Consider the following 141,745-nt stretch of genomic DNA (forward strand, 5'->3'; position numbering starts at 1 on the left):
CATTTCCCCTTACTTTCTAGGAGGAAAAAAGTGAGTGTTATGGTGCAAAAAATACGGTAATTAGGAGTAAATCCCATTGGCCTTGGAGGGGCTTACTTCTGACCAGACGAGGACGGATTGCACCGTGAACGTACCCAAACAAAACCGCTGATGCCTATCTTCATTGCTTGCCTTGGGTCGAATTGCCTGGCGGGTTTAAATTTCCCAGGTTCCAAGAGTCCTTTTGTTCAGGGCTTTCCCAAAGGTCCTTCTGCTTGGATCCCAAAGGCTAATCTAGGCGTGCTCAGTGGAATTTTTCACACTCCCCGCAGCAGATTATCAAGCCAGCTCACCAACTTTGAAAAAGAGTTTCCCTGCCATGGGGCTGAGGCCTGCTCTTTTATAATACAAGGCCAAAGTTCTGTGGATGCTGAGAACTTTTAAATGTGTTGTGGAAGCGGGGATTATTGGATTGTCTTTGTTTTTGTTTTTATTATGTATCTTGTCTTTTATACATTGCAATTTTACATTGTTATCCGCCCTGAGATCTACGGGTATGGGGCAGGGACGCGGGTGGTGCTGTGGTCTAAACCACCGAGCGTCTTGGGCTTGCCGATCAGAAGGTCGGCGGTTCGAATCACCACGACGGGGTGAGATCCCGTTGCTCTGTCCCAGCTCCTGCCAACCTAGCAGTTCAAAAGCATGCCAGCGCAAGTAGATAAATAGGTACCGCTGCAGCGGGAAGGTAAACAGCGTTTCCGTGCGCTGCTCTGGTTTCTGTCACGGTGTTCCGTTGCACCAGAAGCGGTTTAGTCATGCTGGCTGCATGACCTGGAAAGCTGTCTGTGCACAAACGCCGGCTCCCTCGGCCTGAAAGCGTGATGAGCGCCGCAACCCCATAGTCGTCTTTGACTGGACTTAACCGTCCAGGGGTTTTTTACTTTCATAGGGCAGTATACAAGTTTTATCATCATCATCATCATCATCATCATCATCATCCAGCTGCTGTTCTTTGGATCCTGGACACAGTTTCTAGACCACCCTTTCCCTGAAACATCTCTTAGATACTTACTGCTGCCTCAACACAGGAGTGAGCTTAGTTAGCCTTCTCATTTCCTTGACCAGTTAAGCTCGGGCAAGTCGTGGTTGACATAGCCAGGGAAGTGAGGATTTCGGAATGTGTAGCATTCTTTTAGCTCCTGGGATCTATGCTGTCATGCCTTTCAATTGACCTATTTTAAAAATAACTGTGCGTGATTAATTCATCTGCTTTTGTTTAAGCTGTGTGCGCATCTTAGGCAAACGGTGCCTCGAAAGATGACTTAGAAGTACCGTATTTTTCGCTCTATTGGATGCAGTTTTCCCCCTCCAAAAATTGAGGGGAAATGTGTGTGCGTCCTATGGAGTGAATGCAGGCTTGTGCCATAGCCCCGTACAACCCCTCCGGCAAGGAGAGGCTGCACGGGGCTAAAGGGGAAGCCAAAACAGTGAGCGGGATCCATCCCGCTCGCTGCCTTGCCTTCTTCCATAGCTGCGCGCAACCCCTCCGCAAGGAGAGGCTGCACGGGGCTATGAATTCTTTAGCCCTGCGCAGCGTCTCCCGGCAAGGAGAGGCTGCACGGGGCTAAAGGGGAAGCCAAAACAGCGAGCAGGATCCATCCCGCTCGCTGCCTTGGCTTGTTCCATAGCTGCGCGCAACCCCTCTGGCAGGGAGAGGTTGTGTGCAGCCTGTACGCTGCTCTTTGGGGCTGGGGGGGAATATTTTTTTTCTTGATTCTCCCCCCCCCTAAAAACTGGGTGTGCCCTATGGTCCGGTGCGCCCTATGGTGCGAAAAATACGGTACGTTCTAAATAAAAGTGGAAGAATTGTCCTGAACGTGGGTCCTCACTCCTTCACCAAGCTCAAAACCCGTGAGCGCTTCAGGTTCAGAATCGGCCAGTGGGGGAAGAGGCAGACTAGACAGAGGTACCAACCTCCTTCCTCTGAGTGGCAGGACACGACTGTCCCTGTATCTTGCTCGGCTGTCTCCCAAGATGAGTCTTGCCCTTTTAAAATGGAAGCCGATCCTGTCAAGCTGGCCATTACAATCCAAGCTCACCACGGCTCTTAATTTGTAGAGAGCCCCATGGCAGGAGGGGTCTTGCACTGGATGTATACAGGACCTTCAAGCGCTAAAGAGCTCCTTGCTGTTTTCTTCCCTGGACCAGAATGTAGGTCCTTGGAACCTCCTTCCCTGCTGGTCTTAAGTTCTTGGCCAGCCCTGTGCTCAGTTGCATATCTCACTTAATCACAAACTAATCCTCTTTAATGGTTGTGGCAGACCTGTTGCGGATGCCTGCGAGCTGCAAGGGCTCCCCAAAGGCTTTTCTCAGGTTGCTTTCTGCCTTTCCTGGTGTGCTGGAAATATCAATCGGTGGGTCCTTTCTTGCAGCCACATGTGACCCGTTTTGCACAGTTGTGAGCAGCGAGCAGCACAATCAGTTTATGTCTGGAAGCCTCCCCTAATGACACTTAATGTTCGTAGACTATTTTAGAGTAGTCAAAGCACTTCACAAAATTTATCACATACCATACTTTTCTGTGTACAGTCATACCTCGAGTTAAAGACGCTTCAGGTTGAGCGTTTTCAGGTTGCGTTCCACGGTGACCTGGAAGTAACGGAACGGGTTACTTACGGGTTTTGCCACTCGCACATGTACAGATGCTCAAAATGACGTCACGTGCATGCGTAGAAGCGGAGAATTGCGACGATGCACAGATGCGGGTTGCGTTCTGCTCAGGATGTGAACGGGGCTCCAGAACGGATCCCGTTCGCATCCAGAGGTACCACTGTATAAGACTAGATTTTTTGGTGTTGTTTTTTTTATAAAAGTATGATAAAAAGTTGGGGTTGTCTTATACATGGATAGTACACAGGGTGGACATTTGATTGGTTGCTGCCACTGGTTTCAGTGGTTATTGGGCAGTCCTCCACAAAGAAAGCTCAACAACTTGATACGGAAGGGGGGGCATGTCTTCTTCACCTCCTTCTTCACTACAATATGTCCATTTATTTCCAATTGTCAATGTCAAAAGGGACTAAAATCTATAAAATTCATAGAAAATCAACGTGCCAATTTGCTCAATTTCTCTAGGACCCCATGACACCTCCCCTGTCCTCCATAATCCCTCAGGCAAGGTGTCAAGACCCTAATACTGTCAAATCACTCTGCCAAGCCTTTCCTCCGGGCAATGCCAGGTGGCAGACCATGCATACACGGACCATTGTCTTCTCATCAGGTACTCAGGATGTGCTTATCTGCGCATATCTCCAGCTCTGCATATTCCCCCCTCCCTCCTCCATATGTTAATTCTGTGTGACCCAACCTCTTCTTAATGTATTCATGATGTAATCTGTAACCCAACCTCTTCTTAATGTATTCATGATGTAATCTGTGTAACCCAACCTCTTCTTAATGTATTCATGATGTAACTGGGATGTATTTTGCACTGTATTCTGGGACATGGAGGGAAGTTTCAAAAGTTCATGTCACCCCTTTTCTCGCTGTTCAATCTCGTCTTGAACCTGTTGCGCAATAAACTTGGATCTTCTGCAGTTTGCTCCTGTCTCCGGCTGAGCTCATTTTCTTCCGCAGGGACCCGCGGACTTAGTCCGACGAGCTGGGTGGCAGAGTAGCCCCGCACCCAGATTTTACCATAACAAACTCTATGCTATCACCCCCATTTTCTAAAATGTTAGTCCCCAAAAATAGGGGGCATCTTGTACATGGTGGCATCTAATACACTGAAAAATACGGTATTTAGAAGCAATGTTTTGAGCCTACATTATCTGCTTCCTTTAGTCCAGTTGCTAAAGAGCAAGTGGGGAGGACCTTTGGCCTTTGAGTGCTGGTTCATGACTGTTGAAAATAGGATACTGGACTCTCTATTAGTCCCCAGGTCTGTTCTAGCAGGGCTGCTTGTGTAGGCTTTGAAGGTCCTGTGTGAGTGTCTGGAGGCGGTTGGAGGATGGATGGTGGCTAACAGATTGAGGGCTCATGGGAGTCCCTGGATAGGGACATCTCAGAATAGTAAGTGTGTCGCCTGTTTGTATGGAGTTTTATAGAGAGCTTATTTCTGAACTGCGTATGACCTAATTATCCATTGGCCTTAGTTAGATTCCTGGATTTATTTTTTGTTAGAGCCTTACTGTTGCTTCTCATTCTTATTTTCAAAAGAAATCAAAACCCATTTTTTCAGTCGTTGAATGCTGGCGTTGAGTGGTAGCTCTTTTAAGAGTACACTAAAGGCATGTTATCAGTTCTCTCCCCTGCTTCCCAGAGGCGATGTGGGGCAGGCGAGACACAAGTTAATGTTGTGGTCCTCTCATTTGGTGAACACCACAACTTCCTGTGCATCTAAGATGCCGTCGCTCTGTGGTTTCATCAGCCAAACTTGGTGTCGTGTAGCAAACTTGGTCACGTTAGGTCTGGATGTTTCTGTGACCTCTGGAATTAAACGGGAACTTGGGGCACAAGGTTGATTTTGGATAACCCTGGGCTGGCCGAGAAAAAGTTAGTATTCTGCTCATGCCCCACTGCTGGAAAATTTCACAGTGCTTTAGAAGCAGCCCCTTTCCTTTAAAAAAGAAATTAAAGAAAATTATTGGTTTTTTAACATATCATTTTCAACAATTATTAAACATACTTTTATATCTTATACATTTTTTTTTGCTTCCAGCAGTCACATGTGAAAATTTTCCAATGTTTTCCACTTAATTTGCATTTCTTACTTCCACTATTACATTTAAATATCATAACTAATGTCTCTCTTCTTTTCTTTGGAAATATTTCATATATTCCTCCTTACAAAACGTCTTGTAGTCCTACTAGCGTAATTTGTTGATTACAGTTGCTCTTCAAATAATTTGTATCTTTCTTCCAATCTTCTGTGAATCTCTGGTCTCCCAGGTTTTGAATCCTTCCTGTCATTTTATCCAATTCAGCGTAGTCTGTTAATTTTGTCTGCCATCCTCCTTTCGTCGGTATTTCTTCTTGCTTCCATTTCTGGGCCAACAATACACTTGCCGCTGTCGTTGCGTATAAAAACAGTTTAATATCCTGTCTATTAATGTCCTCACTTATAATACAAAGTAAAAATGCTTTAGAAGCAGCGCCTTTCCTTGAAGGACACGTTGCAGTTGGGGTCTTGGGCACTCATTCAGCAGACGCAAAAGCTGTCAGCCAGGTGGTGGGTCTCTTGCCCCTCTAGGTGGGGCAAAGGGGGGTCTGTTCTGGTTTCTGCATGACGTGGCATCATTCAATGAGTTGGCTACAGTGCTGGTAACCAAATCCCTGTCTTGTAATTCCCTTTTCCTTCCACGTTTCTGCTTTAACAGCAGTGAATTTGGGGAGGCATTGTGTAGACAGGGTTTGAGGAATCCTAATTGGGGGCTGGGGGGTGGGTACTGTCTGGCTTTATCAGGGTGGGGTCTTTCTCTTGGTTTACTCACCAGAGCTCAGGAAAATGGGAAGGATCAGAGCATATTTTCATCTGGCAGCAGAAAGGGTTCAGAAAGGACATATCCCCTGCCCCAAGCAGCTTACAGTCCAAATTTCCTTTGCAAGGCGGAAGTGAAGGAAGGAAGAAATAGCAGAAATATGAGCAAACACAGTTAAGATGAATTAAACTTCCATTCAGTTGGGGAAGAGGACTGAGGGTCAAGTCTGTGGGATTCACTGAAGAATCACTGAGAAGGGATCTGAAGAAAAAAGGTTCCATCTCTGTGAAGAGCATCTCTCTGGTGCCTGTTACCGATTTTGTATTACAGTCGTACCTTGGTTTTCGAATTTAATCCATTCGAAAAACCAAGACGCAGTTTCTGATTGGCTGCAGGAGCTGCATGTTCGGCTTCTGAAAATCATTCAAAAACCGGAACAATCACATCTGGTTTCTGATCGTCCGGAAGCTGAAATGTTCGAGTTCAACGGCGTTCTGAGGTTCCACTGTAGTTGGCCGTTATCGACTGAAATCTGTCTCACTGAATTAATCTGCCATCTGAATTCCTCTCCCCACCCCAGTTGAGAGCCCTGTGCTTTTTGCCATGTGTCCGATTTGTTTCCTTTGCTGGCCACGATCCTCCTGGGAAATGTTTCTCTTGGGTGTATTTTGCCCCCAGGATGACGTTCGCTTCCTTTTCCATCACAGGTATGCTGGAGGATGGAAAGAAGTTCGACTCGTCCCGTGACAGGAACAAGCCATTCAAGTTTGTGATGGGCAAACAGGAGGTCATCCGTGGCTGGGAAGAAGGGGTTGCCCAGGTGTGCAGGTTTGAACAGTGCCAGGTAGCCGGAGTTGGGCGGAGAGGAGAAGTGGGGGCTCTTCCTGCCTTCTGTGCATGAAGCGGGAAGGTTTGGTGGCTGAAAGGGATGGGGTGATATTTTGGGCCGGCTGGGATTTCCCCCTGCAATTGGGATCTGGCTCGTAATGACCTCGGTGGGGTTTACCTGGAGCGAGCAACCTTTGTCTTATCCCTGCCTTTTGCATGTGAGTCACAGTGGTGAGAGATTTGCATATCATGCCAGCCATCTCATGATAAGACTGAGGTGGATGCAGACTAGAAATGGAGGCATCTCTCAGCCTTGCCTTTTCCGGCCTGTGTGTTTCAGAAACGGGGATTCAGACACCTTCTGGGGAGGGGGAAACAAAGGCGGAGGGGGTGGGTGGTGGGAATGGGCTTCATCTGCTCTAACGGCCTGCTGTGTTCCTTTTGCAGATGAGCGTTGGGCAGCGAGCCAAGATGATAATCTCGCCAGACTATGCCTACGGTCCCACCGGCCACCCGGGTATCATCCCACCCAATGCCACCCTAATTTTTGACGTGGAGCTTCTAAAAATGGAATGACAAGAGGCATGTGTTCTTCCATTTCCCTGCTCCGGGGTAGGTGATGGTATCGGAAGACTCCTCGGTTTGTGGGAAAGAGAGAGAGAGAGAGAGAGAGAGAGAGAGAGAGAGAGGGCACTTCCAGTGGCTCAGGGAGAGGCAGGTGTTGGGAGGCCTCCATCTGCGCAGAAATCTCTAGAACGGGGCATCCCGGGCCCATTCATCAGCCTGGCACAAAGCGTGACTATCTTGCCATAAGTGGCAATAGCAGGAGATTGAGAGCTTCCTGCCAGAGCTGAACTTGGCACCTGAGCAGGGTTGCCTGGGCAACTAATGGGTACAACGCCTTGAGTCAACAGGGCTGAGGTGTCGGATCTTCTCCACCTCTTTTTTATTTTGGCATTTGCGCCTGTTTTCTCCGCCCACCCCTTTCTCTTTCTCTTTCTCTTTCTCTCTCTCTCTCTCTCTCTCTCTCTCTCTCTCTCTCTCTCTCATTCTCTGCACAGCGCAGCTGCACCCCTCCTCTCCAGGGCAAACTCTAAAGCAAGTTCCCTTTTTTTTTTTTTGCCTTGACAGGTTTGGCACATGGAGAAATCCAGAAATCTCTGCTTCAAGACGAATGCACATGAATTTGTATGGAGCTTTCCCAGCTGTCCACTACATCCACCCTAATTTGAATGTTTTTGGGTCACTCGGCTCTGCTTCTGATTCTCCTTCCTTGTTTCCTTTCAATATTTGACATTTTTAAGCTACATGCTGTAAAACCTCAGCTTATCTGTTCACTTGTTTTGGGGTTTAATGGTTTTTTGTTTTTGTTTTGGTCAGGTTCTTTAATCTTATTATATATATTTTTTGGTGTAGACTTGAGTTGTGTATGATCGAGCATTGCTAGTAAATATACTGGTTGGTTCACATTATATAGGAAAAGTTGCTTGAAACGAGGGAAGCCTTTGTTTCGTTTCCGTTTTGGGGAAGTACCTTATTGTATTAAAAAACCGACTTTTCTGCTGCAAAGCCATACAAAGCAGTTTGAGAGGCTGTCGAGGGCTGAATCACCGGGAAGCCTCAGTCATAGGAGTTGATACGGTTCTCTGCCTGAAACCTGGGGCCACAAGGGACTCTTCCCCCCCTGCCCCCCCCACCACTACCATCTTGGGGAAGGGGCATCTTCCATGGTGACGTAGCGTCAACCTTGTTGCTCTGGGGGCATCTCTCTCCCCCAGCCCACTGACCTCTTCCGCCGCACCCCCGCCAGTATTGTGGTGCGTGGTGTTTTCTACTGGATTTTCAGGATATTTTTACCTTTTAGCAGTCTGAATCCCCGCAGCTAGCTAAATTCAAGGACTTCGAAAGGTGCTGCTTTCCCCACAGGGGGTGATGGGGGTGGTGTGAACCCGTGCCCGCTCCCCAGCCCCCCCCCCGAGTGCGGACACACCGTAGAGAGTTCTTAACGGAGATCTGATGCTGGTCATCGCAGCTTGCCACAGCCGCCTGGGCAATGCACCGGCCCCCGTCCTGGTGTCCTGCTGACCCCCTCCCCATCCCCTCACGTAGTGAGTTTTGGTAAGAGAATTGCCGCTGCCTCTTCTTCCTCCGCCGCCGCCTCCACCACCATCACTACGTAAACACATAGAGTTTTATTATTGCAATAAAAACGCTTTACGCTGGCTTTTCTCAACTCTGGGCATGTTATTTGTCTTGGTTATTGCCTCCCACTTGCTGCTCTGGGAAATGGGTTGGCCTCCGGCGTCTTTATTGGTTGTGTTCTTGTCCTGTTCTTTCCTTCGCATTGTGGCACCCGAGGCATCCAGCCACGCGCCAGCCTAGCTCCTGCAAAGGGTCAAAGTGGTTCTGCAGTTTGTGCCCGCGGTTTAGGCACGAGGTGTGTGGATAACCCCTGCGCCAAGGTAGAATCCCAGAGTCCCAGCTCAAATCAGCTGCCAAGAACTTGGCGTATTTTCTTCTTAAAACAGGGGTAGGCCACACTGTGCCCTCGAGAAGTTAGGGCTATGACTCACACCTTCCCTGACTGCTGCCCATGCTGGCTGGAAATTAGGCAGGCACAAGGCGCATTTTGCACCTCGCTTTCAACCACTTGCAACCAAGTGAAGGTGCCCAGGTGCCCAACACCTGTACCACCTGGAGGTGCATGCCTGGGGGCAGGGGGAAATCCTTGGGTCTTGACCGTTTTCAAACACAATAATAGCACATCCTGTAGAATTACATCTGTTATATTTTATCTGCACAATCTGAATGAATTTCAGGGACCAAAATGCTTTCTCTGTTTCACCTTGAGCAGGATCAATGAACAATGTTCTAGTTAGTTGCTGTAGCAGGCTTCCTCAACCTCGGCCCTCCAGATGTTTTTGGCCTACAACTCCCATGATCCCTAGCTAGCAGGACCCAGTGGTCAGGGATGCTGGGAATTGTAGTCTCAAAACATCTGGAGGGTTGAGGAAGCCTGTGCTGTAGCTTGTCTTCCCTTGTCCCCCCCCCCACTGCCCTGTTCACAGTTGTGAAGACTTCCTGCGTTATGAATGGTCCATGTTGCCATTAAGAAAAGGAGGTAAAAATAGGCTAATACCTATGTGGTTTGTCCCTGGATATAATAATAGTACAGTTACGTTTGCTTAATGTTACGTTTTTTCAGGTTGTGTCCCACGGCGACCCAGAAGTACCGGAAAGTGTTACTTCCGGGTTTTGCTGCTCGCGCATGCGCGCAAAAGGATGTCACGCACATGCGCAGAAGCAGCAAATCCCGACCAGCATGTGCGCAGACGCGGGTTGCATTCCTTTCATGTTGCGATCAGGCCTCTGGAACGGATTACGTTTTCAACCAGAGGTACCACTGTAATAATAATAATAATAATAATAATAATTATTATTATTATTATTATTTATTTATTTAGACCCCGGCCGTTTGGCTGGGTTTCCCCGGCCACTCTGTGTGGCTCCCAACAAAATATTAAAAATACAATAAAGCATCAGACATCAAAAACTTCTCTAAACAGTGCTGCCTTCAGATGTCTTTTAAAAGTCTGGTAGCTGCTGTTTATTTCCTTGATTTCTGGTGGGAGGGCATTCCACAGGGCGGGCGCCACTACCGAGAAGGCCCTCTGCCTGGTTCCCTGTAACTTTGCTTCTCTCAGTGAGGGAAGTGCCAGAAGGCCCTCAGCGCTGGACCTCAGTGTCCGGGTAGAACGATGGGGGTGGAGACGCTCCTTCAGATATCCTGGGCCAAGGCCGTTTAGGGCTTTCAAGGTCAGCACCAACACTTTGAATTGTCTTGGGAAACGTACTGGGATTCTTTTAAGTAGCCCTGTGTTGGTGGCACTTCTTGGTGTGCCCCTTGTTTTTAGAATGTCTCATCCATCTTCCTCCTGTGACATTTTAAGGTTTCCAGTCACATGAAACTGAGGCTGGGAAACTTCGGAAGGCGAGAAGGACACAGACGAAATAGCCAGGTCTCCGTTTTGAACCGCAAGATCTGGTTTCCTTCCTTTGCTCTCAACAAGTCAGCGCTCCGCTTCGAGCCCCCTCCCTCTCCTGCCTTAGGAGTGTCACTGACAGATCGGCCTGCCCTGGTGGACATCTAATTGCATTATGGTAAATCTATTACAGTTGCCTCCCGGCCTGCCACTTGAGACGAGGAGCGAGTGTTTTGTGCCTTGAGTGCCACCTCTCTGCTTGGTACGGAGGATTAGTCTCTCTGCGTGGAGATGGCTCCGCTTAAGGAGGTTGCAGTCTGAGCTCTCGATGTCGCTGAGCAGCGAGAAAGCCCAGGCAATATTGTAGAAAACCCCACAGAGTCCATGGGACCTGTAACTGGTAGAAGGCCATCAGTGTAATAGGCAGAAATAATGCAATAAATTACAACAGTAGTGCCCGAAAACATGGGATAGGCATGAAACGGATTAATATTGCAGGACCCGCTAAACAGACTGCAAATACAAATTGCTCAATGCTGAATGAATAGTGTTGTTGATGAGATCTCAGGATCATTGCTTCATCACAAGCAACTTAGAATTGAGAAATTTCTTGCGGTTGGCATCTGAAAAACAACCCGTTGGCATCTTCTTGTCTCTCTCCCAAAATTGGTCCATCTGCCCTTGCGCTGTTTAGGAGTCTCGTTGACTTTAATACAAAGGAATCCTAAGAAGTATTATGACTGTATGACCAAAGGGAAAATGAGCAATCCCCCTCCAGTAAAAGCAAATTGTTTGTCAAGAGTAGAATTTCCATGTGCATCAATTGTTTATCTGAGGTCATAGAATCATAGAATAGAATCATAGAATCATAGAGTTGGAAGAGACCACAAGGGCCATCGAGTCCAACCCCCTGCCAAGCAGGAAACACCATCAGAGCACTCCTGACATATGGTTGTCAAGCCTCTGCTTAAAGACCTCCAAAGTAGGAGACTCCACCACACTCCTTGGCAGCAAATTCCACTGTCAAACAGCTCTTACTGTCAGGAAGTTCTTCCTAATGTTTAGGTGGAATCTTCTTTCTTGTAATTTGGATCCATTGCTCCGTGTCCGCTTCTCTGGAGCAGCAGAAAACAACCTTTCTCCCTCCTCTATGTGACATCCTTTTATATATTTGAACATGGCTATCATATCACCCCTTTGTGGTTTTGGGGACAGAGAGAAACACCAGGGCCTGTTGTTCATTTTTCCCCTGCGATCACAGCTCAGGAGGCTGCATTCTGGCGATCTTGGCTCTTGCTTTCACCTTTCGAAGCTGAAAACACAGCTGGCAGCTGATGAAATCTAGAGGGAACTGAGCAATGCCTGCATAGGTGGTTTGTGTCGCCCCCCCCCCCCGGACCCCACCTCTCCTAGCACAAGCTGTATGAAACATGCCGTACAATAAAATATTGGGGCAAATGAAGGTTTGTTTGACAGTATAAAGTGTTCAGATTCTTCCTTGGCAGCATCCGGAAGGAAGAAGATTCCACGTGAGACAGGCTGGTGCCTTCCAGATGTTCACAGCTATGGTGATGGAGCTGGGATCCAACATCTGGTAGACTCAGAAAGGTCTGTCTTGGCACCTTGACCTGCGCGAGAGAGCTCTCTTTTGTTCAAAATTGCGTTACAAAATCTCGGCAAGAACCCAAGCAAACATTTCCCCCTTTTCCTAATCGGTTCCTTTGCTTCGTTCTGCTTTAATCACACTTGGCTGATGTGGGCGAGGTAAATTGATTGCATCCAGGCCATCTGACTTCCCTCTTCGCTTTGAGGTGGGAGCAGGAGGTCTGCAAGGCCACCGCTGGAGCAAGTGGCATAGCGGTCTTTCTAGCTGAGGTGGTTGTGGTCAGGTGGCAGTCTTTCCTGATACACCAGTTCAAAGGCTTCTGAAACGCTGTTAACAACGCTGTAAATACAGTGGTACCTCTGGTTAAGAACTTAATTCGTTCTGGAGGTCCGTTCTTAACCTGAGGTACCACTTTACCTAATGGGGCCTCCCGCTGCTGCTGTGCCACCGCCACACGATTTCTGTTCTCAAAGTTCGTTTTCCCCCTCAAATTTTTTTTATTAATTTTATAACACAAATAAACAACAAACAGAAAAGCAAACAATACAAACAAATTCTTGTCCTTATTTTTTCTAAACATTGTTAGGTGGGCTTCCCCAAGTCCCCGCTATCTGATTTTCATTTTACCGCATCTTTAGCAGTTACATATATCATAATTTCTAACCAATTTTTTTAAAACCACACTTGCTTTAGAGCTGAAGCAAAGTTCTTAACCTGAGGTGCTATTTCTGGGTTAGCGGAGTCTGTAACCTGAAGCGTCTGTAACCCGAGGTACCACTGTACAAGGAGATGAAGCTCCCATGCCAGTGTGGTGTAGTGGTTAAGAGCGGTAGACTCGTAATCTGGTGAACCGGGTTCGATTCCCCTCTCCTCCACCTGCAGCTGCTGGGTGACCTTGGGCCAGTCACACTTCTCTGAAGTCTCTCAGCCCCACTCACCTCACAGAGTGTTTGTTGTGGGGGAGGAAGGGAAAAAGGAGATTGTTAGCCGCTTTGAGACTCCTGAAGGGGAGTGATAAAGCGGGATATCAAAGCCAAACTCCTCTTCTACTGGACCATGTTTAGCATGGCATAGTTAAACTATGGAACTCCCTGCCACAAGAGGCAGTGGTTGCCACCAACCTGGGTGGCTTTCAAAAGAGGGTTGCGTCGCATAATAATAATAATAATAATAATAATAATAATAATAATAATAATAATAAATTTTATTTATACCCCGACTTCCCCAGCCAAGACCGGGCTCAGGGCAGCTAACACCAAATATAAAAACAATTGATTGAAATGCAGCTTAAAAAACAAGATTAAAATAAAACATTAAAATGCTGCCTCATTTCAGTGGAAACTCAAATCAACACCTTTTTTGGGGATAAAAACATCAAGCCTTCACCAAGGCTAACCATTCAGACTAGTCCTACAGAAAAAAGACAGGGAAGTCCCCAAATAGGAGTTCCATCACAGAAGGAAAAAGGAAAGAGGGGGAGGGAATCAAATTAACTCCAAGCCAAAGGCCAGGTGGACGACTCTGTCTTACAGGCCCTGCGGAAAGAAATCAGATCCTGCAGGGCCCTGGTCTCATGAGCCAGAGCGTTCCACCAGGCCGGGGCCAGTGCTGAAAAGGCCCTGGCTCTGGTTGAGGCTAACCTGACTTCCTTAGGGCCCGGGATCTCTAGGGTGCTGCTATTTATGGACCTTAAGGTCCTCTGTGGGGCATCTCACTTTCAGGCCAAGGGAGCCAGCGTTTATCCGCAGACAGCTTTCCGGGTTATGTGGCCAACGTGACTAAACTGCGTCTTGTGCAACTGGACACTGTGATGGAATCCAGAGCACATGGAAATACAATTTACCTTCCCATCACAGCAGTATCTATTTATCTACTTGCACTGGCGTGCTTTCGAACTGCTAGGTTGCAGGAGCTGGGACAGAGCAACGGGAGCTCACCCCGTCGCGGGGATTCGAACCACCAACCTTCTGATCAGCCAGCCTAAGAGGCTCAGTGGTTGAGACCACAGTGCCACCCACTAGTCCAGAGGATGCCAGACTAGATGTGCCATTGGCCTGATCCAGTAGGCTCTTACATTCTTCTGGTTGGGTCACGGTGGATGTCTCTGCCATCTCTTGATTTCTACTCGAGACAATGACTCGCCGCTGAGTGAGTCCCTTGAAGCAAAGTGTTTGTCACGCCGGGTGAATTGTGAGTGGGTGGCTTTGATGCCTCATTGGCACACGCTTGCCATCTTTTGATGCCTTGGTGAGTTACGTGATAAACATCCCCGTGCCCAGAGCTCTCCGGGTGCGCTTGTGAAAACCCAGCTCTGGTTAGCTGGCTGGATTCATTCACCCTCTCCATCACCCTCTGAGCCAATCTGGGCTTCCCCAGCTGCTTTGTGGTCTTGTGGCTAAAAAAGCAAGTTCACCCGAGGACTTGGGACGCCCTCGCTGCCAAGAGCTTAACTGAACAAAAGGCGCCCATTGCAAAGAGCAGTCCGCGCTTCCGAATGGTTCGGTACTAAATTCTTCTGCGGGTGCAAAGCTCCGGAGGCCACGCGGATTTGCCTGGCGTTCCTGCGCCTGCTTTGTAGTGCCCTGGAAGACGGGCTAAGTCGTGTGAGAAGATTAGCCTGGTTTTCATCAGGTAAATCATTCACTCATCTAATTAATGGCGCATGAGCTCAGGTGGCATGGAGCCAATCCAGCAGCTGCCTTGTCCGCTTGCTCTGCCGGATAAGCCCCCACCTGGCTCCTCCCAAGGAAGAAGAATAATATAATAATTTATTACATGTACCCTGCCCATCTGGCTGGGCTTCCCCAGCCACGCTGGGCAGCTTCCAACAGAGTATTAAAAATACAATAAAACAGTCAAACATTAAAAACCTCCCTATACAGGGCTGCCTTCAGATGTCTTCTAAAGGTTGTATAGTTGTTTATTTCCTTGGCATCTGATGGGAGGGCGTTCCAGGGAGGGCGCCACCACCGAGAAGGCCCTCTGCCTGGTTCCCTGTAGCTTCACTCCTCGCAGGGAGGGAACTGCCAGAAGACCCTTGAAGCTGGATCTCAGTGTCTGGGCTGAACAATGGGGGTGGAGACGGTCCTTCAGGAACCCTGGGGATCATAGCTTAGGGAGGGTTGAGGACAGTTAGCACAACCCACCGTATAAATTGTATCAAGTCCTGAGACGCTGAGAACTACAGATCCTTTCAGGGGCCAAGATCGGTGGGTGGAAGGCATGTCCGTTTCACAGCCTTCAGAAGCTTGGTGGAGTAGGGTGATAGCCTGGGAAATGGCCTTCTCTGTGGTGGCTCCGAAATTTTGGAACGCCCCACAGTGGCAAATGCTGAAGAGGCACCTCATTACTGTGGCATTTGAACCCGGAGATGTATATTTTTACACCTTATTTCTGCAATTTTGCCTTGAGCTCTTTTATTGTGCAATACATTATGTTTGGGTGTTAATATTGTGCTTTAATTGCTGTAGCCCATTGTGGGGCTTTGGGGTGGTTTTGTAATAATTAATAATAACTGATTTGTCATTGCCAGTGCTCTGTTGCTTTTCTGTATGAAGTTTTATTAAGACGTTTTGCAATGCAATGAAAAGCAAACTCTTCAAAATGGAAAAATAATAAAAGAGAAGAGAGAAAGAAGAAAGAGAAGAAGAAAAGCCTGAAGAACACAAAGTAAAAGAAGATAATAAAAGAACAGAGAAAGAGAAATAAAGAGATCGGTAAAAGCAAAGAAATGAATATAACAGAATAAAGCAAAAGAGCAGAGATATAAATAGAAGTGTTTAGGGAAGCTTTTAATGTTTATTAGGTTATTGTATTTTAATATTCTGTTGGAAGCCACCCAGAGTGGCTGGAGAAACCCAGCCAGATGGGCTGGGTATAAATAAGTTATCATCATCATCATCATCATCATTATTACTTCCAGCTACCCACCTTTCAGTTGTAACTGCAAGTGTCCAATGTTTTACTTTAATCCAATGTTTAATCCTGAATGACGTCTTGTTCTTCCTCTACTAGCTGATGTTTTCTCAATAATTAATCCAGGCATCTCCCCTTGTTCCTCATCTTTTCCATCCAAGAGGTCCTAGAGAGGTTCTGCAATTATTATTCAATATAAGAATCCCCTGCTGCTTCTCTGGATCACACCAAAGGTCTGTGTGCATCGTGTGTCTCTCTCAGAAACCACCTGGCCAGCAGGTCCTGAGTGTAGGGATCAGATGGGATTACCATGAGGAATTATAAAATATACATCAAGCCATCGTGTCCACGATGAAGACATTGTGTTGACTGGGTTTGATATATTGACGATAATTTCTGATTAAATCCCATAAGATTCTACATTCATGCCCTTTTCATGCCCTTTTCATGCCCTTTTGCCTCTACTGCCCATTCCTCTCTTCTTCACAAGTCACGTACACAGCAGCTCAGCAATTGCTTCACTAGGCAGGCATCCTGGGCCATAAAGATTGTGGGCAAGCTTATTTGAAGTAGCTCTCTAATGTATGTTAATCTTAGGATGTTAATCTTAGGGCCAGGAAACAGATCTCACATGAAGGTGATACTGATTGCTATCCTCCCGGCCATCCTTATCATGTGTGTTGCTTGTTTATTACCTCCTGGGTTGCCAGATACTCTTCTTTGTAGCTCTCAACTTATTTACCCCAGAAATATTTGTGCTTAATTAGTTTTAGTGGTTTAACCTTCTCCCCATGTGGGTTTGTGCAAATGCTCAGAAGAAATCTGATTGGTTCTTTCGAACACTCTGTAAAAGTTATTTTGTGAACTTTGTGGGCCGGGGGCTGCGGAGATCGGACGGACAGGCACAGAGAGACACGATTATACGCACCCTTCCCAGAGTCTTGCTGGTTCAAGCCTCTGTGTGTATTCTTATTAATCAGAGTTCAATCCTTCCTTTACTTTGCGAACGCAACACCTGAGAGTGTCAGACTAGGACCTGGAAGACCAGAGTTTGAATCTCCCACTCGGGCAGGGAGCTTGCCTTGGGACAACCGCTGTCTCCCAGGCAACACATGTAGGCTTCAGACCTTCTGGGCTCCAGCAAGGTTGGAAATTCCTCAGGTTCCTTCCCAGTTCCCTGGCAGGCTAGTGCTTGTTTTGTGCTTAGGAGAAGGTTATGCAGAGGGCCTTTTCGGTAGTGGCACCCACCCTGTGGAACACCCTCCCACCAGATGTCAAAGAGAACAACAACTACCAGGCTTTTAGAAGACATCTGAAGGCAGCCCCGTTTCGGGAAGCTTTTAATGTTTGATGTATTATAGTATTTTAATATTCTTTTGGAAGCCACCCAGAGTGGCTGGGGAAGCCCAGCCAGATGGACGGGGTATGTATGTATGTATGTATGTATGTATGTATGTATGTATGTATAAATAAATAAATAAATAAATAAATAAATAAATAAAAATAATAATAATAATAATAGTAATAGTAATAGTAATAGTAATTATTATTATTATTATTATTATTATTATTATTATTATTATTATTATTATTATGAAAAGACTTGTCTGCATTTCTACAACCTGCCACCTCCATCCCAGGGACATAGGATTTATTCCAAACTTCCCAGAGTGCTCCCCGTAATGGGGCAATATGCAAATAAAGACAGCTAACCATAGATTTAAAAGAAAACAAATATTCAGAACTTGAAAGCTCCTCTCACATCCCAAAAATATCCCCTCCCCAACACTGACCCTGCATTTGAGGCAGGGAAGGAAAGACCTCTCAGGGTGGGAGGCTGGGAGAAAACTAATTTTTTATTTAGATTAGTTTGTTTTTTGTTGGATGGCACGTCGAAAAGTTTCGATAAAAACTCCTATCAAAAATTGTCCCCCCCAGCACAAATATACAAGTGAAACTCGAAAAATTAGAATATCGTGGAAAAGTTCATTTATTTCAGTAATTCAATTTAAAAAAGACAGAAGGCTGCTATTGAAGCATCCTGGTCTTCCATAACACCTCAGCAGTGCCACAGGCTGATAGCATCCATGCCACACCGCATTGAGGCAGTAATGGATGCAAAAGGGGCCCAAACCAAGTACTGAGTACATATACATGTTTCTACTTCTCAGAGCTCCAATATTGCTCTATTTGCAGTCCTTGTTTTGCTGATTTCATTTAATATTCTAATTTTCTGAGATTGCTAAATTGGGGGTTTCATCAGCTGTACGCCATGATCATCACAATTATAACAAATAAAGGCTTGACATATCTCACTGTGCATTTCAAGAGTCTATCTCATATATCAGTTTCACCTTTTAAGTTGAATTACTGAAATAAATTAACTTTTTCATGCTATTCTGATTTTTCGAGTTTCACCTGTACAGTGGTGCCCCGCAAGACGAATGCCCCGCAAGATGAAAAACTCGCTAGACGAAAGGGTTTTCCGTTTTTGCGTTGCTTCGCTAGACGAATTTCCCTATGGGCTTGCTTCGCAAGACGAAAACGTCTTGCGCTTTTTTAAAGAAGCCTCTTGAAGAGGCGCAGTTGCGACGGACCGTGCTTTGCAAGACGAAAAGCATCGCAAGACGAAAAGACTCGCGGAACGAATTATTTTCGTCTTGCGAGGCACCACTGTATATGAGAGAGAGAAGGGCAGGGCAGGGAAATGTAACTTTTCCCCACCCTTCCTTTCTCATTTTCTCTGTTAAATGGTTTAACGTACAAGTTAATGGGGCTTTGTTATCATTTAATAGCTGCTCCGTTATTCCAGAAAGTCAGGGAGCCATGTAAATGAAATTGATGGTGATATTTATAATGCAGTATGTATAAGGCAGAAGGTCAATTACATTTTATTTGCTAAGGAAAAGATGCAGCAACGCAATGAACTCACTTAAAAGGACAGCTGACAATTGTGTTTGAATTCCCTCCATGGGCATAGCCAGGATTTTTGTGGAGGGAGGCGGGGCATTTGTTAGGGGGGCAGAACGTCTGCGATTGGTCAGTTAGTTATTTCTATTGTTTTACTTGATGGGGGCAGCTGCCCCCCCTGGCTATAGCCATGATTCCCTCACTGCATATTCTGCAGCTGTCTGGGTATTTGTCGAAAATACATCTCACAATGAGCATTAGAAAAAACAGCTAAGTATTAGAAAAAACAGCTAAGCATTACAGCTAACAGCTATACTTTTAAAAAATGTGTTTGATTAGGTCTGAGACGATAATGGTGCCTAATCATTGATAACATATTTGGTCGGTTGCAATCTTATACTTACCTGCTTAGCTATAAACCCCATTGAACTCAGTGGGTGTTACTTTAAGTAAGGTAAAGGGACCCCTGGCCATTAGGTCCAGTCGTGGCGGAATTCTTTTCGTCTTGCGAGGCACCACTGTATAACATTTGACTAAAATGTTAATTGTGAGCTAAATCCAGCTAAGAGAGCCTTAGGCTGGATTTTGGCGACCTGGTGCCCTTCAGATGCTGTCGGACTACAATGCCCATTGGTACGCTGGCTGGGACTGGTGGGAGTTGTAGTTGGAAAACACCTGGAGGGGCAGGGTGCTGATGGGAACTGTAGTCTGATGCCTACACAGCTGGTGGAGATTCTGAGTGGCAGGGCGAGCCCAACACCCACAGCAGGAGTGCCCCCTGGTGGCACCAAGCGGGGAGACGAGGAAAGGGTTGACAAGGACTGAGTTTGCAAAGAGCTTTCCTGAGTTGCAATGGTTGTTGCTGCTCCTCCTCCTCCCCCTCCCTTGGGTTCCATTACAGAAAGTTTCCATTTCCAGAGGGCTTGTCTCCTGCAGCAAAAACAACAAAGTCTTGTGGCACCTTAAAAACAAAGGCATTTATTCAGGCGTCGGCTTTCGTGAACTTCGGTTTGGGTGGTGCAAAGTGGTGAGTTGCAAAAGCAGCCTGTGATTCTGTTGATTCTCTTTGATCTCATCAGCTTTCAGGGCCATCAACCACGGTCTCCATCCTAGAGATGCCATTGGGTTTTGAACCCAGGGCCTTCGATAAGGCCCTCTGCCTGGTTCCCTGTAGCTTAGCTTCTCACAGTGAGGGAACCACCAGAAGGCCCTCGGAGCTGGACCTCAGTGTCCGGGCTGAATGATGGAGGTGGAGACGCTCCTTCAGGTATACTGGACCTTTGAGGCCGTTTAGGGCTTTCAAGGTCAGCACCAACACTTTGAATTGTGCTCAGAAACTGGGAGCCAGTGTAGGTCTTTCAAGACCGGTGTTATGTGGTCTCAGTGGCCGCTCCCAGTCACCAGTCTAGCTGCTGCATTCTGAATTAGTTGTAGTTTCCGGGTCACCTTCAAAGGTAACCCCACATAGAGCGCATTGCAGTAGTCCAAGCGGGAGATAACCAGAGCATGCACCACTCTGGCGAGACAGTCCGTGGGCAGGTAGGGTCTCAGCCTGCGTACCAGATGGAGCTGGTAAGCAATAATAGTAACCATCGGATTCCATATAAAAAGTCACAATAACTTTAAAATAAACAACATATCAAATAAAGCAGTTTTCAACAATCCATTAGAATCCAATGGTAAACAGCAAAATTAAACATCAAACAATAATTAAACAGTTTACACCTATCAGTTACCATAAAGAATTACTGATCTATAATCAAGAAAAAATAACAGCAAATCACAATGCATAAAATATCAAGAGACATACAAAACCATGTAAAAGGAGCAAATGGAGAAAGAAGGACACACAACTTATAAAATGATTCTTAAAAGCTACCCCTGAACTCCTCTCTTCCCAGCTCCTTCTGCTGTTCTCAAAGTCATGGTCTAGGGAAGGCTCCCGGGGCAGAAGGGTAGGGCACGGGCATAGCGGGTGTGTGTGTGTGGAGCTGCTACCCAATCAAGTAAAATAATATAAATACCGTATTTTTCGCTCTATAACACGCACCAGACCATAACACGCACATAGTTTTTAGAGGAGGAAAACAAGGGAAAAAATATTCTAAACGAAATAGTGGATATATGATTTTTGTGGTTCATGCTGTGGCCACAGACATGTGATCTGACAGTGAGTTTGGAGTAGCCCAATGCAAAAATCCTGAGGATCCATGTGGATCCATGCTTTGTAACCACGGAGGAGGGAAGGAAGGGGAACCATGGATCCTCTGCTCACGACTGCAGCAGATACCCCCTGCCACCCGCAGGCATTCGCTCCATAACACGCACAGACATTTCCCCTTATTTTCTAGGAGGAAAAAAGTGAGTGTTATGGTGCAAAAAGTACGGTACTTAACCAGCTGACCAATCGCGTCGGTTCTGCCCCCCTAACAAAGTCCTGCCCACCCCAACCAAGATCCTGGTTATGCCCATGGCAAGGCAGGTGGGAAATCCATTGCCTGCAGAAAATCTCTCTCCCCTCAGTTCTATTCATTAACTACATGAAAACCCTATGAAACCTATTTGGTACGTGCTTGAATTCCTCCTGCAAAATAGTTGACAGCCTGGAACTTAAAAAAACACACCCAACAACAACAAGGTTCTATGTAGTGAACAAATAAACTCAGAAAAAGGAGCATTTGGATGTGTATTTAAAAGTCTCTGGAGCTCCCATTTTTTTCCAGTGGGGTCTGTGCAGTAGAACTTCCTGACGGACTGTCCCCCTACTACTTTAAGATCAAAATTGAGTGTGGAGACTTCATACCCGTAGGGTTCTTTTTCCATCTCTGCTGTTGACTCACAGCACGGACAACAGGTCACAATCTCCCTCTGTGAAATGGGCACAAGACCTTCAAAGAGTGCAAGATGTTCATGTAATGAATAGCACAGGATCCCGAGGACACCTCCGTCATGGCAACGCAGTGAAGCATGGAGAGTTGTCACCGGAAATGGATGTGATAACAGCAGGTTAGTTAAGGACTATGGCATCTGACTTCACCATTTGTCTCCAGGGCTGACTTGTCTACTAGGCAGCGCTGCAGGTAATTATACTTTAGACAGCTTCCTTGATTTATCAGCTGGCCAATCTGCTGAAGGGTGTACGGGTTGCCCTTGCAAATTCGAGCATGGAGAGGTATGGCCTCTGATGAGCAGAATCTGTGACACATTCGCTCACAAGAACTTCTGGATAGCCTTGCTGAGTGAGGCCAGGTTATCTCTCACTTGGACTACTGCAATGCGCTCTACGTGGGGCTACCTTTGAAGGTGACCCGGAAACTACAACTAATCCAGAATGCGGCAGCTAGAATGGTGACTGGGAGCAGCCACCAAAACCACATAACACCGGTCTTGAAAGACCTACATTGACTCCCAGGACGTTTCCGAGCACAATTCAAAGTGCTGGTGATGACCTTTAAAACCCTAAATGGCCTCGGTCCAGTATACCTGAAGGAGCGTCTCCACCCCCATTGTTCTGCCCAGACACTGAGATCCAGTGCCGGGGGCCTTCTGGTGGTTCCCTCGCTGCGAGAAGGCAAGTTACAGGGAATCAGGCAGAGGGCCTTCTTGGTAGTGGCACCCGCCCTGTGGAACGCCCTCCCACCAGATGTCAAAGAGAAGAACAACTACCAATCTTGGCGGCCACTCCCAGTCACCAGTCTAGCTGCCTCTTTCTGGATTAGTTGCAGTTTCTGGGTCACCTTCAAAGGTAGCCCCACGTAGAGCGCATTGCAGTAGTCCAAGCGGGAGATAACCAGAGCATGCACCAGTCTGCCGCCAGGTAGGGTCTCATCCTGCATACCAGATGGAGCTGGTAGACAGCTGCCCTGGACACAATAGTAACCTGCGCCTCCATGGACAGCTGTGAGTCCAGAATGACTCCCAGGCTGCGCACCTGGTCCTTCAGGGGCACAGTTAACCCATTCAGGACCAGGGAGTTCTCCACACCTGCCCGCCCCCTGTCCCCCCAGAACAGTACTTCTGTCTTGTCAGGATTCAACCTCAATCTGTTAGCCGCCATCCATCCTCCAACCGCCTCCAGATATTAGCAGCAAGCCTGGGAAGTGTGTCTGGATGCCCTCAGCTGCCCAGATGGCAAGACCCACCCCCTTTAGCCTTGCTAATGTGTTCCGAAGCAAAGCAGAGTAAGACGTTGTGCATCTGCTGTGGACTGAATATATTCAGCTGCAGGTTGACCTTTGGAGGGAAAAAAATGAGGAGGACAGAATGGAGTTTCCTGGAAGAGGGTTTGGCTGGCCAGCTGCTCCTGTTCAGGGTTCCACCCCACACTGCTGCAAATTCCACTTGCACTGGGCCGGCTGGCTGAAGTCTGTCACCTGACGTTCCTCTGCTTCATTGCAACACATGGCAGAACCAGTGCTTCTCTAATCTGAGCCGCCTCCACCCCTGACGTCATCCAGGTGCACTGACCTGGTTCTCTCTTCTGCCACCTGAGTTTCGCTTCCTAGTCAGCTGATGCCCTGGCCCTTGTTATAAAGTCGAAGGCAGGCTGGGAGCGCGCAAGCCAAGAGCAGAATTCTTGCCAGAGGCAGCCGACAGGTAAGAGCGCAGATCTGTTTTGTGTGTGGAAGGGGGAAGGGAGAGCCAAGGCATCCATCTGGATAAAATCTATGCTCTCACCTTGGATTGTAAAACCTAGGCGCAGTTTGGAAACACTTCTAAAGCTGCTCTGCATCTGCCACCCTGAATTTGCAAAGAGGGTGGTTTTCCTTGCTGCTCTCCAGATTTTGCTGGACTCCAGTTCCCATCCTGGTCAAAGGGCAGGGACTGTACATTTGGGAGAGCCACTGATTCCCTGCTCCGGACGCTGCTTGTGGTTGCTGTTAATTAGCCACCTGTTAGTTATTAAGCGCTCTCTTTCCAGCATTTTGTGTTCTCCTGGACTCCCTCACCAGGGACTTTCTCCTTGCAGTCCCAGGATGTTCAACTTTTACGAACTTCTGTTAGAAGCTGATTTTACAAACCAGCAAGGCGGCTGCCGATGTCCTGACCGTATTTAGTGAATTTCTTAAAGTTATTTTGGAGGAGGATTCTTGAGGACAAAAGAGGGGTTTGACACTACTGTCTTAAAACCCTTTCGTGACATTTTGTTACGTAAGATCAAGGAGTTTACGCACAAATATATGGAAATGGTTCTCATCTTGGCAGTCATTAAGAAATGAATTAAGAAATGAATAATCTGCTCTAAGTGGATTGGATGTTGATATGAGAGTCGGCATTATTTGTGTATTAGAGTAGACCCACTGATATTAATAAACCTAAGTTACCCATCGCCGTTTTCTTCAACTCTGAGTAGGAGTAGCATTGAATACTCATTGATTTTAAAGTGTTCCATTTTTATAATGTGTTGGAATATTAAGCTGCAGGACTATGTACGACAACAGAAGATATTTGGAATTATTGCAGATGCGATAAATTTGTTTACATTGTATTCTTAAAGCATTATTATTGATTTCCAGTATATAACAATTACAAGAGAGAGAGAGAGAAAGGTGTAAAAACAAAATCCCAAAGCAATTCTTGTACTTAAGAAAACGAGAAAACTTTATCACAAATCAGAAGAAAAGAGCTATGTGGTTGGGAGGCAGAGTGCTATGTAAACTGGGGTCAGAGGTCATGGTAATCCTCATAGTTTACCTTTCCGCCGGAGCGGTACCTATTTATCTACTTGCACTTTGACGTGCTTTCGAACTGCTAGGTTGGCAGGAGCAGGGACCGAGCAATGGGAGCTCACCCCATCATGGGAATTCGAACCGGTTTAACCCACAGCGCCACCCGCGTCCCAGTACATTAATAGTGAAATACAATTAAGAAGAAGTATATTTTTGGGGCCCCCCCAAGAGAGTGGGGACCTAAGTTATAGCTTGTTTAGCTTATACGTAAATCCGGCACTGGATATTCCCTCTTTGCCCAGGTTGTTGCAATGATGGCATCCTGCTGGCTGGAGGGGCAGTGCTGGTGCCACCCGTGGAGAACTGCCAGGCTGCAAATCAAGTTCTACCAAGAGCTAATTTTAAAACCGCCCACCCCTGTGGCACACATGCCAAATGGAGAAATGCAATCATTGCATTGTCCCGGAAAATCCTGCGTTTCCCTATGACTAACTTTTTACGATCCGGTGATCACTCCTGTGGGTGATGCAAGTAACCTGTGATCCTGCCTCCCATGGCATCAATTAGCCAGGCACGATAGCACCTATCAAGTCATCGTCATGGGACAATCTTTTTCAAGTGATTGAGCAACTGCATTGCATAGTTTCCAACCGTTTTTTAGAAAATAGCTGCCGCATTAATCTGTTAAGACAATTAGATGAATCTGTTAAAGGAACTTCTAGCCAGCGACAAGTGTCACCAGGTACCTTCGGGTGAAGGGCTGGCGATAAATTTTATAATGATAATTATCCTGATTCATAGAATGGCAGTGGTTGGTTTGCTTTTAACCCTTGTGTGTGTGTCCAAGTTCTTTTTAAAACCTGTGGATCAAACTATCAGGTGTAAATTTATTCAAATCTGATTGCATATGGCTACTCAATTAATATACAGTCATATTACAGCTGCTTCAGCTTGCATTTTTTTGGGTTGCGGACCGCTGAAACCGCCGAAACCTGCAGGTACTGGAATGGGTTACTTCCGGGTTTCGGCAGCCGCACATGCGCAGAAGCACTAAATCACTCTTTGCACATGCGCAGAAGCGCCAAATTGCAATCCATGCGTGCATCCCACATGGATCACGTTCGCAACCCAAGCATCCACTGTGTTTTTTAAATAAAAAAAATGGTGACTGTTCCCCCCACAAAGTGACAGTACCTCCCCAAAAGTAGAACATTGAGGAAACACTGATGTTCTCCTGCGTATTCAGGGACCCAGAGCTGTAGCCTCACCTTGGCATCTTCCTCTGTGTGCTTCTCCCCCCAGAAAGAAGCAGCAAATATGGCGACGTTGTACCCATCTCTCGAGGACATGAAAGTGGACCATGTTCTGAAGGTGAGAGACCGGTTCTTCCCTTGGGCTTCCTGTAGCCCTTCCTTTTGTTTTTGTTTTTATTATGTGTTTGGTGTTTTTATTTTGCATTTCTATGCTGTAAACCACCCAGAGATCCCTGGATGAAGGGCGGCAAAACAAACAAACAAACAAACAAAAAAATCACACCAGGCGGACATCACTTCTGTTGCCTTTTCGCCACATCTGCCTTATTGCAGGGCAGATTCGAGGGTAAACCGTACGTGGAACGAGTCTGCCCCTGCAGCTTGATGGAGGTAGAAACTGTCTCTCATGTCTTGTTACGCTGCCGTTTCTACGGGGATATACGCTCAATATTTACCACTCCTGTTATACAAAAAATCTCCAAATGGGTCAGAACTTCAATGTCTAAAACTCCTGGTAGAGGACAAGGATCCAGAGATCACGCTAAGGGTGGCCAGATTCTGTGCGACTGCCATAAAACTCAGGGAACAAGCTGTACTACCAAAATGACTAAGGTTTTAAATGACCATTTTAGGTTATATTTTAATGATCAAGATTTAATATATATTTTTAACTGCCGCTATATCTGAATTGTCTCTGTTATACCCAGTTGCAATTCAATGTATTCCTGTTGTGTTTTATGATTTTCCTGATATTGTAAGTGAGCCGGAACTGGTCTGTGACCGTAATAATAAAATTCATTCACGCCTTTTCGCCACCCACTGAAGACCTTCCCTTTCCAACAAGCCTTTTAAATGCAGGTCTTGACACTGTTGTTCCTATGAACGAGGTTGTTCTTAATTGCTTTTGTCTTTAATTGGCCAATTGCTTTGAGGTGTTTCCTAGGAAAGGATTCCTTTATGGAAGCATATAAACAGCATGCACACGGGACCTTCATGCGTCGGCTCAGTCCTGGTTCAAATCGCGCCTCCCTGAAAGCAGGAGCTTTTGAAGACCCTGGAGATGCCAAGCTAATCAGTTGCCCTTCTTGCCTCCACAGGCCCAGGCAGACGCAGCCCCCAAGGTGCCAGCCTCCATCCCTGCTCCGCTCCCTGTCCTCGTTGTGCCATCAGCTCCTCCAGCTTCTCCCGCAGAGAAGGCTGAGCCACCCAAGCCAGCAGGTAACGCAATCCAGAGGTGGCAAAAAGCCTTCGGTGGCACCAAAGGTTCGCAATGCAAGCTTCAACAGTGTCATGTAGCTTTGTGGCCCTGATATCTACGGGGCTGCCTCTCCTGGTCTGCCCTGCAGAGGACCCTAAGGTCCATGAATAATCATAGTTTAGAGGCCCTAAGGAAGTCAGATTATCCTCCACCAGGGCCAGGGCCTTTTCAGTGGTGGCTCCGACCTGGTGGAATGCTCTGTCCCATGAGACTAGGGCCCTGCAGGATTTAACCTCCTTCCGCAGGGCCTGTAAGGCAGAGCTATTCCACCTGGCCTTTAATTTGAATTCAGCCTGATCTTTTATTTCCCTTCTCTTCCCTCCCCCTCCCCTTTTTATGAAGATCATCTGCTCTGAGACCCCACAGCTAATTCTCCCCTGGTCTCCTCACTGGCCCAAGTAGGACCAATTCAGCCAGCTAGCCCTGGGGATTATCTAATTGATTTTTTTAATTTTTATTGCTATTCATGTTTTTATACTGCATTTTATGCTGCTTTTATAATTAAGTGTTTTAAATTTGTTGTTAGCTGCCCTTGAGCCCGGTTTTTGAACCAGGAAGGGTGGGGTATAAATAAAAAATTATAAATAAAAATAATATTATTATTATGTAGAGAGAGATTGTAGAGTTGGAGAAGGTTCAGAAAACAGGATGGACCTCTAAGAAGAACGGTTGCAGCGTCTGGGAGTTTTTAGCTTACAGAAAAGGCGAGGAAGAGGAGACATGATAGAAGGTTTACAAAATCATGCAGGACATGGAGAAAGAGGAGAGAGAGGAAAGCTTTCCTTCCTCTCTCGTAACGCTAGAATTCATGAGAAGCTGAACGCTGGAAGATTCAGGGCCGATAAAAGAAACCCACACTGCACAGAATCGAACTATGGACCTCACTGTCACAGGAGGCGGTGATTAGATGGAGGGCTAGCCCTTATTGTAAACATGTGCAAACACATCATGAGATCTAGAGACTTGATTTTTGTGTTTTGTTTTGCATTCTCCGCAGCTTATGCTCTGAATTCACTTCTCCCTCTTTCTTTCCTCTCCAGCCCTGCCAGTTTTGTACCCGAACCTCACAGACTTAAATGATTACATGGGCCTCTCCCTCTCCAGTGAGGAGGTCCAAAAGAATCTGGGACTTGCCCCGGCAGGCGGAAACGTAAGCATTTCTGAGGGTCATCTGCAACACCTTTTCCCCTTCACTTGTCAGTTGCATTTGCAGAATCCCTGCACGCAGGGACATTCTGCCAGGACTCTAACTCTGGGGTGGAGAACCTTTTCCACCAAAGGGCCACATCCCCCTCCGTGTAACCTTGCCAGGGCCACATGCCAAGGGATGGTGGGACCAGAGTCAAAAGTGAGTGGAGCAATGAATGGGAAACATAGCAGTATAGCATAGTGGTTAGAGTGTTGAGCTAGGACCAGGGAGACCTGGGTTCAAATCCCTGCTCCATCCTGAAACTCATTGGGTGACCTTTAACGCGGCCTCAGATCCTGGTGGTTCCTTGATTTCCCACCATGACATTATCAGTCAGTCGGAGGAAGACAGAAATCTGCCTTCTGCTGAGTCTTGACTGCTGGTCCACTTAGCTCAGTATTGTCTACTCTGACTGGCAGGGCTCTCCAGGTTTTCAGAGATCCCCAACCCTATGGAGAGATGCTGGGAATTAAACAAGGGCCTTTCTGCATGCAAAGCGGGTGTTCTAACCACTGAGTCATGCTGCTTTTCTAGGAATGCAAATTTGTACAGTGACCCAGTGGAAGGCTTTTCTGGAACTAGGATAGCCAGGTCAGGAGCATCCCAGGCCCTGGGATTTCGGTGACCTAGAAGTGACCTTTGGTGATTCTCCTGCGCTACCTCCCAGCGCCGAGCCTTGGAGACGGAGGTTAATTGGGAGATGGGAGAAGGATAGACGCCCGAGCTAAAGCTTGCAGGCTTCACACATCTTCTTAATATTAATTTTAAAATCTCAAGGTGCTCTCATCCACATTGATATTCAAACCCTCCCCCTGCCACCTGGAGGCGGGCACGCCAACCTGGAGATTTCAGGTCAGCCCTGGACTTCAGGAAACTTTATCAGGAATGTCCCTACCACTTAGGACAAGCTTCTTCAACCTCGGCCCTCCAGATGTTTTTGGCCTACAACTCCCATGATCCCTAGCTAGCAGGTCCAGTGGTCAGGGATGCTGGAAATTGTAGTCTCAAAACATCTGGAGGGCCGAGGTTGAGGAAGCCTGGCTTAGGATAATGTGGAGCATGAACCAGCCTCATTATCCAGTCTGAGCCTGGGTGTAAATTAAATTGACTGTTCCACAACTTGGGTTCTTTGGCAGGCTGTGACCCCGGCGCCCTCCGCAGCAGGCTTGGTGGTTGCCCCTGTGACGGGAAGCGACCTGGGGATTCGTCGGGCGGAGATCAAGCCCGGCTTGAGGGAGGTTCACCTCTGCAAGGACGAGCGCGGGAAGACGGGACTGAAGCTGAGGAACATTGATAAGGTGAGTTCTGAGGTTAGGACTTTCCAAGGCAGGAAGAGCTAGAGAGTGGGAATGGACGAAGCCCATCTAATCCAGCCTTGCAGTTTTTACAGTGGCCGTGTTTGGGTCAGCGTTGTTTGTTGTTGTTTAGTCATTTCGTCGTGTCCGACTCTTCGTGACCCCCTGGACCAGAGCACGCCAGGCACTCCTGTCTTCCACTGCCTCCCGCAGATTGGTCAAACTCATGCTTGTAGCTTCGAGAACACTGTCCCACCATCTCGTCCTCTGTCGTCCCCTTTTCCTTGTGCCCTCCATCTTTCCCGACATCAGGGTCTTTTCCAGGGAGTCTTTTCTTCTCATGAGGTGGCCAAAGTCTTGGAGCCTCAGCTTCAGGATCTGTCCTTCCAGTGAGCACTCAGGGCTGATTTCCTTCAGAATGGAGAGGTTTGATCTTCTTGCAGTCCATGGGACTCTCAAGTGTCTCCTCCAGCACCAGAATTCAAAAGCATCATTTCTTCGGCGATCAGCCTTCTTTATGGTCCAGCTCTCACTTCCATACATCACTACTGGGAAAACCATAGCTTTAACTATATGGACCTTTGTCGGCAAGGTGATGTCTCTGCTTTTTAAGATGCTGTCTAGGTTTGGCATTGCTTTTCTCCCAAGAAGCAGGCGTCTTTTAATTTCGTGGCTGCTGTCACCATCTGCAGTGATCATGGAGCCCAGGAAAGTAAAATCTCTCACTGCCTCCATTTCTTCCCCTTCTATTTGCCAGGAGGTGATGGGACCAGTGGCCATGGCCTTCATTTTATTGATGTTGAGCTTCAGACCATATTTTGCGAGCGCAAAAAATGGTCTGAAGCTCAACATAAAAAAACCTAAGATCATAAGGGTGAGCATTGTACCCTTGTTTTTTCTGCTTTGTTTCCCATCTGCCCCAGCCAACGCTGTAGTTTGCAACTGCTGGAGGGCACCAGGTTGGGGAACGCCAGTCTAGAGATTATTGGGAACCCCTCCCCAACAGGTCACAAAGGCAATAGCATCTGTTATTCAGAGTCGTGGGACCAGGTGCAAAAGAAGACAGGAGGGGGCTCTTGCACCTTTAATAGTTTTGTAGAAGATATACTTTCAGCGGATATAGCTTGCAGGACACAACTATTAAAGGTGCAGGAGCCCTGGTCCTGTTGAACTGACCACTCCATTTTACATGCATGATGCCTCTGGATTTCGAAGGTTAAGGCCAACAGACTTTAGTAGACTTGTCCTCTGTGCACTTATTTAATCTCCTTTGACAGACATCTACACAAGCGGTAGAAACCTTAGAATGAATTCAGTGTATTTGGCTTGATTTCAGGGATAGGGATTCTTTGTCCTCTCTCTCTCTCTCTCTCTGATCACAGGAAGGCTGATTTCAGGACTCAGAAAACAAATACCGTAAATGTTTGGGGCGAATACTAAATATTCTGGTTCTTCTTGCAAAATAGCACTGTGACATCCTGTGGGTCTTTTGTCACAAGCATTTAGCACTAGTTGGGCTGTTCGGTCTCTGATAACAACTATTTGAACACCTGGTTACTGCAGAACTCTCTGGGGTGTGAAGTTTTAGGGCAGCCATAGTAGATTCTATTATGAGCCCTGCTTACATTTTTGGGGTGAAGAGTTACATTAGGATTATTTATGTATTTATTTCAAAAAAAATTATGTACCTGAAGTGTATGTAACCTGAAGTGTATGTAACCTGAGGTACCACCGTATAGTGGTACCTTGGGTTACATATGCTTCAGGTTACAGACTCCGCTAACCCAGAAATAGTACCTCAGGTTAAGAACTTTGCTTCAGGATGAGAACAGAAATTGCGTGGTGGCAGTGGGAGGCCCCATTAGCTAAAGTGGTACCTCAGGTTAAGAACAGTTTCAGGTTAAGAACGGACCTCCAGAATGAATTAAGTTCTTAACATGAGGTACCACTGTACACTGGTATTAGTTCACCTGTCTTCCCAAGTGATGTGTAAATTTTTTGGGAGACACCGTTGATGGAATCTTTCGAGGAGTTGGAGATGGCGTTTATAAGTGGTCCATGTTTATGTCAGGAAAAAGCAGCAATGCGAGAGCGAGCTGCAGCTGCCTGGAATGCAAAACAGGATGTTGATGTTTGGGACTGTACTATTGGAACAAAGGGGCAGTCTATTCACTGTACTGAGCACCGGATGTTAGCTCAGAGTGTCATCTGACCTGTACTGGAAGTACAGGGGTGGAGTTTTCTCTCTCTACTGTTGGAGTCTGGAGAGTTCAGACACGTTTCTCTGTACTGCTGCAATGACAGAAATAAAGACATGTAAATAGATTTCTGTCTGTCTCTTTCCCCCTCCCTGAGGGAAGCAGGGAGGAGGGAGGAGAGGTGTGTCCCTCTCACGCTGAGTGGGATCGCCGATTGTGACCTTGCCTGTAACCTGCCGGGAGACGCAGACGGGGAGGTCAACCAGGATCTCAAGCCGAATGCCTGGAGAATGGCCAGTGACCTCTGACTGCGGCCTGAGAATCTGACAGTTTATGATGCCAATCAGCCGAGCTATTGGGTGCCCAGGCCATCAACTCCCTCCCCATCTGAGAGGTGTGGGACTGGCTTCCTCGAAATCCCATCTCACCTGCTGTCCAGGGACGCCTGCCCCTGGGCTCTAGGCGGACGTGGCTCTTTCCTTGCTGGTCTCCTTTTAGAAATCAAGTATGTCGGTTTTCACCAGCCCAATGTCTTCTGCAGGGCTTGTTTGTGCAGCTGGTCAAGGCTAACTCCCCGGCTTCTCTGGTGGGCCTGCGCTTTGGAGATCAGATCCTGCAGATCGACGGGAAGGATTGCGCAGGCTGGAACACGGACAAGGCTAAGCGGGCGCTGAAGAAGGCCTCTCCGGAGAAAATCGTCATGGTGGTCCGGGACAGGTGAGAAGCAGGAAGTGGCTGCGGTTATCTGAGTCATTTTATCACCCTGAAGGGCTGCTGTTATGTACTGAGTTGAGTAGGATTCAGAATGCAGCAGTCTGATTGGTCCACAGGAGCCACCCGATCCAGCTCCAGGTGGAAGTGAATCTGCAACCTGATTGGCCTACAGGAGAATCCCGGAATTAGCCAATCACGTGGGGCCGCTTGTGTAAATAATGTATATAAAGCAGACATTCTGGGGGAACTTCCATTCCTCCTCACCACTAGGAGCTGAATAAGGAGCATGAAATCCACTCTCGACTCAGAATAGATTTCAGCTGCATTTCCTAAGAACCCTAGAACTACCTGCAATATTAAGGATGCCTCATAAAATGCAAGTGGCAGGCTCTTCTCCTCTGCTTGCCTTTTCAGGAATACTGTACTTTTCCATCTATGAGATGAGGGTTTTTAATTAAAAAATTAGCTTTAAAATTATCCCTTGTCTTATACAAGGGTAGTGCAGAGCAGGGTTGTGTGATTGGTTGCAGCGGCGAGCGGAAGATTCTCAGATGTGATATTGCGGGTGTTTGGTGGCTGTGAGAAGGGCTGCAGGCAGCTAGACTGGGGACTGGGAGCGGCCGCCGGGACCACATAACACCGGTCCTGAGAGATCTGCATTGGCTCCCAGTACGTTTCCAAGCACAATTCAAAGTGTTGGTGCTGATCTTTAAAGCCCTAAACGGCCTCGGTCCAGTATATCTGAAGGAGCGTCTCCACCCCCATCGTTCAGCCCAGACACTGAAGTCCAGCGCCGAGGGCCTTCTGGCGGTTCCCTCTGTTATTGCGAGAAGTGAGGTTACAGGGAACCAGACAGAGGGCCTTCTCGGTGGTGGCGCCCGCACTGTGGAACGCCCTCCCTTCAGATGTGAAGGAAATAAGCAGCTATCTTATCTTTAAGAGACATCTGAAGGCAGCCCTGTTCAGGGAAGTTTTTAATATTTCATGCTGTATTGTTTTTAACACTGAATTGGGAGCCTCACAGAGTGCCTGCGTGGGGTATACCGTATTTTTCGCTCCATTGGATGCACCGGACCATAGGAGGGGGAGAACAGGGGAATTTTTTTTTCTTGTTCTCCTCCTCTAAAACAAGGTGCGTTCAAGGTACATTCACCAGAGCTTGTGGGGCTGGCGGTGGGGCGAAGCGCTGCTTTCCCCCACCGCCAGCCTCAAAGATCCCTGAAGCCTTTGGAGTGCAGCGCCCCGCTGCCCTGCAGAGGTTTGCGCGCAGCCGTCCCCAAGCTAGAGCAGCGAGACGGAGCCCTCCGTCTCACTGTTCTGGCTTGGGAACAGCCTTGCTAGCTACTGCAGGACAGCGGGGTGAAGGCACCCCGCTGCCCTGGAGAGGTTTTCGCGCAGCCGTCCCCAAGCTAGAGCAGCGAGACGGAGCGCTCTGCAATGCTCCGTCTTCCTGTTCTGGCTTTGGGCTTAGCGGCGCAGCCTGCATTCACTCTGTAGGACGCACACACATTTCCCCTTAATTTCTGGAGGGGAAAATGTGCGTCCTATAGAACGAAAAATATGGTAAATAATAAATTATTGTTATTATGTTATTATTATTATTATTTATGATGTGATACGCTATTACATTACTTTAACATTATAATCTTTGCTCGGTAGGCCTTTCCAGCGCACAGTGACAATGCACAAGGACAGCATGGGCCATGTGGGCTTCATCGTCAAGAAAGGGCAAGTCAACTCGCTTGCCAAAGGCAGCTCTGCGGCTCGGAATGGGCTCCTCATCAACCATTACATCTGTGAGGTGAACGGGCAGAATGTCATTGGCCTGAGGGTAAGGACTCTTGTGTGAAAGGGGCAGTGGAGCAAAGGGTGCTGCGGAGAGCTCTGTGGAGCCACGCAAGTTGTGGGCTGTGCTCAAATCCTTAAAAGCTGGAAACTTGCTTTTAAAAAAACAAAACACAACTCAAACAAAAAATCCAAGCTGTCTTCTGCACCCAGTCCCCAAATCCAGATGTAGCCATGCCCATTCCTCTCAGTGCTCTCCTGTGACTCCGTCGATATTATGACGTTTATTTGCAAGTCCTCTGTTATGCGCAGCATCTAGCATTCTTTGGGCACATCTACAGGTCCACACCTGCCTGGTTTCGTTTGGAACTAATGGGTCAGAGGAGGGGTTGGAGGAGAGATTTCAAGAGCAGGGAGAAAGTGGTGGCTGGCATAAAATAGTCCCTTTTCTGGGGGGTGTCCAGGCATGTGGGGCAGTGAGAAAGAGGGGGTCCATTTAGGGTAAGCAAAGGAAATCTCTGGCACGGGTTCCAGTCTGCCTCGCAAAGCTTTCCACACCCCAGCCACACTTAGAGCAGAGCTTTCCAAACTTTTCACATTGGTGGCGCACTTTTGAGACATGCATCATTTTGTGACACAGTACCGTATTTTTTTGCACCACAACACTCACTTTTTTCCTCCTAGAAAGTAAGGGGAAATGTCTGTGCGTGTTATGGAGGGAATGCCTATGGGTGGCGGGGGGGGGGGGATCTGCTGCAGTCGTGAGCAGAGGATCCATGGTTCCCCTTCCTTCCCTCCTCCGAGGCTCGCTTTGAAACAGCAAAGCGGGAGAAGAGCCACTGAGTGGGGAGGAGAGAGGGACAGAGAGCCTGCTTGCTTTAAAGGAGCAAAGCGGGAGAGGAGAGGAGCCTTCTCCTCTTATACCCCTCTTCTGCATTATTAACAGCATCCTTCTCCACCCACCCCATGCATGCTCTTTGTCCCTTGAGTGCTTTTCCTTCCCTCCCCACTTAAAATGTGGTTACAAAGCACGGATCCACATGGATCCTCAGGATTTTGCACTGGGTCACCCCAAATTCACCATCAGATCACATAGCATGTCCATGGCTACATCTTGCACCAAAAAAATAACGCACCCACTGTTGCCTGGGGCCGCAGTGGTGCAAAAACGTGGTTACAAAGCATGGATCCACAGGATTTTTGCATTGGGCTACTCCAAACTCACTGTCAGATCACATGTCTGTGGCCACAGCATGAACCACAAAAATCATACATCCACTGTTTCGTTTAGAATATTTTTTCCTTGTTTTCCTCCTCTAAAAACTACGTGCGTGTTATGGTCAGGTGCGTGTTATAGAGCGAAAAATACAGTAATTCAGTTTTGCATCATTTCATGACACAGTCATTCAGTTTTACTATCAAACTGGGGGTTAAACTAACCTCTTTCCAGCCCCAGGAAAAGCGCAGAGAGAGTTTGTGCGGTGTAGCTACACACTGCAGCCGACACACTAACGTGTCACGACACACAGTTTGGAAAGCTCTGATGTGGGGTGTGCTGCCAATTCTTCCCTTTGACGTCGGGTCACCCGACATTATGGTGACATCGGGTGATTGACAGACGGGCAGGCTGAGCCTTCCCGCTTGTCAAAAGTGGCCTCTGGGAGATCATGGGGAGAGAGAGAGATGGGAATCTGGCCCACCAGCTAGATCCTGTCCCCCACCCCAGATTTAAAGGACTTGGGAACATTCTGGATGGGCAAGGCTTAGTGGAGTTTGGGTGGCACAGGACAGAACATACTGGGATATGAGGGGAGAAAGGTAAAAGGGAGGGGGGCAAGCACGGATAGCTCAGTGGGTAGAGCGTGAGACTCTGACTCTCAGGGTTGTGGGTTTGAGCCCCACTTTGGGCAAAAAAGATCCCTGCATCGCAGGGGGTTGGACTAGATGACCCTTGTGGTCCTTTCCAACTTTCCAATTCAAGATCCTCCTTCAAATAATGTTGGGATCTCCTGGCTTTCCTCTCTTTCCCCCAGGCAGCTGTCAGGGGCCTCAGACAACAGGGTGGCACAAGAAAAAATGTCATTTTTAAATGGGTACAGGAAGGGGGGGCTCCCTTGTGCAATTCAGTAAAGTGGCAGCTCGCCCCATCTTTGTTTTTTCAATTTTTTAAAATTGATTTTCTAAATTTATTTAAACAAACAAACATACATCTTAATTGTACTTAATCCAATCTTAGTAACATTGTTAAGTGACTTCCTCAAATCCCCCTGGCTGGATTTCAGTGTATATCATTGTAACAGTTTTCCAAATTTTCTCATAAAATTAACTTAATCACTTAACATCTTTCTTTCTTTTCATTTTAACTTTAAACATGTTATTCTCTAACATTACATATTTAAATCCCAAACCTATCTGGTATTTGCAAGTTTTTCCCAATTAAGTTATCTTAACATACCGGTACTTAACTAAGTAGTCTTTGAATTTCCTCCATTCCTCCTGGTACTCCTCCTCCTCCTGATTGCAGACTCTTCCAGTCAGGTCGGCTAGCTCCAAAAAGTCCATCATCTTCATCTGCCATTCCTCCACTGTTGGGACTTCTTGTGTTTTCCAGTTCTTAGCTAACAAAGTTCTAGCTGCAGTTGTGGCATACAAAAACAGTCTAACATCTTTCTTGGGCAATTCCAAACCTGTTATTCCATCTCTGAGCAACCTTCTTCTTGAACTCTTCCTTCTCAAGGACAAGGAGATCACAGAGGTCCTCACCAACGCCGGCAACATCATCACTCTGACCATTGTCCCTGCCGTGATCTACGAACACATGGTCAAAAAGTGAGTGGCCTGGAGATGGGTGGTGGTGGTGGGCAGAAGGGCTAGCTGAGAAATGGCCACCCAATCCGTAGCTCACCCCAGCTGGGAACTCGCTGCCACAGAGATGAAGAAGCTGTGGCTTTAGATCTTGAGAACATCAGAAGGGTTTGCTGGACGAGACCCATCAAGTCCAGTATTCTGTTCTCACAGTGGCCAACCCAATACCTTTGGGAAACTAGGAAGCAGGACATGCGCACAAGAGCATCTTTCTCTTCCTGTGGTTTCCCAGCCACTGGCATTCAGAAGTGTTGCTGCCTCTGTCTGTGGAGTCCGAGCCGAGCCATAATGGCTAGTAGCAACCAATAGCCCTCTCCCCCTCCATGAACTTGCCCAACCCTCTTTTAAAGCCATCCAAATAGGTGGCTACCTCTTGTGGGTGGGAGTTCCATAGTCTAATCATGCACCGCATGAAGAATTACTTTATCTGCTCTGAATGTTCTGGGACATTGTTGGAGTCCAAGCTTCCATCATCTCTGAACGTTGGCCACCATGGCTGGGATTTGATGTGAGTTGGAGTCCAGCAACCTCCAGGGGGCCACATATTCCCCCAGCCCTGTGCTAGACAAGTCACATAAGCTCCCGGTCTCTGTTGTCCACCTTGAACATATATGTAAGAACGCAAGGAGAGCCCAGATCAAGGGTCAATGTAGCCCAGCATCCTGTTCCTTTGGAAAGTCCAGAAGCAGGGCATGAAGGCAACACTCAGATTGCCTCTGAACCTGGAGGCTACCTTTATATAGAATGGCTGAAGGGCCCAACCACCATGAATTTGTCTGTTCTTCTTTTAAGAGTCACCTAATGGCTAGGGACACGGGTGGCGCTGTGGGGCTTGCTGATCAGAAGGTCGGCAGTTCGAATCCCCGCGACGGGGTGAGCTCCCGTTGCTCGGTCCCTGCTCCTGCCAACCTAGCAGTTTGAAAGCACGTCAAAGTGCAAGTAGATAAATAGGTACCGCTCTGGCAGGAAGGTAAACAGTGTTTCCGTGCGCTGCTCTGGTTCGCCAGAAGCGGCTTAGTCATGCTGGCCACAGGACCCGGAAGATGTACGCAGGCTTCCTCGGCTAATAAAGCGAGATGAGCGCCACAACCCCAGAGTCGGCCACGACTGGACCTAACGGTCAGGGGTCCCTTTACCTTTAAGGTCATGGCAGGCACCATATCAGTGGCAGGAAGCAATGCAATCTAATAATGAGTTATGAAAAATAATACTTCCTTCTGGCTCTCCCATCGCTAGTCAGTTTAACTAAGTGACTTTAACTTCTAGTATTACTCAGGTGGGAGAGGAGGAAAAAACTTTTGTGGCCTTAGCTGTACAGCTGAATTTTGCAGAGAGTATTTTGACCTCTTTTAAAGGGCTCTTGCAACACCCAGGCTGATTCCTGTTCCTTCTGTCTCCTAAGGCTTTCGAGTGGGCTGGCGAAATCTTCCATGGACCGTTCAGTTCCTGATGTTTAAAATTGCTCAAGACTTCCCCTCCTTCCACCGTCTCTCTCTTCCGGGATGAAATACACCACAGATGACTCCTCCAGAACCCTTTCAGTCTCACTGGAGAATAATCAAGAGGTGCAGAAAGATAAATCAATTCCTTGAAGCTTTCAGTTATTCTTTAAGGACTGTGAGGTCTCCAGAGATTTGATGGGGACATAGTGGAGTTTATTGCATTCCTGGGTGATTCTTACCTCCATGAGGAAGTGAAGCAGCCAATTCTCTGATCTTCATAGCTTAAATGTAAACCGAAGAAACTCAACCTGCCCTTCTGCTGCCTATTCAGACAACCATATCAGACCTGGGTGCCTTTCTATTTAGCAGAATAGCCAGCCTCAGGCTTGCATAGCTTTAACACCAGAACCACTGTGGTCCATCAACGTGTTCCAAATTTACAAAGCAGACAGCCTGACTCTCTTCGGGAAACACTAGCCTGTGTTAAGTGATGCCAACGGTGCGCTCTTGTTTAAGCATATTGGACATGATTGCAGGGCCACCTCAATCGGTGCCAGAATGAAAGAGTGCCTGCTTTGAAGGCCATGTTGGAAAGAGAGCAGGGATATAAATGCAATAAATGCACTAAAGTCAATACTTCGTAGGGATTCGTGCGTGTACTGGAAATCAAGGTTTGCACAATTAAAGTAGATTAAAGTTCTCTGTTGCAACAAATCCACTTAAGAAGGGACTGGTTGCGATTAACAGAGTGATGGGGCAATGCACTGAAAACAGTGCGAGATGAATGAATGATAAATGGGAATATGTATCCACACGCTGCAAGCAAACCAGGATGAATACTTGTTGTCGTACAGCTTCTCTGCAATCAAAGCAGAACAAATAAAGGCTGGATGTGGTCAAACTTCTGTGTAAGCTTGGGCCAAGCCTGCTGGGATGAACACTCCATGAACAGGCAATCTGAAGATTAAAATCAATCTAGGCAGTGTCTGGCACAACCAGAGCCCCACAGTTCACCCAAGCTAACATACTTTGGATGAATCCTAGGAGTTAGCAGGCCGGTAGCTGGCCAGTGGTCCACCGGTGGATTGCAGTCTTAGTTTCCACCCATCCTTTCTGAGTCCTGGCTGTGTACAGAAGGAGTGCCCCTGTGCTTTTTGCTGCATGTTTGCTGCACGATATTGAGCAATGATAGTTGCTCATGGGCGTAGCTGTCAACTTACAGATTTGAAAATAAGGGACCAGCAGCCTCGAAAATAAGGATTCAGCAGCCAAAATAATGGATTTTGCTTAGCTTATACAGAAATCCAGCACTGATGGAGCCAGGCTGCTTTGGCTGTGACTGACTGTGTTTTGCAGGGGGGTTGGACTAGATCAGTGTTTCCCAACCACTGTTCCGCGGCACACTAGTGTGCCGCGAGATGTTGCCTGGTGTGCCGCGAGATGTTGCCTGGAGGGAGGCGGGTGAGTCGGGCGGCGAGAGGCGGGGCGGCGGCGGCGAGGAGAGGCCGCCCAGCGCGGGGCTCTCGCCGTCTGCCTGCCTGGCTGCCTGCGAGCTCGGCGGGCAGCGCCTCCGTCCGCAGCGCCCGCCTCGCGGCTCTCATTCCCTGCCAAAGCTCACCCAGCCAAAACGCGCTCTCCTTCCTGCCTCGCTTTGCTGCCTCCTCCCCCCCCACCCCCAAACCTTGGAGGTTCCCCGGCAAGGGGGAGGGAAAAAAATTGAAACTTACACTTTCGTGCGTCCCTCCTGGCGTGACGCTGCGCGCTGACATCACGGGGCTGTAATGGTGGTCTGCCTCGAGATTTTTTTCATCAAACAAGTGTGCCTTTGCCCAAAAAAGGTTGGGGAACACTGGACTAGATGATCCTAAGGGTCTACAACTCCCACCAAAGAAGAGGGGCAGACAAAACTGATGAACGACGTCAAGATGGCAAAGCTTACAGGCAGAATTAGAAACCAGGAAGAGGACCTCTTTAATAAAGAATGGGGAAAGTTTATAATTTATTTGAAAAGCTGTTGTAAAGAGTTACATACATTGGTAGGATTGACAGAAAACTTGTAGTAAAAATTTGAACTATGGATGCACAAATGATTTATAAAAAAGAGTTATGAAAGGGATGCAGAGGGGGAAATCACAACATTAAGATGCTGCACTGGTTGGAGGGGATGCTAAGCAGCATGTTGGGGCTGCTGTCGTCCTGGCGCGAGGAGTTCCATTGACCCTTCCCTGCCCAAGAGAGAGGGAGGGAGGGAGACTCTTGCCCACACCGCCTGCGAGCCCGGCATGAGGCGGTTGCGCCGCCGCCACGGCCACTGAAGCACCGCCCTTCTGCGTCCCTCCCCATCCCCTCCTCTTCCTCCTCCCTCAGGCCGCCTCAGCCGCCGCCACTGCCGCCTCCGGCTTCCCCTGGCATCGCGGCGGAAGTCTCGCAAGAGAGGGGCTGCCTGCCAGTGCGCCACCACCTGTCTCCCCACAACACACCTCTGAGGGGGAAAAGGGAGAGACAGAGACGCGGCAGCTCGTGCACGCACTCTCTCGAGGCGGAGGACCCCGAGCCGCTGCTTCCCTCCCGAGCCGGGCAAGCATGAAACCCGGGAAATTTAAGGGACATCATCAATAAGGGACAGCAGTGGGACACGGTGCTGGGATAAGGGAGTTTCCCGCCAAATAAGGGACGGTTGACAGCTATGCTCATGGGGCAACTTGGCCCTGGGTTTGGTTCTGCTGCTCCTGTCCGGAGTAAGCCAGTGTGGAAGCGAAGTCTGCCTCCTTCTCCCCCTCCCGGTTTCCCCCTAGACCAGTCATGGAAAGCAAGACGGCTTTGGAGACCGAAACGACATTTTATTACAGCCACCAAACAGACGAAGGTTACAGGACAGTGGAAATCAAAACCCAAGAAGAGTATACAGCTTTTAAGTTCTGTATTTAAAAATATATTATATAGATTTTTTTCTTCTTCTCTTTCAAATATAGTCATACATTTATTTCTCGGCAGAGCTTTGGATAGTCTAACAGATGTGTACACATATCCACAAGTACATCACACGGGCAGCTTTCCTCGTAGCCATGTTTGCCACCCTTTCACCAAAACCCACTCTTTCGTGCTCTCCTTCCCTACCCAAATACTTCACGTTACAGTTAAAACAGAGGCAAAACCTACCTTCCACTGGCTAGCTCATCTGGAAAATCTGCCTTCTATGTTTCCCCTAACCCTTGCCCCTTTCTGTCACCCAAGCAAACTGAGGGTTACCGTAGATTCCGGCGTATAAGACGACTTTTTAACCCAGGAAAAGAGGTTAAAAAGTCGGGGGTCGTCTTATACGCCGGGTACTACCTCCGAGGCAGCGGACTCCGCGTCGCGCCGGCTGGCTTCCTTTTGCCCAGCGTATAAGGCTGGGCTTATAAGACAAAACCCCAAATTGGCACTGCCAATTTGGCGGGTCGTCTTATATGCCCAGTTGCCTAATACGCTGGAATCTACGGTATTCAATCTACCCTCAACTCCTTCAAATCTTTGCAGCGGCTTAATCACCTGGGCTGTTTGTTTGCCACAAGTGCAGGCACAGATGCTGCCACCGCCACTGCTCAACTGGCTTCAGGAGGCTCGTGAAACTCTGGGCCTGGGCTTGCGACACACACAGCATGCCCATCCTGTTTGCCTTTGCTGCTACGTCGTGAGCCTGAAGGGGAAAGAAGCACAGGCCGACCGAGCGGCTCGTGAAGGCACCCCGGCCACAAATGCGAGCCTTGTGGTCAGGGCAGCTGAAGTCCTGGGGTGCAAACTGTGACACTGGCCCCAAGTGGGGTGGGACGGGACCATGTGTTCACTAACATTGGCTCTGCAGGCAACAGAGTCCCCATTAAATCCAAAAGTAAGGTCAGTTCTAGTTGCTTCAATTGCACAAAACACATGAAATGCCGTGAAAATCCCTGAAACGAGAAGTAATCGACTAGAAATATTATCTTGCAGAAATCAACTAAGTAATAAAAATCAAAAAACTTAAGGGAAAACCTAAAATAGAACAAAGCCTTAACGGGATGCCGGCTACAAACCTCGTTTCACAGAACTATTCCGTTTCCTCAGAAGGAAATAGAAATATATAAACTTTAAATGACCAAACAAGGGTAGAGCCTCAAAAATTCTGATGTATTATAATCCTAGCTCAACCTACATAAAACAAAACACAGTAATAAAGGACTGAAGACTCAAAAGTACAGTTTCTAATACTGAATTTACAGAAAAGGTTTGAAAACCTAAATAGCAAGTTTTAAACAAAGCCCAACTTGAAGAAGGCCAAGCACAATAATAAGGGGTTGAAGACTCAACTATGAAAATTCCGGTGCTGCTTTTACAAAATGGCTTAAAAAGCTAAATGGCACAAATTCAAAGAAAGGAATACAAGATAAGCTGTTCTAGGTTTTGAACAAACTCAAGAACAGGGCTGAAACGCCCCCATGGTCTAGATGTTACTGCTGATGTTAAAGACTGATTTGATTTCCACAAGATAATATTTCTAGTTGATTTCCACATTTTAATAACATTTCTAGTTGATAATATTTATAATGTTTATAATATTAATAACATTTCTAGTTGATTTCCACATTTCTAGTTGATTTCCACAAGATAATATTTCTAGTCAATTACTTCTCATTTCAGGGATTTTCACAGTATTTCATTTGTTTTGTGCAATTTCTCGGTTCCGTGACTGTCTATTTTTCTACTAGTTGCTTCCATAGCTGAGGCTCTCTCTGCGCCATAGGGCTGGCATTGGTAGCTGGCATTGTTGAGCATTGACTGAGGCCCACGTCTTTACGAGGCAATCCCTAGCTACCCTTTGAGCTTCACAACCCTCCTTCTCCTTTCCTGTTCATCTGCCCTCTCTGAGCACACAAGCCCCGACAAGGGATAAGACACAGCCATTTTCTCCACCCGCCTTTTGCCATTGCCTTCATCTCCTCGCCCAGAGACCCAGCAATGCTGGGACAGCCAAGCTTGGAGCAATGTTTGCTTGGCTATCCCCCCCCCCCCCCCAGTCCTGTGGCCTTGCAACGGCTTGCGGCAACTTGATCAGTTGTAGGATGGACGGCTTCAAGAAATGGACAGGCCATTTTTTAAAAAATAGAATCACAGAACTGTAGAGCTGGCAGGGAACCCAAGGGCCATTCACATTTTTATTTCTCCCCATCATCTTATGCTTTGATGATAATAACAGTAGTAATTTTAAATTAATTCAATTATTTAAATTGCATTTTAACCTGTATTTTAAATTGGTTTTTTCCCTCCCTACTATGTTTTTACTGTTATTTTACTGGTGTTACCTGCCCTGAGCCCGGCTCTGGCCGGGGAGGATGGGGTATAAATAATAATAATAATAATAATAATAATAATAATAATAATAATAATAATAATTAATAATGCCACCCGTCTGAGTGCATTGCCACAATCGGTCTGGGCGGCTCCCAGCAAAATACTGAAAATACAATAAAACCTCAGACATTGAAAACTTCCCTAGATGAGTCCTGGGCTCCCTTTTCCAGCTCTACACTTCTATGATTCTTGGATATTCTAGTAGGACTGAAAAACAGAAACACAGGAAGGGGCCATGCAAGCCAGGGCAGGCTTTCTTTAGTGCCTGGTGGTCACTAGGAACATCTTAAGCATTCATCGCCAATGAATGCACCCAGTACTTTCTCCCAGATGAATAAATGGTTGTCGCTCACTCCTACAAGGAAAGATATCACATTGCATTTGAGGGATGCTTTGTGGGGAGGGCGAAACTTACCTGTTGTCCCCCCGCCCCCCAATTAGGGATCTTGTACGGGAGGGCCCTCCCCAAAGAGATCTGCAATATACAAGCCCTCCCTCCCACCAATCCTGACGACAGACGTTTTGCTAGTACAAATAGCAGTCATAGAATTAAGGCTGTATGAAACTGACCCTCAAGCACTGAAGGGGAAAGTCTCCATGCGAGGAGGAGAAGGGAGCAGTCTTTTCACTAAATACTTCCCCTGGCCTCTGCTCGCACCAACCCCTTTAAACCAGCTCACCCAGTGGCATCCCAGTAGTCCAGAACTGGAACTGGAAGTGCAGCAGAGAGAGGCATTGAGAGACAGATAGCCCAACTCCCTCCAACAGCATCACCCAAACATCCATAAGCATAAGCTCAAACAAGGCAAAAGGACCCATTGAGCCACCTGTGGCTTATATTTCTTCTCTCAAAAGCTCATACTAATTATGGAAGAAGCAACCAGGTAGGAGAACCATATCTCGGCTTCCTTCACCTCTTCAGTTCCGAAAAATGGGCTTTTCCAACAGCACTGCGGAGAGTTGGTTAGCGGACAGGAAACCAACTGATGCTGTCAGCCGATAACCTTTGCATGGTAGGGTTCAAGTTTGCCAAAAGTGAACATAGTGCAAAGCAAGACAAAAACTGAATTAAGGACTCCTTAATTACTGCCCCGAGCGAGGGGGGCGGCCAGTTGCTCTACGCGAGGTATATTAACTGGCTCTTCTGCATCTCGGCCAGCAGCCGCCCTTCCCAGGAGCGGCTTCCAAGAAGTGGGCGACGTAACATTCAGTTCCCAGCTGAGGGAGTCAGAGCCAAAGAGAGTTCGAAAAGTCTCGTCATGAACGTGATGGGGAGAAGTGACAATAACGCGGTCGTCAAAAGTGAAGTTTTCGCACAACATTCGTGATCCACTACGTTCTGTTAATATTCTCAGGTGGGGAGGAGGGAGGCAGAAGGGCTGGAGTTTCTCTCCGTAATTCTGCAACGCTTTGGGGGTAAATAGGCGAAAGTGAGGCCAGGCTCAAATTTGAAATGTCTGCTTCCCTGTTTAGTTCTTGGCTTCCAGATCAGAGAACCAAACTTTTGAACATGGTAGAGCACCATTTGGGGGCTTTAGGTGCTAGTGATCAGGGCTTGACGTGAGACAAAGCTCCCCACGCGTTAGCCCTGGGAAATGTGAACGAATGAAGTGTCTCTGAGAAAGTGCAAAGTGCCTTTCCCTTCCCCCTGAGTAACCACAACCAACTCTGGGGATTAAGGAAAAGGAAACCCAAAGCAGAGGGCACGACTTCAAGACTGGCCTGAGTCTAAAATCCTAACAATAAAAATCCAGTTTAAACATACTACACAGTGTGTCATCCCTGGGACTCCTACACCACCTAGAGGAGATATAGTATGTTGAGTCTTAAAACAATCATTCATCTAGGCATTCATTCATTCCATCCCACGTGAGCTCTCTTCCTACTGGTTGCTCCTCGGAGTGCGGAGAGTCATCACTAATGGGACAAAAAAAGCAGCAAGGATGTGTCTGTGTGCATTGTTCCTTAGCGGTTGCCTTGAAAAAGCATACTGGGTAATTGGAACACCAGTGGCAGGAATGAGAAGTTGTGGGCTCATGAAACAGGTTGCTGGAATTTGAGAGAAAAGGGGGCACAGCACATCTTAGTGGTGTGAGGGGCATCATTTGTTTGAGGTTGGTTAAAGCACTGGTTTTTCAACAGGTGGGTTGGGACTGACTTCTGGGCCACGGCTTGCTCTAGGATGGGTCACAACAGCAGCAGTTGCACTATGGTAAAAAAAAAATAATGGGAAATGTTTGGGTCGAAGGTAGGTCCTGGGTGTGAAAAGACTGAAGACTACTGGGCTAAAGGATACTGGTTTGGATCAACTCTTTGTGAAGTTTGCCAAAGGAACATCCAGATGAGAGCTTCTGTTGTTCTTAGGGGGTTCTTGGGCACGGAAACTGAAGGAAGCAGTGAATAGGAAGAAAATTGAGTTGGGAAGGGAGTTGTATTGCATGACTCCAGCATAAAAGGTAAAGGGACCCCTGACCCGCGACCGACTCTGGGGTTGCGGCGCTCATCTCGCTTTCTTGGCCGAGGGAGCCGGGATACAGCTTCTGGGTCATGTGGCCAGCATGACTAAGCCACTTCTGGCGAACCAGAGCAGCGCACGGAAACGCCGTTTACCTTCCCGCCGGGGCAGTACCTATTTATCTACTTGCACTTTGACGTGCTTTCGAACTGCTAGCTGGGCAGGAGCAGGGACTGAGCAACGGGAGCTCACCCTGTCGCGGGGATTCGAACCGCCGACCTTCTGATCGGCAAGTCCTAGGCTCTGTGGTTTAACCCACAGTGCCACCCACGTCCAGCATAAGAGACTATTTATTGGGCATCACTGTCTGGCAAGTGAGGGCAGGGAAAAGAGCAGAGCAGGATGAAGCCACAGGGACATGGGATAGCGTTGGGTAGTTTCCTTATTCGGACCACTAGGCCACCCAACACGATATTATCTATCCTGACCAGCAGTGATTTATCCAGGGTCTCTTACCCCTCCCCCCCCCCCCCCCATGATCATGTCCATTGACTTGCGCCTAAGGCAGGCAGTAACGAAAACATTAAGAACAAACAGGAGACTCCCAGTACAGTGGTACCTTGGTTTACAACCATAATCCGTTCCGGAGGTCTGTTTGTAAACCAAAACAGGTTGTAACCCAAGGCGTGCTTTTGCCAATGGGACCTCCAAAAAATATTTGTTCGTAATCCAAAAAAAATGGGTTGTAATCCAAAAAAAGGTTGCAAACCGGGACATGCACTTCTGGGTTTGACGTGTTTGTAATCCAAAACGTATGCAAACCAAGGTACCACTGTATTGAACCAGGGCCAGGGCGCATGTGCGCTGGCCCCTCTGCCTGCAGAAGCCACTACTGAAGAGTAGCCCTGCTACTGCCCCTAGTGGAGTGGAAGGGGACATACTTAAGGTGCCAAAATGACTGGCATCAATGTCACAGAAAGGGCGACAGGAGAGGGTTGGAATGCGGGATTATAAATTGGTAAAGTCACTTTTTTTGTTTGGGAAGAAGAAGAAGAAGAAACACAAACTGAGAACTGAGCTTGAAAATGCAAGCGCCGACTCCTTTAGTAAGACTGGGGAAATGGTAACCCATTTCAAAGGAAGGAACGTGCCATTTTAAACTGTCAGGAAGGTGACGGGCGTTGTGTCATTAGATGGAGAAAGGGCTCTGCTTTATTTTTTTGGTGCCCCATGAAAGAACCAAGATGGTCCCTTTGCCTGTCACTGGAAGAAGGAAGGAAAGCGATGTCTCTGGGTCCATGGACCATATGAAGCTATCTCATGAGGAGTCAGATAACTGGTCCATCTAGGCCAGTGCTGCCTACTCTGACTGGCAGAGGTCTCTCTCAGTCCCACCTGGAGGTGCTGGGGAATGAATTTTGAGCCTTCTGCATGCAAAGCAGGTGATCGATTGCTGAGCTATGAAATCCACTCCCTCCTCACTTGTGAGTCAACCTGGCAGTGGGTGAGAATACATCTCGTCACTGCAAGGCAACTGTGATGTGCCCCTTCTCTTCCCACCGGGAGCTGGCAAAAGGCTCAGGCAGGATCTGTAGTTACTGCTGCAAAATCCTGTAAGTGAGGGAACGCGAGCAAAAGTGGGTTACAGGTGGTGGCCTAGTGAGGATTAGGGACACTGGTGGTTTCTAGAGTAGCCGTAGAAAAAGCAGAAGAGAAAGAAACAAGTTATCGGGGAGCTTTTCTAGCAGGTCACAAAAATGGCCAGAAAGAGCCTACTGTGGAAAGGAGAGAGATTGGGAAAAAGTCTTCCCTGAAGTGGAATGAGAGGAAAACTTCCGCAAGCTACAGCACCTACGGCGTGAGGGTCCTTCAGCAGGGAGGCCAGCTGCCCAATCCCAGCTCCTTGCAATTCCTCCAGGGTTGCAGGAAGAGGGGCACCGCTAACTCCCCCAAGTCATTTGTCTAAATCGAGATGCAGCAGGTCAGAACGGTCACCCAGGTGCCCCCCCCAAGAAATAAATAAATAAATAAATAAAAAGTCTCAGTGCGTGGATGAAATGTACAATCAGTGGTCAGCTAAATTATGGTCGTTTCCATGAACTGGCTCTCTCTGGGCGAAGCATGTGTGCGGCGCAACGGGCTGAGCAGGGGAAGGAGGTCATGGCTGGGAGCAGGAGCTGCTGGTGCTGGTGACGGAGCGGCAGCTGATCTTGCGGATGGAGTGGAGGGCGACCGTGCAGCAGCCCCGCAGGAGCGAGCTAATGTTGTAGATGGGCTGGCCCTGCCTCCTCTGCGAGCGGCACAGCCAGGCGACCGTAGGCACTGCCGGCACCACCACAGCCAGGAGATCCACGATGAAGTGGCGGCTCCAGTAAGTTTGAGGCTCCGCCGCCGCTGCTGCTGCTATGAGCTCCTGGCCTGGTTCAGCTTCTTCTTCTTCTTCTTCTGGGGCGCACACGATGCTCACCGACTGGCTGGCGCTAGAAGGCTGGTGCACGGTTGGGCTGTTAGCCACTGGGCTTGGCGAAGCTGCTTGCTCAGTAGCGTTCTCTCCCTCCTCTACTGCGCTGATCGACACCGCTGAGCTGGGATCAGCAGCTGCCATGTCCGTGGCCCCCCCAGGAAGGCTCAGGCCCTGGCTCTCCAAGCTCTGCGGCTCGGCCGCCTCCTCCATTTCAGACACCCACACGGAGGTGGGGCTGGCCAGGCTGCAAGCCTGGGATTTCATCACCTTCTCTAGGATGGTATCAAGATCTGGCTCGTACTGCACAAAGTCTGTCTGTATGGCTTGCTCCTGCATGCAGCTGGCCTGAACCGCGGCCTCGACGCTGTGCTGAGACCCCATCAGCTTCTCGTACGTGGAGCTGGTGGGCACACGGGACCCCAGGGTGAAGTTGGTCTGCAGGGAGGTGTCGTCTGTGCCGCACTCCACCCCCGAAGACAGGAGGCTGCTCTGGTCCAGCAAGTCTGTCCGGCTCAAGGAGTCGTCCGCGGCCACAAAGCCGCTGTCACAGGCTGCTTCTTCCACTGAGATCTGGGAGCCGCCCAGGTTCCTGTCGGCGGCTCCTTGGTCGCTCAGCTTGGTGTAGGTGGAGCTGCGGGTGAGGGAGCGGGCCGGAGAGCCCCCCGCAGACTCGGCTGCCCCCTCTTCTTTGACCGTCCCATCCTGGGCAACCTCCATGCAGTGCAGCAAGGTCTCCAGCTTCTTGTTCTGAATGTTGATGTCCACAAAGTACTTTTGGAGCCCTTTGTCTTTCTCCATCAGGTTGTTCTTGACGGTGTCGATGACTTGCTTCAGCTGCTTGATCTCCTTCCGGGCCTCCTTCAGCGCCAGCTGGGCCTCCACGCGGTGGCACTCCTCCTCGATCCAGTCCTCCTGCATCCTGGAGAGCTGCGTCTTCAGGTCGTCAATCTCTGCATCCCTGTAGCAGACGGACAAGCAGACGGTCACTGCCCTTGCTAGCTCTGCAACAGACTGTCTTGCCAGAGTGGTGCATGCTCTGGTTGTCTCCCGCTTGGACTACTGCAACGCGCTCTACGTGGGGCTATCTTTGAAGGTGACCTGGAAACTAGAACTAATCCAGAATGTGGCAGCTAGACTGGTGACTGGGAGTGGCCGCCAAGACCACATAACACCAGTCCTGAAAGACCTACATTGGCTCCCAGTACGTTTCCGAGCACAATTCAAAGTTTTGGTGTTGACCTTGAAAGCCCTAAATGGTGCCAGCCCATAGTTCTGCCCGGGCACCGAGGTCCAGCGCCGAGGGCCTTCTGGTGGTTCCCTCACTGTGAGAAGCCAAGTTACAGGGAACCAGGCAGAGGGCCTTCTCGGTAGTGGCACCCACCCTGTGGAAAGCCCTCCCACCAGATGTCAAAGAGAAGAACAACTACCAGATTTTTAGAAGACATCTGAAGGCAGCTCTGTTTAGGGACGCTTTTAATGTTTAACGGACTACTGTATTTTAATACATTGTTGGAAGCCACCTAGAGTGGATGGGGAAACCCAACCAGATGGTTCCAGTTACAGATAGGTAGCCGTGTTGGTCTGCCATAGTCAAAATAAAAAAAATCCTTCCAGTAGCACCTTAAAGACCAACTAAGTTAGTTCTTGGTATGAGCTTTCGTGTGCATGCACACTTCTTCAGATACATTGAAACAGAAGTTGCCGGACCCTTCTATATAGTGAGAAGGTGGGGAGGGGTATTACTCAGAAGGGTGGTGGGAATGGGAGATTGGCAGATAGCTGAGATGAGCCTGTTGACGACTCTTAACGACTGTAATAGGTCTTACAGGAAAAGGCAAGGGGTGAGAAGGTGAGAAATGGCTTAGTCATGTATAATGGGATAAGAATCCAATGTCTTTGTTCAAACCAGGTCTCCCCCAACCAGATGGGCGGGGTATAAATAATAAATTCTATTCTATTCTATTCTATTCTATTCTATTCTATTCTATTCTATTCTATTCTATTCGATTCTACGGCACAAGCTGAATCCGCCTTCCATCAAGCCCTGGTGGGCGGTAAGGAAATTGTACCATCAAGAAAGATGCATTAGTGGGCGATAGGTATAAAAAGGTTGACTACCCCTGGTATAGAGTGAAAGTTAAATTCTGCGAGTAGACTGTACAAATTCAGCAAAGTTACCTTTATCTGCTTCTCTTAGGCAGCAATCCTATGCACACTTACCTGTGAGTAAGGGTTAGGGTTTGCTGCCTGAGGTGAAGCGCAAGAAGCTGACTAAATTTGCAGCTGAAGCTTCAGCACTGGCAAGGAGATACTTCCACAGCAAATATCAGGAAGGTGAGTCGTTCCCATGAAGCCAGCTATTGTAATCTATCAATCATTAGCGCCTGAAAAGTTCCACCTGATGCAGTTCTGAGTGGTCCGCAAGGCTGACTGCTGCTTGCCTGGCCTAGTATGTTCAGGGGAATGCAGAGCCTCAAATTCCTCCACCCCAGATGCAAGAGCCCCCAAATACTGACCTGTCCTGCAGCCTCTCGTGCGTGTCTTTCAGCCTGGCCCTGAGGTGTCGAATGCAGACCTCTTTCTGCTGGAGGGGGGTGAGGTACTGCTCGGGGGTCGGGGGCTTGATCCCATGGTTGTCGCTGCACAGCAGGTACTTGACTGGGCGCCTGAAAAGACAGGAAAGTTCATCAGTGCCTTGGAACTGCCCCTGGTCAAAAGGGAGATTTCCCTTCCTGGTCCGTGGAAGGTTCAGAGCACATGATTGCATCTCCTCACTTTCTCACACTCACTCTCTTGTTCTCTCTCCCACGGCTGAAAATTAGACTGCAAGCACCTTGGGGTTCACCTTTTAAGCTTCAGAAACTCGGGACAGTACTGCCTATGTTGACACTGCTAAGTTACCGTATTTTTCGCTCCATAAGGCGCACCTGACCATAAGGCGCACCTACTTTTTTTTGGGGGGGGGAATTCAAGAAAAAAAATATGCGGCTCTTGGGGGCTTTTGCGGGAGGTGGGGGAAGTGAGAGAGCCTTGCCCTGTCCCTTCCCCCACCTCCCGCAAAAGCCAGGGATAGCCGCGTGAAGCCTCCCCAGGGCAGCGGGATGAAGGCTCCCCACTGCCCTGCGGAGGCTTCACGGGATACCCCAGAAGCGCTTTCCTCCACCGCCAGCCCCAAAGAACAGGTCGGGGCTGGCAGGGGAAGCCCAGGTCCCCCCCCCCAGCCCCAGGGACCACACATTCACTCCATAAGACGCACAGACATTTCCCCTTAGATTTTAAGAGGGGGAAAGTGCGTCTTATGGAGCGAAAAATACGGTAACTATGCGCGTTTCGAGCTCAGATTTTTCTGCTCCTTTCTCCAGATTTCTCTTCCAAAGCCAAGCAAGAACAGAGGAGAGCAATGACCCTGTGCAAAGCATGCTTTAGTGCTGCCTCTTGCCCAGGATGGAGATATAGCAGACTAATGACTGTAGCAAATGAAGAAACAGAGAAGAGCAGCTGAGGGGGAAATCAGACAGACATTTAAGACGAAAGACGCTTCTTTACGCTTGCAAGACCCTTGGCATTGTGTCGATTTGCCAAACCCTAGTACTTTGCAGTACCCAGCACCCTTTCTGTATTTATCCATAACCACTGATCTTGGTTAGCTTTCGGTCTTTGGGGAGTAATGGGGGATCATAAATACATAGCTAAAATAAGTTAAAAATTTGTTGTACAGTAATATTCTGCTGTAGAAAACCCCCACAAAAAAACAGCTCCCCAGAGCTTAGGCAGTGGCAGGGGCCCTGATCCTATCAGTGTCAATGAGGGAAAGTTTCTTTTTTCCAGTGTTAAAATGTTTTGCCCAGTGAAGTGTGTCTGTTTCCTATCTCTCCCCACCTTGGCCTGGCTTTTTAACCATGATGTTTTATAGCCTTGATTTTTAACAGTAAACTGTTACAGCGCCACCCGCATCCCTTAATTATTCAAAAGGGCTTGCTTAATAGGGATGTTGGAATGTGGACCTCATCTATCTGCTGCTGTCAGGGTTGAAGCCAGTGTCTTGCCTGCCTGGCAGTGTCCTGGCAGTTTTGAATACAGCCAGTGAAAGGGAAGAGTATGAGTTTAAACCTGGTTTGAACAGGTGGCTAAAAGTTTCCCAGCTGATCGGCCGCTTTCAAGAACACTGGAGTGCGGGACTGATGCTGTCTCTAGATTTCCTGTCCACATTTATACTTGCTTCCTAAATGCTCAGTGTCTACATTGATAAAGAAAGAGAAATTAGGAAAGCAGCGCAAGTCTTTGCCATCCTCTTCCCACTACAAAACCTGGAGAAGTCTATGTGTAATCCTGAGTGTAGAGTTAGGAATCTGGGACCTGGCCTATCTTCCTTAATTTGGTCCATCTCTATGCCAGTTCACACCTCCTCCTTCCTTCCCAGAGAGCTCAAAAGGATTGCCTTCAAACGTAATGGCAGCAGAGGACCCTTTTGGTAAGATGAGAGTTTAGCCTTTCAGAACTGTACTGGGAATGAGGCCCGGACTCCCAAGAAGGATGGCCCCAGTACTACTGAATCTGATTCAATATTATAGGTTATTATTATTATTATTATTAAATGGGATCAAGTCCAATGTTACGAACTTGCAGTGGAAATATATGTTACAAAGATTGCAGGCTTATAAAAACATATAACGTATTTTTCGCTCTATAGGATGCACCCGACCATAGGACGCACCTTGTTTTAGAGGGGGATAACAAGAAAAAAAAATTCTCCCCCTCTCTGCTCAGTGCCCCTTCAGTGAAGTGGCAGGAGAAATGGAGCCCCTTCCATTTCTCCTCCCGCTTCGCTGAAGGGGAGCTGCGCAGCTCTCCCCCTCTGCTGAAGCCAGGAGTTTCTTGCTCTCCTGGCTTCAGCAAAAGGAACCCGAAGCCTGCGGAGTGCAGCGCGAGTTCCCGCTGCGCTCCGCAGGCTTCGGGTTCCTTTTGCTGAAACCTGGAAATCGAGAGTGGCCGGTGCGCACTGACCCCTCTCACTCACCTGGCTTCAGCGATAGCAATGTGAAGCCTCTGGAGCGCAGAGGGAGCGCTCCCTCTGTGCTTCGGAGGCTTTGCGTTGCTATCGCTGAAGCCAAGGAGCCTGCATTCGCTCCATAAGCTGCACACACATTTCCCCTTAATTTTTGGAGGGGGAAAAGTGCGTCCTATAGAGCGGAAAATACGGTATATATGCTTATGCATGGCTCCCTGGTCCTGCCAATGACGTGGAGCAGGGAATGTGATGGCAGGGAGGACACACACATCATCATGACGCCAGGTAGGCTGGGCTGGATGTTATAGATGGGAGAAGCAGGAGCCGAGGACAGGAACACAGCCAAAAATGTGTAACGTGAAAGTACATCCTTCGAGCACTATTCCATTTGCAGCTGCAATAACTGGTGACCTTCACAAAGTTTCTGTTGAATAGAGACTTTTCCTTTCCTTTCCTTTTTACTATTGCAACATTGGGCTTAATTTTTAAGGTTCCTGAAATACAATCCGTATTTATTTATATTTTAATCCCAGGTCAATACATAGGTTGTATGCAAAGGACAGGTGCATAAGAGCAATTGCGATATCTATCTATCTATCTATCTATCTATCTATCTATCTATCTATCTATCATCTATCTATCTATCTAGATATAGATATATAGATATATGGAATCTGTTGGCAACTTTCCTGCTCTTCCACACTAATGGTGAATTTGATCACTTCTGAAACTCTGTATCAAGGGACATACGTTAGGCCCCAGTTTTAGCAGCGTGTAACTGCCCTCATTTCAACTGAGTTCAGAATTAGTCTGCACCTACTGCAGTACTGCTCTTTTGAAACAGCTATTTTTAAAGACAGAATCCAGCCCCTTTTATTGGGTTTATTTATTTATTTGGGGTTCATTCACAGGTCCAGCCTTATTATCAGCAGCTGAATTCATATTCACAGTTGCTTACAAATATAGTTAGACATGTAGTTCCTTCCACTCATAAGCATGCAATAAAAAGGCACACTACCCTCTAGTTGCTTCCTAGCTACTTGAGGTTAGGTGATGGCTATTAGCCACAGGGACGCGGGTGGCGCTGTGGGTAAAACCTCAGCGCCTAGGACTTGCTGATCGCATGGTCGGCGGTTCGAATCCCCGCGGTGGGGTGCGCTCCCGCTGTTCGGTCCCAGCTCCTGCCCACCTAGCAGTTCGAAAGCACGTCAAAGTGCAAGTAGATAAATAGGGACCGCTTACCAGCGGGAAGGTAAACGGCGTTCCGTGTGCTGCGCTGGCTCACCAGATGCAGCTTGTCACGCTGGCCACGTGACCCGGAAGTGTCTGCGGACAGCGCTGACTCCCGGCCTATAGAGTGAGATGAGCGCACAACCCTAGAGTCTGGCAAGACTGGCCTGTACGGGCAGCGGTACCTTTACCTTTACCTATTATCCAGAACGGCTAAATTAGCCTTTGCCAGAAGGGTGCCCTTCAAATGTTTTCATGGAATCATAGTTGGAAGGGACCCCAACGGCCATCTAGTCCAACCCCCTGCAATACAACCTCTGCTTGAAAACCTCCAATGAACCTTCTGAAGGACTCCATTCCACTGTTGAACAGCTCTTACTGCCAGAAAGTAAGATGTTTCAGAAAAACCTGGCCACTCTAAGGAAATTCTGCCCTTGGTATGTTCATTTTCCACCTCTCCATTTTGATTCTCTGGCCCCAGATCTGCACAAACCTATTATCCCAAAATACAGACGTGCTTTTACACTTGCAAGACTGGATGTTTTGCCATCTGCGGCACTTGAGGGTCGATTCCATAAGATTCCGCCTGAGAAACGTCTTTGCCCCTGTGGAGATGGCAGCACCGAAACAGCGCCACACGTCCTCCTGTCCTGTACTCTCTACAAAGACCTGAGGAACAAGATCATCACCCCACTCATACTAACCATCCCAGGGCGCTCAACCACTGCCACAATGTCCTTTCTTCTATCAGATCAAAATGAGAAGATAACAGCAAAGGTTGCTAGGTGCATAGGAGGCAATCAGAATAAGGGCCACTAACTGACGGCTGATTCAGGACTTTAAATTGTGCTCTTATATCAACCTTTTCTGTGTATACTGTAATGTTTTACTGTTGGTATGGCCATTGGCTAATGCGAATAAAGTTTTATCTTATCTATCTATCTTCCTGATTCCAGTTACAGGTAGGTAGCCGTGTTGGTCTGCCATAGTCAAAATAAAAAAATTCCTTCTAGTAGCACCTTAAAGACCAACTAAGTTAGTTCTTGGTATGAGCTTTCGTGTGCATGCACACGAAGAAGTATCTGAAGAAGTGTGCATGCACACGAAAGCTCATACCAAGAACTAACTTAGTTGGTCTTTAAGGTGCTACTGGAAGGAATTTTTTTATTTTATCTTCCTGATGTTTCGTCAGAATCTCCTTTCTTGCAACTTGAATCCATTGGTTTGAGTCCTATCCTCCAGAGCAGGAGAAAACATGCTTGCTCCAGCTTCCACGCAACAGACCTTCATAGGTGTTTGGAGATGGCTATCACCTCTCTCCTCTTTTCCAGGCTAGGCATATCCAGATCCTTCAACCGTTCCTCATAAGGCTTGGTTTCCAGACCCTTGATCATCCTTTGGGACTACAACTCCCATCAGCCTAGGCTGATGGGAGTTGTAGTTCAGAACATGTGGAGGCTGCCAGGTTGGCAAAGACCAAGCTGAGCAGAACCCTCCATATTCAGAGGCGGTATACTCCCAGACTACCAGGTGCTGTGGACTAATGTGCAACAACGATGCCTCTATCTTGCTCAGCTTGCAGCTATCCTAGAGGCTAATTCTCTCCTGGCCTCCTTTCTGGCCCAAAGAGGACTAATTTAGCCAGCTAGGCCTGGTGATCATCTAATGTTTATTGGATGGATTTTCCCCTAAATTGATTTTAGAACTTTGAATTTACTGTTATTCATGCTTTTATACTGTATTTTGTTGTATCACAATTAAGTGCTTTAAATTTGTTGTTAGCCGCCCTGAGCCTGGTTTTCTGAACCGGGAAGGGCGGGGTATAAATAAAAAAATTATTATTATTATTAAAACCAGAAGTACTGTTTTGGGAGGACAGGGGGTGGGCAGGTGTGGGGGACTCCCTGGTCCAGAATGGGTTAACTGTGCACCTGAAGGACCAGGTGCGCAGTCTGGGAGTCATTTTGAAAGCCCTAAACAGCTTCGGTCCTGTATACCTGAAGAAGCATCTCCACCCCCATCGTCCAGCCCGGACACTGAGGTCCAGCTCCGAGGGCCTTCTGGCAGTTCCTTCATTGCAAGAAGTGAGGTTACAGTGGAACCAGGCAGAGGGCCTTCTCGGTAGTGGCACCCGCCCTGTGGAACGCCCTCCCACCAGATGTCAAAGAGAAAACCAACTACCAGACTTTTAGAAGACATCTGAAGGCAGCCCTGTTTAGGGAAGCTTTTAATGTTTGATGCATTACTGTCTTTTAATAATTTGTTGGAAGCCACCCAGAGTAGCTGGGGAAACCCAGCTAGATGGGCAGGGTATAAACATAATAATAATAATAATAATAATAATAATAATAATAATAATAATAATAATATTATTTGGCAGGCCACTGCTGGGTTGGCAAGGCAATTCTCTCTCTTATGTTGGACGCTTGTGATGCGTGTGTGTGTGTGTGTGTGTGTGTGTGTGTGTGTGTGTGTGCTGCCCTTACAGGAGCCAAGGGTTACCTTGGGGTGGGGCTGCTGTCGCTGCCCTTACAGGAGCCGGAGTTGCTGCTGCTGCTGAGCGAGGAGGTGCCATATGTGTCCCGCATGCTCACTGGCGGAGAGGGACGCCTGGAGGCGGGAAGAAGAGGCTGTTTCTCAGTCGGAGTGGCAGGGGCCGTTGCAGACTTAAAGAACGAGGCAAAGCCACTCCTTCCGTAAAACTCACGGCTTAAAACAAAACAAAACAAAACAAAAACCACCACCAAAGGAAAACACGAATACAGGAAGAAGAAAAAAACAAAACAGGACAAAACAAAACAAAACAAACGACAAGAACAAACAGGCAGGGTTCAAAATGGAACGTGGCAAAAGCTCTCTCTGCAAACAGGTTAGTGAAGCAGTAGCAAAGGCGGGCCTGAGGAGGGCGCTGCAAGCCCCCAGCACCACTCCCCAGCACCCCAGCAGGAGCACCCCATCACTTTCATGGAGCTCAGATCCCAGGAAAATGCATCTGATCATAAGCGCTACAGGGGAAGTGCTGGAAAGTACCGTATTTTCCCGTCTATAAGACGCCTCCATGTAAAAGACGCCCCCTGTTTTGGGGGACTCACCAATCACCAACCCTCCCTTGGCACTATTTGTGTATAAGACACCCCCTAATTTTTGAAATATTTTAAAGGAAACAAACCTAGTCTTATACACAGAAAAATACAGTATCATCCTTAGGCTGCCTTTGGGATGACAAGAGGCAGCAGAGACCCTTTAAGCAACATTCTAGATAGATGGATAGGAAAAGGTAGGAGAGATGCTTGCAAGGGAACATGTATTAATTGACTATATACACACATAGTCAAACCTCGGTTTTCGAATGTCTCGGCTGCCAAACATTTTGGAAGCCGAACACCAAAAACCCAGAAGAGAATGCTTCCGTTTTCGAATGCACCTCAGAAGCTGAACGGCTTCCGAGGTGCGTTTCTCAATTTTCCCCATTGAACTTGCTGACAGACCTTTGGTCCTTGGTTTCCGAATGTTTTGGAAGTCGAATGGATTTCCAGAACGGATTACGTTCGAAAACCGAGATTCCATTGTATATATAATAACGTTGTCTTAATTTGCTTTTGACTTTACCCTCGTGTTGTATTTCTACATCTGCATCTCACGATTCTACATCTTTAAAGTTGTAATCTGCCCAGGGAACTTATTGTTCATGGATAGTACAGTCATACCTCGGGTTACAGACGCTTCAGGTTGCGTTTTTTTCAGGTTACGGACGCTCCGAAACCCAGAAGTACCGGAACAGGTTACTTCCGGGTTTCGGAGGTCACGCATGCGCAGAAACGCTAAATTGCGCTTTGCAGAAGCAACGAATTGCAACCCACGCGTGCGCAGACATGCTGCTGCAGGTTGCGAACGCTGCGGATTGCGAACGTGCATCCTGCACAAATCACGTTCGCAACCCGAGCGTCCACTGTATAGAAACACTAAATAAAAATTAAAACCATGATAAGAAGTCATATAATCAAAGGGTTGGAAAGGACACTGCTATCTGAGTGCGCTAGGTACTAAGTGCTTGACATGTCTTTGTTTTGACATTCCACAGCATCACAGGCGGCTTACTAACACGTTTTGCCTAAATCTGTCTCCTTGTACTTTAGATCCATGGCATCCTGCCCAGGGGTGAACAATTCCTAGTCCTTTTTAGCAAGTGAAAATGGTCGGCACACCCTCTCCTCACTCCCATCCATATTAACACACATGCTTCCATTCCTGAGAAAGAACCCAGGGAATTCAGGCATCTGACAACAAGCTCAGCATTGCTCTGCTCTCCCCGGACAGGGCTGGCATTTTCAAACAACAACAAGCGTTGCTCTTGTGGCTGGCAGGACCTGACAGGTCACTGAGTGTGACAGGAGAGGTGTGCTTGGCTTGGCTCATCGCAAGCTGCGCAGGCTTGCCTTAAAGGCGCAGGAGCAGAGCCTATCGAAGAGCCTGGCAGCCCTGTTCTCAGGAGGTGCCTTCACAAATGGGAATGGCAGGGACCTCCGATGTATGAAAACACACTAAGGGACAGGGAGAAACGCAGCGAAGGGCAAACCGCCAGGGCCAACAGACCACCCCCCTGCTCCTGAGGAAGCAGCCTCCCCAACGACTGCCTTTGGCTACCCAGAACTGAAGTGCGGGGTTGCGGCTTCAGTTATTGTGATGGAGCGGTTCACACATGCACAACAGGCGAGGAGGCATGCAAATGTTGTGCCAAGGTGTGGTCAACAGGCATGCAATTTTGGATTACGGCAGCCACAAGAAACAACCTGTCCCTCCTTCCTAGCAGCTCTGCAGTCCCCACAAGGCACTGTGCAGCATTCATAATCCTGTACATTTGCGAAGCACATGGAAGGAGAAGAGGCTCCTTCCATATCTCTGGAGAGCACCCAGGCTCTCTCTTCGCTCCAGGAAAGCAGCATGGGCAAGGCTGGGGTGGGGGCGAGAACGGCTCCTTTGCTGTGAACCAGCAGGGATGCTGCCGGAAGTCCCATTCCGCAATGTAGAGGGGAAGGGTTCGTGATATTCACCTCCGGGATCCCGTTGAGGGTCTTCTGCTTCCTGGCAAGGACATAGCCATGGAACCGCAGGTCTTGGCGGTGACGTTGGCTGTCACTCCAGCTGGGGAAAGAGCGAGAGATATAAAAAAGGGGAGGGAAAGGATTTTGGGGTTAGAACAAACATGGGTTATAGCAAGGTGCATTTGGGGATGCCTAGATTTCAAACCATAAAGCTTTTCCTATTTGGTAAGATGCTTTTATTTGCAGACTTGTTTCAGGTGCTTGTACAACCTCTGGTTTAATATTCAATAATTCATTATTTTCAATATTTGGATTTAATATTGCATCAACATTTTTTTTAAAAAAATTGTATACCGTCTTTCTATCTTACAATACTCAAGGCGGTTTACAAGCTGAAGAAACAAAAAATGTACATCTTATAACAATCTAATGCAATACAAAAATGTGATAATAATACAAAACTTTAAAACAAGCAATCTACATAAAAAAGTAGCATTCAACAATCATTAGAGTAGTATGAAATAATAACAGCATATAAAAGTTACAGAAATTCACCCTTAACAGTTACGATAAATAATTTCTAAACTATAATCAGTAAAACAACGGCAAGCCACAGTACATGAAATAATAAAATACAAATTGAGAAGCAGAGACCAGAGGGTGGAGCAAGGCAGGAGGAAGGAGGCCTTGCCAGCCTCCTTCAAAGATGGGCTCCTAACTTGTTCCTTGGGTGAGTCCATAAAGGACAAGGTGGAAAGGACAAGGTGTGGTGTGAACACAATGGATAACAAGGTCCTTCTAACAATGGGGTATATATGGCAGGATCAGAACATGACTCCCCCCCCCTTGGAAGATTGGCAGATGCAACTAATGGACTATATGGAGATGGCAGAAATGACTGGCAGAATCCGAGATCAGGGAGAGGAGACGGTGGAGGAAGATTGGAAGAAATTTAAAATTTATTTGCAGAAATACTGTAAAATTTTTGAATGTTAAGGACATTGAAATGAGTTGCAGGGGCTTTAGCAACAAAGTAAAATGTAAGATTGGAGCAACAACAGATAAATTAATAACATATGAATTTGCTGAATTAATTTCTAAAAAGGGATACAAGAAAGGGAGATGTGAGGAAGTCGGGAAAATAAGTTAATTGAAGATGAGAAATTAAGAAACAGGGAATTTTTGTTTTTTGTTACTATATGTGTTTTTATCTCTTTTTTCTTTTTCTCTTGATGTGTTTAATGTTTGTATTTTTGTATTGTATTGTTTTTTGTGATTTTGTACTTTCTCTGTCTTTGTATGCTTTTTTATTGTGAAAACTGAATAAAATATTTATATATATATAAAAAAAACAGAACATGACTCCCCCCTTTTATTTAGGGCTGATGGATTTCATCTTCCTGTTCAGGGATGTGAAATATTTCTATGTAGGGATATTTCTATTTTTATGTAGGCCACCCTGGAATCCATATGTGGACGAAAGCACGGTTTATACATCTTAAAAAGGAACAGATTTTTTAAAAATGCTTTCTTTTGTCCCAGCTGGCTGGCCTTCATCCCCACGGCCCCATAAAACTCATCTCCCTCTCTCCAGCCTGGTCCTGTTTTGGGGCCTGAACTAGACTTTGGGTTATAGCAGCTGGTCATCTTTTGGAGAATGACAAATTCCACATACAAAATGGATACACCGAAATCTCCTCCCAGCCCTATTCAGAGAGACAGGGAACAATTGTCACGGCCATTAACAAATCAATGAACAATCAGATGATAATTCTGAATTGCGCTCAGGGATGAGAATGAGCAAGGAGAAGGGGCGAAAGGGAGCAGAGGAAATGGAACCATGTGGCAGGCAAATTGCCCCAGGATGCCTCTGCAGCTTTGTGCCAAGTTTCTACAATTGGCACAGGAGAAAGTACTTCTACATGCAGTGCTGCAGAGTTAACCTGTGGAAGAAGAAGAAGAAGAAGAATATCTTTATTGTCATTGCCCCCTTCGGGGACAACGAAATTACTTGACTGCTCCATAAAAACACTAATTAAACAATACAGTATAATACAGCAAGGGAGATTAGATGACTTTCAAAGTCCGGACTTCCCATTCAGGGCCGAGATCGCTCTGGAGAAGAAGCTGTTCTTAAGACGGCTCGTTCTTGTCTTCATCGTCCTGTATCTCCGTCCCGACGGCAAGAGCTCAAAGAGACAGTGACCAGGATGCGATGGATCTCTTACTATGTCCAGTGCCTTCCTATGGCACCTTGTGGCATAAATCTGCTCTAAGGTGGAGAGTGGGCAGCCAACAATGCTCTCTGCTGCCTTAACAACCCTGCACAACCCCATCCTGTCCTGGGCAGTACAGCTTCCGTACCACACACATAAGCGATAAGTGAGCACGCTCTCAATGGCACAGTGATAGAAGGCAAGCAGCAGTTTCTGCGGAAGATGGTTTTTCCTTAGTATTCTCAAAAAGTACAGTCTCTGCTGCGCCTTCTTCACAAGCCCCCTTGAACTGGCTCCTGCTGGACGCAGTAATGACCATCAACTTAGATAGCTTTAAAAGAGGACTGGGGAAATTCAGGGAGGCTACGTCTATCAGTGGCTATGCTCTTTCCTACACAGTTAGAGGCAGTGTGCTTCTGAATACCAGGAGCTGGGAATCAGAAGTGGTGATAAGGCTTTTGTGCTTGGGTCCAGCCCACAGACTGTCTCACCAGAGTGGTGCATGCTCTGGTTATCTCTCGATTGGACTACTGCAATGCGGTGTATGTGGGGCTACCTTTGAAGGTGACCCGGAAACTACAACTAATCCAGAATGCAGCAGCCAGACTGGTGACTGGGAGTGGCCACCGAGACCACATACATTGGCTCCCAGTACATTTCCAAGCACAATTCAAAGTGCTGGTGCTGACCTTTAAAGCCCTAAACGGCCTTGGTCCTGTATCCCTGAAGGAGCATCTCCACCCCCATCGTTCTGCCCAGACACTGAGGTCCAGCACCGAGGGCCTTCTGGCAGTTCCCTCATTGTGAGAAGCAAAGCTACAGGGAACCAGGCAGAGGGCCTTCTCGGTAGTGGCGCCCTCCCTGTGGAACGCCCTCCCATCAGATGTCAAAGAGAACAACAACGACCAGACTTTTAGAAGACATCTGAAGGCAGCCCTGTTTAGGGAAGCTTTTAATGTTTGATGTATCACAGTATTTTAATATTTTGTTGGAAGCCGCCTAGAGTGGCTGGGGAAGCCCAGCCAGATGGTTGGGGTATAAATAATAAATTGTTGTTGTTGTTGTTGTTGTTGTTGTTGTTGTTGTTGTTGTTGTTGTTGTTGTTGTTGTTATTGGATGCTAGACTAGATGGTCATCTGGCCTGATCCAGGCTGCTCTTCTAATGGTCCACTACTTCTCAAGAGTCAAATGTGGCCCTCCAGAGCTCTATCTGGCCCCTGGGACTTTCCTTAGGTCCTGTCTCTTCCACAGGTCACTGGCCCTGCTCCAGGCTTTCATTGAGCACCTTTGCCTGGCTGGAATTTGTCCCTGAACTGTGTTCGTTTATTTACATGTATTTGTAGGATATGTTATCCACTCTTCACCATAAGTTCCCAGGGCAGGTTAAAACAACACTGAGATGCTACAACTGAAAATCAGATAAAAGTAACGTATAACACAACACCTAAAATACTATTTAGAAACAGAGAATAAAGGTAATCTCTAAAATATGTAGCTCAGCTGTCAAAGGATGGGTAAAGAGTTAGGTTGTCAGCATACAACAATAGCCCTACAACGAGGACATCAGATGCACCTCTACAGGAAGAGAACTCCACACTTGTGGGGCTGCTGCTCCTCTTAGACCCCACTACCACTTGAATGATGTATGGAAGTGAAAGCTGGACCATAAAGAAGGCTGATCGCCGAAGAATTGATGCTTTCAAATTCTGGTGCTGGAGGAGACTCTTGAGAGTCCCATGGACTGCAAGAAGACCAAACCTCTCCATTCTTAAGGAAATCAGCCCTGAGTGCTCATGGGAAGGACAGATCCCGAAGCTGAGGCTCCAAGACTTTGGCCACCTCATGAGAAGAGAAGACTCCCTGGGAAAGACCCTGATGTTGGGAAAGATGGAGGGCACAAGGAGAAGGGGACGACAGAGGACGAGATGGTGGGACAGTGTTCTCAAAGCTACCAGCATGAGTTTGACCAAGCTGTGGGAGGCAGTGGAGGACAGGAGTGCCTGGTGTGCTCTGGTCCAGGGGGTCACGAAGAGTCGGACACGACTAAACGACTAAACAACAACAACCACTTAAATATCTTTGCTGATCTTAACACACAGGACGGTGTTTGTCTTAACATATTGTTGTCTTTTAAGATATTTTGGGCCTTAATCATTTAGGTCCCAAGAACTCTCCCATCCTGTAAACAACCAGTTTTGATTTTACACAAAGACAACAAAAATCTTCAGAAGAAACTGTCCTGAGTTTCACGAAGGGGGAGTAGGACAGTAGGTTCCGCTAAACTTTGCAACCTGTGTTTTATCCCTTCACTCCCGAGAGGAAGGGAAGTGGGGAGATGCTGTGGGGCGGGAGTCTCCAGCTGTGTGCAAAGCAGGCTGCCTTTCCGGATAAAAGCTCCCCAATCGATGGAGTCTTCCTCCCCAAGATGCAAAGCTGCAGGGTTTTTGCTAATGCGCCACGATTAGTCATCACCCGGCTTGCTTGCATGCTGCGAGGGAAGAGACGCAGCCAGAGCGAAGCCTGCTGACTGCAGCACTGAGCCGGGAAAAACCCAGCACCCTGGCTGCACCAGAGAGTGGAAAAGGAAAGGAATTTAGGGAGGGCATTTTGGATAGACCAAAGCTTAGAGGGGTTCTGGGTTGCAGAAAACAGCAGGGGCTGTGCTTGTGAAACAGTATAGACATAAAAAAGGCTGATTCCACAAGCAACCCCAAAGCTTTTGTGCTAGGTGCAGTTACTCAGGAGAAAGCTCCCCTGAACTTGATGGACCCTTCGTCTAAGCAAACATTTACAGTGGTGCCCCGCAAGACGAAATTAATTCGTTCCGCAAGTTTTGTCGTCTAACGAATTTTTCGTCTTGCGAATCACGAAATCCCATAGGAATGCATTGAAAATCAATTAATGCGTTCCTATGGTCAAAAAAAGTCCAAAAAAAGCCAAATTTGGTACAACAACAGTTTATTAACTGCTCTTTAAAGTCACACATACTGTAAAGAGCAGTTCAAAAATTGAAGGGAAAATAAATTAATTTTATAAACAAAACATGTCTTTGTTTTTAGACAAAGGAAACAAAGCCGCGAGACGTTTTCGTCTTGCGAAGCAAGCCCATAGGGAAATTTCGTCTTGCGAGGCAAATCGAAAACGGAAAAACCTTTCGTCTAGCGAGTTTTTTGTCTTGCGAGGCATTCGTCTTGCGAGGTACCACTGTATAGGACTAGGCTACAAGAACGTTTTTGCACTTTAGCCTCTCTGGTGGCTCTTGGGAATGGACAGAAGCTGTGCCCTAAAACCTATTGTTAATTCAGACAGCCATTTGCCACGTGAGTCTGATTTTACAAACCAGGATCTCTTTTTGTTTTTACTGATGCTTTTATGAACGTTTTATTGATGTTTTTTATTGACCTTGTTGCAACTTTATGGGCTGCATACTGCCACGCTGTATTTTTATGGAAGCATAGTCTATAAATACTTAAATAAATAAATAAAAATACACCGAACCAACACCACTTTTGGAGTTGTCTGAGGACACAGCCAGAAGGCAGCTTTACAAAGCGCATTTAAAGGATTATACACTGGTTTACGGTACCTGTGAGCCCTGCAGCTAAGCATCATTCCACACATACTTGTTCATCACTGTAACATCAAGAAAGTTGTTTGCATGAACAAATTCTTATATACAGAGCCAAACTACAAATCCTCCCTCTTCACTACAGGCTCAGCCCTGATCATACCCCATGGCTGCTATTTAAGGATTTTTTTTTTTAAAAAAAAGAATAATGTTAAATGTGGACCTTTATTAGGTAAAGGTAAAGGGACCCCTCACCATTAGGTCCAGTTGTGGCCGACTCTGGGGTTGCGGCGCACATCTCACTTTACTGGCCGAGGGAGCCAGCGTACAGCTTCCGGGTCATGTGGCCAGCAGGACTAAGCCGCTTCTGGAGAACCAGAGCAGCGCACGGAAACGCCGTTTACCTTCCCGCCGGAGTGGTACCTATTTATCTACTTGCACTTTCACGTGCTTTCGAACTGCTAGGTTGGCAGGAGCAGGGACCAAGCAATGGGAGCTCACCCCGTCACGGGGATTTGAACCGCCGACCTTCTGATCGGCAAGCCCTAGGCTCTGTGGTTTAACCCACAGCGCCACCCATGTCCCTTTTTTAAAAAAAGAAGAATGTTAAATGTGGACCTTTATTACTGAAATTTAAATCCTGCTGGCTATATTTTTCAGAGGGTCTGTGGCAAGGTTTACCTTGCCTGGGCCTGTTCACTCCAGCGGAGATCCCTCCATGGACCGGATTGCGCATGCGGGCCCGCGATTTCCGACAACTGCATCTGCGCAGATGTGATTTACAGCGTCTGTGCAGACGCGATTTCCGGTGCCGTGGAAGCGAGTCCCTGTGCTGCGCTGGTTTAGCGCAACACGCTGGTTTAGCGCAACTCACCGAGCAGGCGGCTCGGTTGTGGCTTGTGAGCCGGTTAAATGACCCCCATGTATCCTCACTCCTCAAAGACACACCCATCACTTCAACAGCCCATACCATCCTGAAAAGAATTCTGATACACAGCACTTCCTAAAAACCAGGAGGGTAGCTTCTTTTGAAAGGGAGTTCCACTGTGAGGGTGCCAGCACTGTTAAGGCCTTGCGCGCTTAGCAAGACACTAAACAAATGTCAATAACCGCTCTGTTATCTAAGTCAGTATTGCCGCCAGGTGAGTTCACAGCAAAAGTGCCACTTCAATCACAACCTTCCTGATTAAAAGCTCAGGCTGCAAACACATTATAATCTTAAAATGCAGGGAGGTGGTTCTATTGTCAAAATTTGGATCAAAGCTCGTTTGGGGGGAAATGCACCAAACATTTCATAGGAAATGGCAAGATAGATACGGATTGTGGCTAATGTGCACACCAATGGTGGGAGAGCACTGAGCATGCACGGGGTGGGGTTTACATAAAATCATATAATTGTAGAGTTGGAAAGGAATTTCAGAGTCATCTAGGGAAGAAGAAGGAGGAGGAGGAGGAGGAGGAGGAGTAGTTTGGACTTGATATCCCGCTTTATTACTACCCGAAGGAGTCTCAAAGCGGCTAACAATCTCCTTTTTCCCTTCCTCCCCCACAACAAACACTCTGTGAGGTGAGTGGGGCTGAGAGACTTCAGAGAAGTGTGACTGGCCCAAGGTCACCCAGCAGCTGCATGTGGAGGAGCAGGGAATCAAACCCGGTTCACCAGATTACGAGTCTACCGCTCTTAACCACTACACCACACTGGCAATGCAGGGATCTCAACTAAAGCATCCATGAAAGACATAGCCACAGACACTTGGTCACTGTGCTATACTAGCTCTTATTTTTTAAGGTAAAGGTAAAGGATCCGTGGATGGTTAAGTCCAGTCAAAGGCGACTATGGCGTTGCCGCGCTCATCTCGCTTTCAGGCCGAGGGAGCCGGCTTTCTGGGTCATGTGGCCAGCAGGACTAAACCGCTTCTGGTGCAATGGGACATTGTGACGAGTGCAGAGCGCACGGAAACACCGTTTACCTTACTGCCACAGTGGTACCTATTTATCTACCTGCACTGGAATGCTTTCAAACTGCTAGGTTGGCAGGAGCAGGGACAGAGCAACGGGAGCTCACTCCGTCGTGGGGATTCAAACTACCGGCCTTCCGACTGGCAAATCCAGGAGGCTCAGTGGTTTAGATCACAGCAACACCCGCATCCCTTGTTTAGGTAGCCTCTATCAGATATCAAGGAACAATATTAGGGATAAGAGAAGTGTAGGGGAGAAGTCTCGCTTTCATGTACTCCAGACCCAAGGTCAATACATTTCCGAGCACAATTCAAAGTGTTGGTGCTGACCTTTAAAGCCCTAAACGGCTTCGGTCCAGTATACCTGAAGGCGTGTCTCCACCCTCATCGTTCTGCCTGGACACTGAGGTCCAGCACCGAGGGCCTTCTGGCAGTTCCCTCACTGTGAGAAGCCAATTTACAGGGAACCAACAGAGGGCCTTCTCAGTAGTGGCACCCGTCCCGTGGAACTCCCTCCCACCAGATGTCAAAGAGAAGAACAACTACCAGACTTTTAGAAGACATCTGAAGGCAGCCCTATTTAGGGAAGCTTTTAATGTTTAACAGACCACTGTATTTTAATGCTTTGTTGGAAGCTGCCCAGAGTGGCTGGGGAAACCAGCCAGATGGGCGGGGTATAAATAATAAATTATATTATTTATACAATACCAGCAACATTAACTGGGACTGGAAACCAACAGAATGAAGTGAGCCACTGCATATTGTTGAATACAACCCCAATTTCCGAGCAGGGCAAGATTCTAGGGGTTCCAGGCGCACTTAGGGCTCATGCTTCCTTTGGGAATGAGGCACAGCAGAGTGTGGTGTTTTCATGATATATGGTTTATTCACACCTACATACAACCTGAGCCTATGATAGAGGGCTCACAGCATTAGCACCCCAATTGTGGCATGTTTCTTCCATAGCCAAAGCCTTTGATTCAAACAGAAATCAAACACTGCTCTCAAATGTTGCTCTGACTCTCTGTGCAGCTGGCTGCTTTAATGGTAAAGGTAAAGGGACACTGCGCATGGAAACACTGTTTACCTTCCCACCTATTGATCTACTTGTACTTTGATGTGCTTTCGAACTGCTAGGTTGGCAGGAGCTGGGACAAACTGCTGCCACTTTCAACTCTAAACTCAGGCTTTGTCCTTCTAACTACAGTATCTCTGAGTTGAGAGAGATCCATCTGTTGCCTCACATAGAGCCCCCTTTCCTTTCGTCTCTTAGTGGCACATCACCCAGATGGTCACCTCCACACAAGAAGCTAGCCTGGCTTATATTTTAATTATATTTTAATTGCTGGATTCATGGGTTAGACAGGTATCGCACACATCCTATTTCCTCTCCCCTAAACTCATAACAATATGATTACTGCAGAAAGACCTTGGCATATCACCCAAAGCCAACTTTTTGGGCAGTGTGGTGTAGTGGTTAGGAGCGGTAGTCCCGTAATCTGGGGAACCGGGTTCGCGTCTCCGCTCCTCCACATGCAGCTGCTGGGTGACCTTGGGCTAGTCACACTTCTCTGAAGCCTCTCAGCCTCACTCACCTCACAGAGTGTTTGTTGTGGGGGAGGAAGGGAAAGGAGAATGTTAGCCACTATGAGACTCCTTAAAGGGAGTGAAAGGCGGAATATCAAATCCAAACTCTTCTTCTTGGTGCATTGCTATCCAAGATACACAGCTGAACCCATTTGGCCATTCTCAAGCAATGAACATATATGTGGGGCGTCACCCTGAATTCACTGCTCAGACAAGAGTTCTAGAGGAGTGGGGGGAGGCAGAACTCCCCCGCCAACAAAAATTAGTCCTTCCAACCTACTAATTGCTCCTTTTAAAAAGCAGCAAGAAAAGAATAAAGGCTTCTGGAAGAGTTCGGTTCTCCATGGTGACGAATGGTGTGGGAGGACTGGGGAAAGAAGCCACAGAAAACTTGGAACACGAAATTGTCATGTCAAGGTTAAAGCAGTGACGAAGGAACCACACAGAGGGAGAGGAGCAGGGCAGCTCCGACGTAAAAACACCCACATACTTCCCTCTGCAAAGCAAACCGGTATGTTCAAATGCTGAATTCATGGGTGTCTCTTAAGAGCAGACACACTGCAGAATATTCATTTATTAAGTTTCCATACCACCCTTCATTTGAGGATCACAGGTCAGTTTACAGTACGTGAACACAAAAAATACATATCATATTAACAAACAACACCCCACCCACAGTTTAAAAGGCCATAAATTGTTTAATTAGCCAAAGGCCTGGGAGCAGAGGAATGTTTTTTGCCTAGTGCCTAAAGATATGTAATGAAGGCGGGCCTACTGGGGGGGGGGGCATTCCACAAATGGGGAGCCCCCGCAGATCACGTCACATAGACCTAGGGCTGTACATTTCATAATCTCTTCCTAGGACCATGGAGAGTTCCTGCCAGAGTAATGAACTACTAACTAGGCCAGGGGTCAGCAAACTTTTTCAGCAGGGGGCCGGCCCACACTCCCTCAGACCTTGTGGGGCGCCCGACTATATTTTTTTTGGGGGGGAGGGGAGGAATGAACGAATTCCTATGCCCCACAAATAACCCAGAGATGCGTTTTAAATGAAAGCACACATTCTAGTCGTGTAAAAACACGCTGATTCCTGGACCGTCCGCAGGCCGGATTTAGAAGGCGACTGGGCTGGATCTGGCCCCCGGGCCTTAGTTCGCCTACCTGTGAACTAGGCGGACCAATGGTCTGGCTCAGGTGAAGGCATAAGAGAGAAGAAGAAGAAGAAGAAGAAGAAGAAGAAGAAGAAGAAGAAGAAGAAGAAGAAGAAGAAGAAGAGGAGGAGAAGAAGAGGAGGAGGAGTTTGGATTTGATATCCCACTTTATCACTACCCAAAGGAGTCTCAAAGCGGCTAACGATCTCCTTTCCCTTCCTCCCCCACAACAAACACTCTGTGAGGTGAGTAAGGTTGGGAGACTTCAGAGAAGTGTGACTGGCCCAAGGTCACCCAGCAGCTGCATGTGGAGGAGCGGAGACGCGAACCCGGTTCACCAGAGAGTGAGCTCTGTCCCCTTTCCTTCTCTGTCCTTGCCATTTTTTCTCTGCGCCTGACCGGCTCCTGTGTGTAGCCAGTATGATGCTATCCAGATGTCGCTGAACCTCCATTCCCATGCGCCCCAGATGGCACAGCCAATGGTCATGGGTGATGGAAGTTGTAGTTCAGCAATGGCCGGAGAGAACCAATTGACTATCCCTGCTCTAAGATGGCAAAGGAAGTGAATCCAGGTCAGGCCATGCAAAACTGGGCTCAGTTCTCAACGGCTCCCATTAAAACCTGTGGGAGAAGGTTAATTTGGCAGTGATTTGGGACACAGTTGTGGGTATGTATGCATGTGAGAATCTGTTTCTGGCCTCCAGACCCTGAGGCTAGAGGTCTGCAACATACAGGCTTTCCTCTACCACCAGCCTGATAATAAGAATTTAAGAAGTTCAAAAGCCCTTCTCTGTTCCAGCATTTTGATCAGCCAGACGCAAATGTATCACTAATTCTGCCTAGGGAAATAAAAATGGACAAATGTGGGAGTGAGGAAAAGGGGTGGAGAGAAGAAACTGCTAATAACACTCCAAGCATTTTGACTGCTATGAAAGGCAGGGGAATTATAAGAGATCTCTGGCAGAGCAGTGACTCAGCAGTGTGAAGCCATCAACGCTGCAGTTGCAAGGAAGGAGGGGAAAAGTAATTTCAGGATTTGCAGAACTGAAGGCACAAGAGGATGACAGTGTTGGCTGACTGTTATTTATTACCACAACCGCCAATCTAGAAAAGCCACTGAAAAACATTATCGCAATCCTGTGCCTAGAATTCAACACACACTTACATATTTTGCATAACTTATTTTCCTTCTCTATTATGCAGAAGGGCATTTAAGAGGCAGCTGCTGACCAGTGGATTCCCTGTTCAGACTTCCTCTGCTCCTCAGCACAACTTCTGTGATATCACAAGGCACCGTGAGCGCATTTTCAAATCTGCATTCCGGACTTAAGGACCAGAAACATGTCAAAAATAGAAATTAAAAAATGTTAAGATTTTGCACTAATATGCAATTCCACACTTTGATGGCAACCCTGTGCATATGCTGCTATGCTAGTGGCATGAATGCACGATTACAGACGACTACACGGGTACTTTAAGATCTTCCCAATGCATAGAGGATGCAATTCACAGATTCTGCTGAATCCTTTTAATTTCAGATTTCTGGAAAGTTAGGAAGCCCCACTATTCCTTAGATTACAATCAAATAATTCAGTATGTATTTTTGGAAGCCCTGGGTTCACCTCTCACTTCAAAAGTACAGGGGATTCCTGGCATGTCACTGAGCTGGTTCAGACATAACATTTTCCGAACATGAGAAGCTTCTTAGCAAAAATTCAATGAGCAAACGCAGGCATCTTTCCATAAGTCGTTTGCTCAGCACAACCACCCGAGCTGCAGATTTGGTGCACAACCACACCCTTGATCTCCTTCCCTGCCCCCCCAGCACCCCCCCCCCCAGCTTCCTAGCACTACACAGAACTGTGATGAGGCATCCCTGATTGTTTCAACCCATGCAAAGAGTTGTCATGGCAACAAGGGCAGGGCTTAGGAGATCACTGGATGCTGCCATGGACAGGTCAAAAACCCAAACTCCAGCCGCCATGCTCCTCAGCTGATGTTCAGCTTTGGGTTCAACAATGAGTAATTATCTGCCACAGCGAGTGCTGGCTGGGCTATGAGCAGACAGGAAGCATTTATTCACAACCTATCACATTTAAGAAACACCCAACATTGCGGTATGCTCAGACTGCAACCTTAGGGCAATGAAGTGTTTATCTATTTATAGGACAGTGAAGATAAGGAATGGGGGAAGGGTAGCAAGGAATTCTATTATGTAAGAAACAGTTTAAAACAAGTGACAATTTTCAGCGGGACTGGCATGGGGCCATCAAGATTAATCCCAGGTGTCTAAAGAGGCATGCTTGCATTAAGCACAAGTTACAGAATGCATATGGGATGCGGGTGGCGCTGTGGGTTAAACCACAGAGCCTAGGACTTGCCGATCAGAAGGTCGGCAGTTCGAATCCCCGTGAGAGGCTGAGCTCCCGTTGCTCAGTCCCTGCTCCTGCCAACCTAGCAGTTTGAAAGCACATCAAAGTGCAAGTAGATAAATAGGTACCGCTCCAGCGGGAAGGTAAACGGCGTTTCTGTGCACTGCTCTGGTTTGCCAGAAGCAGCTTAGTCATGCTGGCCACATGACCCGGAAGCTGTACGCCGACTCCCTTGGCCAATAAAGCAAGATGAGCGCTGCAACCCCAGAGTCGGCCACGACTGGACCTAATGGTCAGGGGTCCCTTTACAGAATGCATGCCTGCTCCTACATCCAGTGCCTGAAAAATATTATGTGTTATGGTCCACAGCAGTTGATGTGGCACATGTTAACAGCTGAATGTCAATTTTCAGCAGAAGCATTTCAGTTTGAAAGCTGCTGCTTCTCCTTTGTGTGTCCAAAAAAAGGTTGGGTCTAAAGTAGCATTGAATGACTCATTTCATCAGTGCAAGGATTTCTTTTTGCGCCATGAAACTACCCCCTCTCCTCCCCCCCACCCCCCGTGCATCCCCTACATCTGTGCTAAGAGTGAATCCTCTGGAACATGAGGGGCGGGGGAGAGATGGGAGGAATCCCCATTGTGCAAGCAAAAATCCTTATGCTGATGGGATGTGTTAGCTGAATAAAGTCAGGAGTGGGTGATGGCCAATGAAGTGGCAGGAGGGGTTGGGGGATTAATTTGTCACACGCATGCCCTTTCCCCCTTGCAGTCCCCCACCGTTTCCCCAACACCCTCCGGACACCAGTTTCATTGTACTAAATGCTTTCTCAGCAGTGAAATTCCCGTGCAAAATGACACAGGACTGGGATAAAACAGCCAATGGAGCAGAAACCCGATAGTTCAATTAATCAGTCTTATCAGACGTTTTTGTGGATGCTCTGAAAAAGATATCTTTTTGTAACCGTGGTGCTACAGGAAGAAAACACCAGCTATCACTATGGAATGACTGTTCCTTTTAAGTTGATTTCATAACAAAGAGACTTGTGGCACCCTAAAAACTAACAATTTTTATTGTGGCAGCAGCTTTCATGGAATACAACCAACTTCTTCAGCTGTATGGAGATAGTTCTAGCCCACGGAAGCTCAGGTCACAATAGCATAGTCAGCCACAGGACTCTTTATTTTCTCTGCAACGTATTAACATGGCTACCCCAATGGAAACTGTATGTTATAAAGGGACAAAAAAGTATGTTCAACCCCCCAGAAAATGGCCAGCTGTTTCCAGCTCAGATGAAAGCTGAAAACAGCAGGAAATGTATTTCAACCATGCCTCAAAGCATTTTTGTACTAGCTTGCAAATAAAAACATAAATGCAACATAATAAAAACTACATATCTGATCATGAAGGTGGACTATGCGAGGCAGTTCCAAGGAAAGGAAGGCGGCAGAAAGAGAGGAAAGGGGGCAAGGAGACTTATGGACAGTGAAAGGTGGTGGAGTTAGAGAAAGGATGTTTCTGGATACAATGGTACCTCGGGTTACATACACTTCAGGTTACATACACTTCAGGTTACAGACTCTGCTAACCCAGAAATAGTGCTTCAGGTTAAGAACTTTGCTTTAGGATAAGAACAGAAATCTTGCTCTGGCGGCACAGCAGCAGCAGGAGGCCCCATTAGCTAAAGTGGTGCTTTAGGTTAAGAACAGTTTCAGGTTAAGAACAGACCTCCGGAACAAATTAAGTACTTAACCCGAGGTACCACTGTATAGGGACTGGTAATGTCAGTGTATTACTATTAGTATATAAAGTCCTTTGTGGAAAGGACTTTGGTGCACAAGGGCCAACATTGATGCCAAAATCCAGCATCGCCTGAGCTCTGCGAGTGCAGCTTTCTCCCAATTGAAGTGCAGAGTGTTTGAGGACTGCAACATTTGCAGGGAAACCAAAATGCTTGTTTACAAAGCTATTGTACTACCAACCTTACTATATGCTTGTGAAACATGGACCACTTATAAACTCCTTGAAAGATTCCATCAACGGTGTCTCCAAATTTTTTTACACATCACTTGGGAAGACAGGCAAACTAATGCCAGAGTACTGGAAGAAGCAAAGATCACCAGTGTTGAAGCAATGATTCTTCAACATCAACTTCGTTGGACTGGTCATGTTGTGCGGATGCCTGATGATCGTCTTCCAAAGCAAGTACTCTATTCCGAACTTAAAAATGGGAAATGTAATGCTGGTGGTCAACAAAAGAGGTTTAAAGACTCACTCAAGGCAAATCTAAAAAAATGTAGTATAAGCACTGACAACTGGGAAACACTGGCCTGTGAGCGCTCCAGTTGGAGAACAGCCTTTACCAAAGGTGTCATGGGCTTTGAAGACACTTGAACTCAGGACACAAGGGAGAAACGTGCTAAGAGGAAGGCACACTTAGCAAATCCATGCTGAGATCAACTCCCACCTGGAAACCAATGTCCCCACTGTGGAAGGACGTGTGGATCCAGAATTGGCCTCCACAGTCACTTACGGACTCATTGTTAAAACCGTGCTTATGGAAGACAATCTTACTTGGCTACGAGTGATCACCAAAGAAGAAGAAGAAGATAAAGTCATCATCATCATCATCATCAGTAGCAGCAGCAGGGAACCAGTTTAGCTGAAGGATTGCTTTATGCAATATTTGCCTACTTTACCTCTTTGATCTGCAGGACTGACACTTTTACACATGCCAAATAACATTCATTCCACATTTGCAAGTTTGGAACTCCCTGTCCATGAAGATTAGGCAAGCACCTTTGCTGTATTATTTTCAGTGCCTTCTAAAAATGGTTGTTTAGGCAAGTCTAGCTAGACATGTAAATTTATTATGCATATTTGTTTCAAAAACTACTAAGGCCTTGGAGGACTTTGAAGACACTAGATCTAGGAAACAAGACAGCAGTATGGATACAGATTTAAGGCAGGGCTTCCTTGGATCAAAGCACCAAGAGAGATGAAATCAAATACCTGATCTGAACAGCTTGGTTTTGAATCTGATTAAATCAACCATACGATATTCTACAAAATCCCACATTTCTATATCCCTGCCTTCCCCTAATGAATAACTTTGCCAATGCAGGTACTGTCTGAAAGAGAGGCAGAGGAAGCTAAAAGGTCTGAGTTGCAGGATTGCGGAGACTGCTTTCTTCACCCAAATGCTCTCTCCTCCCTTAATAATAATAATAATAATAATAATACCTTTATGGTCAATGTACAACCTGTATACAATTAAATTAACTGAGCCTCCCCTTCCCCACAAACACTCGATCTCATTGCACTCTGTGTGCTTGTCGCACAACAAACCAACCCTGAAAGTCAGTTGCACTATATTATTTTCCGTTCAGCAGCCTCACAGCCCACCGATACAAACTGTTTTTTAGCCTGTTGGTACGACTGATTATACTTCTATATCTCCTGCCCGAAGGTCGAAGGTTAAAGAGGTGTTGGCTGGGGTGTGAATTTCCCCTGATAATTTTTCTTGCTCTCCTAAGGCAACGATCCCTTGCGATGTCATCTAGGGGACAGCCCATGATATCATGTGCTGTGTTCACCACCCTCTGTAAAGACCTTGCCTGCCTTAGAAGATGAACTGGGCAGTAGTAATAGTTCCCCCTGGTTTGTGACATCAGCACCCACTACGCCAATCCCTGCCCTCATCTTGGACTTAGGTAAAGGGACCCCTGACCATTAGGTCCAGTCGTGGCCGACTCTGGGGTTGCGGCACTCATCTCGCTTTACTGGCCGAGGGAGCCGGCATTTGTCTGCAGACAGCTTCCGGGTCATGTGGCCAGCATGACGAAGCCGCTTCTGGTAAACCAGAGCAGCACACGGAAACGCCGTTTACCTTCCCACCGGAGTGGTACCTATTTATCTACTTGCACTTTTGACGTGCTTTCGAACTGCTAGGTTGGCAGAAGCTGGGACCAAGCAATGGGAGCTCACCCCGTCACAGGGATTCTTGGACTTATCTGCATGCTAAACAACCAATTCATCCCAAGCAAAAGAAGCAGGCGAAGAGTGTCGTGCTTAGCAGCCCTAGAAAGTGTGCTTAAATGACATTTACATTAATGGAAGCAAGATCTTTATTTTAATTGCTGACACTGCAGCCTTATTCACACTTGCTTGGGACCAAGTATCACTGAACTCAGCAGTTCAACTTGTTAGTCAATCGTTACCCAGAAGGTCTTCAAGTGATTGGCAATGTATTTAGAGCGTAAATGAAAACACAGTATAATATAAACACATTTACATAAAATCTTTCAAATGAAAATGCATGCAATACTAAAAAATACAGAAAAAACCCATGCTTTTTCCCACCATCATGAGAAGCTGTAGAAAGTTCTGGCAGCACATTGACAGCAGACAACATCATAGTCCATCAAAAGCCTGTAATAAGAGGTAAGCTTTTTCTTGACACTGACAAATGTCAGTGAAGGTCCCTGGCAGACTTCCCTAGGGAGGGCGTTCTACAAATGGGGTGCTACAACTGAAAAGGCCCTCTCCTTTATCACCCTCAGGGCCTATATCAAGAAAGTGAGTAAGCAAGCAAAGGATTTAACTGTAGGTCAGGCAAATGCGGGTGGCGCTTTGGGTTAAACCTAGGACTTGCCGATCCGAAGGTCAGTGGTTCGAATCCCCACAATGGGGTGAGCTCCCGTTGCTCGGTCCCAGCTTCTGCCAACCTAGCAGTTCGAAAGCATGTCAAAGTGCAAGTAGATAAATAGGTACCGCTCAGGCGGGAAGGTAAACGGCGTTTCCGTGCGCTGCTCTGGTTCGCCAGAAGCAGCTTAGTCCTGCTGGCCACATGACCTGGAAGCTGTATGCCGGCTCCCTCGGCCACTAAAGCGAGATGAGCACCGCAATCCCAGAGTCGGCCACGACTGGACCTAATGGTCAGGGGTCCCTTTGCCTTACAGGCAAATGCTGTTGTGCTGAAGTTTGCTTTATTGCCTTTGGCTTGCTACGTACTTGCCTTAGACATTTCTACCTACTCTCCCCTCCCTTTTACAATGAAACAAAGCTTAGATGTGTTGAACTGGCAGTTCTGTATCAATTACCTTAATAAATTCAAGGATTCAGACTAGTGGGTTTTGACACAAGGCCAATGCCTACATTTTATTAAACTGACCAAAAGCCACGTCACACCATTAATAAGCATATTCAGCATGAAATGCTTAGTAGTCTGCAGTGGACTCAGGCAAATCTTGAATCCAGAGGTGACAGGAGACACCTTGGAGTGATTTGGATTGGTCAGAGGCAAAAGAGGATCTCTGTGATGCAGAATTGCTTTAGCCAGAAAGCAAATCACTTCATTCTTTCCACTGCAAAAGCAATTTTAAAGGTGGCTAACACAAAAGCCCCAGGACATGTTCATCTGCAGTTTGCTTGCCCATGGACACCTTTGTTGTATCTCAGTTTCTCAGACCAACTGCCCAGAAACCACACAAGAAGATTAAGTGATTGCCACTATAAAATGGGAACCGCTTCCATTGTGAGAAATCCACTCCGGCTATCCTTCTGAAATTTGGCATGATTCATGCCTTCAGAAGGGATGACGTCACCTGAAAATTTCATCCAATTCCACCCCCAAATAAAAATAGAGAGGTTCCCTTTTGGGGGGAGAAAGCATTTTAGAGGTGGCTGGCACAAAAGCCCGCAGACCTTTATGCCTGTAATTTAACAGACTTTATCCTCTTTGTGGGGTTACTATGCATGCCAATTGCATTTACTTCTGTTCAAAGGGGGCAATGCCACAAAACAGAGCTGGGACCCTGAGCTGAACTGGGCAGCCTACAACTCGGTCTGATATAAATTGAGCTAGTGGCTAGTATGGAAGGGTCTGGAAGTGAGAGCTGGACCATGAAGAAGGCTGATTGCCGAAGAATTGATGCTTTTGAATTCTGGTGCTGGAGGAGACTCTTGAGAGTCCCATGGACTGCAAGAAGATCAAACGCATCCATTCTGAAGGAAATCAGCCCTGAGTGCTCACTGGAAGGACAGATCCTGAAGCTGAGGCTCCAAGACTTTGGCCACCTCATGAGAAGAGAAGACTCCCTGGAAAAGACCCTGATGTTGGGAAAGATGGAAGGCACAAGGAGAAGGGACGACAGAGGGCGAGATGGTTGGACAGTGTTCTCGAAGCTACCAGCAGGAGTTTGACCAAACTGCGGGAGGCAGTGGAAGACAGGAGTGCCTGGCGTACTCTGGTCCAGGGGGTCACGAAGAGTTGGACATGAATAAACGACTCAACAACAACAAAGTGGCTAGTCTGAGTCTGAACAGAATCGTGCAGTTGGTGTGCACCCCTACAAAATATCATATATCTGTGTCGTATATCAATTCATGGTGTACTTTGCAATATTAAAACAAAAGGGAGCTGAGAGAGGTGGAACAGAAAGAGAGCGTAGCATGGTTTGGTAGACAGAATGCAGAAGACACCTTGGGAATCAGAGTTCAGCCTCTGTTTCAGTCATGAAGAGAATTTGCAGGAAGTTATGCAATTTCTGGCAATGTGCCGCTTCCAGGCCTGGGGATGGAATTTTACCTTCCTCCCAATGATGACTACAAGGAGTACTGAAGTTCTCACCCTGGGCCAGCAGGGGGATACTGTAGATAGTTTTCACTCAGGTCCGCATATGCAAATAAGGAAGTGACGTTCAGTGATTGGATAGTTACAGAAAGTTGTTACTGTTGCTTTGTAGTTGAACACTATATAAGCAGGTTGGCTGAACCCTTCAGCCCAGTTCTGTTCTGGCCTGTGAATAAACAAGAGCTGTTTGAAGAATCGCTGTGTCGTCTGATATGTCCTTAACAAGGAGAGATAGCATGGATGCAGACCCTTCCTTGTCTTCAGAAGCAGGGTAGGCGGCTAAAGACAGAGGGGTCACCTGCTGAAGGTCCCAAGTTCAGTCCCTTGCATTCTGCCTGGGAGCCTTTGGGGAAATTGCTTGCCAGGCTCCCTTAATACATACATTTGAAGTTGAATGGTTCCGCCTTTGGTGAACTTGTCTGACTGGCCTGAGTCCAAGTTCCAGACTAAGGCCCGCTTTAGACAAGAGGGATTTTCTACATAGATACTGTGAAGTGGCCAACGCACTCACCGGCATTTTTGAAAACGAATATATTTCAGAATGAGACCGTAATCCATGCCTTGAAGCAGAAGACAGCTCACAATGGACCATGGGGAAATCTAAACACACAGGCTTTAATTCTCAGGAGATTGCATTAAATGAGAAAGAGGGGGGTACTGTGGGTGGAAGCTAATAGGAAATTCTGACCAAAGGGCATCCATTGAAGATTTCTCTGCAGCAAAAGTTAATTGCGCAGAACACAGCTGAGACACTACTCCCAAGCTACACCTGGCAGAATTCTCCATTCCATGCAATCCTTAAAGGTATAGAAGCTCTTTGGAGTCTGGTGTTTGCAACATCACATATTGCAGGCATCTATGGCTTCATCCCTGATTTGTCAAGATATTAACTTCATATTGTTTCTAACGTTGCCCTTTCCCAGTCCAAAGACTCAGCTTAAGAGTTCAGACACCATGTGAGAGACTTCTGGGAAAAGATTTATAATGAATTTTAAAAAATGATGAAATATACATTTATTAAGAAACCAGAGGCCTTTCTCCTTGGAATAATAGGTTCTGAATTACCCAAGAAAGATGTAAAGTTATTTTTGTGTGCCACAACTGCTGCTCGAATTCTTATAGCCAAGAAATGGAAAACACAAGAACTACCAACTGAGGAAGAATGGTAGGTGAAAATGATGGACTACAGTGGTGCCTTGCAAGACGAAATTAATTGGTTCCGCAAGTTTTTTCTTCTTGTGAGTTTTTCATCTTGCGAAGCACGGTTTCCCATAGGAATGCATTGAAAATCAATTAATGCGTTCCTAGGGAAACCGCTTGCCAGGCTGGCGGTGCGGAGAAGGGCTTTTCTCCCCACCGCAAGCCTTCAGGACAGGTACGGGAACAGAGGGGAAGGCGCGCAGCGCTTTCCCTCTGTTCCCGGGGCTTGCGTGGGAGGAGGGTTTTTCCTCCCCGCCGCCAACATTCAGAACAGCATTCTGAATGTTGGCGGTGGGAAGGAAAACCCTCCTCCCACCGCAAGTCTTCAGGAAAGCCATCCGAAGCTGGGCGGAGGGAGGAGGCGTTCCCCCCCCCCGCCCGGCATCAGAGCTTCGTTCCAATGCCGCGTGGCGGGAGGAGGCGTTCCCCCCCGCCCGGTATCGGAGCTTCGTTCCGATGCCGCGCGGCGGGAGGAGGCGTTCCCCCCCGTCCGGCATCGGAGCTTCGTTCCAATGCCGCGCGGCGGGAGGAGGCGTTCCCCCCCGTCCGGCATCGGAGCTTCGTTCCAATGCCGCGTGGCGGGAGGAGGCGTTCCCCCCCGCCCGGTATCGGAGCTTCGTTCCGATGCCGCGCGGTGGGAGGAGGCGCCCCCCTGCCCGGCATCGGAGCTTCGTTCCAATGCCGCGTGGCGGGAGGAGGCGTTCCCCCCCGCCCGGTATCGGAGCTTCGTTCCGATGCCGCGTGGCGGGAGGAGGCGCCCCCCTGCCCGGCATCGGAGCTTCATTCCGATGCCGCGCGGCGGGAGGAGGCGTTCCCCCCCGTCCGGCATCGGAGCTTCGTTCCGATGCCGCGCGGCGGGAGGAGGCGTTCCCCCCCGCCTGGTATCGGAGCTTCGTTCCGATGCCGCGCGGCGGGAGGAGGCGTTCCCCCCCGTCCGGCATCGGAGCTTCGTTCCAATGCCGCGTGGCGGGAGGAGGCGTTCCCCCCCGCCCGGTATCGGAGCTTCGTTCCGATGCCGCGCGGCGGGAGGAGGCGTCCCCCCCCGCCCGGCATCGGAGCTTTGTTCCGATGTCGCGCGGCGGGAGGAGGCGTTCCCCCCCGCCCGGCATCGGAGCTTCGTTCCGATGCCGCGCGGCGGGAGGAGGCGTTCCCCCCCCGCCCGGCATCGGAGCTTCGTTCCGATGCCGGGCGGCGGGAGGAGGTCCGAGGACAGTGGGGAAGACGCGCTGCGCTTCCCCGCTGTCCCGGAGATTTCCCTATGGGCTGTCGTCTTGCGAGGCAAGCCCATAGGGAAATTCGTTTTGCGAAGCGCCTCCAAAACGGAAAACCCTTTCGTCTAGCGGGTTTTCCGTCTTGCGAGGCGTTCGTCTTGCGGGGTACCACTGTATATGGAGTTGGCTGACCTTACTGGAAGAATCTGCGACCAGAAAGAAGAGGGATATCAAGAAGAGTGGAAGAAATTTAAAGACTATTTGAATAAATACCGCAACATTAAAAATTAGAAATTACTTGAAAGTACTAAATAGGCCTATGATGAAATTAAGAGTTAGTTAAATAATTGAGATTTAGAACCTTAAGAAAAGTTAAGAAATTTTATTTTAATTTGAATACTGTGTTTTAATAATGATATTAGAAAACTGCTACATTTAAATACAAGGAAATTCAGATGGGAGGGCTCAGAGGAAGTCCAAAACATGTTTATGATGTTAGAAGTTTAAATAACCAATTAATTTGTATTGTCTAGGTGTTTGTTGACATGTATTTTTTCTTTCTTTCTTTTTCTTTTTCCTTTTTCCTATTTTCTTTTTGGTTTATATTTGTGACTTTGTTTCTTTCTTTTTTGTTGTAGTATGGGTTATATTTCTATGAAACTTAATAAAAACTATTTTTTTAAAAAAAGAGTTCAGACACCATGGCAGAATGGATATGTTAAGTTGTGGGTGAACATACCAGACGACACAGCGATTCTTCAAACAGCTCTTGTTTATTCAGAGGCCAGAGCAGAACTGAACTGAAGGGTTCAGCCAGCCTGCTTATATAGAGCTCCAGTACAACATAACTGTAACAATTTTCTAAAACTATCCAATCACTGAACGTCACTTTTGATCCCTTATTTGCATAATTATCTACGGTATCCCCCTGCTGGCCCAGGGTGAGAACTTCAGTACATAACAGTATAACTGCAATGCCTTCCCACCTGTCTCTCAGCAGTTTCTTAGCTCTCCTTTCCCTCTTGCAGATTCTCATACGCAGGATTATGACTGTACTCTGCAGCAGTGGGGCTGTAGGGAGGGGAGATGCAGGCACAGAATGAAACGTGCCCTTACAGACTTTGGGCTAAGACTTAAAGTAACATGCAGAGTCTCCAGTTGGAGACGACTTGGTTGCTTGGTTTGGCTAAGGCACACGGAGATGATTGCACAAAAAAACACTGCCAGGTTCAGAATCTGAGAGGTGTATTTTGGGGGGGAGAATAATCAGAGATGCAGAGATCAAGCAGTTATATGATCTGAATGTTGGCCACTCACAGCCAAAAAGAAGGCAAAAGGGCGTAAAGATGGGCATTTCCTAACGAGTATGTCTAGATGGACGTTTAGAAAAAATGACTATTATTTAAACAGAAATGTATCTGTTTAAATATCTCTGGGTAGACTGGCCAGGTGACCTGCGTTCTTTCTCAGTCTCCTCTCCAGGTGCTGATAACTGTGGGTGGGCAACTTCAAGCTCTCCCCTCCTTAATCTTATAGTTATTTATCTTCCAATTGGATGTTGCCATCATCCTGGAATCTTCTGATGAAGGGCGGTATATAAAATGAAAGAAGAAGAAGAAGAAGAAGAAGAAGAAGAAGAAGAAGAAGAAGAAGAAGAAGAAAACAGCCCTTTCAAAAGAAGTGTGCCCTCTATAAAGTAGGACATAGGATCACCCTACCAAACATCTTATTTCTTCTCCCATCTGCATCAAAACACTTAGTATCACATTTCACAGAAAAGGTTTGAAATCTACTCGGAGTTGAGAGTGGATTTCATGCTCTTTATTCAGCTCATAGTGGTGAGGAGGAATGGAAGTTCTCCCAGAACGTCTGCTTTATATACATTATTTACACAATGGGCCCCACATGATTGGCTAATTCCGGGATTCTCCTGTAGGCCAATCAGGTTGCAGATTCACTTCCACCTGGAGCTGGATCGGATGGTGCCTGTGGACCAATCGGACTGCTGCATTCTGGGTCCTATTGTTCTAAGACCAATCAGACTGCTGCATTCTGAATCCTATTCAACTCAGTACATAACAGGTTAAAAAAAATCTGTTCAGATATTCTGACCAGCGAATCCAAATAGTAAAATACATAATAAGGTCGTTTAAAAGTTGATATTCCTTCCATATGGGAAACACAGCTGTAGCTGAAGACACATTTATTAATAGCAGAATCTTTGTTTCTAAACCAAGCCAGTATTTGGGGAACAAGGCTGGTTTGAAACAGAGGAGGATGAACGTGCAGGGAAGTGTAGGCTAGGGCACACCGACATTGCAGCCAAGGGCAGCGTGGGAGAATCTGTGCGGATGCATCCAGAATCACGTGGATCCAGAAGATCTGCTGCTGCACCGTTAATTTGGGAGCAGATGCTCCCATTGCAGGCCTGTCTGGCTTGATGAGGCGTGAGCCAGGGAGCAGTGGAGCTCTCCTGGCAGAAGGAACCTGCAGGGAGTTAAGCAATGACTAGCAATTCCCAGCTTCCAGGCCTGGGGGTGTCGGCTGTATCTAAGCCGGGTTCTTCCCTCACCAGAACAGTGATGATGACAACAAAGAGGAGCAGCTTATCGTGTTTATGGGTGCAGGACCCTTCTTGCCTGAAGCCCCATTAAAGGCAGGAATAAGCAGATAACCAGGGAAGGGCTGCATGTTGCAGGTCCCAGGCTCAATCCTCAAAAAGTCAAGGCCCTGGAAACGTCACTTTTACTGGTGAAATGGGCTGGTGTGGAATACAAGCAGAATCTCTTGTTCGACATTGTTCTCTAAGCTTCAAGCAGCAGGATAATATTAAGGCAGTTCCAGCAAAAGCAAACTGATGAAGACAGTGTAAAACCTGATGGATTAATGCCTCTGAAAGAAGATGTAAAGGCTTGTACAGTTTTGCTTGTACAGTGGTACCTCGGGTTACAGACGTTTCAGGTTACAGACTTTGCTAACCCAGAAATAGTACCTCTGGTTAAGAACTTTGCTTCAGGGTGAGAACAGAAATCGCGTGGCGGCGCTGCGGTGGCAGCAGCAGGAGGCCCCGTTAGCTAAAGTGGCGCCTCAGATTAAGAACAGTTGCAGGTTAAGAACGGACCTTCAGAATGAGGGTTCTTAACCTGAGGTACCACTGTACTGCTGCCACAATTTTCACAAGAAAGAAGACTGTAGTAAAGTTGTCCTTTATAAACATAATAGCAGCTTCATGCCCAGCACTGCTAAGGAATGCCAAGAAATAAAACAAAACAAAAATCAGTGCAGTTTTGAAATCAGTGATTAAAGTACAGTTTTGGAAGGTTCATTCCCCTTTCGGCATGGTTTCAACTATGGAAAGACAGCATACAGATAAAATGATGTGGATGACCTTGATTCAAAATGGCAGCCAACAGTATCCAAACACGGATGCTCCTTAATCTCAGGAACAATCAAGCAAAATTTGATTATATCTTAAGAGGTGCCCAGAAAGTAGTGGTGGGGGATGAGTGTTCAGACCCCTGGGCTCTCACTTGTGGGGTGCCTCAGGGCTCCATCCTCTCCCCCATGCTTTTTAACATTGATATGAAGCCGCTGGGAGAGATCATCAGGGGGTTTGGGCTGGGTGTTCACCAGTATGTGAATGATACCCAGCACAACCTCTCTTTCAAATCAGAACCAGTGAAGGCGGTGAATGTTCTGTGCAAGGACAGTTGGAGGATGAATGGATAGCAGCTAATGGATTGAAGCTGAATTCTGACAAGACAGAAATACTGTTTCTAGGGGACGGGCAGGTGTGGGGGACTCCCTGGTTCTGAATGGGGTAAATATGAAGGACCAGGTGCGCAGCCTGGGAGTCATTTCGGACTCACAGCTGTCCATGGAGGCACAGGTTAATTCTGTGTCCAGGGCAGCTGTCTACCAGCTCCATCTAGTACACTACATGAGACTCTACCTGCCTGCACACTGTCTCGCCAGAGTGATGATACATGCTCTGGTTATCTCCTGCTTGGACTACTGCAATGTGCTCTACATGGGGCTACCTTTGAAGGTGACCTGGAAACTGCAATTAATCCAGAATGCGGCAGCTAGACTGGTGACTGGGAGTGGCCACTGAGACCATATAACACCGGTCCTGAAAGACCTACATTGGCTCCCAGTACATTTCTGAGCAGCAGGATGCGGGTGGCGCTGTGGGTTAAAGCCTCAGCCCTAGGGCTTGCCGATCAAAAGGTCGGCGGTTCGAATCCCCGCGGCGGGGTGCGCTCCCGCTGCTCGGTCCCAGCGCCTGCCAACCTAGCAGTTCGAAAGCACCCCCGGGTGCAAGTAGATAAATAGGGACCGCTTACCAGCGGGAAGGTAAACGGCGTTCCGTGTGCTGCGCTGGCTCGCCAGATGCAGCTTTGTCACGCTGGCCACGTGACCCGGAAGTGTCTCCGGACAGCGCTGGCCCCCGGCCTATAGATGTGAGATGGGTGCACAAACCCCAGAGTCTGTCAAGACTGGCCCGTTCGGGCAGGGGTACCTTTACCTTTACCTTTTACATTTCTGAGCACAATTCAAAGTGTTGGTGCTGACCTTTAAAGCCTTAAACGGCCTTGAACCAGTACACCTGAAGGAGCTCCAGCCTAAACTCTGAGGTCCAGCACCGAGGGCCTTCTGGTGGTTCCCTCACTGTGAGAAGTGAGGTTACAGGGAAGCAGGCAGAGGGCCTTCTCGGTGGTGGTGCCTGCCCTGTGGAACACCCTCCCATCAGATGTCAAGAAGATAAAGAACAACACAACTTTTAGAAGACATCTGAAGGCAGCCCTGTTTAGGGAAGTTTTTAATGTTTGATTCTATTTTCAATATTCTGTTGGAAGCCGCCCAGAGTGGCTGGGGCAGCCCAGTCAGATGGGATGGGTATAAATAAATAAATGCATAGTAAACAAACAAAATAGTAGATACTGCACCAAAAAGAGTCCCAAGTCAAGCAAAACCAAACTTTCAGAGCTTTATGCAGGCCTTGTTCACATGTGAATCTCAGACTCTCACACTCCCTGCTCCCTTCTTCTCTTCTAGAGAACCCAGGAGGTCAAGTGTGGAGGCTTTGGCTTCATTTTTAGACTTAAAAAAACACACCTCAGAGTCGGTTCCCCCTGCTTCCCCTAGTGCAAAAAAATCCACTAGAAAAGGACTTTTGTAGTTTGAAAAGTGATGTGATAATGCACTTGTGGGAGGGATGAATGAATGACTAAAGGGAAGATGTGTAAACATCCTGCAAGCGAATCAGAATGATTGCTAATTGTCACATAACTGGCCCATAAACAGCTCAGAATAAATAAAGCTCAATAAAGGCTAGCTATAATCTTACCATGTAACTCTTGTACAAGCAAAACAGGATGAATGCTCAATTAAATAGGTTGTCTGTAGGGCCCTAAATGTCTCATCAGTCAGAGGTCTTGAAACCAAATCGTATGAGGATCAGTTGAAAGAGCTAAGTACATTTAGCCTGACAAAGAGTTCATGGGGGCGGAGGAGATAGTGATCTTCATATATGGTATATATGAAGGGCTGGCATGCAGAAGATGGGATAAACTGTTGTCACAGAGGACAGAACCAGAACCAATGGATGGAAACTGCTGGGAAGCAGACTTGGGCTTTTTCCGACTGCAAAATCTATTTGACAGGGAACAATTAGACTGGTGAGTGGGAGTGGCCACCAAGACCACATAACACTGGTCCTGAAAGACCTACATTGTCTCCCAGTACGTTTCCAAGCACAATTCAAAGTGTTGGTGCTGACCTTTAAAGCCCTAAATGGCCTCGGTCCAGTATACCTGAAGGAGCGTCTCCACCCCCATTGTTCTGCCCGGACACTGAGGTCCAGCTCCAAGGGCCTTCTGGCGGTTCCATCACTGTGAGAAGCCAAACTACAGGGAACCAGGCACAGGGTCTTCTCGGTGGTGGTGCCCGCCCTGTGGAATGCCCTCCCACCAGATGTCAAAGAGAAGAACAACTACCAGACTTTTAGAAGACATCTGAAGGCAGCCCCCTGTTTAGGGAAGCTTTTAATGTTTGCTATATAACTGTATTTTAATATTTTGTTGGAAGCTGCCCAGAGTGGCTGGGGAAACCCAGCCAGATGGGCAGGGTATAAATAATAAAATTATTATTATTATTATTACAGACTGCCTTGGGAGGCGTGGTCTCTCCTTCACCTCAGGCATTTAAGCAGAGACTGAGTGGCTATAGTTGCACCGTGCATTGCAGATTCTGAATGGGGCAGGGGATTGAACCAAATAACCTCTAAGGTCCCTTCTCTGTAATCCAATGATGCATTAGATTATCCCAGATTCCAGAATTATGAGAGGGGGAAATTCCACCCACCCTGTAGGCTCTTCAGCTATATCCTGAATAGCTAGGGGGGGGGACAGGTTGAGCCCCTCAGTTTAAGGATGCTAAATTGCTGCTGTTCAAACACAGGATGGCACCCTGAACCCAGCCATGGAGTGATAATAACAGAAACTATTATAATGCCACCAGTGCTCAGACCAGTTGGGCTTGAACTGCTAGCAACAGATTTAGGATTAAGAAAAACATCCTAATTATTGTAAGAGACGACCAGTAACAGAGTAATCTGTTTAGGAAAGGTGTCAGATCTACTGAAAAATGGTTTCTTCAGATGCTGCTCAAATCTTTTTTTTTTTTTTTAAAGTTTGCTCAGGTATCTCCTAAGAATACGTTAGGTACAAATTTCAATCTTAAAACAGAAGCTAAACTAGGTAAGCTCATTTTATGATTCTTTCATTATGAAAGATAATGCATCTACTATCAATATAAAACAATACAATTTATGCACAAATCACAAACAACTTATTGTATTTTAAGCTTTAAATGTATTTTTGTACAGGTATGAAATGTCATTATTGTATTGTTTAACAACAGGCATCGTTAAGCACAAAAGTCACGACATTTCTTGACATTCCATAGTTCTATTAAAAAATATTAATGAACAGGGAAATTTAGTTTCAGAATAATTACATCGTACCAGTTCAGCATGTTGTAAATGCAAAGCGGTCCCCAAATCAATCCCTGACATTTCCAGTTAAATATGGGTGTCAGATACCAGGACTGAGCTTTGGAGAATCGCTTCTGTTCAGAATAGACAACACATAGCTAGATAGATCAATGATCTGACTCTGTGTAAGAGAGCTGTTATTGGATCAATGACATTTATATAGCCTGTTCTTACTTTATGACATTTCAATAAGGACAGCAATCCAGGTTTATGGTTTTAAGCATGGCCCGTTTAAGCTGGCTCAAGCCTGGGCTTCTCCTCCGTGAAGGTCCAACACCAGCTTTCTGTTTCCTTCCTTAGCTGTTGTGCACCAGACTTATTCACAGATGCCAACCAAAGAGCAGTTCCCTGGACAATTTGAGGGCAGGAAACTGCTTAACAGAAGCCAACATAGCTAATGGAGAGCTCAGAAAGATCCATTCTGGGCCAAGTTTTCAACAGGGCCCTTTTAAGAGAAAGGCTGACATCACATTAGGTCACGCCTAATGTGACCACTATGTCCTCAGACTTCTATTTGGAGGGAATTTTGGACTGGAGTTTGCTTAAAACAGGGGTTTCGGAGTTTGCCACAAGTTCTGAGCCATCCACCGTGATAATTATGAAGATCTGATGAAGCCAAAGATCTGGTTGGTTATTTCAAAGCAATATATGAACCCCAGCTAGGAGTGACAGCATTGTAGAAGGGCGATGCACACCTCCAATCTCTTCTCATGCTCTCTTCCTTCCCCTCTCAGCCTTTCTACTTCCCTTTCTTCGCTTAAGGCCACCCCCTCCTTCCAATCCTTCATCTTTTGCCCTCTTCCCTTGATAAGCACTGAGTTTATGTTTCCAACCTTTATGCAATTTCCACTTTGCTTGGTTGGGTGGAAACCATGCAACGTCCCTAACAGAGACATCAATCACCTTTCCAACAAAGGTCCGTATAGTTCAAGCTATGGTTTTCTCAATAGTGATGTATGGAAGTGAGAGCTGGACCATAAAGAAGGCTGATCGCCAAAGAATGGATGCTTTTGAATTATGGTGCTGGAGGAGACTCTTGAGAGTCCCATGGACTGCAAGAAGACCAAACCTATCCATTCTGAAGGAAATCAGCCCTGAGTGCTCACTGGAAGGACAGATCCTGAAGCTGAGGCTCCAAGACTTTGGCCACCTCATGAGAAGAGAAGACTCCCTGGAAAAGACCTTGATGTTGGGAAAGATGGAGGGTACAAGGAGAAGGGGATGACGGAGGACGAGATGGTTGGACAGTGTTCTCGAAGCTACCAGCATGAGTTTGACCAAACTGCGGGAGGCAGTGGAAGACAGGAGTGCCTGGCATGCTCTGGTCCAGAGGGTCACGAAGAGTCGGACACGACTAAACGACTAAACAACAACAGCAGCTCTTGCAATGTTTCCCATCCTAGCCAAGGTCCTGCCATCTCACCATCTCTCTGGAACTTTTAGAAAGTTATTTGCTCCCTGGATGCATGCAGGTCTACATCTTCACCCATCAACCCAGACAACCCATTCCTTTCATTAGTTTTGTTCTGATATTGCACAGCTCTGATGACTTCCAAATAAGGGGAGGTATAAGAGTGTGCAGTATAAGACATACAGCATTTTTCAAGCTGTCTGCTCCAAAACATAGTCATCATCTAGTGCAGTGGTTCTCAACCTTGGGTCCCCAGATGTTTTTGGCCTACAACTCCCATGATCCCTAGCTCACAAGACCAGTGGTCAGGGATGATGGGAGTTGTAGGCCAAAAACATCTGGGGACCCAAGGTTAGCAGAAGGGGAGACAGAAGGGCAGGGCAAAAAGCAAAAGCACATGAAGCAAGAGATATGACTCTTACCTTCACACAGCAGACTACACACCAGCCACACAAAGGTCTCTCCATTCTCACAATTCGTTACTGAGGAGGGCACAGAGGAAGGTGGCAAAAGGCACACTTCCAATGGCCAGAGAGAAAGGCCTGGGCGGGGGGCTGCATTCAGATCTTGGGCCCATCTCTGCTGAAAATTTTCTCAGCTTCTCACAGTCTTAAAAGTGTGTTACTCTTTCAGGACGTGTTTGCACAGCATGATAACATGCTGCTGTTTGGTGCAGCCTAAGCACTGACTCACAAATCATAAAAGAGAGGGACAGTATAAGAGCTGAACTACAACCTTTGAGGTGTCTTTCAAGCTATCCAGTTTTGTTCCCTGCAAAATTCTAACAGCAGTCACACAATTGCTCTGGTCTCTTTAGTAAATTCCATTTATTTGTGAACTTATGCCATTGCAAAAATAAAAAAAGATAAGAATGATTGAAATAAGGAGATGAAAGGAACATGGTAATAAATAATAACTGCAGCTGCACCTCCTTCTAGTGAAAACTGAGGCAGGATTTGGGGGGAAATGGGTTAGGAAAAGATGGGAAGTGTAAGAAAGAGGAGGAAACTTCTGCACCAATCCTTCTTTGGGGAAAAAATATATCAGTGATTTAGGATAACTTGCGACCCTGCAAGCAAAGTACAACTCAATAGTTTGTGTTGTGGGCTGCCATGAGACAACCAAACCCCTTTCTTTGCTATCCAAAAAAAGGAAGTGAGAGCTGGACCATAAAGAAGGCTGATTGCTGAAGAATTGATGCTTTTGAATTATGGTGCTGGAGGAGACTCTTGAGAGTCCCATGGACTGCAAAAAGATCAAACCTCTCCATTCTGAAGGAAATCAGCCCTGAGTGCTCACTGGAAGGACAGATCCTGAAGCTGAGGCTCCAAGACTTTGGCCACCTCATGAGAAGAGAAGACTCCCTGGAAAAGACCCTGATGTTGGGAAAGATGGAGGGCACAAGGAGAAGGGGACGATGGAGGACGAGATGGTTGGACAGTGTTCTCAAAGCTACGAACATGAGTTTGACCAAACTGCGGGAGGCAGTGGAAGACAGGAGGGCCTGGCGTGCTCTGGTCCAGGGGGTCACGAAGAGTCGGGCACGACTAAATGACTCAACAACAACAAGTGAGCTCCTCTGGGCTAGCCATAGGTGGCTACTAGGCTGCCTCAAGCTTGGTGCTCCTATCATATAACAACTCACCCTTGCTATTGCTATCATAAAACACTGATTTGCTGAAGGGTTTATTCTTTGGCAGATGTGTAGGAAGGGAATCCTCTGTGCACCTGCGATATTAATTACTGGGGTGTTTTAAAGGACATAGCCTCTTAAGGGAGGTCCAAGGAGAGCTGGTGGCTCAGAGATAACAGGCGGCGGAAAACTGCTGTTTACAGAAGGAAAAAATGCCACATTACATGGGAGAAAGGATGACATACGCCTTTGAAACAAAGGCTAGCAGGCTGGCCAGATGAAATTACATTTCCAAACCGAATAATGGGGGGGGGTGCGGAGAAAGAGATCCCAGGAGATCAGATATCATAAATCAAGATGCATAATGCTTTGTAGAGATCACAAGTACATACCCTATTCTAGCACTGTGGAGCAAAAAAAATAAAAAGGGGGGGGGGAGCAGAGAGGCATGTTACCTAGTACAGAGCCCTTGATTTGGTAGAGGCCCAGGCTGCAAAGGTACCGGTAAGTCTCTTTTTAGTTCAAGATGGAGAAGCTTGGGGATCTGAGAAAAACCTTCAGGCATGTGCTATTCTATCTTTTTTTAAGGGGGAAAATCAAAAAGAAAGAGGATGATTTCGTGAGGGAGGAGTTCTAGCAATGACCTTGAATGGAGGGGGGACACAGAAACCGAAAAGGCACCAGACACTCTGCAGGGCCAGCCCAATTCATGTGTTTCACCTCAAAGAGACGGCAACAATGACGATGGAAAACATTTATTATTTTTTAAGAAGCTACCATAGATTTACACTGTGCTGCGAGAGGTGCCAGGGTCTGTCTGAACAGATGCATTCGCCAACGGGTGTGTCTGATCCAGAGCAGACTCTCCCTACCTGCCCTTAATGGAGGGGGAGGAGAAAAGGGGAAAAGAGGAGAATGACAGACGCCGAGAAGCACCTTCCGGCTCTCGCAGGTATGCAGCCGCTCTCTTTGCAAAGCATCTTCATGGATCATCTTTTTAAGTTTTCAGCAGAAAAAAGGGGTAGGGGGTGGGGAAGGCACGCTCAACCCTTTTCCATGCACAAGAGGTCCACATGTGTGGCGGCTGAATGCCCTAAATTCGCAGACTTGCTCCCTATCCCTTGCACATTTGCAAAAACCAACAGCCCCGCACTCTATCCCTCCCAGGAAGGATGCAAAAAAATTATCTCTCCGTGGTACTTACCCGAGACAGCTCAGTCGTGGGGTGGGGCAGCCGGGGTAATTTCCAAAAGCGAACGTCTTCTTGGTGACACCTTGGGGAGGGGAGGCTGGATGAGGGCGCAGCCCCAATGCGGTACTTGCATGAGGAAGCCAGCTAGCTGGCTGGATCAGCAACCTGCCACCGGCCAAGGAAAATAGAAAACAGGGAGCAGATAAGAGCCAAGCGTTCCAGCTGGATCATTGGTCCCAAGGAGATTAGATCCCCTTAGATTCCTCCCAGACCCTAAATATGCCCCCTACCCTTTGCAAAAAAAGAGAAAGACTATCCACAACCAAAGGATAACGTCTGCAACTCCCTGCATCATCATCACCTGTGCGTATTTCTTCTTCCATGCTTGATGCTCCCTTGCAGGGCTTGTGGGAGAGGCGGCTGGGCTGAGCTGTTCTCTCCGGCTGGGGCCGACGGGAGGGGAGGGCGGCTGAGCTGCCCAGGCAGCTGCGTACTTTGCGGTTGTCTCCGCACTTCCTCCTTAAAGAGACAGCATCGTGGAAAACCGGCTGGAGGCGCGCCGGGCTGGCTCGGAAGAACTGTCACCCGGTCTTGCTTCTGGGCGCAATCAATCAAGCGAGAGTGCTTTCCCATAACTTCATCTGCATGCCAGAAAGCCTGGAGAAGAGGAGGCTAAGGGGTGATATGATAGCCATGTTCAAATATATAAAAGGATGTCACATAGAGGAGGGAGAAAGGTTGTTTTCTGCTGCTCCAGAGAAGCGGACACGGAGCAATGGATCCAAACTACAAGAAAGAAGATTCCACCTAAACATGAGGAAGAACTTCCTGACAGTAAGAGCTGTTCGACAGTGGAATTTGCTGCCAAGGAGTGTGGTGGAGTCTCCTACTTTGGAGGTCTTTAAGCAGAGGCTTGACAACCATATGTCAGGAGTGCTCTGATGGTGTTTCCTGCTTGGCAGGGGGTTGGACTCGATGGCCCTTGTGGTCTATTCCGACTCTATGATTCTATGAAAAAAAGCTTCACGTGTGTAATTTCTGCAGGTCAAGAGGCTGCTGTTAGAGCCACAATAGCAGAGCCAAATTTAAAACAGTAAGCACACAAAACGTTACCGGCTGTACTTTTGAATAAATAAGGTATGCTATTCATCTGTATATTTCAACAGAAGTCTCATAAAGTTCAACGAAAAAAAGCAGAAGACCCAGTGGATCAGTTCATTCTCTAGTCAGTTAATGCAGAAGGTCCATACATCTATTCCACCTGTCTGTTCAAAGAGTCCAATAATCTGCATGAAGGGTTGTTACAGTTCCACAGAATCCTTTCACAGAGTCTAAGACAAGGATTTCCCGGAATATTAGCCTTGTTTCGCCATCCTAGGCTTCATCAGTAGAATAGACTCATATACTATGCTATAAGATCCACTATCCTGTAATATTACATATGAGCCTGTTCTACTGATGAAGCCTAGGATGGCGAAACAAGGCTAATAATCTGGGAAATCCTTGTCTTAGACTCTGTGAAAGGATTCTGTGGAACTTTAAATTATTGGACTCTTTGAACAGACAGGTGGAATAGATACTTATACATGTATGGACCTTATGCATGAACTGATTAGAGAATGAACTGATCCACTGGGTCTTCTGCTTTTTTCGTTGAACTTTATGAGTCTTCTGTTGAAATCTACAAATTGATACAATGAATACCTTATTTATTCAAAAGTACAGCCGGTTACGTTTTGTGTGCTTATTGAGAATGTTCCACGTAACCATAGGTTTGTTGTTGTTGTTTTGCTAAATTTTAAACAATGGCAACCCTATTCTGGTTTTCTGGACAAGAGTAGTGCCACCACACTTTGTGCAACAACTATAATGAGTACAGCAACACTAGAACATCATCAGTGTTTCCCACTGTGAGCAACAGACACCACCACATCCTTAAACCAGTGTGTCTTGGGAGCTTTGACCAATAAGGGCTCAGAAACGCACATGTGCACACGTGGGTTTTTAAAGCATCCTTCACAATTCCTGGTTCCTATAGGAAACACTTTTCTGAACACCGGTGTATTTCCACTAAGCACGGTTAGTGCACAAAGCACAGAACTTCTGTAAAGTCTGGCAAGCGGATCCTATAAAGAGATAGGCTGGCACAAGGCCACTGAAATCAATGGGTTTAGGCATGCTCAACTCTGGCTAGGATTAGGTGGTCAAGCCGTATAGAAAAGCCTCTTGACAGGACTCATCTTTGAAGAGTTCAAAGAGAAAATTCTTCCCTGTGCTCTAAAGAACCTGCATGCTATTTTGCAATATTTTGATTGTTCCAACAAATGGACTCCAGAAATTTTAAATTAAATGATCTATTATTTATGTCCCCAAGGGCCGGCTGCCTCAATGTGCCCTACAGTTCTTATATTAGGTTTATTGCTGCCTCTCATTTGCTAATGAATGCTATTTTATTGTATTTAGTAAGAATATATACATATATATATTATGCCTCTTGTACACCATCTGGGAATCCTTTGGGATGAAGAGTGATCTACAACACTCTCTCTCTCACACTCTCTCTCTCTCTCTCTCTCTCTCATATATATATATATATATATGAGAGAGAGAAGGGCAGGGCAGGGAAATGTAACTTTTCCCCACCCTTCCTTTCTCATTTTCTCCGTTAAATGGTTTAACGTACAAGTTAATGGGGCTTTGTTATCATTTAATAGCTGCTCCATTATTCCAGAAAGTCAGGGAGCCATGTAAATGAAATTGATGGTGATATTTATAATGCAGTATGTATAAGGCAGAAGGTCAATTACATTTTATTTGCTAAGGAAAAGATGCAGCAACGCAATGAACTCACTTAAAAGGACAGCTGACAATTGTGTTTGAATTCCCTCCATGGGCATAGCCAGGATTTTTGTGGAGGGAGGCGGGACATTTGTTAGGGGGGCAGAACGTCTGCGATTGGTCAGTTAGTTATTTCTATTGTTTTACTTGATGGCGGCAGCTGCCCCCCCCCCCGGCTATAGCCATGATTCCCTCACTGCATATTCTGCAGCTGTCTGGGTATTTGTCGAAAATACATCTCACAATGAGCATTAGAAAAAACAGCTAAATTTTAGAAAAAACAGCTAAGCATTAGAAAAAACAGCTAACAGCTATACTTTTTAAAAATGTGTTTGATTAGGTCTGAGACGATAATGGTGCCTAATCATTGATAACATATTTGGTCGGTTGCAATCTTATACTTACCTGCTTAGCTATAAACCCCATTGAACTCAGTGGGTGTTACTTTAAGTAAGGTAAAGGTACCCCTGGCCATTAGGTCCAGTCGTGGCGGACTCTGAGGTTGCGGTGCTCATCTCGCTTTATTGGCCGAGGGAGCCGGCGTACAGTTTCCGGGTCATGTGGCCAGCATGACTAAGCCGCTTCTGGCAAACCAGAGCAGCGCACGGAAACGGCGTTTACCTTCCTGCCAGAGTGGTACCTATTTATCTACTTGCACTTTGACGTGCTTTTGAACTGCTAGGTTGGCAGGAGCAGGGACTGAGCAACGGGAGCTCACCCCATCATGGGGATTCACCAACCTTCACCAACCTTCTGATCAGCAAGTCCTAGGCTCTGTGGTTTAACCCACAGCGCCACCCGTGTCCCCCATAAAACTTAGGCTACTGTAAATAAGTTTTTCATCCACCACAGGATCCTGCTGCTCTTCCTACTCAGCTAATCTTTTGCAGTTATTAATAGAAATAAAATAGGACTTGCAACAAATTATTCAAGTGCCACTCATGCCCTCTTCCAAGATAAATGCACTATGCATCCCAGATGATTTCCCATCCTATCCCAATTTTCCCCAGTGTCAGCATTCAGTGTCCACAGTATACACTGGAGATTATTTTCCCCTCTAAAGATTTTTTTTGTAGTACTAATAAATTGGGGGCTCCCTCGGCCTATAGAGCGAAATGAGCATGCAACCCCAGAGTCGGCCACAACTGGACCTAATGGTCAGGGGTCCCTTTACCTAAGTTTTTGGGGGGCTAGAGGACTCTCATACCCTTGCTCTGTAAAGGTTATTGTTGCATTTCCTCCTTTTATCTCCAGCCCCACAAGGTAAGATTATCCCAAAGGTGCCAACTGATGTGACAGACTACATGTTACATGCAAAAGTGTTCCATGGTAACTAAATGGCTTTTTTTGAGAGGAAGAAAAGCTGTAGGCAGAAGGAGAGACTTGGAGAAGAGAAGCGGAGGAGGCAGCAGTGAATGTTTCCTCCGCCTACCAGCCATTTCTCTGCTCAAAACTGCAACCCACCAGGTGTCCCCCTCCCTTTTCAAATGTGTTTATCCTCATTCTCTGGTGTATGACACCCCCTTGTGATGCAACAGAATAGTATCCCGTCTCCTCCCACCCACCCGGCACCTTCAGAAAACCATCACCTAACACATCCGCCAGAAGCTGCCTGTGGTTTTTCAGCGAGCCAGCATCACACTGTGAGAACTCAGGATAATTTGTAGCTAAGGATCAAACGAGAAACCCTACAAGAGAAAGAGAGCAAAATACAACGGCATTATGAAAGCAACAAATCAGCCCGTGCGCTTATTTTTCGTTTTGTGCAGTTTCCGGCAGTACAGTGTTCTGCCAGTGTTTCGTTCTATGCTACTGTATTGTTCCAGCTACTGCAGAGTTCAAGGGCATTTTCCTTCCCCTTGCGGGCAAGCCCCCTGCTGGTCTTCATCTCCTAACACGGATGACACTCATTTCCTGCCCGCCCCAGCCCCGTGTCACTGGCGGATACTTTTCTGTGTGCATCCCATACTGTGCTATCCTCTCCTGCACTGTTCTGATCTTTTTGAGCAGCCTTTCAGTTCTGCTACCACACTGGTTGGGGGAAAAACAAAGGACACTCAAATAATGGTAGCCAAGTGTGGTTGTTGTTGTTATCTCTAGTCCACATTTCCTCCCAGAGAAACTGCCCTGGGATCTAGGAGTATAGCATCTAGATCTAGATCAAGGGAAGTAATAGTGCCACTGTATTCTGCTCTGGTCAGACCTCACCTGGAGTACTGTGTCCAGTTCTGGGCACCACAGTTCAAGAAGGACACTGACAAACTGGAACGTGTCCAGAGGAGGGCAACCAAAATGGTCAAAGGCCTGGAAATGATGCCTTATGAGGAACAGCTAAGGGAGCTGGGCATGTTTAGCCTGGAGAAGAGGAGGTTAAGGGGTGATATGATAGCCATGTTCAAATATATAAAAGTATGTCATATAGAGGAGGGAGAAAGGTTGTTTTCTGCTGCTCCAGAGAAGCGGACACAGAGCAATGGATCCAAACTACAAGAAAGAAGATTCCACCTAAACATTAGGAAGAACTTCCTGGCAGTAAGAGCTGTTTGACAGTGGAATTTGCTGCCAAGGAGTGTGGTGGAGTCTCCTACTTTGGAGGTCTTTAAGCAGAGGCTTGACAACCATATGCCAGGAGTGCTCTGATGGTGTTTCCTGCTTGGCAGGGGGTTGGACTCGATGGCCCTTGTGGTCTCTTCCAACTCTATGATTCTATGATCTACAGGTAAAGGACGGTATACAGTTACACCTTTGAAATCCTGGGAATGTCCGGGGAAATCCGGACGTATGGCAGCCCTAGCTACACCATACTACCAAACATACAATTATGTCATCATCAATCTTTATTACGGTCCAGAGACCCAACAAATCATTACAAAGCAATAGACAATTCATAGAGCCTACCTCCAGGTTAAACAAGCATTTTGTTCAGAATATAGGGATCATTTGTTCTTGCAACCACCGATAAAAACTTGGCCACTGCTAATGTTCTAGCATTTATCTGGTCTTCCAATAGGAACCTGACACAGTGAGCCTCTGATTTTCCCGGGAAAGGTACCAGTAAGGGTAATATCAGTTCAGCCCTGGCCTGCTCATATTTTGCACAATGCAACAGAATATGTTTTATGGAATCGATGTCTTGAGCACACGAGCAAAGTCTGTCCTGGTAGGGAACTCCTCTCAACCTGCCATCCAACACTGCAGAAGGAAAGACGTTTAGTCTGGCTTTCGTGAAAAGCCTTCAATAGTTTGGTACTGTCAGGTTTTTAATGTATTAAAATTAATTAATTATTTTAACCACTGCATTTGCTCTATCCCAGGCACGTCCAATTCCCAAGAGACTGCGATCTACTCACAGTATAAAAACTGGCAGTGATCAACCCATTGTCATCGAAGGAGACAGAATTGTTGAAGTTACAGATAGGTAGCCGTGTTGGTCTGCCATAGTCAAAATAAAAAAATTCCTTCCCGTAGCACCTTAAAGACCAACTAAGTTAGTTCTTGGTATGAGCTTTCGTGTGCATGCACACTTCTTCAGATACACTGAAGAAGTGTATCTGAAGAGTTGTTGAAGGTAGAGATCAGTAGATCACGATCGACCTGTTGGGCATGCCTGCTATATTCTAACGCTGAAAAAAATGTTCTATTGCCTACTTAAAGAGTTCCTTATCTAAGTTTTGGGACTTTCCGTGTCCGTTTTGTGGACTTCTATACTCTTCGCTCAGCTGGTTAGAGGGGGGTGCTGATAACACCAAGGTTAGTGTGCACCCCAGAAATGATCTCTTTCAGCTTCTGCCTTCTGGAAGAAGGTACAGGGTTATAAAGACTAGGACTAGCAGCCTGAGAAGCAGTTTCTATCCAAATGCGATTTTGGTTTTAAATGCAGTGTAAGGAGTCTATATGTGGTTTTTCAGCGAGTCCACTCTCCACCTTAGAGCAGATTTATGCCACAAGGTGCCATAGGAAGGCACTGGACATAGTAAAAGATCCATCGCATCCTGGTCACTGTCTCTTCGAGCTCTTGCCGTCGGGACGGAGATACAGGACGATGAAGACAAGAACGAGCCGTCTTAAGAACAGCTTCTTCTCCAGAGCGATCTCGGCCCTGAATGGGAAGCCCGGACTTTGAAAGTCATCTAATCTCCCTTGCTGTATTATACTGTATTGTTTAATTAGTGTTTTTATGGAGCAGTCAAGTAATTTCGTTGTCCCCGAAGGGGGCAATGACAATAAAGATATTATTATTATTATTATTATTATTATTATTATTATTATTATTAGTTGATATTTCACAGAGACAGCTCAGAGGTCTGAAACCTTGGAGAGCCACTGCCAGTTGATGTAGGCAGTATCAAGCTAGATGGGCCATTGGTGTGACTCAGTAGAAGGCAGCTTCCTCTGTTCCAATACAGAAGGTGGCCAGGTAAGTAATGGGAAGAAAAGCTTACATCCTCCTGCCAGATGCAGTCTCTAAAGAGCCATGCACCAAGATGTTTCAGAGGCAAACCATAGCTAGAAGATGAGATGGCAGACAGTTTTCACACATTCCTGAGCAGAAGTCTATTGAGTGTCAGTCCCAAATATTCTGCCTCTCTCTATGCAACTGGTGGGGCTGAGTGGTAAGAGCCTTGTTGCAGTGGGTAATAGCTGTGCTCCCTGTGCGTGTGTGTCTGTGTGCATGCATACATGTGCAGGCCATTTCTTTGCCTTTCTTAAAAACAAAACAAACACACCCGATGGGTTGAAGGCAATTGAAGTCATTGTGCAAATGACTTCTCCTCATGCAGTGGAACTTCTCACTCTTCTCCCCCCATGCTCCACTACACTCCTACCTGTTATGTATTGAAGTTCTCACCCTGGCCACCAGGAGTATCGTGTATATAGTTTTCACTCAGGTCCACGTCAGTTACTTTAGGCAGGAAACCCTGGGTTGTTGCTGCTACAATGTTGACAGCCGGCTGCCTATAAAAGCAGGCCGGCTGAGCTGTTTGCTGTTCAGTTCTGTTCCAGCTTACAAATAAAGAGCTGCTTTGGAGAAATCGCTGCGTCGTCTGCTATGTCTACCCACTATTTAACACTACCAAACCTACTTTGAAAGCTTGGGAAACCCCCAGCGCCAATTGTGTGGGGTGGTGGGGCTTTTTGATACAACTCAATGTGTCTGCACCAGCTGCATGGGCCAAGACTTGCAAAGGTATTTCTGAATCACACGTGAAGGGTGTGTGTGTGTGTGTGTGTGTGTGTGTGTGTGTTGTGTGTACAGTTTTTAGACAACAGGGACTAGGAATGATGTCAAAGTTTGCAAAAGCAAGCTTAAAAGCTTCCCCCCCCAAATCACGTTTGCCTCCATGGGTGACTGGGTGCCATACTGCTATCCAGCTGACTCTCAGACTCCCCTGAATCTTCTGTGGCACTGGGGAGGGCAGAGAGCAAAGAGGCCTCTCAGAATCCTCCAACATGGGCAAATCAGCTCTCTAAGGCTGCAAAGTTTTCCAAACTGGAATGAAGTCGCTGCAAAGCCAAGAATCCAAACAGCTACGGACTGAGATCCAATGAAGATCCAGTGAACCATGAACAGGTATATCAAATAATATTCCTAATAGGGACACAAATATGAGGTGCAAAACCCTCCCCATATATCCACAGCTTATTTCCCTATATCCATCCCCTCAAGCTTTTTTGAGGACCATTTCACTTCAATTGTTGGTGGACACAGACTATGAAGAAGATCAGCTGTGGACAAGGAAGGATTTAGCATCTCCGTGCTGCTTTTGCTCCAGGAATCAGACCCCTTGCCCCCCTGGTTTGTGCATGGTTTAAGGTTTGAGTAACTAGCTTAAGGTTTAAGCAAACTACTGTGTAGCCATCAAGCCTAGTTTGGCTCTTGGCACTGTTTAAGTTTGACGGCATTTTTGCTAAGCTTCACACCCCCGTACACAGTGCATCAAATTATACAATTTCAGGTTCAAAAATGCATTTACTTAATGAGTCAAAAGTTTCAGGAGATAGAAGGGGGAAAAAATCAAAACACTGTATTTAATGACACAGGTTATATAGGAGAACACATACATACGGTATATACAACTATTTTATAAGAGTTCCAGCATCCATATTTTTGGTCTAAACCATAGTGAGCAATAGCTCTGTCTCATCACTTTCTGTGGGGGGACGGGTCCTTTCTGCAGCCTAAGGATCTCCCTGGATGGTACTGTCCTCAAGCTTCAATGGTGCAAAGCAAGGAGTAGGATGAGAAGGCAGGTAGCACTCCTTTTGGAACACTCCTGTGTCACCAATCCAAAGCCACCATAGCCACTATACTTTAAGTGTCTGCGACATGCTTAAGAAAATGTAAATAGGGATTGATAATTGGAAATGGATATTTATAATAATAGGTTAATATATGGAGTAAGGATGAATGTTAGAGGGTAAGGATTTGCTGAATTTAATATTTGAACTGGAATACAAAAAGGGAGGTGTGAGGAGGTCAAGAAACTAGTGAAGAAAATATAAGATTTGAAAATATTAATCTATTTTTAGTTTTGATTTTTGGCTTTTCTCTGTGTTCTTATTCTTTATTCTTTCTTCTTTCTTCTATCAACTGTTTTTCTACTGTGTATCTTTTATTTGTTTTGCTTTTGTAGTTTAAATGTTGGAATTTGTTTTTATTGTTTGTGAAACATTAATAAATACCATTAAAAAAAAAAGTGTCTGCGAAGTGCAAACTCAAGTACCCAGTGTGTGGTGTCTGTGGGGACTTGCATGCACAGCAGAAACGCATCCAGTTCCTGAAATAGGGCAACTTACAGAACAAGCATCACGTTTGCCTTAATGAAATTAATACAATGCTTCATACAGTGTGCAGTAACTAAAAATGTTAAATAATACAAATGTTGGCCAAGAAGACCACAGCTGTACAGAATTCCCATTATTGCTACATGCCAATATCCACATTTTGATAGCTAACCATCAGCCAGTTTTGCATACAGAATCAAACATAGCTAACCCTGTTTTTACTTCATATGGAAAACAGAAAAACAGGTAGCCTATGTAAATTATACTTTAACATTTTTTAAAACCAACAGCAGCAGCAGCAGTGTTCCTCCTAACATACAGCTTGAACTCTGGATGTGCTAATTAAACAAAGGCATTGTGTTTCTTTTTTTTCTTTTTAACAATATAATATTTCCGCACATAGTCTATTAGCTCTTGTTCTTAAGTGCATGTGCCCATCTATGCAGTGGAGGACACTGTCCAATCCAAAGATCTAGGCATGCTGTAAGATGTCTCTTTACAACTTTCATAGAATGCAGAGTACAGTTTTCAACCATAGCAACTAATGGTCCAAAGGAGACCACTCTACTCTTCAGAGAGTATGGAAGTTTGGACCCACCGTCACCACAATGTCAGCATAGGGAGCAGCCTGGGTCACCTCAATAGCTCGTTCTTTCTTTAGAACAAGCAAGCTAAAGAATCTCTCTGCAACTTCTTTCTTTGTCTTGTTTTTACAGAGGGTCAGAAAACTGAAAGACTTTGCTCCTGTCTGGTACATGTCCTGCATAGGGAACAAAACAAAGGAATAAACCAACAAGGTGAAGTTCAGTTTTACACATGAAAATGATTGGTGAGCAGCTGTGTGATAGATGCTGCACTATTCAGTATTATATTCATCACAATATTCATCACATCTTACAGATTGCCCTTCTACTTCCTATTTATCCCCATATTTCTCACTTCATATATAAAGACATAACCATTCACTACTCTCCATGGGCATAGCCAGAATTTTTTTTTTGGGGGGTGGGTAGAACCTCAGTTAGCAATGTATTTTTGATTTTACATTTTTATTGATTTGGGGGGCAGCTGCCTCTCCCTGCCCCACCTTGGCTATGCCCATGCTACTCCCACATACACCCTATGTTGTATGTCATCGATGAGAAACCTGCAGCTCTCCAGAAGTCTTTGGACTTCCTGTCAGCTTCAGCCACACTGGCCAACGATTAGGGATGAAATAAACTGCAGTCGAACAACATCTGGAGGGTCACAGATTTCCTAGCCCTGCAGCATGAAGCATTCAAGCCTGCTGCTTGTCATAGCATAGACAGGGGTCAGCAAACCTTTTCAGCAGGGGGCCAGTCCCTCAGACCTTGTGGGGGCCAGACTATATTCTGAAGGGGGGAAATGAACTAATTCCTATGACCCACAAATAACCCAGAGATGCATTTTAAATAAAAGCACACAACTCTACAGTGGTGCCTCGCAAGACGAAATTAATCCATTCCGCGAGTCTCTTCGTCTTGCGGTTTTTTCATCTTGCGAAGCACGGCTATTAGCGGCTTAGCGGCTATTAACGGCTTAGCAGCTTAGCGGCTTTAAGAAAAAGGAAACAAACTCGCAAGAACTCGCAAGACGTTTCGTCTTGCGAAGCAAGCCCATAGGGAAATTTGTCTTGCGGAACGACTCAAAAAACAGAAAACTATTTCGTCTTGCGCGTTTTTCGTCTTGCGAGGTACCACTGTACTCATGTAAAAACACCAGGCAGGCGCCACAAATAACCCAGAGATGCATTTTGAATAAAAGGGCACATTCTACTCATGTAAAAACACGATGATTCCCGGACTGTCCGCGGGCTGGATTGAGAAGGCGATTGGGCCAGATCCGGCCCCTGGGCCTTAGTTTGCCTACCCATGGCATAGCACTATCAAAAGAACCCTGCAAAAATAGAGCAAAGGCCTATCTAGCCCAGCATTTTCATCCAATGAAGCTGAGGGTGGGAGATTTAGGACAAACAAAAGGAAGTTCTAAAGGAAATGTATGGCTACTTGAATTCACAATCACAAGGGATGGTCAAGAAGATATCGTTGAAAGGGGAATGAAGTTGACAAATTAATGGAGGACAAAGGTACACATGGCTTCTAGTCATGATGGGTATTGGTACTTCTAGAATCAGAGGCAGCATGCCTCTTAACATCAGTTGCAGGGGAACAACGCGAGGGGGCTATAGGCTTTGCACCCAAGTCATGTGTGAATGACTCATGATGGGTTCACGCAGCCTGCAGTTCTTTGCAAACAGCTCTCACGGGAGACAGAGGCTGAGCCACATTAAGGGAAGGAAGCATCCTTTGCCCCCCCCCCAATAACTTTGCTTTGTTAGCTTGTGGCAGTGGCGTTGCTGACGGGCATTTTGGACAGCATGCTTCTCTTGGCTTCTATTTCAAGATTGCAGACACCTCTCAGGAAAGAGTAAGGCTCTGTGCATCAAGAAGACAGCACAGCCAAGAAAGAGGCCACAAATTGCCATTGATATACAGGATATACCTCTAAGACAGGCTTCCTCAAACTCAGCTCTCCAGACATTTTTGGCCTGCAACTCCCATGATCCCTAGCTAGCAGGACCAGTGGTTAGGGATGATGGGAATTGTAGTCTCTAAAAACATCTGGAGGGCCATGTTTGAGGAAGCCTGCTCTAAGAGTTACAGAGTTTAGACTTAGGGACATTTTGATAATTTTTCCTCATAGTAAAAATATACTTGCATTTGATTTCATTTATTTTTATGTGCAGCTATTTTATTATAATCAGGGCACAACTCCTCACATAGACTTGGCACGCATTATTTTTATTAACTTGTCGGCAGATATTGTGGCCATGTTAATATGTAATTGTGAAACATGGTTTAGCACTACATGAATGAGCCTAGCCTTTTCCTAGGCTCAGACACTACCTGTTCCCTCCTCTTCTACTGCACGTTCAGAAGGATTCAGGAAGTTTTTGCTTTCACTTAACCACAGCTTGTTTCTTCCAAACCAGTTTAACACTTGCAATGTGTTTTATAAAAGCAAAGTGCCACCCTTTGAACCATGGGTTATGAAGCGGCCTTGTTGAAACTAAACACTGTGCTAATCTACAATTTTAAATTTGGACAAAATAGCAGGTCATGGTTAAGCAGAAGGAAAGCAAAAGCTTCTCAAACACTCCTAGCAGCTGCGTGGGAAGAGGAGAGGAAGAGGCAGCATATGAACTTAGGCCCATTCATGTAGCACTAACTAAACCACAGGGACACAGGGTGGCACTGTGGGTTAAACCACAGAACCTAGGACTTGCCAATCAGAAGGTCGCGGTTTGAATCCCCGCAACGTTGCTCGGTCCCTGCTCCTGCCAACCTAGCAGTTCGAAAGCATGTCAAAGTGCAAGTAGATAAATAGGTAGCACTACGGTGGGAAGGTAAACGGCCTTTCCGTGCACTGCTCTGGTTCACCAGAAGCGGCTTGGTCATGCTGGCTACATGACCCGGAAGCTGTACGCCAGCTCCCTCGGCCAAGAAAGCGAGATGAGCACTGCAACCCCAGAGTCAGTCACAACTGGACCTAATGGTCGGGGTCCCTTTTGTTACGATATGAGTACTACGCAGCTGCAAACTAGCAGCTCGGTGTTGACATCACATGATGTTGCTAGCCATGGGAAAGAATGTTCCTGGCAGTTCACAGGATTCACAGAGTCTTGTTCTGTGTGTAATATGAGACCTTCCTGTTGCGCATGTGAAGGAAGTCTCTTGCAGTTGCTTGGAGGAGACTGAAATGATCGGACATGTTTTTGTACAGATGTACAGACAGAAATAAACCGTAGATGATACAGACTTTCTGACTTTCTAATTTCTCCTGCTGGTATGCAAGGAAGAAGGGGGTGTGCATCTTCCACGCAGGGAGATGTCGCCTATCAAGGTCTTCCTGGACTGCGAGGATGCCAGCCAGGGTAGATCACTGGTAAACAAGCCCTGGGAACCGGGGAGAGGGGCCAGCCTCTTCCGAGGGGGCGAGTTTTCCAACACCTCTACCTTTAACTAAACCATGATTCAGCATTATGTTTGAATGTCACCAGTGTTTAAAAAGCAACTTACCCGGAAAGTATTAAGCAAATCTACAGCTCTTTTATCCTTTTCTTTTTCTTCATTATCTGGAGCATTGTTTTCATTTCCCTACATTATAAAGCAACGCACGGACTTATAACAGCCACTCAAAGGGCAAATGATGAATGATTATGCTCCTCAAAAGTGTGAAAAAATTCACAGGTTTCCCCAGAATTCTGCTGCACATTTGTGGTCTCACAGAAATTTACCAAGGAATTACTCAGTCAAGTTCATTTTGCAAACATGGTCATATGGTTAGACTAGTATCTTAGTACTGCTACCAAAAAGTGTCGGTACAACTGTACACTTAAAGTTACAAAGCGGTCTCAGTTATTACTTACACATTCATTTTTTTAAAATCCTATTTTTCTTTAAGGCTTAAAGGTTTAAACCAGGGTGGCCAACTTGTGGCCCTCAAGATGTTGTTAGACTGCAGCTCCCATCTTCCATGACCATTGACTGCAGGGTTGATGAGAGTTGGAGTCGGGCCACAAGTTGGCCACCAGCCCAGCTTAAACCAAGTAAGTTTTCAACAAAAACAAAGACACTAAACATGCAAAAATCAACCAACAACAAACAGTGCAAATACAATTATAATTCATATTACATTTTCAGATGAAAACTCATAAAACTCATAGCAGCAGGAACAGAAGCAAGCACACAGAAATCCGCATTCCACAAACTCAGACCACTGGGCCATCTAGATCAGTATTTTCTAAACTGACTTGGGACAGCTCTCCAGGATTACAGGTTTTTCTCCTAGCCCTGAAATTGCTGGAGATTGATACTCTTATCACTAGCCTTTCTGAAGAGTCAGGTTTTTTAATTTGGACTCTGAAGGATCTCAGGATAGGAGCAAAGATTGGCCTTCTTGGGGAGGGTATTCTTTTAGGCAGCAGGCCTGGGGCTGATTAATATTCTACTGCTTTTTAAATGTGTTATTGTTTTGTTTCACTGGGAAAACAGCACAGGGTAGGGGGGAAATCCTCTGCATGGCTGCTAGTTGCCAAACTCACAACAAATGTGAAATCTGAAAGCAGCTCTTAATCATATCCTCAAGAATGACCCTAAAAGTCCGTGGATAACATTGGATCCAGTTATACTAGACCTAAACATTCTTATTTATTGGGTGACAGATGAAACTTGGAACAAATAAAACATACCTTTTCCACTGCAGCCTGCTTACCCTCAACCTCTAGTCTTACAGAAGTCTCTTGGGTAGAGCCATCAGACGCAGCAGACACTCCACCAACACTTTCCTGATATTACAAGTTTGGGAGGGGGGAGTGATCAGTCTCTTAGCAAACAAAATTTACTTCTCAGTAATGTTCTTTTTGAGCATATGTTCATTACTCAGTAGCAGATGAATATTTCAGGCTAGACAGAGCTTCTGTGTTGAATTTTATGGTTCCTTTTTTGGACTAAATGTGAGATGTAGAAGCTAAATAGCTGGATCCATTAGAATTTCACCTAAGAACAAGGCCCCAATTCTGTTGAAAGCATAGTTTTCCCCATAATATAACTGGATGTGTAGTCTTTCTTTGATCTATTCCAAGCCTGTTTTTCACACTGCAATCTCACAGATGTTGACTCAGAAGTCAGCTCCACTAAGTTCACTTACTAGCTCAGCTGGTTAGAGCATGGTGCTGAAAACACCAAGGTTGCAGGCTTTATCCCTGTATGGGACAGCTGCATATTCCTGCATTGCTGTGGTTGACTCAATGATCCTCAGGGTCCCTTCCAACTCTACAATTCTATGATTCTAAGGCAAGTGTACCTATGACTGTAGTCTTACAGAGGGGGGACTGTCACTAACTCCACTTGCAGCAGAATATGGATATGACAGCATGGCTTAGGTATTGGGATGAGGAGGAGGCTTCCTGTCCTAAAAGGACAACTCAAAAAAAGAAACATTAATAGGAGTGAGACTGGAAGAGAAGAAAACTGAAAAGAGGAAAATAAGCTCCCAATGGAATTATATGCAGGATGACACTACAATGATTCTTCAACTTTGTTGGACTGGTCATGTTGTGTGGATGCCTGATGATCATCTTCCAAAGCAACTACTCTATTCCGAACTTAAAAATGGAAAGCATAATGCTGGTGGTCAACAAAAGAGGTTTAAAGACTGTCTCAAGGCAAATCTAAAAAATGTAGTATAAACACTGACAACTGGGAAACACTTGCCTGCGAGTGCTCCAGTTGGAGAACAGCCTTTACCAAAGGTGCCGTGGGCTTTGAAGACACTCGAACTCAGGACATAAGGGAGAAATGTGCTAAGAGGAAGGCACAATTGGCAAATCCACACCGTGATCAATTCCCGCCCGGAAACCAATGTCCCCACTGTGGAAGGACGTGTGGATCCAGAATTGGCCTCCACAGTCACTTACGGACTCATTGTTAAAACTGTGTTTATGGAAGACAATCTTACTCTGCTACGAGGGATCGCCAAAGAAGACTACTACTTTTATAGTATGAACTGCAATTTCAGGTAAAGTACCCAGTTATGGTGTATCATTAATATCTCAGACTTTAGGAAAAACCCCAGAGGAACCTACCCAAACTTATTTTGTTAAACAGTAAGGAACCAAGGCAAGACCCTTACAAAACCAAAAGGTCTAAGTATGTCTGTCTGTCAGTAGTGCATTGAGAAAGGCTGAGCTTCCAGGTTCCCAGTGTGTGGTGGAGCTGCATGATGCTGATAGACTAAGAGGGCTAAAATATTTTCCAGACTACTCCGGGAAAGGGAAGGAGTGATGTGTAGAGCACAGACCCCAATCTCTCTCGTCTCCCCCACCCCTTCGCTGGAAGGGAAGTAGTTTCAGGCTTTTCATGGAGCCATGGAAAACTTAAGTGCACAGTAATATGACTTTGCACTGAAAGTACTTACCATAGGTTCAACAATTTCTTTATTTCCCATTTCTTCTCTGCTACTTTCTGACACAAACTGGTAAGTTGTGTCTTGCATAGCTTTTGGAATCTCTGCTGTTGGCAATTCTGAATTGACAACAAAATAGCAATAAGATAATCACACTTAACTTCTTGACTACTTCACCAGTCTAACCACACCACCATTGAGCGACAGGGCCCAGTCATACAGCTATTTCATGGCTCAGCTGATAAACGACTTTTCCATTACTGGAATATGTGCTAACACAGATCTGCGCCTTCTGAATTTAAGAATGCTCTTTTTTGGGGTACACTTGCTGAATGTGGTGCATTCCCCCCAAAACTACAGATGGAGGAGTTATAACAACTAGCTGAAAATAGACATAATTCTAAAATCTTGCCTTGGACATCTTGTTCTTTGCTTCTTTCAACTGCAAGCTCTTGCAACCTTTTTCTTCCATACCTGAGACTTTTAGCAAAGAGCTGTAAAAACAGTATTCATATATATTTTTTCTCTGCAATTCTGGAATATGACTTTCATATTAATGAATCAAAAATTCAATAAGTGACAACTAATATGACAGCTCTTGACTTGCTTAACCTTTTCATTGATAAAGAAAGCTTCTGTAGATATTTAAAAATACCTAATTCACTATTAAATATACTCCCTTAGGATGTAGGCAAACCTGAGGCCTAAGCCACCTCTTCCCCCTGGGAAATCTCCATTAACTGTAGTGCACCTAGCAGACCTTCCAAGAGACCTTCCTTTCCAAGACCAGATAATTCAGGAACAAATCAGATTACTTGGGAACACACTAAAGAAACCTAACAAACATCTAAGAGGGATGAATGCCAAGTGCTACCTTCAGCCAGTTTTAGGAACCATTTCCCCCCCTTTCCCCTAAGCTTCTGGCTCTTAATTTGAAGAGTGATATTTCCTCCTTTACTGGGGCAGGACCTGTAGTCCTGCCATTTTGATTAGCTATTTTTATTTGTATCGTTGTAGTAGGTATTTATTGTTGTTTTTAAATGCTTAGCAACAGAAGCAGCTTTAATAGCTGACTATTGGATCTGCAGAACATATGGATAATTCTGATAATCTCGTACTTGCTTTGTGATCTTTGCAATACCCCAGACATTAAAATCTGTGAAAATATATTGGATGGAGCCGTTCTGAACACACAATATTTCAAGATATATACACAAATATGGCGACAATGCAGAAGCATATATGGTGTTCTTCCAGATTGTTGTGATTTTCAGGTGGGATTCAATTACAAATTGCCAAATTCAGGTTGCAAAATGACACTTGACTGTTGCTGGGAGGTCTTGTGCAGCAAACACACTTCCCCCAAAGATCAGACTTTTTGCAAGGAGGAAAGTGATTGGAAAATATCCTGGAAAGCATAGGAAACTCCCCACAAACACATCAGAATGAATGCACACCAAATAGTCAACATCATCTTAGCTCCCTGCAAAGAAATCACAAAAACTACTCAACAAATAGGCTGTCTGGAAGCCCCTAAAATAACAAACTGTTACCTTTTGCAAATCTTCACTAATTGTAGTCTGGGTAGGTCTGCCCAGAAGTTTATCCGCACTCCCCAAGTCCTGTAAAATCATCAGCCTTCTTGTAGGGGGTGCAATATCTAATGTAGTTAATGTGTCTTCATAGTCCATAAACTGGTTTTGCATAGCTTTTCTGCTTAGCTGATTCACATAATCAACAAGTAACTTTCTTTTCTTCTTCCTTCTTTGTTTCCTTGTGAGAACTAGATAAAAGGCACATTCACAAGTGAAATATTGCAAGTCAATCCAATGAATAGGGTAGCAAAGGATCAGTTTTTTGCCTTTGGGTAGCGTTGCCATATTTCAAATGGAGAAAATCCAGATAGAAAAGTTGTTTGGCAAAATCATAAAAAGCCATTTTGGAGTTTTTTTAAATGGAAAAACGGTACTGCCGACATGGACTGCCATACATCCGGATTTTCCTGGACATTTACTGATTTCTGCCCTGACACTGCTAGACACAGCAGTATTCCGGATATGACTGGGAAATTCTGGATGTATGGCAACCTTAGTTTGGGGGTAACTTCGGAGCAAGTGCAAGACTACCCCCCCTTAACATCATCTGCTGTGGGACTGGCCTTGTCCCAATTGTTTTTGTGTTTATTTTAATTTTTGAGTGGAAGGGAGAGAAGATGGTGTTGCCCAAACTTGGGTCTCCAGCTGTTTTTCGACTACCACTCCCATCATTTGTAGCTAGCAAGGGATAATGGGAAAGGCAGCTGGAGACCCAATTTTGGGAAACAGTGGCCTAGGACAGGGGTCGGCAACCTAAGGACCATGTGCCACAAGCAGCCCACAGGGGTCGTTTAACTGGCCCATGAGCTGCCCGCTTGGCGAGTCCCTGCATGCTGCGGTAAACTGGTGCACCACGGCGCAGGGACTTGCTTTTGCGGTGCTGAAAATCGCATCTGCACAGACACAGAAGCTGGAAATTGCGGGGGGGGGGGGGCGCACGATCCGGCCCACGGAGGGATCTCTGCTGGAGTGAACCAGCCCAGGCAAGGTAAACCTTGCCGACCCCTGGTCTAGGAGGAGAGGAGCTCGGGAGAGCGGGAAACTCAGTGGTTCTGGGTAAGAGAAGGGATGGTGTGGGATGAGAGGCAAGCCAGGTAAGGGGCACACAGTAAAGGCAGTTAGTATCTGTTTTGTGTGCCAGCCCCCCCCCCAACCTGGGGAATTGTGTTTCTCCTATCGCTCAACCCTTAGTCTGCGGCTGCTGCTGTTTAATACCAGGACAACTTTGAATAACATCTTCCTCATCCATGATCTGATTGTGGATGAGGAGGCTGATCTGGTTTGCTTCACTAAGACTTTGGTGTGTGAGAGAGCAGGCTGGAGTTGGTCTTACCCACCTGTCCCTACCTGGGTGCAGCATCAGGGCAGACTATGGGGTTAGGGAGGGGCAGTTGTTGTGGTCTATAGAAAACCCATCTCTCTCTTCTCAGGCTCTCTGTCCAGTTGTGTGGGGATCTAGTGTGGGGGTTCCTGGGTAATCAGAACAGATTAGGGATTCTGCTAGTTTACTGCCCGCCTAGTTGCCCAGCAGTCTCCTTGCCTGAGCTGACAGAGCTGGCATTGGAGGTGGTATTGAGGACTCCCAAGTTTTATGTTTTCAGGGAAGAGCAAAATGCGACCAATCTAACCTGAATTGTCAAGTGGTTCAAGTACAAATTCTTCTTCCTCACTGAGCAACAAGGTGGTTTCATTAACTGGGCAACTTCTTGCTTCCTGCTCAGGTCTAGGATCGCCTGCAAAACACCAATCCATAACCAGTATAGAATTATTCCACAATGGTAAATAATGAAAGGCTGAATGGTACATTATATGGAAGGATTCCATTTTTTAAATTAGTTATTTTTGTACATGTGCCTGAGGAATGTCTTGCCACTTAATGTTTTGCATACTGTATGACATTCTTGTATTTTATTGCATGTAATCAACAATTCAATGGGAAATTACTCCCAGGTAAGTGTAGTCTTACCCTATAAAGCAAATTTGTTCCGCCAGAGTTGTTCTGCCAGGCCTTTGGTCAGGGCGCAGCCTGACTCCCTCCTCTGGCAACCTGTACAGAATTTTGCTTAATCGGTTGCCATCAATTTGATTTTAACTAATTTTTATAATGAAATATTTTTAGAATGTGTGATTATTTGATTGTTTATTTGATTGTTGTTAGCCGCCCTGAGCCCGGCTCGGCTGGGGAGGGCGGGATATAAATAAAATTTTTTATTATTATTATTATTTAAAACCTACACTAGTGGTGTTGTTGTTTTTTAAGGGCAGAAACTGTGCTAATTAAAATGTGCATTCAATATGTATGTTATGCTCCTGCATTAGCCTTTACAATTGGCTCAAACAGGGCAAGAGGGGACCAGAGGGACATTCTGACTTCACTTGCACAAGTTTAATTTCTAAAACAATAAAGAAGCTTGTGGCTGCTTAAAGGCAGATATTATAATATAAACCAAGTGACCATTCACAAAAGAGCAACAGATATTAACAGGAAACCATTCTGCTGATTCAAGCCTAAATGCATGGAATTGAATTTCTCAAACCTGTGCATGGAATTGAATTTCTCAAACCTGTGTGACTGCAAACAGGTCCTTTTCAGTAGCAGCATTTAGGTTGTAGAACAAATTCATACTGCCTACAGAAAACAGGTTTTTCATCAGGCTGTAAAAGAAGGTTTTATTTACCCAGACTTTCAGTCCTGCATAGTTTCTTCCTTTCTATTATTGGTCTGCTGCTCTACTTGTTTGGCCAAAACACTCTCCTTTTGCCTGAAACACTCTTCTGCTCTATGTGATCCTTGTGATTTTCAGATGAATTTTCATAATTAATTGTTAATATTTTATTATCTGGTATTTTAATATTAGGGACGTGGGTGGCGCTGTGGGTTAAACCACAGAGCCTATGGCTTGCCGATCAGAAAGTCGGCGGTTCGAATCCCCGCGACGGGGTGAGCTCCCGCTGCTCGGTCCCTGCTCCTGCCCACCTAGCAGTTCGAAAGCACGTCAAAGTGCAAGTAGATAAATAGGTACCGCTCCAGCGGGAAGGTAAATGGTGTTTCCGTGTGCTGCTCTGGTTCGCCAGAAGTGGCTTAGTCATGCTGGCCACATGACCTGGAAGCTGTACACCAGCTCCCTCGGCCAATAAAGTGAGATGAGCGCCACAACCCAGAGTCGGTTACGACTGGACCTAATGGTCAGGGGTCCCTTTACCTTTACTTTAATGTTGCAGTGGTTTTGGATATTGTTTTTACTGCAAGATGCTTTGAAAAGCAGTCTGTAAGCATAAATAAATAAGTTTACATCTCCTACAAAAGAGGCTGCTGAATTGGAACTTATCAAGAACTGCGATTCTATCCATTTAGGCCTGAATCAAGTTCATGATTTCCTCTCCCACCACTGCTGTTTATTAACTTAACAGTGATAGGGTGTGTTATCATCCATTACCGCCACTGTGAATGGTCTCTTTGCTTCTCAAGTACTCCACAAAATTGTCAGACTCTAGTTTATTTTATTTGCATTTCATTTCTATTTCATCTCACTCTTTACAGTTTTTACTCCCTCTATATCCATGTACTCATGACAACACTTCATGCATCTGGTGAAGAAGACTCTAGTCAATGAGAGCTTATGCCATAATAACGGACTCACTTATGGACTCACTGTTAAGACCATATTCACGGGAGACAATCTTACTCAGCTACAAGTGATCGCCAAAGAAGAAGATGCCACAAAAAACCTGTTCGTCCAACAACCACGTTGTTGTTTTTGCTGTTGGACTCACAGAGCCATCTCTGGAAATAACTCACCTGCTGTATTATCAGTCGGAAGCTCTTGGAGTAAAGAAAATTCTTCCTCCATGTTGAGGTCCGTAAGAACGTGGTCATTCAGCTCAGCTCCAAGAACAGCATCTTAAGGAAAAATGGACTTAACAATTGGTTTACAAGATACTGTTACTTTATACATTGGGGTGGGTGTGGGGATTTACCAGACAGCTGTGTTAGGGCTTATCTGGGAGAAAGATTCCAGGAAAGCAAGGCAAGCAGGCAGGCTGGATAACACCAGGCACCAACTCCTATGCCAGCTAGAATGGTTCCTCCTCCTACAGACTAATCTACCACTAGCTGCCCTGGAAAAAGATTTCAACAAAGCAGGGAAGGCAGGCAAACAAGGCAGTAGCCACCCCCACCCCACCCCAGCCTCACTATTACCTAATTCAAGGCAGCAGGTACCACCCCCTCACACAAATATGTGTTCACCACCACCCTAAACCCACACAATCATAAGTCCATTCTGTATTTTACTAAGTACATGCATGTATTCAAAATTGTTTATAATGTATAATTTTATGGGGGGTGGGGTTTGCCTTTATATTGTTAACTGCCCCATATTTAGGAGGTAGTGTAGAAATGTCAGATCATAATTTCTGAAGGGCAGGACTGGACAGTGGCTCATGCTTAAGTCACGTTAATTTCCTTTCAGGGTGGGAAATTCAGGAAAGGTTCCCACTATTGGATTTTGTTCATACGTACCAATCATATCGCCTGCAGTTCCTTCATCTCCAAACCCATCATACTTGAATGAATTGGCATCTTCAGCAAATGCAGTTTTGTCTTCAGTGAAGCTCAAAAAACTGTGATCAGTCAAGAGGCCACCAGAACTAGCCAATATGCTGTCATTGAGAAAGCTTTGCTGCCTCGGCATTTCAATTTCTTCACCTGAAAAAGGACATATGAAGAGCTAGTGGTGACTTCTCCCTCTCCCTCTACCCTCCAAGCGAGTGTGTGGTTTCAAGTGAATATAAATATGGATACAGATACACACAAGACATATGGCATATAGCAGGATGGATAAAAAGCAACATTTTAAGGTTAATATTGACCTTTAATTTCAATATAATTTTCTTTAAAACGTCTTTTAAAAAATAAAACAGTTTTGAAAAGAAATCAATCAAATGCAAAAAAAGAAAAAAGAATTAAACCTACATGTAACCTCTGAAAGTTAAGACTGAATCATCATCATATATTAAACACATTGAGGGCCTAACAAGATGTGAAATGCACAATCACATATCTGGCTTTCTATTTTCATTTTAAAAATACCAAGGCATGGGCATAGCCAAGAGGGAGGCAGGGGGGCAGCTGCCCCCCTCGATTAAGTAAAACAATAGAAATACTTATCTAACAGACCAATCACGTGGGTTCTGCCCCCCCCCCCAACAAAGTCCTGCCCCTGCTAACAAAAATCCTGGCTATGCCCATGTACCAGGTATGGGTCTGGGGGAATAAGGCAGAGGAAGATTTTTTCCCTGTGCTGCGGTTCCAATGAAAATCACTATTTGCTCTGGATGGGATGCTGCCATTAGTGACAGTGGCATCTTCTCTCTGAAGGTGTACAACATCTGAGTGGGATTTTCATCCATATCAAAGGTTAAAATCAGCCAAGCAGAAATTTGCCTCCTGCTCAAGCTGATATAATTCTTTAGTGCAAAAGGCATGCCGGCTGCCTGATTAAAAAACAGATCCATTCTTTGGTGTGGTACTCAGTTCATAATTTTCAGTCGTCTGCAACGGTGATTCTAGATGAGGCCTTTATATTGAAAATGGGCCAATTAGAACCTAACACAGAATCATAGAATTGTACAGAGGGTACCCTGAGGGTCATCTAGTCCAACCCCCTGCAATGCAGGGATCGAACCTGCAACCTTGGCGTTATCAGTACTTCGCCCCAACCAAGTGAGCATTCATATTCTGACTTTTGAAGAAAGAACAGCCGCCTCACCAAAACTACCACCATGGAGAAGTAGATCCCGTCTATAATCCTCTTCCAGCAAAGTGATGTCCTCAGCTCTGCTCTGGTTCAGTGTAAAATGTTCAGCAACATCAATGGCACTAAGGAGAAAAATGTGACTTTATCTGGAAGGAAGGGATTCAACTGAAAAAGTGTGCTTGTATGTGTTATATAACAGCGGCATATTTTGCTTACAACTCCTAACATCCAATGAACTAAGATGAACTAAGGCGGGCAGCGGCTGGAGGGCAGCTCCTCCGGCAGGGAAGAGGCAGAGGCTGGACGTGGTGCCTCCCGGCTCAGCTGGCAGCTTCGTGCCATGGTGGCCATGGCAGACGGAGGCTCCGGAAGTGGCACTGCTTCGGCGCGGCATGGCGGAGGCAGGCGAGGGTGGCGAGATGATGCCAGGAGGCCCCATGTCCAGCCTCCGCCTCTTCCCTGGTGCCCTCCAGAACTTGCCGCCCTGGTGCCACTAGCCTCTATGGGTAAGATGCCCCTGTTTGTATCCTTACCACAGACTTTGTCAACCTAGTGCCCTCTAGCTGTTATGAACTACAGTTTGCAATCATAAACATAACACTGACTTTCTGTCAAAGCACTACAGGAGAAAAACACTCAGTAAATGCAGCACTGCTTTTATTACTATTTTCATTCATTGGGGGTTTCTATAATACACATATTATGAACATAGTGATATTGGACTGCCCCAGTGTATTGCTCTGGCAGTAATAATCATGCTTACTTAAAAAAAAAAAATTTAAATTCTTCTGTCCAGATAAATCATGCAAAATGCACAAAGTGACAGATATTTGGAAACAGATATCATGGACCCACATCTTTCTCACATGAGTCATCCATGTGAAAATCTGCCAACCATAGATGCATCTCAAGGAAACTTCAAAAAATAAGCAAACTGAAGAGCACTTACTTCACCTCAGGGAGTTGTGTGTCAAAATCATCAAATACTTCAGGCAACGTGATGGCATCATAATTCAATTCTGAGTTCCCTTCTGGGAGATCAACAAGTCCTAAAGAGAGATACAGCACAGGATTAATTGTGGTATGCTGAAATTGTATTTATTATACAGTGGTGCCCCGCAAGACGAATGCCTCGCAAGACGGAAAACTCGCTAGACGAAAGAGTTTTCCGTTTTGGAGGTGCTTCGCAAAACGAATCTCCTATGGGCTTGCTTCGCAAGACGAAAATGTCTTGCGAGTTCCTGCTGGTTTTTTCCCCTCCCCCCCTTTTTCTAAGCCGCTTATCAGCTGATCCGATCAGCAGATAAGCCGCTAAAAGCGCTAATCCTCTAATCCGTCAATGGGCTTGCTTCGCAAGACGAAAAAACCGCTAGACGAAGAGAATCACAGAACGGATTCTTTTCGTCTTGCGAGGCACCACTGTATATGTATCCTGCAGCATATAAAGGTACAAGTAATTGTCCAAGGGCATAAAATATGTTAAAAACAAAGCTGTGGCAGTGTCATTCACATTTGTGTGTCATTTCCTATTCAAGATTGCAAAGGATTGATAAGCATTAATTAAGCAAAAGCATAAGAGGAACAATCCATTCTACTGAATATGAAAATGCAGGTGAACACTGAAAGCCCCAATGGTACAAGGAACCACCAGACTGGGATGAAACTTAACTGTCATTCATGTCAATAATCTTCAGCAGGCTCTCCAGTGGGATAAGTGGCCACTTAGAGAACAATCTTATACCTGTCCACTCAGAGGTAAGTCCCTTTCAGTTCAATGGGGCTTACTGTCAAGTAACTGAGTATGGGACTGTATCCTGCATCATCAATATAAAAATTCTTTCTAATCCTCTAGTCTTACTTGAACTGCAAGACCCACGGATAATGGGTGCTGCAGACCATTGCTTGTTCTGAAAGAACAGCTATGAATAGCCAAGTTACTAATACCTTTTGGAGTCCACAAAAAGATATAATTTGCTATAGGACGCAAAGAAATCTAACTGCTCCCCCGGTATGTAGTAATGCATAAGAAACCCCAGGTGAATAGTGGATGCAAGCATACCTGGACGAAAGGCTGACTGCATTTTAAGCAGAGCTTCATTGCAGTCGGACAAGAGGTACTTGGTTTTCCTGTGGTAGATCCTCACCACTCCTAACAAGAGGTGTCCTGAGGTTCGCAGGGCAAGTTTAAACTTGGAAGAAATGTTTACATTATTTAATACTGATGTTTGTGGGAAAGAACACGATAAATGAGAACACAAGAGACTTGCTGAATCTGACCAAAGTTAATTTAGTTCAGCATCTTGCTTCTTACAGGGGTCCCCCAGATGCTTCAGGGAAGCCCATAAAACAGGACATGAAGAGGAATAGTTCTCCCACCTGATCCCCAGAAACTGGTATTCAATGACGTATTGCTTCTGAACCACCTCGGTTCGGTCACTGACAGACCTATCCACCATGAATTTCACTACCCTCTCCCCCCCACCCCACTTTTAAAGCCATCTAAGCTAGTGGCCAGGGACGCGGATGGCGCTGTGGGTTTAACCACAGAGCCTAGGACTTGCCTAGGTTGGCGGTTCAATTCCCCGCGACGGGGTGAGCTCCCGTTGCTCGGTCCCTGCTCCTGCCAACCTAGCAGTTCAAAAGCATGTCAAAGTGCAAGTAGATAAATAGGTACCGCTCCAGTGGGAAGGTAGACAGCGTTTCTGTGTGCTGCTCTGGTTCGCCAGAAGCGGCTTAGTCATGCTGGCCACATGACCCGGAAGCTGTACGCCGGCTCCCTCGACCGATAAAGCGAGATGAGCGCTGCAACCCCAGAGTCGGCCACGACTGGACCTAATGGTCAGGGGTCTCTTTACCTTTTTAAGCTAGTGGCCATGATTATATTCTGCGGCTATAATTTCGATAAATGAATTATGCTTTGCAATATGGATTACCCTCTTCTTTTGCCTATCCTGAATCCACTGCCAATCAGTAGCATTGGATTCCCCTGGGTTCAAGAATCATGGGATAGGAGGAAAAATTATCTTTATTTTTCCCTCACCATGCATAATTTTATGAACTGCTATTATGTCTGCCCTTTGTTGTCCGTTTTCTCAACAAGCCCTAAATACTTTAAGCTTCTGTTGCATCTCAATAACTAGTTAGATAAGTCTTGTAGCTATTTAAAAAACAACTGTAAAACAGTAAACAGATGTAACAAGTAAAAAGATGTGACAAGTTGATAGGAATGATAGAGGCAGCCAACAGGATGCCAACATTATGTTGGCATTAGTTGTTTTGAACTACAACTCCTATAAGTACTGCCAATGTTCAGGGATGAAGGAAGATGTGGTCCAAGAATATTTGCACACCTCACCACAGGTGAAAGGAAATATCTTCTATTTGGACTGCTACAAAGAGGAGCAAACATCTTAATATAATAAATGTGCATCTGGCTGATGGTACTCCTTTTAAAAGGTAAAGGGACCCCTGACCATTAAGTCCAGTCGAAGAGGACTCTGGGGTTGCAGCACTCATCTCACTTTATTAGCTGAGGGAGCTGGCGTACAGCTTCCGGGTCATGTGGCCAGTAGGACTAAGCCGCTTGTGGCGAACCAGAGCAGCGCACGGAAACACCATTTACCTTCCCGCCGGAGCGGTACCTATTTATCTACTTGCACTTTGATGTGCTTTTGAACTGCTAGGTTGGCAGGAGCAGGGACTGAGCAATGGAAGCTCACCCTGTTGCAGGGATTCGAAATGTACTCCTTTAGAATGCTGCAAACCAGGTAACTCCCAGGTAATGAGAAAATTTCACCTTCTGAGGTGTCCCAAGAAGTAACTGTCTTCCTACCCTTTTTATTGTTCTTTTTATATTTTAGTAATCAACAAAGGGTGCAGTGACATATACCCCATAACGATGGGTAAAACCTTAGGGACATTTCTACAGCAGATTTTTATGAGACATCTCAGTGAGGATCAAACCTTTGGGCAGAGAATATTTTCAATAGTCTTCTCTAAATTGCATTCAAATATATGAGATTTTTTGAGTTTCTTATCCCAGTGAGCAGCCAACCATATCTTGGCCAAAGGCCCACGGTTATTCATAAGCAGCTGCGTGTAGAACATTTTGCCAAGACTGTGTTCTTTAACTTGATGAGCTGAAGGGGGGAAAACAGAACAACATACGGTATATTAAATGCTGAATGTGTCATTTTTGTATCATTTTCAAAGCTATTAAGCAAAAACAAAACAAAACCCCCCAACAACCTTGATTTGCAGTAAATGATTTGGAAGGGAGGGACGCTGTTTTTGTTTAAGATTTCCAAGCTCTGCAGGCTTGCAAATTGTTTTAAACAAATGGCTGTGTACAAAAGCTAGGTAGCTTTATAACAAAAACAATTAAGGTTGATTAGCTACTTCTGTACATAATATCATTTGTACATATTTCGTATCCATCTCCATGCAAGACTGTTGCACGCCACCTCAATCTCAGAGCGATGAGAGATTCCAGGGGTTCCAGGCACTTAAACCAGGGTTTAGGCTTCCTTTTGGGAATGAGGCACAGCAGAGACTATGGTGCCGCTGTGATATATGGTTCCTTTACACATATTTACAACCTGAGCTTCAGAGCGTCAACATTACAAAAGAGTCTTTTTTCAATCTCAGCCACAGCCTTGGATTCAGCAGAAATCAAACATTGTGCTCTGCATCTCTGGCTTTCCAACCTGCAGCTAGAGTTCTGGGCCACATCAAACTCCAGCTTTGTCCTAACTAAGAGCTGGAGAAGCCCCCCCCCCCCAATTTGCCATCTGGCACAGAGCCCCCCTCATTTGTTTGTTTAATGGCTCATCACCTGAACACAGGATTATAGCCTGGCTTGTATTTTAACACTTGTTGGGTCCAGGGATTAGAAAGGGTCTGGCACCCAGTTTAACACCCCCAAGCCTCGATTATATTCTAACACTGGAGCCAGGAAGTTAGAGGAGTCAGGCAGCCTCAAACTCATAGCAATTGCAACAAATAACCACCCAAAACAAAATGACTACAGTACATCAGAAAAACATATATGCGAATTTTCTGAAACATCAAGGTTGGTATCCAACAAAAGCATACTCACAATAGACCCATTTAAATCAACAGAAAGTTACTCAGGTCCATTAAATTCAGTGGGTCTACTTAAGAGTATGACGGTAAACAATTTTTATGCTATTTGAAAAGAATAAAACGTGAGATTTATAGAATGTAAATCCATAAACTGTGTGCCATTTGCCAAGGCTACAATATTTCTAAGCATTTTCACCTGGAAGTTGAAGCACTGAACAAGCCTATATGCACCTACTCAAAAGTAAGTCCGGAGAGATTAACTTGCAGGTGAAGTGTCTAAGATTGTAGCTGAAGCCTGGGACATTCCTGCAAAATAAAGTAATAATTTTATTATTTATACCCCAGCCACTCTGGCTGGCTCCCTACACACACACACACAAACAAAAACAGTTAGATGTAGTTTTGGGCTCAGTGTTTTGTTTTTAGGAATCACAAAGAAAAAAACTAAAAACCCAGAACAGCAGAAGAAATGAAGCAGAAAAACAAAAACACCATATGCTTTTTTGAGAAGTACTAGAGTACGTACCAGAAGTTCTTGTGCTGTAGTAGAACAAAAAGGATTAGGGCAAAACACGGAAGAGAGCGAGAACGAATGAAAAAAAGAACAATTTACTAAATCGTAAGGGTCAGTATCCTGCATCTAAGGTCCCCAGGTTCATTGTGGAGGAAGCCTGTGTTTTAAAGGTACAGAGCACAATTCATATTGGCCACCACAAATCACCATTGAGTGAAGAACTGCAAAGAAGGCAATTGTGTTCCTGCATAGAAATGGCAGTATTAGGTTAGAAGCCAACAGTTCGGTGCTTTTTTTATGGGGGTACCCATACAAGTGACGGATTTACGTATAAGCTAAACAACCTAGGGTTCCACTCTATTGGGGGTCCCCCCCAAAAAAAATTAAAGGGGGATAAAACCTGGATTTTTCCAAAATAAAAGACAAAAAAAAAAGTTAAGTGCAAATGGCTTTAGATACCTATTAGGTCCATCAATTACCATATAGCATATATTCAACACAAAAAACAGTGACAATTTGTTGACAAAGGACAGCTGGCCATATAAAGGGCCCCATTACCTTCAGTAGCTGAGGGCCGCATCAAACCTCAATCCGGCCCTGCGCACCCCCTAAACATTTTGTGAATCTTTGTATCCATTCATTGTATTTATTTTTCCCAATTCCAACTATAAAATAGTGATTTTCTTGAGTCAAAATGAGAATATACCCCTAAACATTTTTTTTTTAGAATAAAAGCACTGGTTCTAAAATGCTTCCAGAGAGGCCTCGCTTCCCATGAATGGACACAAGGCGCCAGAGGACCTTGTATGATCGTCCCCTGGAATCATTGCAGAAGCTGCGAGGGACCCCCCCAAGGTCATCCATCCCAACCCGCCGCTGCGATGCGGGAATGGCAGAGGAAGAATCCCCGACCGTCGCCTATCCAACCTCTGCTTAAAAACCTCCAGGCGGTTTCCAACCAACCTTCCCAACGAAATTCAAACACGAACTGAGAGAGAGAGAGGCCCGGGTCCGAAGCAAAGGGCAGCAAGGCGCGTGCACACGGAGGGGGCAGCCTTGATTCGGAGTGAGGCTGCTTTGAGAGAGGAAATGGAGACGGCTGCGTTCAATTACCACAGGAGTGGCGAGAGGAGGAGGAGCTGCGGGAGACGGGGAGGCTTGTTAAGGCCCCTGAGGAGAAGGAAATTATTATTATTATTATTATTATTATTATTATTATTATTATTATTATTATTATTATTATTATTATTGGCTCAATAGAAAGGAGTGGAAGGAGGAGGGTTTGGGGAGCTCATGATTAAACGTGGACCTCACGTTGCAGGTTAATGCCAGCATTTATTTCTCCTCATTATTAGTATTGAGTCGCTGATTTGGAAGGGACCCCTCAAGGCCATCCAACCTTTCCTTAACCCGTGAAGGGAAAAAGCCCGCCCTTTCCCCCAAGCCCTAGATTCCTATCAGGGTTGAGTCCGGAAGGGAAGCACCCGCCTCTCCTCGAGGGCGAGCGCGTCTCGTGTGAGTCTCCCGTCGCGTGTTTCTTTTCCCTACACGTGTCGGCGCTGAGGGGGCTGCCGATTCCGGACTTGAGGTGGTGTTTTTTTTTTTAAGGCAGGTTTTAAGTGAGGCGAATATGAGGAGTCGGGGAAAGAATGTAAAAAAGGTACTGTATAGGTATGAGGGAGTGCGCTAACAAGTCAGACTGTTCAGGAAACCGGTCAGAAATTTTTTAAAATAAGAGATTTTTGGCGCCTTTTTCTGAGGCGTTTGTGTGAAAAGGGGCGGGGCTTCGCGGGTATCTTGGGGTGCCCGCCACGCATGCGCTCTCCCCGCTTGCGGACCCCGCCCCCTCGAGGTCTTTTCCCGGCCGAGGGAAAAGGGAGCTTCCGAGGGCTGCGCATGCGTGTCGTGATAGGCTCGTCTCTTTTATTATCGCCTCCCTCGCCCAGCTGCGCACGCGCAGCTCGTTCAAGGTGCGCTGGTCCTTGGTAGGTCGTGCGAGAGAGATGGAGGTGGGTGTTTCAAAGCGGGGCGGAGAAGGAAGACGGGATCCAGGCGCTGCAGAGCTTAGCCCTGGTACCTGGAGAGGAATTGCACCAGCCCTTTCCAAATAAGCAAATTCTCATTGGTGGCTGGATCTTGGAATAGTTTATTATTATTATTATTATTATTATTATTATTATTATTATTATTATTATTATTAAAATTTCTATTCTGCCTTTCATCCGAAGATCACGGGGTGGTTTACAATATAAAAACACAAAAATACATCACATAGTAATGACAAAAGCAGTACCCCCCCATAGATCACCCAAAAAGTTGTTCCACTTTTTGGAGGGAAATCACAGGTAAAAATCCCCCCCCAAAAAAAGAGGACATTAGGGGGGCAGGCTTTTGTTGGGGGAGGGGCAGAACCTCAGTTAATTTTTATGTCTTTCAATACCTATTGAGGATTTGGGGGGCAGCTGCCCCCCTCTTGGCCAAGCCCATGGTACCCCCCCCCCCAAAGTTTAAATGATTGATAATAATAATAATAATAATAATTTTATTATTTATACCCCGCCCATCTGGCTGGGTTTCCCCAGCCACTCTGGGGGGCTTATAGCACGTAAAACATTGGACATTAAAAATTTCCCAATATTTCACCAAAGGTCTGAGATAAGAGGAATGGTTTTTACCTGGTGTCTTAAAGATAACTAACAGGCACCCAGCAAACTTGCCTGGGGAGAACACTCCACAAGCGAGGGGTCACCACAGAAAAGGCCCATTCTGCATTGTTTTATTTGGACTGCTTCCTTGTGTATTTTAAGGTGGGTGTTAATATTTCATTATTTTCGTAACTTAAAAAAAAAATATTGCCGCACTAAATGAACTACTAAATGAACTACCTTGTTCAGCATGTGACATGTGCATATGTCTGTTAAGCAGTTTTCCTAACTCTTCATTGTCTGATGAGTTAGCTGCAGGCTGGCCTAATTAGAATTGGCACTTCTGAGTCCAGACAGGGCTCAACTGTGACACCCATATAGTCTTTATAGAACTGTGCTCTATAAATTTGATCATCAGTCCCCTACCCAGGACACTGCAAAAGTGAACTAATCACATCTGGACAGCAGGTGGTGCTGTATTTTCAGGGAAAGCAAAGTTGTAGCATAGAAGAGCTATATACCATATTAGCAGGACGTAAACAGAAGATTATCTCAGTAATTTCCATACTGTGTGTCTGGATACACTAGTATAATCTTAATGTGCCATGAGGGATAACTTTAAAATAAAATCTCCTATGAGCCTCAGGTGCCCGTTGCATCTCTGCACAAGATGCATGATTCACCACTCGTCTTGCCTCCTAATCCACGCTTCCTCAACCTCAGCCCTCCAGATGTTTTTGGCCTACAACTCCCATGATCCCTAGCTAGCAGGACCAGTGGTCAGGGATGATTGAAATATACTCAGTGTGGATTTCATGCTCTTTATTCAGCTCAAAGTAGTGAGGGGGAATGGAAGTTCTCCTGAAATGTCTGCTTTATATACATTATTTACAAAATGGGCCCCACATGATTGGCTAATTCCAGGATTCTCCTGTAGGCCAATCAGGTTGCGGATTCACTTCCACCTGGAGTTGGATTGGGTGGCTCCTGCGGACCAATGAAACTGCTGCATTCTGGATCGTATCGTTCTAGGACCGATCAGACTGCTGCATTCTGGATCCTATTCTAGGACCAATCAGACTGCTGCAATTTGGATCCTATTCAACTCAACAGGAATTGTAGTCCCAAAACATCTGGAGGGCTGAGGTTGAGGAAGCCTGTCCCAATCAGTCTCTAGTGGGGGAAGTTAATTCTGTTGTATCTCTGAATTAGTTACAGCAAAGAAGTTAAGAAGAGGCTCGCAAACAGATTTAAAGGGCATGTGGAGGTTGGAGATGGGAGGAAACTCATGCTGTGCAAGGCAAAGTTGTTCTGCTTTCCCAAAGCACTCTTTTAAATACAACCCAGAGTTTGTTGGCTTGCTTTTGTTGCGCTGTAGTGTTGAAAGAGTGCATCGCAGGGGGTTGGACTAGCTCAGGGGTCAGCAACCTTTTTCAGCAGGGGCCAGTCCACCATCCCTCAGACCGTGTGGTGGGCCAGACTATATATATATATATATATATATATATATATATATATATATATATATATATATATATATATATATTGGGGGGGAAATGAACGAATTCTATGCCCCACAAATAATCCAGAGATGCGTTTTAAATAATAGCACACATTCTACTCATGTAAAAACACGCTGCTTCCCGGACTGCCCGTGGGCTGGATTGAGAAGGCGATTGGGCCACACCTGGCCCATGGGCCTTAGGTTGCCTACCCCTGGACTAGATGAACAGCTCTGCAGTATGGTGCCAGTGTGGTCTAGTGGTTAGGAGCAGTAGACTCGTAATCTGGTGAACCGGGTTCGATTCCCTGCTCCTCCACAATGCAGCTGCTGGGTGACCCTGGGCTAGTCACACTTCTTTGAAGTCTCTCAGCCCCACTCACCTCACAGAGTGTTTGTTGTGGGGGAGGAAGGGAAAGGAGAATGTTAGCCGCTTTGAGACTCCTTCGGGTAGTGATAAAGGGGGATATCAAATCCAAACTCTTCTTCTTCTTCTTCATCTTCTTCTTCAGTTCTGTGTTTCTACTCCAGATGGCAATAATGTGGTAACATTGGGGAAGCCTCATAGAACAAGCAACAGAGCAGAATAATGTGCCGACAGATCAACATAAATCCGTCACCAATGTGCTTATTACTGTGTCAGTGGCATATTGCAAAATATAAGTGCAGAAAGTGCCACCTGTCTTCAGGGACCGTACGTGGCATCTTAAAGTCCCCAGCTAAATGATGACTTGCCACTGCCTCTGTAATCTCAGGTTTCAGAGCAGCTGGAAGACACCGCTGCCTAGCAACAAGGGAAATCCTGGTGTGCTGAAAACAGCACCCTGGTTGCCTGTAAAACCCCTCAGGACCATGTGCTTTATGTGCTTTGTTGAGGAGAGTTTGCGCGCTCTCTCTCTCTCCCCCCTCCCCTGCGCCCCGATCTTGGCAAGTTTCCAAAACAACACCAGCCTGTTTATTTACTCCCAGAGCTTGCAGTATGAGCAGATTCCCAGAGGAGGGGTTGGAAAGCTTCTAGAGGCGGCGGCTGCCTGTTTGTGAAGAGAGGGCGGTCAGCAAGCAATAAAACTATTGTTGAGGGTTTTATAAAACAGGCCTCTGTCTGGGCTGCTCTCCAGCAAATTAGAACGGGGAGAAAGAGAGAGAGAAGTGTAGTGTTGTGGTTAGAGGAGTGGTTCTCAAAGGGTGTGATGCGCCACACTGGTGTGGCAAGAGAGGATGGCAAGCATAGCAGGAAGATTCAAAGACCATCAAAGAAACATCTAAACATTTCAGTGTAGTATAGCATAGTATCAAAATATCCATTTTCTGCAAATAAATAAAAAAATACCTTTGCAAAATGATACTGAGGACCATCCTAGTTGTGATCCAAAATTGCTGTTCAAAGACAGTACTGGAGAGAAGAAGAAGAAGAAGAAGAAGAAGAAGAAGAAGAAGAAGAAGAAGAAGAAGAAGAAGAAGAAATAGTGGCGGCTTGGGAAACCCAGCCAGGTGTGGGGGATATTACTATTACTGTTATTTTATTTACACCCTGCCCACCTGGCTGGGTTTCCCCAGCCACTCTGGACAGCTTTTGTTGTTGTTTAGTTGTTTCCGACTCTTCGTGACCCCCTGGACTAGAGCACGCCAGGCACTCCTGTCTTCCACTGCCTCCCGCAGTTTGGTCAAACTCATGCTGGTAGCTTCAAGAACACTGTCCAACCATCTCGTCCTCTGTCTTCCCCTTCTCCTTGTGCCCTCCATCTTTCCCAACATCAGGGTCTTTTCCAGGGAGTCTTCTCTTCTCATGAGGTGGCCAAAGTCTTGGAGCCTCAGCTTCAGGTTCTGTCTTTCCAGTGAGCACTCAGGGCTGATTTCCTTAAGAATGGAGAGGTTTGATCTTCTTGCAGTCCATGGGGCTCTCAAGAGTCTCCTCCAGCACCATAATTCAAAAGCATCAATTCTTCGGCGATCAGCTCATATAAAACATAGTAAAACACGAAACATTAAAAACCTCCAGGTACAGAGCTGCCTTCAGAGGTCTTCTAAAAGTTGTGTAGTTCTTCTACAGTTCTCCATTGTTGGTAACAAGGATTTTCAACTGACAAATATGGACCATTCTTTTGGTTACTGGTGAGATAATGGAATAGCGACAGTGGCAGGACCATGGCCCCTGGCACACATTTTAAAGGGGGTACAATCAGGCGCCCCCATGATAGGCACAGAGCCCTGGCAGCGGAGGCGCAGCAGCAGGTGGGTTAGTATAGTGAGCAGGTAGATGAATGGAGGCAGCTGGTGAGGAGCCAATTGGAGGCGGGCTCCGTTCGCCCTCTGTGCAGGCTCCCTGCAAGGCCCCCACCCCAGATGCCCAGTCCACCGGGGGTGTGTGTGTGTGTGTGTGCAACATTTGCCCTGAGCCGGGCACCAGCAACCCATGGTATGCCCCTTCTGGTGAATGATGCTCAGTAGTAGTGGTGGGCCTTTGTGACACCCCAAGAGACGTGTGGAAGTTGTTGGGGTGCAGCAGATGTGTGGGGCATTTGCCCCCCACTCCCAATATTGCTGAACTACAACTCCCATCATCCCTGGTCACTGGCCATGCTTGCTGTGGCTGATGGAAGTTGGGGGGTTCAGCAACATCAGTACGTTTCCTTCTATAAACATTTCTGCTGTTATGGTTTTGGATTTAGAAGCCAAATGTAGGATCTACAACAAAATGTTTCAGGATGGAGTGATTCTGTCTCGTCCGTCTGATACCCAGTTTTATGTGTGTGTTCCCTTCCACCACAACAGATAGGGTTCCTCCAGGTGTCCCTTTTATTGTGCATTTGTTCTGATGGGATCAGGGCAGTTATACACAACCCTTCTTTCAACACTGTTTAGACTCAGAAAGTTTCGGCGCAGAGAAACTGCTGTGTTTCCAGTTGACGCATGCCCCGTAGCATCCCGCTGAAATCCTATAACTTTCTGTTCTTCAAATGTTCCAGGTTGATTTATTTTGTCTTGCTTTCATTGTGCTGTAGCGCAGGGGTGGCCCTCCAGAGAGCAAAAATGCAGCAACATTGGAGAAGCATAGCAGAACAACTAATGGAGCAGAATGATCTGTGGATGTTGTTGATGTTTAGTTGTTTAGTCGTGTCCGACTCTTCGTGACGCCCTGGACCAGAGCACGCCAGGCACTCCTGTCTTCCACTGCCTCCCGCAGTTTGGTCAGACTCATGCTAGTAGCTTCGAGAACACTGTCCAACCATCTTGTCCTCTGTCGTCCCCTTCTCCTTGTGCCCTCCATCTTCCCCAGCATCAGGGTCTTTTCCAGGGAGTCTTCTCATGAGGTCGCCAAAGTCTTGGAGCCTCAGCTTCAGGATCTGTCCTTCCCATGAGCACTCAGGGCTGATTTCCTTCAGAATGGAGAGGTTGGATCTTCTTGCAGTCCATGGGATTCTCAAGAGTCTCCTCCAACACTAGAATTCAAAAGCATCAATTCTTAGGTGATCAGCCTTCTTTATAGTCCAGCTCTCACTTCCATACATCACTGGCCTAGTCTAAATCTATCTACCAGTAATACACTATTAAGGGGCAGATGGGGTTCATCAACCTGGCATGGCAGCCCATCAAGGAGAAGGAAACTCTGATCCTAAATCTCTGCTGCCTTGCGGGACATCTTTGGGAGAAGAAAAGGCTAAGGAGTAAACCCTACATAAATCCAGAATGGAGTCCCTAAGGCGGTTGGAGGGTGCCTTGTGTGCCTCCTTCCAGCAACTCCTGCAGCCAAGCTGGTGCCAAACCTATTGCGCTGCTTTCCTTTGGACCACATCAGTGAGGCCAAGAGGGGGGTGGTCTTGTCATCTGGACAAGATTAAAGAAAGATAATACTTCGGGTTCTCTGTCTTGCAGCTAACTATAGTATTCACTCACTAAGATCCAACCTGAGAAACTATTCAGAATGTATAAAGGTGTTTCAAATGTTTGCTGGGAATGGCAAGAATGCGAAGGGATATTTTATAATGCTTGGCAGACATGTGAAAAGGCTAAAAAATATTGGATGCATGTACATTCATTGATACAGCAAATTTTAAAAGTTAATATTCAGTTGAAGCCAGAACTCTTTCTTTCAGGGTTAATGGATACACAACTGGAAAAGGATGATGGGAGATTACTCCAATTTATGATTGCAGCAGTGAGATTGCTCTACGCACAAAGATGGAAAGATACAGCCTAGAGGAATGGCTGGTAAAACTATTGGACATGGCTTAATTGGCAAAATTAACTTGTTTAATTAGAGAAAAACCATTACTGGCATTTATTAATTTATTAATGAATTTTAATTTATTATTAATTTATTAATGAACTTGTAATTTATTAATGAACTTGTAATATCTGGATTTGAAGATTGAAAAAAAATACTGGTTTACAGAGGCAATGAATTATATATTTTTAAAAAATGTAACTGTAGGGACCCAGTAATTTTTGGCACTATATAACTATCAATGTTGATGCCATTGCTGGTGGGGATGATGATGAAACAGTTTAGGATTTCCTCCATCTGCCTGCAATGGCATCATCTCCCACCTCCTGCCACCCTCCAAAAAAAATGCAAAGATGAATCATTTGAAAAGCCAAGTCATGACTGCAGAATCATGACATAATGCAAGCACACATATCTTAATTATGCAAACACTTGATTTGAATAATAATATATTCTGCTTTCCAGTCACAGAATTAGATTTTGATTCTCCCCCCCCCCTTTCATATTTGAAGTTTTGTGGCACACACAAGCTGCAGTTTATTCTGTTTCCCCGATGTTTCCTTAACTGCAGTTAATTTCTGCATTATATTTGAGCTTTCACACAACATAGAAGCCACATCTGGTAAAACGAACGGCATGTAGTGCATGCTTAGTGTTCATTTCCATGTTATGTGATTGCAGGAAAAAAGTCAATTTGCAGCATCCTTAGCCCAGTAAATTTCAGGAGTAAAGTGATGAAATTCGGGGCAGTATTCCACCATATAGTTCTTTCCTGTTGTTTTCATAGAGGAACAGAAGAATGCAAGTGCCAAAAGAGTGGGAGGGTAGCAAAGTTGCCTGGTAATGTTCCTTGTTGTTCCACTGGTGTGAATGAAATTTAGCGCGAGATGCTGGTCCTATATCGGTCAAGAAGCCACCGTTTCATCATTCCACCAGGTGTTGCAGGAACATCAGAAAACAGGACATAAGCTCTAGCAGTATGATCAGGAAAACTAACACAATGTTCTCCACCTCTGAATGCACCAACACAGTCCGGAAACTTTTCACTGGAATGCCAAAGAAGCTGTTTGCGCTGACTGATGACTCCCTGCCCTTGCATCCACCCTCAATTTGTCATGGGAGGGAGTTTCTCCTGTTCACTCTGAGTCTGAGGGACCTTCTTGACAGGACTGGGGCTCCCATGTCCTCCGAACACGAACGGGCTCTGGCCCCAAACACATCCCTGCTGGGATCGGAGCTCTCCCAGTCTGCACACTCTGCTTTCAGCTCCCGTAAGGTACTGTGCAGCTGCAACAACTTCTCCAGCAGCTCTTGGTCCTGGAGTTGCATTTCTAACTAGAAGAGGAAACAAGCGAGAAAGGGAGAACTATTTGAGCGACTCTGTAGCATGGTAGCTTCGACAAGTGTTTGGCGGGAGGTCTCCCAGTCACATCTTACCTGCAGCTCTTTGCATGTGTACTTGGGAGTAAGCCCTGTGGAACATTGCAGGGTTTCCTTCTGAGTAAACAGGCAAAGGATTGGGCCACACATGGTCAAAGCGAAACTACATTCTCAGTCCCCCACCTAAAATGTGAAGATTGTGAGAGTGGTCCACACTACAGAGTTACTGGGAAGCCTTATGTGGGAATGCTTAATGTTCTCTTGGGTCTCAGGAACAAACTTGGCGCAATGTTAAATGCATCTTTGCATTTAACTGGACTAATTTCAATAGGCAAGTCTTTGCATATTGACCGCCGGGGTGCAAAGATCCCCCAAATTTAGTTTAGCCCCAGTGCCGTTGTGAATGACAAGCGCCACTGCTGACGCGGCACGTCTTTGCTAAATGAGTGCACAAAGTCGAAAGTCCTTTAGTGAAACAGTAGGTATACATTTTGGTAATACCTAGGTATATATGTATTTTGTTTTTCTAGCTTGCTCAAAATTATTTATTATTTCATAACAGGTGGATAGTTAAGAGCTTAGGCGGCTTCGGCGGTGGGCGCCCAGGTGCCCCACACCCCTTGCACCCCTGGGTAAAGACAGCCCTGGGTTTCAAAAACGCAAATAGCATCAGAGGGTGAAGTAAGTTTTTATCAGCATCACAGCAGGCGTGGGAGGGAGGATTCAACCCTTCCCTGCTGCTGCTCTGAGGAAATTTTTCCCTGTGATGCTCATTTTGCATTCGGAGGAAATTCCCCATGATCAGGGATGGCTTCTCTATATCAGGGACATTCCTGGAAAATAGGGACATTTGGAGGGTCTGCCATTTTGTCTGGGCTCTGGAATTCTCTCCGTCCCCTGAGAGGCCAGCTTCATCCTTCCTTCCTAGTTTCTCAGTGAGTTTTTTTTGTTTTTGTTTTGGAGGTTCTTGGGAGATTAGTTTGCTACTGCCTGGGTATTATTTGTGAACTGTGAAATTGTTCACTGGGCAGTTAATCTTCATTGCTCCTGGGACTCAAGATTGGCAGAGATAATTGGTCCGGCGAGAGTGAAGTGAGAGAGAACGTTAAGATACTTGGTGGCGTTTCCCCGCATCCCCTTGTTGGTATCTTTTACTGGATTTATCACAGAATCTTCGCTCTGGGGTGTTTGGGGACTACTTTTGGATACTGTTACGAAAGGACTGGTTAAGTTTGTTTGGAAACTCGCCTTATTTTTGCTTATAATTGTTGATAATTGGGGGTTTTAAAGGGGAAGGAAATTTGTGGTGAAGGGATTCTGGGGGGGGGGGAGAGATTTGAATATGACGGGAAAGGATGGAAAGGACTGAAAGAAAGGGGATGGGACTCCGGGGGAAAGGAAGTTGTCCCGCCAGGAAGAAATTAAAGACCTAGATAATTTATGGGCCAAAATAAAGGAGGAATTTAAGCAAAATGTATTATACATGGAAAGCAAATTAGGGGAGGTGCAGGAGAGGATTGATAAAAAGATAGAAGGAGCAGTTGGAGAACTCTCAATTAAAATTCAAGACCTCTCTGTTAAGTCCAAACTGATTGAAGAATCCAACAAAAGGATGCAGAAAGAGATGAGGGAACAAAAAAAAGAGACAACGAAGGTAAAAGAAGAGTTAAGAGAGTTAAGCAACTCACAAGATAGGATCTGGGATAATCTAGCCATGGCAGAAATGCGGCAAAAACAGCTTCATTTAAAATTTAGGGGAGTAGCAGAGGAAAGAAATGAAGATATAAGAGGGGAAATGATTAAAGAACTCTCCAATTGGCTAGGTTTAAGAGAGGAAGAGATGGCACTTACCATAGAAAATGTATTTAGGATGACAAGGCCCAAACATTTAAAAACTAATAAATTCTTGGGGGATTGTTTGGTAATCTTTAACTCCTTGGAAATGAAAAACTTAATTTTAAAAAAGAGCTACCATAACAGATTAAGAATTGACGGAAGGCCTATTATTATATATAAAGAAATACCGGTCAGGTTATTACGTAAAAGAGAGGGATATAAACAAGTGGTAGCCGTCTTGAAGAGAAATGGGATTCAATTTAGATGGGAGTTCCCAGAAGGGATTGCCTTTTTTTACAAAGATAAAAAATTCAGATTGATGGACATACAGGAGGTGGAGAAGTTCTTGAGAAGATATGAAAAAGACTTGGGAAAGGCAGAGAATAGACACGGGACTAGAGAGGAGGAGGTGGAGGGGGAGACAGGGAGCGGACAGGAGGGGGTGGGGGGAAGGAGGAGAGGGTAGTGGAAACAGACGAGGAAGATGACGAGGCCGTAGTGGGAGTGGAAACGGCAGAGGAGGGAAAGCTCTCAGGAAACAAAGGTGGTAGATTATAGTTCGGGACTCCGGTTAGAGGTACAGTAACTGATAAAGGAAAACAATAACACACACATTAAAGTTTTTGTCATGGAATGTGAATGGGTTGAATGAGAAAGTGAAAAGGAATAAAATTGAGAAAGTTTTGAAAAATAAGAACTATGATGTAATCTGCTTTCAGGAAACTCACATTGCTAAGAAACATAAACATATCCTGGTGAATAAAAAACTGGGAGTAGAGTTTATCAATTCGGAGGTAAATAAAAAAAAAGGAGTAGTGATATATGTTAAAGAGAAGTGGGAGCCTGTACAGATCTGTAAAGATGAGGAAGGAAGAATCCTAGGGGTTCAATTAAATTTCCGGGGGGGAAAAATCAACGTTGTGACCGTTTATGCCCCGAATACAAACAGAGCAGAATTTTTCGAGAAACTTGAACGTATTTTATTAGAGCTAGATGCTCAGAAATTAATCCTGCTCGGGGATATGAATGGAGTTCCAGTACCGGATCTGGACAGGAGTGAAAAGAAGGGGAAACTGAATAGGGGAAAATTGCCGAAATCTCTTAATGATATGGAGGAAAATTTAGATTTAATTGACATTTGGAGGCATAAAAACCCCACTGTTAAACAGTTTACTCATTATTCTGAACCCCACCAAAGCTGGGGCAGAATCGACCAGATCTGGATGACAAGAGTACTTTCGTTGAGAGTAAAGAGATGTGAAATTCAACCTAGGACACTTTCCGATCACTGTGCCCTGGTTATGGAAATAAAAAATGAAATAAAGGGACAGTACAGGTGGAGGATGAACGAGAGTTTATTTGAAAGTGAAGAGGTGAAAGAAAAAGTAAAAAATACTCTGAAAGAATACCTGGATTTAAATTTGAATAAGGAAGCCACCATTGATATTGTATGGGACGCCAGCAAGGCGGTTTTAAGGGGACTCCTAATACAACAAAACAATTATAGGAGGAAATTAAGGGAACAAAAGAAAGAGGACATCCTCACTAAGCTGAGAATCTGTGAGAGAAAACTGACTATAAACCCGACAGATGATGAGACCATCCGAGCCTCTAAAGTGCTGCAGTCTCAATACTCAGCGATATTAAATCAGGATTTAGAATGGACAATTAAATTTATGAAGCAGAGGTATTTTGAATCCGCGAATAAAATGGGGAAGTTACTCGCGTGGCAGTTAAGAAAAAGAAAGAAACAAAACGTGATAAATAAAATAATAATGGAGGATAACATCATAGAAGACCCTGACGAAATAGAAAAAAAGTTCATTCAATTTTTTGAAAAGCTGTATAAAAGAGGGGAGGAAGATAGCGCAGAAATTAAAAACTATTTGGATCAAAGCGGAAGGAAATATATAACAGAAGAGGATAGAGTACAATTGAATAAGGAGGTTACAGTAAACGAGGTTAAGGAGGCTATTAGCAGGATGAAGAATGGAAAGGCCCCTGGGCCGGATGGTTTGTCCTCAAAATATTACAAAACGTTAGGGGAATATTTAGCGCCGGTCCTCAGAGATGTCATAAATAACATCCTCCAGGGAGGGAAGATCCCCGGCTCCTGGAAAGAGGCATATATAACCTTGATTCCAAAAACAGAAATTGAAAAAACAGACATAAAAAAGTATAGGCCAATCTCATTGCTTAATAGTGATTATAAGATCTTCGCTGATATTATGGCTAGTAGACTCAAGAAGCTTTTAATGAGATACATACATAAAGATCAAGCGGGATTCCTTCCTAATAGACATCAGAAAGATAACGTTCGCCATATATTAAACATCATAGAGTATCTAGATATGAGAATAGATATCCCAGCTGCATTAATCTTCATAGACGCTGAAAAAGCCTTTGATAATGTCTCTTGGGAATTTTTATCACAATGTATGGATAAGGCAGGCATAGAAGGCCCCTATATGAAAGGTATTAAGGCAATATATTCAGAACAACAGGCCAGGCTGATTATAAACAACAATCTGACCAAACCCTTTAAGATTATGAAAGGTACAAGGCAGGGCTGCCCATTGTCCCCCCTGTTATTTATAGTGGTATTAGAGGTGATTGCAAATAGAATAAGAGAGGCAGCAGACGTGAGGGGAATAAGAATTGGGAAGAAAGAATTCAAGCTGAAGGCGTATGCCGATGACCTGGTCCTGTCCTTGGAGAACCCAGTGGACAGTGCCGGTAGGGTGGTAGAATTATTGGAGGAATTTGGTAGATTGTCAGGATTTAGATTAAATTGGAAGAAAACAAAAATCTTAATAAAGAACCTGGATGATCAGGATAAAAACCAGTTGGAAAAAAAGATCGGTATTAAAATTGTGAATAAAGTAAAATATCTGGGAATTTGGCTATCACCGAAAAATATAAATTTGGTTGAAGATAACTATAACAAGGTATGGCATGAAATAAAAAAAGATTTGGACACCTGGCACAGGCTGAAACTTTCATGGACAGGAAGGATGGCAGCAATTAAGATGTGCATTCTTCCGAGATTATTGTTCCTGTTCCAAAATATCCCGATAATAAAAGGCACCTCCTGCTTTAGGAACTGGCAAAAAACCCTGACCAAGTTTATTTGGCAGGGGAAGAGAGCCAGAATAAAACTCAAATACCTAACAGACTCAAGAGAGAGGGGCGGATTTGCAGTCCCAAATATAAGGCTCTACTATGAGGCAGCTTGCATATGCTGGATAAAGGACTGGGCCACCCTTAGGAACACAGACCTATTAGATTTGGAGGGCTTTGATATCAGGTTTGGGTGGCATGCCTACCTATGGCAGGAGAAAAGTGGGGTCCATAGGAGTTTTACCAACCATATAGTCAGAGGCTCATTATTGGAAGTGTGGAATAGGTATAAAAAAGTGGTTGAAAAAGGTATCCCGTGGTGGCTCTCCCCAGTTGATATCATCAAAATAAAAAAAATAAATATGACAGGTGAAAGATGGACGTACGGGGATCTTTTAGTAAAGACAGAAGAAGGGTGGAAAGTGAAGTCTTACGAAGAGTTGAAAGGAAAGGTAAAAGAATGGTTACATTTTCACCAGATTAATGCACTGTGGGGTGAAGACAAGAAACTGGGGATGAACGAAAAAAAATCGAGATTCCAGTTGGAAATCTTAGAGAGTAATGACAAACTCCTCTCCAAAATGTATAAACAATTACTAGAATGGGATACTAAAGAGGATTTGGTGAAGGGAGTAATGGTAAAATGGGACAGAGACCTCGGACATAATATTGAATATAATAAATGGCAGACACTCTGGAGGAAAGGTATGAAATTTACAGCGTGTGCAACTCTTCGTGAAAACCTAGAGAAAATGATGTACCGCTGGTACCTGACCCCAGCAAAGTTAGGAAAAATGTATAAATCTGTAGACAACATCTGCTGGAGATGCAAAGACAAGGTTGGGACTTTTATCCATATCTGGTGGACTTGCGATGTAGTGAAGGAATTCTGGGGACAAATTTATGAGGAATTGAAGAAAATTTTGAAATATAATTTTCCCAAAGCACCTGAGCTGTTTCTTTTAGGGATGATTAGCGAGGAAATTAAAAAATTAGACCAAACCTTTGTTCAATATGCTATGGCCGCGGCGAGGATTTTAATAGCGCAAAAATGGAAATCCCCTGATGTACCCACGATTGGTGAGTGGCAACTGAGGTTATATCAATATATCGATTTAGCTAGACTAACACAAAAAATAAGGCAAAATAACACAGTTAAACATAAAGATGAATGGATTAAATTTTTAAATTACTTTGAGATAAACATGGGAATTGACAACTTATCAGTAGACGATAATTAAAGCCCTCGATGTACAATGTTAATGACAGTATTACTGCAGAAGTAATGTAAGGATATGTACTCCAAGACCGAGATGAATGGAAGTTAATTATTTGTTAGTGTTTATGATCTGTATGTTTTTCTTTTTTCTTTTTTCTTGCTTTTTTGGTTTTTCTTTTTTCTTTTTCCTTTTTCTTTTTTCTTGTTGGACCCTATCTTGTAATGTAAGTATATATATGTATATGTATTTTAGAATGTAATGCGCACTTATTTCAAATAAAATTAAAAAATTAAAAAAAGAAAAGAAATTGTTATAAGCAACTTTGGATGCTCATTGTGAGCAGAATAGCAAGGTGAAGATATGTTGAAACAAACAAGATTTCAGAGAAAACCAGAAAAGGTTCCATCCCAAATGGCCTCTTTTGTTGCCACACTGCCCCCTCCCAAACCCCATGACAATTTTGGCAGCAGCTGAAATGACAAATGTCTCCCTTATTCAAAGAAAGTGTGGACAATATTGCTCTCTCTAAAGGGGCACATACTGGATATAATTTGAGGGCTGTGTTAAGATTGATAATGTGCTTCCAAGGCCCTGGAAATGTGACGTAACCTTAAAGCAGGGTGTCATTGAGCATGCGCAAAGTGACTTTCTCTCCCTGCTGAGTGATGTCAACATTGGCCAAATCCTCGGAGACATGGCTGCCTGTCATGCCCAAGTCCTGACACTTTCCGTTTCAGAAACAAATCAGCCCTGTGCCAATGAGCTTACAGCAGAAACACTCTGATATTCACCTCCTCCCACCATCCAGCTCATCATCCCGTCTCGACCTTTGAGTCACCTTGATCAGCGTTAGTCTCTGGGTGTTCGGTCTGCTGTGCAAAGCTATGAATACTAAGGAGGAAGGAGTGAAACTTTACCCTTTCCATCTCGGCTGAGCAAGAAAGAGACACTCAGTCTGTCTGGTGCCTGGGAAACAAGCACTCTGGGTGCATTTGCCCTCATGGGTGTAAATCACATTTTTTTGCCAGCTTCCAGAATTTGTGATTTTTCTGGCTATTTCCTCTTCCCCCTTCCCAATTCCTCCTCTCTTTCTCTTTCCATTTGTAAGACGTTCATTTTTATTTCACGCCTCTTTCTTCCAAGTTAAGAGCCAAAACCCCTAGCGAAGAGAAAATCTTCACCTGTTGTCTAAAAATAATGGTGGCTCCACCACTGAAAAGATCCATTATTCTACTGCACCTGAAAGCACGTCAAAGTGCGAGTAGATAAATAGGTACCACTCTGGCGGGAAGGTAGACAGCGTTTCCGTGCGCTGCTCTGGTTCGCCAGAAGCGGCTTAGACATGCTGGCCACATGAACCGGAAGCTGTACGCCGGCTCCCTTGGCCAGTAAAGCGAGATGAGCGCCGCAACCCCAGAGTCGGCCATGACTGGACTTAATGGTCAAGGGTCCCTTTACCTTTCAGGTCCCTCTAAAGGACACAGGTGGCGCTGTGGGTTAAACCACAGAGCCTAGGACTTGCCAATCAGAAGGTTGGCGGTTCGAATCCCTGCAACGGGGTGAGCGCCCGTTGCTCGGTCCCTGCTCCTGCCAACCTAGCACTTCGAAAGCACGTCAAAGTGCAAGTAGATAAATAGGTACCACTCCGGCGGGAAGGTAAACGGCGTTTCTGTGCGCTGCACTGGTTTGCTAGAAGCGGCTTAGTCATGCTGGCCACATGACCCAGAAGCTGTACGCTGGCTCCCTCGGCCAGTAAAGCGAGATGAGCGGCGCAACGCCAGAGTCAGCCATGACAGCACCTAATGGTCAGGGGTCCCTTTACCTACAGAAAGAAGCTCACTCTCCCCTTCTGTGGTTTCCAGAAAATGGCATTTAGAGGCAGGCATCTTCTGGCAGTAGAGGTAGGTACTACCCATCATGGCCCGTAGCCATTCACAGCTTGGTCCTCAATGGGTTTTCAAATGCTCTTGTAAAAGCCACCCAAGTTGGTGGCACACTATGGTGTTTTGTTTAAAAATCAAGGGAATAATTGTATGCTGTTTGCCTACAACCCACAGAGCTGCAGCGGCAGCATTTGACAGTGTGGCACTTCTGGGAAGCAGGAAAGCTGGTTGCAGCAGTGACAAGCGCAGTGTCCACCGTTTGAAGATTGCCAGGCTTTTGGGGTGCGGGTGGGGAGCTCCAACTGCTCATCTTGGAAAATGGAAGAAAGGACCTGCGTTGCCAAGAACAAGTTCTAGCAGATCTCCCTGGGATGAATAAGTTGGCGTATGAAGAACGCTGTCACTGCTCGGTTAAAATTCAGGACTAGCCAGCTGGCCTTCATCCAGCTGCCCTAGAGGACAGGGCCTTCTTCGTGGCTGCTCCCAGCATTGGGAACTCCCTTCCTAGAGAAGCTTGAGCAAGAGCACTCTGATTCCCAGCAGAGTTAGAACATAGCCATTGTGACTGGCATGTCACAAGAAGGTTTTGTTCCAAAATAAATTCTTTGCCAAAGCAGTCCGAGTCTCTCTCTTGCCTGCAGTCCCCACTTAGCTTTCTGAGAGGCCTTGGGTCAATTGCCATCTCAAGGACTAACCTGCCGCGCAGGGTTGTCGTGTGGCTCAAATGAGATCTTTATGTTGCATAAAGCATCTGGCAGAAAAGGTTGGAATGCAAATGCAATGAATCACTTGGGAGGGTACCTGTGGCTCTGCAAACAGCATAGAATAGGAGGGTCATAGAATCATAGAATAGAATCATAGAATCATAGAGTTGGAAGAGACCACAAGGGCCATCGAGTCCAACCCCCTGCCAAGCAGGAAACACCATCAGAGCACTCCTGACATATGGTTGTCAAGCCTCTGCTTAAAGACCTCCAAAGTAGGAGACTCCACCACACTCCTTGGCAGCAAATTCCACTGTCGAACAGCTCTTACTGTCAGGAAGTTCTTCCTAATGTTTAGGTGGAATCTTCTTTCTTGTAGTTTGGCTCCATTGCTCCGTGTCTGCTTCTCTGGAGCAGCAGAAAACAACCTTTCTCCCTCCTCTATGTGACATCCTTTTATATATTTGAACATGGCTATCATATCACCCCTTAACCTCCTCTTCTCCAGGCTAAACATGCCCAGCTCCCTTAGCCGTTCCTCATA

The 141,745-nt window shown here is 46.0% G+C and overlaps 5 protein-coding genes and 1 long non-coding RNA gene across 14 annotated transcripts in view; 2 read left to right on the plus strand and 4 right to left on the minus strand.

The window, feature by feature from the left end:
- Positions 1 to 8,520, plus strand: part of FKBP1A (FKBP prolyl isomerase 1A) — a 22,967-nt gene extending 14,447 nt beyond the window's left edge. For 2 of the 3 annotated variants that reach the window (XM_081196802.1, XM_081196800.1), the window contains 3 exons: positions 6,167 to 6,279; positions 6,735 to 6,899; positions 7,419 to 8,520. In XM_081196802.1, the coding sequence (XP_081052928.1) occupies positions 6,167 to 6,279; positions 6,735 to 6,863 (242 nt within the window). In that variant the 3' untranslated portion in view covers positions 6,864 to 6,899; positions 7,419 to 8,520. The remainder of the gene's footprint in view (positions 1 to 6,166; positions 6,280 to 6,734; positions 6,900 to 7,418) is intronic. The other variant, XM_081196801.1, reaches the window with a different exon arrangement.
- On the minus strand, positions 7,181 to 7,427 carry LOC308588419. Of its 2 annotated transcripts, none has more exons than XR_014008737.1 (2): positions 7,347 to 7,427; positions 7,181 to 7,316 (listed from the first exon to the last, which is right to left on the minus strand). It is a non-coding gene; the product is annotated as an uncharacterized lncRNA (long non-coding RNA). The 2 variants fall into 2 exon arrangements; XR_014008738.1 differs by having other exon boundaries at positions 7,181 to 7,304; positions 7,347 to 7,412.
- Positions 8,521 to 23,216: 14,696 nt separating the features above from the next.
- SDCBP2 (syndecan binding protein 2) lies at positions 23,217 to 39,270 on the plus strand. Of its 2 annotated transcripts, none has more exons than XM_081196622.1 (9): positions 23,217 to 23,297; positions 25,673 to 25,741; positions 26,721 to 26,841; positions 27,922 to 28,031; positions 29,207 to 29,368; positions 32,105 to 32,280; positions 33,937 to 34,108; positions 36,800 to 36,891; positions 38,330 to 39,270. In XM_081196622.1, exons 2-9 carry the CDS (start codon positions 25,688 to 25,690, stop codon positions 38,382 to 38,384), a joined length of 942 nt encoding a protein of 313 aa, XP_081052748.1. In that variant the 5' UTR covers positions 23,217 to 23,297; positions 25,673 to 25,687; the 3' UTR covers positions 38,385 to 39,270. The 2 variants fall into 2 exon arrangements, with proteins under 2 accessions (XP_081052748.1, XP_081052749.1); XM_081196623.1 differs by having other exon boundaries at positions 23,281 to 23,297; positions 25,617 to 25,741.
- A 7,136-nt stretch (positions 39,271 to 46,406) lies between these two features.
- On the minus strand, positions 46,407 to 93,618 carry SNPH (syntaphilin). 3 transcript variants are annotated; one of them, XM_081196297.1, is made up of 6 exons: positions 93,485 to 93,618; positions 93,136 to 93,288; positions 59,945 to 60,035; positions 57,396 to 57,602; positions 51,172 to 51,321; positions 46,407 to 49,613 (listed from the first exon to the last, which is right to left on the minus strand). In XM_081196297.1, the coding sequence occupies exons 3-6, from the start codon at positions 59,992 to 59,994 to the stop codon at positions 48,350 to 48,352; spliced, it is 1,671 nt and encodes a 556-aa protein (XP_081052423.1). In that variant the 5' UTR covers positions 59,995 to 60,035; positions 93,136 to 93,288; positions 93,485 to 93,618; the 3' UTR covers positions 46,407 to 48,349. The 3 variants fall into 3 exon arrangements, with proteins under 3 accessions (XP_081052423.1, XP_081052424.1, XP_081052425.1); XM_081196298.1 differs by having other exon boundaries at positions 46,408 to 49,613; positions 57,396 to 57,503; positions 93,485 to 93,616; XM_081196299.1 differs by lacking the exon at positions 57,396 to 57,602 and having other exon boundaries at positions 46,409 to 49,613; positions 93,485 to 93,615.
- Positions 93,619 to 102,663: 9,045 nt separating this feature from the next.
- Positions 102,664 to 124,673, minus strand: RAD21L1 (RAD21 cohesin complex component like 1). 3 transcript variants are annotated; one of them, XM_081196300.1, is made up of 15 exons: positions 124,379 to 124,673; positions 122,370 to 122,479; positions 121,052 to 121,227; positions 119,148 to 119,277; positions 118,038 to 118,137; positions 117,101 to 117,210; positions 115,852 to 116,037; positions 115,129 to 115,230; positions 112,958 to 113,062; positions 111,288 to 111,517; positions 110,147 to 110,228; positions 109,747 to 109,853; positions 108,020 to 108,115; positions 106,848 to 106,925; positions 102,664 to 103,507 (listed from the first exon to the last, which is right to left on the minus strand). In XM_081196300.1, the coding sequence occupies exons 3-15, from the start codon at positions 121,193 to 121,195 to the stop codon at positions 103,319 to 103,321; spliced, it is 1,659 nt and encodes a 552-aa protein (XP_081052426.1). In that variant the 5' UTR covers positions 121,196 to 121,227; positions 122,370 to 122,479; positions 124,379 to 124,673; the 3' UTR covers positions 102,664 to 103,318. The 3 variants fall into 3 exon arrangements, with proteins under 3 accessions (XP_081052426.1, XP_081052427.1, XP_081052428.1); XM_081196301.1 differs by lacking the exon at positions 124,379 to 124,673 and having other exon boundaries at positions 122,409 to 122,479; XM_081196302.1 differs by lacking the exon at positions 124,379 to 124,673 and having other exon boundaries at positions 122,395 to 122,479.
- Positions 124,674 to 130,867: 6,194 nt separating this feature from the next.
- LOC308588339 (uncharacterized protein C20orf202) overlaps positions 130,868 to 141,745 on the minus strand; it is an 11,685-nt gene continuing 807 nt past the window's right edge. The window contains exon 2 of the mRNA XM_081196819.1: positions 130,868 to 132,393. Coding sequence (XP_081052945.1) covers positions 132,172 to 132,393 — 222 coding nt within the window. The 3' untranslated portion in view covers positions 130,868 to 132,171. The remainder of the gene's footprint in view (positions 132,394 to 141,745) is intronic.

Source organism: Podarcis bocagei (assembly GCF_964188305.1).
Source record: "Podarcis bocagei genome assembly, chromosome: 5".
In the NCBI taxonomy this organism is placed as follows: Eukaryota; Metazoa; Chordata; class Lepidosauria; order Squamata; family Lacertidae; genus Podarcis; species Podarcis bocagei.

Excerpts from the sequence above, each read along its gene's own strand:
- SDCBP2 (XM_081196622.1), top strand. The coding sequence starts at position 25,688 with ATGGCGACGTTGTACCCATCTCTCGAGGACATGAAAGTGGACCATGTT. Across the intron at positions 26,842-27,921 it reads TGAGCCACCCAAGCCAGCAG|CCCTGCCAGTTTTGTACCCG; the intron begins GTAACGCAATCC and ends TTTCCTCTCCAG. Across the intron at positions 34,109-36,799 it reads AGAATGTCATTGGCCTGAGG|GACAAGGAGATCACAGAGGT; the intron begins GTAAGGACTCTT and ends TTCCTTCTCAAG.
- SNPH (XM_081196297.1), bottom strand. The coding sequence starts at position 59,994 with ATGGCTATGTCCTTGCCAGGAAGCAGAAGACCCTCAACGGGATCCCGG. Across the intron at positions 57,603-59,944 it reads CCCTCAACGGGATCCCGGAG|CCGTGAGTTTTACGGAAGGA; the intron begins GTGAATATCACG and ends TTTTGTTTTAAG. Across the intron at positions 49,614-51,171 it reads CACGAGAGGCTGCAGGACAG|GGATGCAGAGATTGACGACC; the intron begins GTCAGTATTTGG and ends CGTCTGCTACAG.
- RAD21L1 (XM_081196300.1), bottom strand. The coding sequence starts at position 121,195 with ATGTTCTACACGCAGCTGCTTATGAATAACCGTGGGCCTTTGGCCAAG. Across the intron at positions 109,854-110,146 it reads CAAAGAACAAGATGTCCAAG|AATTGCCAACAGCAGAGATT; the intron begins GCAAGATTTTAG and ends TTGTCAATTCAG. Across the intron at positions 103,508-106,847 it reads ATTTGCTTAATACTTTCCGG|GACATGTACCAGACAGGAGC; the intron begins GTAAGTTGCTTT and ends TTCCCTATGCAG.